Source organism: Notolabrus celidotus, chromosome 5 (genome assembly GCF_009762535.1).
Source record: "Notolabrus celidotus isolate fNotCel1 chromosome 5, fNotCel1.pri, whole genome shotgun sequence".
NCBI lineage: Eukaryota > Metazoa > Chordata > Actinopteri > Labriformes > Labridae > Notolabrus > Notolabrus celidotus.
Window position 1 is genome coordinate 6,301,122 of NC_048276.1, and position 144,179 is coordinate 6,445,300.

Here is a 144,179-nt window from a genome sequence, read left to right on the forward strand (position 1 = left end):
CTTGGCGCATTTGTGCTGTATACTACTGATGCGCGTGAGTGGGCCTGTGGTTGGATGACAGGCGGTGTGATTGGCACATGATCTGCCACTGCCGTTTTATCTGATCTGGGATCTGTAGAGTTCAGTCTGCTGTGTTTACAAGAGCTCCCATAGGAAAATAAATTTAGAGAGGAGATCTCAAAAGTGTTTCATTTATGTCTCCTAGACAACAATGAGATCTGACTGAAAGCAAAATGAGACTATAGCTTATGTCTCCTATTTCTCATTCTTGCCTCCAGAAAAAAGTTACAAAAAGTCTCAGCTTAGTCTCCCTTTCAGTTCAAAAGGAGATCTGGTCAGAATCTGAAAAGATTCTCAGGTGTTTCTCAAGTGATGTGACTCCTTTTGAGCTCAGGTGGAGAAATCAGAGAGCTCTTTTAATAGTCTCAATCTAACCTCATCCATTTGTTTTTGTCAGACTCAGTTTTTGTGTCTCAAGTTGAGCTCAGATGGAGCAAAGAAAGAGCCTGAGCTCATCTTTTCATGAACATTTATAGTGCCCTGCAAAATTAAGATTTCAATGTAATTGTCCACAAACTTACAATTCTCATTAAAACATTTGAACCACTTGCAAGATCGGCTATTTAGATGTGAAATGATCTCTTCTTTGACTTCACAGTATGGTCCTTCCTTTACAAGTCTGTTTGGAACAAAACAACTTCACAAAGATTTAGTGGATTTGAGAGAAATTGCAAAAGATAAAGATTTCATACAACAGGTATGACCGACCATTTATTTAAAATATGGGCCAAAAAGGACTGACCAGATTTAGCCAGATTATTACAATTAAAGGGATTGATTATTTTGGGCACTGGTGGCCTAGTGGTCTAAGCGCCCCACATACAGACGCAACAGTCTTCATCGCAGGGGTTGCCAGTTCGATTCCCGGCGGGTCAACCATTTCTTGCATCTCTTCCCCCGCTCACTACTCCCCACATTTCCTGTCTCTCTTCAGCTGTCCTGACAAATCAAGGGAAAAAGACCAAAAATATATTTTAAAAAAAGAGAAGAAAATTAGCCATTAATGAGATCTCTCATTTAAGTCTCAAATAAGACTCATGTCATGGTCTCAACTATTTCTCCTAGTGAATTTTAGGAGAAAATAATGAGAAACGAATGAGAACTATTTGAAACTTGAATGAGGCTGAAGTGAGAATCTCAATTTTGTCTCCGGAGACTTAGAAGAGAAAGACTTGAGCAGTAAAATTTTCCTCTGGGCTAATAGTCAATATACGGGACAATTGAGGCCCCGTATTGGAGTGTCTGATATTGAACCACATAAGATTAAGCATATGTTGTTAGTCTGTGTTGTTTAAAATAACTTCAGGAGATTTCAAGAATGTGTTATTGTAGAATGGCTCCAGAAGTCTCCAGGAAGGTCTAAAAGAAGATCACCTTCACCTAGACAATAAATGTGATTGACAGTGACAGTTGACATCTCTGACATGTTCAAAACAAGGTTTTCAGAAATGGAGTCAAATAACAGCTAATGTTGCACTGGTATTGAGATGTCCATAATGCATGGTAATCCAATTTCTAACAGCAACACGTGTAAATGTGTTTCATGTGTACCTGAGTGCATGTTAAAGGAGAGCTGTTGCGTTAATGGGCATCTGTGTATGTTTACATGCAAAGAGGATTTTTCATGTTTGTTTGTTTAAGACTCACAATCTATTGACAGATGATGCTGTGCAAACCTGACCATGTTCATTGTCAACCTTGACGTGAATGAAGATATGAAAACTGTTTTTTGTGTTTGCTTGATTTAATTATGACAACAAACATCTATCATAATCCGGCTTCCTGCTCGGACGTCATTATATCTGAGGTCAGACAGAGAGGCGATTTAACTGTGTCTCGTCTGGTATGATACAGACCAATAAAAGTGGTGTTATGAAGGTGTTATTGACAGACAGGGTGGGGAGTTTATTATGGGGCATTAAACTAGTAACAGATGGGGACCTTTGGCAACTGTTCTACTTCAAAGGAGGGCAAATATCACCATTCTACCTTGTTATCTGTCTATGACTCCGAACTATTATGCCCCTTTAAATGTGTTTTAGTGTGTGGAAGAACACCTGCTTTACCTATCACTGATAATGACTCTCACACTTACATCATCCCAGTCATGATCAGCCTCCTTCTGTTCTCTTCAGTTCAAAGAAACAAAACTCAAACATAAAGATGAACTTCTAATAGAGACAAAAAAAAAGAGTAAGACATTTCACATAAATACACACTACCAGTCAAAAGTTTGGAAACACCTTCTCATTCAATGGTTTTTATTTATTTTAATTATTTTCAACATTGTAGATTAAAACTGAAGACATCAAAACTATGAAATAATCTGGTTTTGCCATAATCTGGATTACAACAGTTGTCAAATAGAGCTATCCATTGTGTACTAACCCTACCTCTGAACAACACAACTGATGGTCTCAAACACATTAAGAAGGCAAGTCATTCTACAAATGAACTCTTGACAAGGCTCATGTTCATTAGAAACCATTCCAGGAGACCACTTCATGAAGCGGACTGAGAGAATACCAAGAGTGTGCAAAGCTGTCATGAAGGAAAAAGGGGGCTACTTTACAGAATCTAAAATATAAAACATATTCTGCTTTGTTTAACACTTTTTTGTTGATTAAATAATTCCATATATGTTCTTTCATAGTTTGGATGTCTTCAGTATTAATCTACAGTGTTTCCAATAATTAAAATAAATACAAACCCTTGAATCAGAAGGTGTTTCCAAACTTTTGACTGGTAGTGTAAATATGTCCATGACCATTTTAGTGTATTACTGCTCAAATTCCATTTGTTTAATGCTGCCATCATGCTAGTGTCGTGTCTTAACAGCCCGTGAAGTGCAGATGTAGAATGAACTTCGTGACACTGGCCAGCTTGAATAGTAATTCGATTTATTACAATCAAACAGCATCAGCATCAGCATCAGTAACAAGCATCGCGACTGCTTGGAGGACGACCGGGCCAGATGAAGTCGCCTCTCTTCTGTCTCCACGTTCTGGCTTAAATACTATGAAGGTGCACTCAAATTAGAATCAACACAAGTTTAACGCTAGCTGCTATTTGACTCCATTTACGAACGCCTTGTTCTAAGTATTGACAAAGACGTCAGCTGTCACTGTCAACCATAGATTTGCCTATGTCAAAGGTGATCTTTTTTAGGCCCTTCCTAGAGACTTCTGGAGCCTACTATTGTAACTCATTCTTATGGGCCCCTGGACTTATTTTAAACAACACAGACTAGCAATATATACTTAATCTTATGTGGTTGAATCAGATACTTCACTAGTGTTGTTGAATTTGTAAGTCAGCTGGTGCAGCAGGGATACAATGAGCGAGCAACAACCACCAGAGGTTGGTGTAATACCAATATACATGTCTCAATCTAACACAAGCTAAAAGATCTCCCATGATTCTTCATCTTAAAGCTTCACTGAAACACATTTCCAAATGTATTTTAGGTATTCTGCACCCTCAGCCTGGAATTCGTTGCAGAATGACTTGAAACTCAAGGAGCTGGTGTCACTGAATGTTTTTAAATCTAAACTGAAAGACCTTGAAGCTGAATGTTTAGAATGTGGTTGTTTTTTAGTGTGTCTTGTTACAACTGCCTTCTAGGTAACACCTCTTGTGACAAGCGTTGTGCTTGTAAAGTGTACTTCTGTTCTCTGTGTGTCTATGTCTGTAACTTTGTTCTTTTGGTTTTTTTTGTTTTTTTTATTAAAGTGTTGCTTAACGATACAAGACGGGTGAGAGACTTGACAATACCATACACAATATACAAAAAGTGAAAGACTAGACAACAAGTGAACATTACAGAAATGACTGTGTGCGTGTGCACCATAGACTGTAAAAAATATGGACGTAGTATCCGTGACGTCACCCATCTGTTTCTGAAGAGCTGTTTTGAGACCAATCGGCTGCGGCAGCCATATTGCTTCTGTCGAGCCAGTGTGACGTAAAGAGGCGGGCTTTGAGCCTCCTAGCCAACAGCTGCAGTGTTCCTGCAGGCAGCTGTGCCTCTCATTGGAAGACTAGTAATCTCAATATCTTCTAAATTACCGAATTAGAAAAAAATTCACCCCCCTCACAGTGAGAGGACATCGAGAAATTAGCTATTCAGACTACACTCATCTTTTGTACCAGGCTGTAAACATGTTTATTAATGCTGCAAAGATCGTCTTTTCCCCATTCATGTGTATGTGACTTCCGGTACTTCCGGAGCCAGCCTCAAGCGGATCCTCGATGAACTGCAGCTTTTAACACTTCCGCATTGGACTCATATTTTTAGACCGGAGGTTGCCGCTTGGTGTGCACATGTGTGTGTGTGTGTGTGTGTGTGCGTGTGTGTGGGTTTGTGTGAGTGTGTGTATGTGTATGTGTGGGCGTGTGAGCGTTTGTCTCTTTGTATGTAATTGTATCAAAATATGGGGGGGGTAAATTATTAAAGATACCCAAAATTAAATAATTAAACAAAATCAAAATCAAATCAAATCAATTAAAAATAAAAAGTAAAAGTAAAACTTTGTGTTTTTTTTGCTGCTGACAGTCCAGGCCAGGTTTCCCTTGGAAAACAAATCTTTGATCTCAATGGGACCAACCTAGTTAAACAAATATTAAATAAAATAAAACAATGACAAATTAATCAACGACTCCGGGTACAGAAGGAGGTGTTAGAGTCATTGTAGTGATGAACACGGTGGAAGTGTCGCCTGACTGTATTAGCATAAGTGTTTGATCTTTCATTCACCCTCATCACTTTCATGAGTCTCTTTTTTTAGGCATTGTATGTACCTTTAATGAACAAAAGAATAATAAAGCCCTTTGTCAGCGAGCTATCATGCACCAAAATGAAGACGCATGTGTTTTGTTTCAATGATGAGCATTTAAAAACGAGTTTCCTTTGAAGCTGGTTGTGACCAAAAATGGAGCTCGAAGACGGTGCATTGGGATTGCCATTATCTGGTGGTCAGAGATTGTCGTTAAGTGGAAGCTTCAATGAGAGATGTAAACAGATACCATTCAAGCTGAACCTTTACTGTTCATATTTTCTATTATTTACAGAACGAAGAAGAAGACAAATCACGGTCACCTAATGTCTAATCAGCGTCAAAATCAAGAATCAAGTTAGCCATTGGAAAACAGTGACGTGTTACTTTTGTCCTTCAAATGAAAGCACTTCCTGTCAAACTTAAATCATTTAACAAAGTAAAATATCAACACTGTATTTGTTACAAAAAATATGGACGTAGTATCCTTGACGTCACCCATCTGTTTCTGAAGAGCTGTTTTGAGACCAATCGGCTGCGGCAGCCATATTGCTTCTGTCGAGCCAGTGTGACGTAAAGAGGCGGGCTTTGAGCCTCCTAGCCAACAGCTGCAGTGTTCCTGCAGGCAGCTGTGCCTCTCATTGGAAGACTGGTAATCTCAATATCTTCTAAATTACCGAATTAGAAAAAAATTCACCCCCCTCACAGTGAGAGGACATCGAGAAATTAGCTATTCAGACTACACTCATCTTTTGTACCAGGCTGTAAACATGTTTATTAACGCTGCAAAGATCGTCTTTTGCCCATTCATGTGTATGTGACTTCCGGTACTTCCGGAGCCAGCCTCAAGCGGATCCTCGATGAACTGCAGCTTTTAACACTTTTGCATTGGACTCATATTTTTAGACCGGAGGTTGCCGCTTGATTTGTTATCACAATTAAACAATTCACAACAGAGATACACCTCCAAATAAATGCTACATTTGCTGTGGTGGCTGTGCTAATAACTGTTTGCTATCATGTTTGAACCTGGTGGTATGTCAGTATTGCACTTACAGCTTGTTTTGAAATATTAAAGCTGCTGTTGGTAGTCTCAGAGTAAACATCTGTTCAGAGAGAGGGACTTCGAATGTCAACACTATCCCTCCCAACCAGATTTCCTCTTAGCCCCCCAACACAGATCGGCGTGTGCAAGGCTAAGGGGATTTTTGAGCCTGGTGGGACAGCTCAGGGTGTTTTAACCCTTTTCTGTCCATGTTGATCTGTGGTGGAAGGAGGAGGAGGGAGGCAGAGGACTCGAGGTTACAGGATACCGTGGACCAAGGCACCAAAATAAATACAAAGAAATAAGGAAGTAGAGAGATAAAGAGGTAAAGAAATAAAGATTAAGTAAAGAAAAAGAAAGAATAAGGAAAATAAAATAAACTAAAGTAGTGGAATAAAAAGAGTTAAAGAGTGTGTGTGTGTTCGTTAATGTATGTGTGTTCATTTTTTTTAAGTGTACTGTGTGTATGTGTGTGTGCATGATGTGTGGTATGAGCTCAGGCAGCAGTGGACGGGCAGAGGTTTCTGGGTTATGGAGGGTTCAGTGGGTGGAGGTCTTTTTTGAGTTGAATGACGTATTGTGATTTATATGACTTCATACGGCGTGTGCAGTCATGATAGTGCCAGACTCATAACCAATCGGAGGACGTAGTAGGGGCCGCTCCTTAACCAATCAGGACAGAGGATTGGAGATTAGCTATGATTGGTCCGTGATAACGGGAAAAAGGGGAATAATAACATTGCTTGATACAAAGGCATTGGAAAACACAGAGATTTCACAATAGTCTCAAATTACTCCACTTACTGATGAGTACCGATTTTTTTTTGATTTTTTTTTTTTATTCAATTTATTTGTAAAGGGACCATGTACAATATTTAACATAAATGTCACCATCTGATGCATTGTACCAGAGTTAGCTTAAAGCTAATTTACATCTGCAGTCCCATGGCAGGTCACAATTAAAACATCACATTGTAAAAACATTTGCTTGCACACACACAAGCGCACGCGCACACACGCACACACACACACACACACACACACACACACACACACACACACACACACACACACACACACACACACACACACACACACACACAATCAAACAAACAAACAATCAAACAAACAAACAAACAAACAAACAAACAGTATGTATATCAAGTTAAAAGTATCAAATTAGTGGTTGCAGTGTTGAGTGTCCTTTAGCAGACTTTTCAGTTTGGTTTTGAAGCTGCTGAGAGATTCACTGTTCTTAATGTCCTACGGTAAGGTGTTCCACTGAGTTGTGGCTTTCACAGAAAAAGCTGACTGCCCAAAGGCAGTGCGGCGAAAGGGCACATTGCAATTTCTGAACGAAGAGATGAGCATTATGACCTTTTCTCCAAACCCAGCAGAAAAAAGTAACCTTTTTTACACCATTCCTACCAACAGCAGCTTTAGGATGCCCAAAATAAGCAATCAAGATAAAGTTAGATGAATTACTTGACTTCTTTTACAACTTCAACCCAGTCCTAACTGAGAAATCTGAACTGGCAGCAGTATTTCCAGGATTTGTTCACTTCATTATTGCCGTGAAAGGTAAATCTAGTTGTTCTGTAGACTTCTTTTTTCCCTGCATGTAGCATAATCTCACACATGACACATTTTTTTTTGCCCTGTTTTGTTTCTAACCTGCTCTCCGTCTTTCTTTTTATCCTTTTCTTGGTAAAAGATGTCGGCGCTGTGCCGTTCCCCTCTGGGCCAGCAGAAAACCCCAAAACCATCAATCCTGCATCCTGCCTGAATGCTGAAATGCGAACCTATGTTGTGACGAGGCTGACCTCCTTTTCTGCCTCTCTGGGGATCGTGCCAGCAGGAGGTGAGAAGAGAAGATAAGGGAGGAATCGGGGAGGGAGGCATGGGTGATGGGGAAAAAAAGCTACAGTTGACAAGGAACTGAGAAAATTGGGTTGGTGGTGGGAGAGGTGAGGTAAGGGAGTTAAATGAAATCAAAGGTAGAAGCACTGGAACGAGATGAGGATGAGGAAGGTGGGGAAAATTGAAGTAGGGGGTGTGAGAGTGAGAAAAGGCCAGGAGATAGGAAAGGGGAGTGAAGAGGGTGCATTCACGGGGAAGAAAGGTCAACTGATTGGGGTGAGTGAGGCAGGTTACAGCCAAAGGGGGAGGAACAGGGGGTGGGTTTGAGGTTCTCCAAGTGGGGCCTCATCACTCTCTCTGGTTTCAGCCTCCATGTGCCCCCTAGCAGGAGCTGATTTACTGCCCACCACCAAATGAAGATCCCCTCCACGCTCGTCTGCCTTCCTCTCAACTTTAGTGCTCCTTCCCAGGGGGGATATTAAACCCGAGGAAACACGGCTCCTCGATTCACCTGCTGCAACTTGGACTTTATGGGACACTTCTCAGCCATAGAGGGAGAGCAGTACTCGCAAAAAAAGAGTGAAGGGTGTTATAGCAGCTGCAAAATATTCTCCGCTTTGCATCAGTGCCTGTGTGGCCCTTCAGCAGAACCTGAATGGAATAAAAAAACAGCTCTTACTAGTAATTCTGCACACAGTACAACAGTCATGCAACTGGTACATTTACTGTCAAATGTCTGATTGTCCTCAAATAAGTCGTGCTCCGAGTTTAGCTCAACGAACATATGACTCATACAGCTAATATGTTGCCATGGCAATTCCCATGGCAGATGAGTTGAGTATTTCTGTTGCTTCAAGCTGGCCAGACATGAAACAACATGCATTTCCATCACATTATTTTCCTCTCAGATAAGGTTTACAAAATGAGATATGGGCTTACACAGATTTGGAAACACACACACACACACACACACACACACACACACACACACACACACACACACACACACACACACACACAGCCCTCCTGGCTCCTCATCAAGTCTTTGTTTACCGCTCTCTGCTCATCCCCTCTCTTCACTTCTCTATCACTCACTCTTTCTCCTTAACTTCACCTTCCCCTTTTCGCTCCTCTCCCTCGCCTCTTCCTCTCCACAACCTCTTTTTCACCTTAAATCTGCATACACTCCTTATTTCACCACCTCCTCTCCCAGCTCTCCCCTCCCTCACTTTCCTTGCACAAAGCTTCCATCCTCTCGTCCCCATGCTCCTCAGCGATGTTTCATTTACTTTAATCTAATTTGATGTTATTTAATTTAGAGAGCCGTGACTTGTGATGGCTCAGCAGGGATTCAGGATTGTAGCCACACCGTCTTCTGTTTGTGTGTGTGTGTGTTAGACTACCCACAATCACCGGTCTGCAGTGTGCACATATTCACAGATGTGCCCTTCGGCAGAGCTGAAGTGTTTGATTTTTGCAGTCTGGGTTTCTCTCAGAGAAAACAAACCAACTTACAATCATGCCAAGATGGTCATCACTTATTTACACGCCTGAGTAAGAGTTGGGGAGAACAGATCGAGGGGAAGATGAGGGGGTAATGTTCATATAGCCGTAGCGGGGAAGAAATGAGGGCTGGCTGCAGGAGGCGAAACAGATGAGAAGAGGAAGGAGAGGAAGAGGAGGAATAACCTTGGGGCGGCCAGATAAACAGACGTATTGTGATTTATATGACTTCATGCATTATTGACAAGGGAATTATTAACTGCAGGGAATGGTCTTCGCTTGCAATAATCTCCAGACTGTTTTGACATGCTGCTATAGACGCTGGCTATGAAGACTTAAGTGTATTGCCCATTTAAATTCAACCCAAAGAGTCACCCGGGGCTTCAGAGGACAGATCCGAAAGTCTGAGATAAAGTAAAATCTAGTTCGTGCAGTATTATCTCTGATATGTATCTGCTGGAATAAGATGCTTCAGGGCACAGAGCGGCTTTAGACTTTCGTCGAACCTGCAGCTCGAGTAATACGAGGATATACCTGCAGTGAAAACAATACAGGAGTTTAAACTGTTATAGCAACAAGTACCTCTCTTTTCTCTCTGTGGAATCTGCATGTCTAATGAACGGTTTATTAGACAGTGCATTAAGAAATGAAGATAATTAAACTTTCACATAGGCCCCAGCAGCACTGTGCATTATTAGTTCATCCGTTTATATTGTTGGAGGGTGTGTAGTGTGAAGCATATTAATGATCACTATTTAGAGTATTAATTAAAAAAAAACTCTGCTCCTCATTTTCACTTGCTGTTATTTTGTGCACTGCTTTATTCTAGGTGGCTGAATTGTGGTTAAAGTGAGAATCACACAGGCATGTCAGGGCAGCCCAGGGGTCTTTGGGGCGTACGCTCACACACCGAGATGTACGTCAATGTGTGGCAAGGCTGTAGAAGTGCTGTGCTTCTGTGTAACTAGGTGAGAAAAGTGATGAAACATTGCATGAGCGTACACCAGAGTTCTGATAGTCGGCTTAAACTCTTTGAAGTGCTGCACCTAGCATGTAGCCAATTAGGAAGTCTGTACAAGTGTAACCATAGCCTGCTGAACGTGAGCTGTGTGAGTGCATGCTATAGGAAGCCAGGATATATATATTTATATAACACCCATTATTCAGTAGACTGAGATGTCCAGTATGCACACTCAAAAAAAGCAACATAGGTGTATGTTTTATCAACATAAGTATAACATGTAGCTTCTATTATATTAATTCATGTTTAGTGGTTAAACATTTTTAAATCATGTAGTTTTAACATGACATGCAAAATCCTTAAGTCAACACAACCTAATGGGTTTAGGCAGGAATCCCTTCTGGAATACCTCTCCAAAGCAGGAGTGGCAATAACGTGCAACATCTATGGTGGAGAAATGTCTTAATCAGGAAGCACTTATTAAAGGCTACCAAGTAAAGATCCATATTTTTTGTCTGTCTTTGTTTGCCTTCTCTGGGGAGTAGAGTTCTATTCCAACAAACCCAGTCTGTTTTGTGGTCTTTTTTCCAAACTTGACACCAACTATGGGTGAACTAAGTCGGCATGTTTTAACTGCTAAATGTAAACATTCTTGATATGTCAAAAATGTCTTATTCTCTCAATAATTACAATATTAGAGTTTATTTTCACATGATAAAAAGGTTTGTCTCACAGTTCAAATCATTTCTGATGATTGAACATACAGGCTGCACGGTGGTACAGGGGGTAGTGCTGTTACCTCAAAGTAAGAAGTTTCTGTGTTTGAGTCAGGTGCCTTTCTGTGTGGAGTTTGCATGTTCTCCTTGTGCATGCGTGGATTCTCTCTGGGTACTCCGGCTTCCTCGCACAGTCCAAAAACATATTCACCAGGTTAATTTGTCTCTCTAAATTGCCCGTAGGTGTGTGTGTGCGTGAATAGTTGTCTGCCTTACGCCCGAAGTCAGCTCCCTGAAACCCTGAACAGGATAAGAGGTCAAGATAATGGATGGATTGGACTTACTTTAGATTTGTTCAGTCAGCATGACTAATTAGTGTACCATTCAAAATTAAGTTGGACCCAAACACTGCAAATAAGTAATGGTAACGTCAATACTTTATGTTCACTCAACATATTTACCATAAATTGGTTCAACAAAATTGTGTCTTGCTAAATGAAAGCATTTTAATCAGGTGGAAATTATTTCCATAATTTTATTACGTTCACCCAACACATGATTTCTTTGAGTGTAGGTGAGAAAAGTGATGAAACATTGCATTAACGCATACCAGAGTTTTGCTTGTTGGCTTAAACTCTTTGAAGTGCTGCACCTAGCATGTAGCCAATTAGGAAGTCTGTACGAGTGTAACCACCTATAGCCTGCTGAACGTGAGCTGTGTGAGTGCATGCTATAGGAAGCCAGGATATATATATATATATAAGACCCATTATTCAGTAGACTGAGATGTCCAGCAGTATGCAGGTACTCTAGCTGCGATGGAATTCATAAATACACTGGACACAGAAGACTCAGGAGACTCTGACGGCTTACGTTGAAATAGTTTATGCAGAACTTGGCCAAGGAGAAATATCATAACAGCACACAGGCAGGAGAGTGCAGTGCAATGCCAAGTCAGTTCTGTCAGACAAATCCTCAGGCATGTACCTTTATTCCCCCCAAAGACAACACTACAGTTAGATAACCATATTTGGACAATAGGAAACAAAACAATTGGGAGGAAGAGCGGTGCTCTAGTCTGGAGACAGTAGGTTGGTCACAACCATAGACTGTATAAATAATGGACGTAGTATTTGTGACGTCACCCATCTGTTCCTGAGAGCTGTTTTGAAGCCAATCGATGGAGGCAGCCATATTGGAAATGTGGAACTCAACCAGGCAGAGTGTGACGTAAAGGGGAGGAGTTTGAGCCTCTTAGCCAACAGCTATGTGTTCCCGACCGGGAGGCACGTCAGTCATGTCCTTATTTGGGCAAAAACTTGTAATCTTAATATCTTCTGAACCGTCACGTTAAAAAAAATTCACCCCCCGATAGAGAGATGAGCTACTGTAGCCAAGCCGTTTTTTGAACCAGGCTGTAAACATGTTTATTAATGCTGCAAAGATCGTCTTTTTCCCATTCATGTCTATGTGGTTTCCGGTGTTTCTGCAGCCAGCCTCAAGTGGATTCTGGATGAACTGCACTTTATAACACTTCCGCATGGGCATCATAGTTTGAGACCGGAGGTTGCAGCTTGGTCACAACACACAGATAAAGACAGAGACCTTGACTGACCCTGTCTCATCTATCCCCCCTATAGCCACAGCTGACATAGGAGAAGTTACTCTGCTCCTGACACTTAGACTGGAAGAATACAAGAGTTAAACATTCTTACATGTATATACATAAGACTATGAAAATTCCACGACACTAGCTTATGCTGTGTGTCTGTTTTTGCAGAAATGAGGAAGAAGATAAAAACCTCTGAGTTGCAGTCCCTTTATGATTCATGATATTTTCATGTATATTTATTTGCCGCTGTTATAGAATCAAATGGTTTCAGGCAGCATTGCTTAGTTCCTGTGCATTATGTTGAATGAATATGCATTTAAGTAAAATCTTATAATACTTTCTTATGTTTTCGGGTATCATTTGATGCAGTTTGGCTCTGACGGGCTTGTGCTTAGTAAGCGTGGGTCTGAAATATATCACTTGTTCTCAGAAGACTTTGTTTATTTAGTAATGCATAAAGTCTGGAGCTCATATGAACTTGTAATCCTGTTAATTTTATCCCCCAGACCTGGTGATGCCAGCAGCATTAGCATATCATGAATTAAACGCGATGCAATTGTGTTTTAATGAAATCTCATTTGGGTCTAGTACCAGCATGCGGTGGCGTGTGTGTGCATGGACGTGGATGTTGGGGCTTTTTGTGGTTAGTCTGTTTTGTTGTGTGCCTCCAGCGTAATACGGTAACGGTTCCCCTCTTGCACACAAGCTGTTTGCTGCATTCTTGATTTGTATCTCCTTTTATTGATTCAGTAGCTTGTTTCATTTCTCTTTTTGTTGCTCACATCTTATAGTAGTTTTATATTTACCTTTCTGAGGCCTGAATGAAATCTAGTTCAGGTATAGTCGCTATTCATATAGTTGGACACAAAGGTGCACAGTCCAATCCCTAAAATGTTGATATCAGTTTGTTGACTCTGTACATGTACCGGACATAAATTCAGGCTGATTCAAACCTGAACTATTTGCAGCCCAGACAGGAGTGAAGGAAAACTGGTGTCTGGAGGAATGATGGACTGGCAGCTGCCTGGCTCTGAAGAGAAAACAGACTGAAACAGCTTAAACCTACCAAGGTGTGAGATTTATTCATGCTGAGTGAGTTGGACTGGTGTTTGTGTGTGTGTGTAAAGAGCTCAGCTGATGTAGGATTGTTGAGCTCAGATTCTCGTGTGTTCGAAGCAGTATTCGTGCATTCAATTTGAACGTTTTAATTCAAACATTGACCCAATTTTCATCCATTGCTACATTATGTTTTAGTCTGTGGCCTTTGTGTTGCACTTAAATTTCCCTCGAAACCCATTAAAAAAGAAATTATCCCCACACTGAGTGTAGTGTAATTTCTGGGATAAACTGTGCCTTTAATTGACAAAAAAAACCCACTAAATATTCAACTAAGAATTAAGTGTGCGTACAGCAAAAGGTGGATCAATTACAGGATAGATCATTGGATGACTCTGACAGTAGCGGTGTGATGTGGTGTTTATGTGTGTTAGTGTGTTGTGTTTGTGAGTGTATCCATCTATTTAAGGGGCAGGATGAGTCATCGAGTAATCTCCAAAAGGAAGCAGTGTTACATTTTTTAAGGCTGCATCCATCATGTGTTGAACAGGTGCATGCAGGTCAGGGTACAGTCTCACTCGTTAGCACTTCTACCAGCTCCTCGCTTTCCCTGTCACTACTCCGGATTAGGCATTAATTCGTAATTTTACGGTCTGTGGACAGCGAGAGCAGCAAACTATGTTAAAGTTACCGTGGCTAATGTCATTACAGGCCGTCAAACACACTCTACTTTGGTTGTTCAGCTGACGGCTTACAAATAGTTAGCAGGTGACGCTTCATTGACTTTTTCAAAGGCACTCTCTGTGTCCGGGTTGCATACTGTATGCTAAAGCAGACACTGTTTTTTATTATGCAAACACAGCACATCCCCAGTGGACCAAATGCTTAGATCCAATATATTTACTAATGTGGCGGAGCTATTTTAAATTTCTGGTGCTGATGGAATACATTTCCATGATTTGATCTGGAGGAGAAATGAAGGAGCTCACTGAAATAAGTTAATGGGAAAATCTTGATGTCTGGTGCTGGTTCCTTTAAAGAGTACATGTTGTATATGATAGAAAATACAACTGTATTAAAAGGAAGTTCTAATGTCTAATTAGCACTTATCTATATGTCTATATGGGGATATATTGACACTGATACTACGTATATAGACACTGTGAAGAGTTTTCACATTGCGTTGATTCCATGGACTGTATAATAAATGGACATAGTGTCCGTGACGTCACCCATCTGTTTCTATGGCAGGTGCCATATTGGAAATGCTGAACTCAACCTAACTTCTGTCGAGCTAGTGTGAGGTGAAGAGGCGGGCCTTTAGCCTTTTCATTGACAGCTACAGCGTGCCCATCTGTCAATCAAGTAGCCATGCCCTTATTTGGGCAAAACTTGTAAGTTTAATTTCTTAACTTCTTTTTGAGAGAGAAATGAGCCATTCAGACACCAAACATTTTCTGAACCAGGCTGTAAAAATGTTTATTAATGCTGCAAAGATCATCTCCTTAGAATGGGTGTGTATGTGGTTTCCGATGTTTCTGCAGCCAGCCTCTAGTGGACGCTCAATGAACTGCAGTTTTTAGCACTTCCGCATTGGCTTCATATTTTAAGTAAGTGAGTAAGCTTTATTTATCTAGCACTTTGCAAAGACAACGGTTGCAAAGTGCTTTACAAAGACAAGACATGCAAAAAGAAAGATGAAAGCGATAGGCAACATAAAAATTACAGAGGTTACATGATCCTTAAAAGCATTAAAAGTTCTGAGAGAATCATTTAAAAGCCTCCCTAAATAAGTGGGTTTTTAATAAAGACTTAAAAACATCTGCAGATTCTGCAGAGCGCAGGGATATCGGCAGAGCGTTCCAGAGCCTAGGGGCTACAGCCTGGAAAGCTCTGTCACCGCGAGTGCTGAGGTGTGTACGTGGAACAGTTAAAAGGTGTAACATGTCAGACCTGGGCGAGGTAGCTGGTAGGGGTGAATGAGTTTTGACAAGTATTCTGGAGTCTGACCGTGTAGGGATCTTTAAGACCCGAGGTTGCCGCTTGGGTGACCCTTCTGGTTTGTTTTTCTGCATTTCCCATGAGCACCATCCCCAATGGTCATAAAGATATGGCTCTTGCTAAAGGGTACGTTTGTTGTGGAAGCAAATAAATACAGAATACAGATCTTCTTTTTAAACATTTCTTTGTTCAAGACAAGTTTCTACAGTATGTATAGGGATGAGGTAACGTGTTGAATTGTGGCTACATTAAATTATTAACTTATCTTGTTTCTGATAACCTCATTCTGTTGTAGGTCATAAAGAGGCCTCAGTATAAGAGTGACATTATTTCAAACACAGTTAAAAATTCTCTACAGAGTCCTTAAATATTTCCACAGTTTATAATGTTGTTTCATTAAAGGTGTCATTTTTTCACGCCCATCTCTGCCCATGTTCCTTGAAAGAAAATGTTCTCACGTTTTATGTATGGAAGTCTTTGTCCGTACTGATGCTCATTGTAGTCAATTGGAGCAATAAATTCCTTAGTGCGTGCTTTATTAACCGAGGAAGCTGGCTTCTCCTGCTTGTTGGAGCCAAGCTGGCATTGCATACATAAACCAGGATGCAATGCACACGAGCAGCCAACCGTGCTTTACTACACTCCATTTCTTTGGCCAAATTCTCAGCTCGAGAAAAAGAGATGAATATCTAAGTAAGCCAAATTTGTCTCCGTCCATCCTCCGTAACATCATGAGAGTTTCTAATAGATTATTTTTATAGTAATACCAAACAAAGATTGAAAGGAATAAACTTAAAAACTGTACAATCCTTTTCAATCAATCAATCTTTATTTATATAGCGCCAAATCACAACAAACGTTATCTGAAGACTCTTTCCAAACAGAGCAGGTCTAGACCGTACTCTATGTTCTATTATAAACAAAGACCCAACATCAAGACAGGATCAGATCCAGTCCCATCTTACAGACAGGACTCAGTCTGATATCATCTTAATCCACCATGAGCAGAGCACTTTGCAGCATTTAGCAAGTTACAGTGGCAAGGACAAACTTCCTTTAACAGGCAGAAACCTCCAGCAGGACCAGACTCATGTGCTGAGACCGAGTTGGAGAGAGGGATATAGAGGGAGATGAAGAGAGAGAGAGATGATAGTGGTGAGACTGATAGTAGCAGTAGTAGTAGCTGTCGCCGGTCAAGGCAGATGGCTGTCTAACATGAGTCTGGTCCTGCTGGAGGTTTCTGCCTGTTAAAGGAAGTTTGTCCTTGCCACTGTAACTAGCTAAATGCTGAAAAGTGCTCTGCTCATGGTGGATTAAGATGAGATAAGGCTGAGTTTTATCCTGTCTTGGTTTTGGGTCTCTCTGTTAATAATTTAACATAGAGTACGGTCTAGACCTGCTGTGTTTGTAAGAGCCTCTTGAGATAAAGTTTGTTGTGATTTGGCGCTATATAAATACTCTGGGAATCTGTGTTCAGCTCTTGAGGGACCCAGCACTTGGTACTTTGGTCATTATTGTGGTGATGTTAATTGTTGATGATGATAATGGAAGGTCTTAAATTGGTTGGTTGCTTCATTGTAGATGTTCCTTATTTCGGAAAAAAAAAAAAAAAAATCCTTACTTATTTTTGTGCATTGCCTTTACACTGCTTGGTAGTACCTGCACCCAAATTGACTTGAAGCACTTTGTTACTCTTACTGATCTTGTTTCCTCTTGTCTAGATCTTTGCTTGTGTTGTTCTTGTTCTTGTATGTACGTCGCTTTGGATAAAAGCGTCTGCTAAATGACATTGTAACATTGTAACATAAATAAAGATTGATTGATTGATTGATTGATTGATTGATTGATTGATTGATTGATTGATTGATTGATTGATTGATTGATTGATTGATTGATTGATTGATTGATTGATTGATTGATTGATTACTGCTGGAGTCTGGCACGTCACTTGGGGCAGGGAGTGTTAAAGGAAATGATGTGTCAGTTCCCTGGGCAGTCTAAGCCTATTGCAGCATAACCAAGACCTGGTCCAAGCCTGATCCAGCTTTAACTTTAAGCTTTATCACAAAGGAAAGTTTGAAGCCTACTCTTAAAAGTAGAGAGGGTGTCTGCTTCCCGGACCCTGAATGGTAGAAGATTCCAAAGGAGAAGGGCCTGATAACTGAAGGCTCAACCTCCCGTACTACTTTTAGAGACTTCAGGTACGACGAGCAGGCCTGCATGTTTGGAGTGTAGTGTTCTAGAGAGGTAATAGGGAACTATGAGCTCTTTAAGATACGAAGGTTTCTGACTATTCTAGATTATATGGGGAGCCAGTGTAGAGAAGCTAACACTGGCGTGATATTAATAATAGTAACCGCACATATTGTTTGGAATACTTAATCAAGTGATTACACGTCCCTGGACAGGCTGCCGCTGGCCTTGCTCTTTCCACCCCCAGCAAACAATGGAACAGATATTCAAATTTTCCACTGAGCCTGAAGTTTTCAAGGTCTCATATTTAGGGTTTGAAGCAAAATGTCTTGAAATGTTCATCATCTTGTTTAATGTCACATCTGCAGGCAGCTGACTATACTTCCCATCTCTCACACACATACACGTGTCTGCTCACACACGGGCTGAATGCTAAAGCATCCCTGTTGCATTATTCATGTGGTGTCGCCGTGTAACCTTCCTGAGGGGAACTTTAAGTTTTACCCCTGTGTCCTGAGGGTATCGTATAAGTTAGAGGGCATGTGTGTATTCAGCCCTGGTGTGAGGAACAGCTTGAGACAGAGTTTTCTATACTAGTTTATTGTTTTGTTGGGTGACCTTTCAGCGGTAATGTTGCGATTGTATATTTATGCCTGGTCCTGTTCCAGCGTTGACCTGTTTATCATAGATCCTCTTGATCTTGTCTCTTTCTCACTTGCACACTCCCACTTTGTCTTTTAATCCAAATATCACTTTCTTATTCATGTATGCAAGCACATATGCGTCCAAATGCACTTTGTCACGCTTGTCTACTGATTATTTAAGCATCTGAGCACATAGGTGATGTGAATTACGCTGCTTAGGGATTTTAAATGTGATTTTCTCTGATGCCCACGGTGCAAAACTCGGGCCGACAGGATCCAGTTTTTTCCCCAGCGGAAGGTCATCATTGCTGCAAGACTGGGAATAAGCACGGCAGGCATGTGGAGTGGAATGGATGATGACAATATCTAAATGCTAATGAAAATGAGGTTGGATTTGGAGAGATGTGGAATGTATTACACAGCAGGGTTGTGATCTGAAACCGTAATGTGCTTTCTCATGTTCCCGCGGCTGCCAGGTTTCCACTGCATGAGGGAGCGGTGGAGCAAGATCAATGGGTCGCTTTTTTCTGCCAGTTGCAACTTCACAAAGTAGACAGAATTTATATGAGAAGTATTTGAAGCAGCATAGGCGTATGCTAAAGTGGAGCACTGCGCCTAAACTATCATATTAAAGGGGTATTTCAGTTTTTTTTTAAGTGGGGTCGTATGAGTTACATTACACTAGTGCTCCTGCTAGCAACAATGCGTGCGGGTGAGCTCTTCCCCTTTAATGAGAAAATTCCCAGAGGACCAGCAGGTAAGCTAGGCTATTTTCTCTGCCTATTTCGTGCAATCTCGCCAAAGTTAAGAACATATGGTCCAGGAACTCATCACAGTGCAAATGCATGCATCAGTAGAAACCATCGGAGCTATTCAGTTTGCTGACAGAAATCCACTTTGTTTTGACACAACTCGCAGACCGGTGTTCTTCCGCTGCATGAGCACGGATACACGCCGATCAGTTGTTTGGATCTGCTTGCACTTTTAGGAACAAAAACTACAAACTGCAAACTACAAATTACGCGAAATAGGAGGTCCCGTCCGCAGAGAAAATAGCCTAGCTTACCTGCCGGTCCTCTGCGAATTTTCTCATTAAAGGGGACATATTATGCTCTCTTTCATCAAAATATATTGGTCTAAGAGGTCCCCAAAACATGTCTTTAAAGTTTATTGCTCAAAAAAACACTTTGAAATCAGATTTTGGTCTGCCTGTAAACCCCTCTTCTTCAGCCCTGCTCAGAACAGGCTGTTTTCTGTGTCTGTGCCTTTAATGAATGAGAATGAGCTCTCTGACCACGCCCCCACAGGAAGTAGGTGTGGCCTCGGCTCTCCAGCACGTTGATCTAATGTTTACATGTTGGCTGAATATACACGGCTGCTCACAGACCCACGTTACTTCAACCCTCTGAATCTGATCCAGAATCTGATCCTGACGGAGAGGCGCCTGCAGCAGGAACTTTCTGAACCATTGGTCACAGATTTGTTTCTGGTTGTTTTATTTTTCAGTATGTCGACGTGTGTCTTGGCACACAGCGACGAACATGTAGCTATGTGGCTATGCTAACTAGCGCTAGCACTTTTCCATGCAAAATAAAAAAATATCCACTAGATCTTCAAATCTGCAGACGTGGGGAGTAAAACTGACCTTTGTGTTTATTAAGACAGCCTACAACTAGCATGCCTCCCTCCTAAGCTCCTTGTTAGCACACGTGTGCAGGGAATGAAAAACAGAGGAGGGGTTGAGTTGTATTTTATTCAGTCAATGGGCTGAACAAGCTCCGAGCTCTGACTTCCTGTTACAGACCGGATGGCGTTGTGACGTATGAAAAACACAGAAAACTGAAACGGCTCATTTCAGCACACATTTACAGAAAGGTGGAGAAATCAGAACAGGGGCAGAATGGATTTTTATCATTCTCGGGGGGTTTGTAGACATGCCAGGGAAACATATTTCAGGTAGAGAACCATTAAAAAGTCGATTTTGCATGATATGTCACCTTTAAAGGGGAAGAGCTCACCCACACTCATTGTTGCTAGCAGGAGCACTAGTGTAATGTAACTCATACGATCCCACTTCAAAAAAACTGAAATATCCCTTTAACACACTTCACTCCCCATTATGTCCTGTTTGACTTTTTACCTCCACAAGTCACAAATGTTGGATCCCCTCGAGATAATCTTTTCATTTTGATAAATACAACAGTCTGAAAGAGGCCATTAAAGCAGCACATTAACGTCACCTTTCACTGGCGGGAGGAAATAAATTGCCGTATCTGAACATGAACTTTGAAATGCAAATGTTCTTGTTCAAAAGACAGCTGTACTGTGACCTCAACAGACACTCTTTAAGACTAAAAATTCACTCCGACCCATTTCCCTGTCCCATCAGATACAGCAGGCTTCTTTCTTTCTCAAATGTGTGCACTTTAATACAGCTATTCCTACTTATTTGTTGAATAAATTTGACTGGATTAAGGCCCCGCTGCCCTCGTGGCCACCCGACTATTATAACAGCTCAGAGATTCAAACTCAATTCAGCCCTTTTAAAAGCTTTTATCGCTTGTCATCCCCTGATTTCTTCTTGGCGTTCTGCACTGTCAACAATCTAATTTTAAAAAGCCAGAGTGGTTAAATCTGCCACTCCAGGCTAGGTTTTGGTCACGGTCTCATTTATGCAGTGATTAAAGCTCAGGAGGCAGAATAAAAACACATCTTTATTAGGGAACAGTGAACGGAAACAGTACAGGGAGAAATGGGGCAGCAGCTACTTGTGATGGCTGACATGACTCTGTGTATTGATTTGTTGTGTGGTCAGAGTCCATGTTAGTGTGTCCCTCTCTTTGTGTTTGTGAAGCCTGAGGTTTTGCCAATCATGAATTCTCTCAGGTGTCTCGGTTGGATCCAGCTGTGAGTCATACTCTGGGTGAAGTGTATCAGTCAGTAAGATGGATAGATAGCAGCACAGAGTTGCTGTTGGCATTTTATACTTCTGTAATTATTTTTCATGTCCCCCATTTTTGCTTTATATATAATAAACAGTAAACTCCTGACCAACTTTACCCCTTCCCCAAAAAAGAGGCAATATATTGGATTTCTAAACACCTGTGAAAAATTCTGCTAAACTCACCATGAGATTTTAGATTATCACCTCACCTGATACCGGCTGCACAGCTGAGTCTATTTAGGACAGCAGATGGACTCCCCTAATATGATAAGGAAGTGGATAGGACCCAGCAGTGGATTGAACTTAATGGCTTTCAATTTAACGTTCCAATATTCAACATTTTATATTCCGTAATAACTCCTGTAAGTGCTGGAAAAGTCAGAGTCTACCCTTTACAGCTGCCGCTTGATGACAGTGATGAGCATGAAATGATGTGAATCATGAGCTATAGCCTCTTAAGTCATCAAATTCTCAACAGACTGAAGGTCTGAGGGAGATTTTTGGACAATATGTTTTCCTATCACCATCATCAAAAAACTAACAGTGTATTTTTTAAGATAATTGCTGATCTTGTCTTCAGGAGAGTAAAGAGATTTGAATCTAACTAAAGGAACATTGGCGTTGCTTTAGAGGCTTGTGGTAGCTACTCAATTGTCTACATGAGGGGTTCCCAAACTTTTCAGCCCTCAACCCCCAAAATATAGGTGCCAAGGACTTGTGACCCCTACTGTCTCTTAAAGTGATTTAAAGTGGCTTCATTTAGCTGGTCTGCAGAAAAATAGCTTAACTATATATGGCTGTTTCCTGTGCTGTTATGAATGAACCTACTGCTACTGATGCTTTTGATAATTAACTGTTCACAAACTTAGGTGTCATCTGGCAAAAAAGAAAGGCAGAAAACTGCCTTTCTTTTTGCATTTTCTATTTCCAATGTTTTATTTCAGATTCAGTTACTCATTTTTTTAATATATTTTTTTACTATAATGGGTAAAATGTACTATTTTTAGATAACTTTAAAAAAAAAAAAATTCTGGAGGACATCTCACGACCCCCCATTTGTGTCTCGCTACCCCCCAGGGGTTCCCGACCAACACTTTAGGAACCCCTGGTCTACATTACATCCAATTCACACAGGATGCACGGTGTTCCATCAGAGCCGCGCAGCATAGACTGTATAATAAATGGACGTAGTATCTGACGTCACCTTTCTGTCCCTGAAGCGCTGTTTTGAAGCCAATCTTCGGCGGGTGCCATATTGGAAATGCTGAACTCAACCTAACGCCTGTCAAGCTAGTGTGAGGTAAAGAGGTGGGGTTTAGCCTTTTCGCTAACAGCTACAGAGTACTTGTCTGTCAATCAAGCCAGCCATGTCCTTATTTAGGCAAAACTTGTAAGATTAACATCTTGAAAAAGAACAAGTTATGAAACAATTCACCCCTGTACAGTGTGTGCTGAGAGAGAAATGAGCTCTTCAGACCTAAACTGTTTTTTGTACCAGGCTGTAAACATGTTTATTTCTGCTGCAAAGATCATCTTTTTTTAATGGGTGTGTATGTGGTTTCCTGTGTTTCTGCAGCCAGCCTCTAGTGGACGCTCAATGAACTGCTGGGCTTCATATTTGAAGACCAGAGGTTGCTTGCTAAAGATACGCACCAAGTCCATTTTCAACGGAGCAAACCTCCAGCACGTGTTAAGCTGAACAGAGAATATTGACCTGGACAGGAAGTCAGGCACGAGAACAGCATGTAACATCTGCTCAAATTCAAAATAGAACCCCATATACGGACTCCTGAACGTTTATCAGATTGTATAGATCAGAAATACTAATTGATGATGGTTGTAATTGTTAACAGCCACATATCCGTGATCCAGGTCGACCACAGCAGGACTCTAAGATTATAACTGTGTCAGAAGGTAACAGGACGACAAAGTGAAACTCAATTATTAAAATCAAACACATTTAAACCTGCAACAACGAAACCCAATAGTTATGCAGCATGCTCAAAGCACAAAAGTAACGTAATACTGTCCAAATGAAAGTAATTCAACCACAGAAAAGCTCTGTAACCTGTTCTTTATGTTGTTCTCTCTATACTGGACCCAGCTGATCCTGGCTGCTCCACCTACCTCATCTTTAATTCATGTTGTGAACCTGGTTAAAGTCTTTAGAACGATGTGACCAAGGGGCCTACACATTCTTACAAGAGTCATTGATTAAAGGTTAAACACCTAGATTAATTTCTCAGGGTGCTTTCACACCTGTATCGTTAAGAGAAGTTATTTAGACACGGGTTGTTTCCCTCCCTGGCCGGGGTCATCCGAACATATGTGAACACAGTAATTGCACCCTGCTGCAGAGCTAAGTAGGTGGGCTAAGATCGCAGAGAGGAAGTGGTCTCAGCTCACTTCTGATTGAAACTTGGATTGGAAGTGAACCCTGCAACCCTTGAAGTGAGAATGCAATCAACCCAGCAACCAGATCAAATAGCTGCTTGGCTCATCACTCTCCAGAAGTAGGTGAGGTAGTTATAGCAATAGGCTGATGTAACTCACCGCCTCCATTCAACTCAACATCAGCAGAAGAGTTGGTGCTAAGCGGAGCGGCTACAACATCTACTGGATCATTTCTGAGAATGTATTACCAGAGGAATATCTCCTTCTCATCTCTGGTACCTCCACTTGTGCCGGCTGGTCTCCTACCTTTACATACTGCTGTTGGAGTCCTCACACGGCTCTGCAGAGCGGTGAAAGCCCCTCTTAGTCATGTGCTGAGTCATAATGTTGTAAACTTCTGCATTTAAGTGAGCGGTGTCCAACATTTGACAAATGTGCTCGTCTGCTCAAATGTCAATGAGGCATTTCACCTCCTACCTGCTCCAAGTCAACTCATGACTCATGTCATTGTTAGGTTACTGACGTAGGTGTCTTGGAGCTGGCTTCCCACAGTGCATGGTGCGACCAGTAGGCATGGCATGGGTTCACCTGCGCTGTGGGAAAAGGATTGGAAAGGAAACATAGAGCTACAGGTGTGAAAGGAAACATAGAGCTACAGGTGTGAAAGCATCCAGAAAACAACGCCCAAAACAACTATCATGCTTTAGGTTGTCTTTTACTTGAATTTGTCATTAAGTAAATGTTTTCTGTATGGACTCGAGGAGTTTGAGAATATTAGAAAGTGTTTTTTGAGACAATCATAAGGTGCTTTGATAAGAAGGAAAACATGGCTCCTCATGTCCCTAAAGCCAGACATAGATTGGACAGCAGAGCCAGCACAACACTGGGGTTATCGAGTGGGCTCCTCCCTTCACTGATATTCCCTTTAGTTAAGCCCATGACACCTCAGAGAGGCTCAACAGTTAGCTTTCCCATCCCAGACCTAAACCCCTCATGCCCACTTCCACTGTCCATCATATCTACCAGCAGACCCAATCAATATAACAACATAACCCATATTACCACGTGCAAACTCAAGGGATTGACAACAATGATGCTACATACCCTACCACCTGGCCCCTAGTGGCCCCCATCGACCAAAACACAGCAAGAACAGTCTGTAGCAAAATCTTAGACAGACTCTGTATTATTGGTCGTCCAGAACAAGTGGCAACTTCTGGTCTTAAAATAATAAGCCAATGGGGAAGTGTTAAAAACTGCAGTTCATCAAGCGTCCCAGAAACCACATACACACCCATTAAAAAAAACACAATCTTTAGAGCAGTAATAAACATGTTTACAGCCTGGTTCAATAAACCGTTTAGGTCTGAGTAGTTTATTTCTCTATCTGCATACATTGTATGGGGACTGACTTATTTATAACTTGTTTTTTTGAAGATATTAAACTTAAAAGTTTTGCCCAAATAAGGGCATGGCTGACTTGATTGACAGGCAGGCAAAGCGGCTCAAAGCCTGCCTCTTTGACTCACATTTGCTCGGACAAAGTTAGATTGAATTCAGCATTTCCATTAAGGCACCCGCCGACGATCTGCTTCAAAACAGGACTTCAGAAACAGATGGGTGACTTCACGGATTCTACCTCCATTTATTATACAGTCTATGGACAAATATCATTTTTAATGGCCAATGCAGATAATTACATAATTCAATGCACATAACAATCTAAACTATCTTAGCCAGAAACATGTTTTAGATGGATCTTAAATCAATTAATGGGACAGGAAAATACATTTAGTATTAGATTTCTGAACATTCCTGAAGCAATATTGAACTGCATTCACTCTGCATCAGAACAGATTTCATATTAACACCCCCCAGTAACAGTAACATTGTAATTTAGAAAAGATGATGGTGAAGTGAGGAACTGTATAGCAGAATACAGAATGTGGAGCGCACTGACGATGCTGTGTGGATCGTCTGCAGACATTAATTGTTAATCTTTCTAATCAGCCTTGTGAGTGCAGGCATCAGCTGATTAATTGATTGGCTGATTAATGAGCCCGATTAATCGGTCAAACATTTAATTGGTCAATCTGTACTCTGTGTGGACTCAAAGATTTTGGCTATGGAGAAAGTGGTCATTAAGTTTTGTGTGTGTGTGTGAGAGAGAGAGAGAGAGAGAGAGAGAGAGAGAGAGAGCATGTGTAGAGAGCATGTGTGTGTGTGTGTGTGTGTGTGTGTGTGTGTGTGTGTGTGTGTGTGTGTGTGTGTGTGTGTGTGTGTGTGTGTGTGTGTGTGTGTGTGTGTGTGTGTTTGGATGATGTAAGGGCTTATCAATCCTCCCTGAATTGTATTCCACAAGATTGATTGTCCTGTATTTAATGAATGACATTCATGGAATTATTAAAGAATAAGAGGTGAGGTATGAAAAGGAAATCTCCTCTAACCGTCTCTGAGGAAAGTCCTTGTGCCTTTGAACAAACTTAAATCTAATTTGAACCTTGCAGATATTGCAGTGGTGCAGGTCAGGCTGTTTGTAAATGCTGACATGAGGCTCATCACTTCACCTTCATTCGTCCTGCCTCTGCTCCAGAAAGCCCTTCAGCACCATGGACAGTGCCAAAAAAAGAAAATCTGCACCACGGATGAGCATGACAGCCTTCCACCTCTTTAACCAGATTTCTCTGTGTGAGCATTAAGGGGAAATTCACAGACTTTGTGTCTCAGATTGGCCTCATTTTCCCAAAGCAGATCTGTTCCAGCCCTTTGTCAGGCTCATTAGATATGGCCAACATGCTGTTAGAGCACCAGGGTGAAACATCCATGACTCAGTTGTGCTGTATTTACTTTTCACTGATGCCTTCAGATGAAAGAACAGCAGTCTATAGAGCCCCAGCTCACTGTTGAACCCCTCCAGGTTGCACACATGATGTATTAACCCATTGCAATCACCAGGAGGGGGTAAATTCTGGCTGTGAAATAAGTTGCTGCACCCTCATTTAATTTGAAGAGCTCAGCAGCAGCAGCAGCAGCAGCGCAGGAGACTTGGTTTTCCACCTCGAGGCTGCTGCTGTGGGGGAAACAGAAACTTCACTCAGGCTATTATATAATTGGGGATGTAAATAGGATAGTGTGGGTGGGGGTGGGGGGTGGGGGGGTCTACAGAGGCAGAGAGCGAAAACACCCAAAATAGGATGTAAGAGGACGTCTAATCACAGGGACTCAAAGAGGTTTTAGGTGCAGGTAATGTCTTGAATTTTAACCCATGAAGAAGAAAAACAGATGGTTTAGATTTGGTGGTGTGGAGGGGAAAAAAGAGGGGGTCAGACACTGCATCATTTAAGCACTGCGGCTGATGTCACTTCCTAAACACCATAATTGGTCATCAATGACTCTTAGAGCTGTAAGGAATGGCTAAATGAAAACACACACACACACACACTCACGCCCAAACGCACACACACTTCCCCAGGGGGGAGCTTCACGGATCCATTGAAACCTTAATTGCTCGGACCTCACACCCACTCTCTCTCTCTCTCTCTCTCTCTCTCTCTCTCTCTCTCTCTCTCTGATACACACTCTCTCTCCCTTTCTCTCTCTCTCACACACCTTTGAAGTGGGCATCTCTCCACAGCGTCGCATATTTCCCTCTCACCTATACTCACTCGCACCTCTGCTGCCGTGGACCCCATGTGGCCCCTCCCTTACCGGACTGGACCGATAAATGGGTTAACTCTGTCACCAGGAGGAACCGAGATAAATGCATCGGGAGCGTCGGGAGATCCCCCTCCTCTGTTTTACTACCGATCTACACCCAAAGGCTCCGTCCTCTCCACTGCGACGTGTTGATTCTTCAGAGCAGATTGAATTTAAATCGTGATTTATGCTTTGAGGAGGAGGAGGAGACCGGCAATAATAGCAGCAGCAGCGGTTCTGAGACCCAGACCCGTGGGCGGCTGGGTGGCGTCCGTCTGGGTGAGCTGATAGGACGAAGACTTGGCACTCTACCTATAACCAACTGCTTCATCCCAAATTTCTCAAGATATGTCGAGGATGAACTGAGATGTAGAAATCGAATGGGAGGCCATACATGTGGGTTTTGTGCTTCAACTGAGACGGACACATTTTCTCCTTTTCCTCCTCCTCTCCTAACCAGTTGATTTTCTGTCTGGAAAAGTGTGCAGACACATGACACCCCGGTGAATCCCCGAGGCTGGTCCCCACACACAGACTGAATGAGTCCATCTCTGGCTGTCGGACGGACTCCTCAAGAGCGCAGGACGGATGCAAACAGACTGAACACATCTTGAGCAAATCGGAACACCCTCAGCGTCTCCGGCGACGGTTCTGTAACCGAGCAGGGGGTGAATCTGACACCCGTCGCTTCACAGGCAGGTAAGGCTGCCACTGTCACCTCTGGGTGGGTGTGTTAAAAGGTGATTTCTGATACCTGATCAGCCGCCCATGCGTCTGTGCCTCAGATGGCCGCAGAGCTGCGCGGGCGACTGCACCTGTTGTGATCTGTGTACATGTGCGGCGCGTGCTTGTGCGCGGGCGCATGCATAAGTAAATAGACTTGCATGTATGTGCTGAAGTCTACATGATCTGTGTGTGTTGGTGACTGACAACACAGTGATGTTTGTGTGTATTTGCATTCCGACTCTTTCATCTTCTCCTGAAAACCTCTCTCCAGCTGTTTGTGCGCGTCGCGCGCGTCACTGCGCTCTGTGTGGGTTTGATCGGTGTGATTAGAGGGTGATTACAGGTTCATCACACGTGCTCTATAAGTGCAATTACAATATAATTGCTTCAACAGGCAGCAGGATGTAAAGCACTTCATCACACACACTCTATAGCCTACATGACGCTTTGTATCAGCTGTCCTCGTGCTCACTCACTCTGCTGTAGTTCTCACTCGGGTTTCTGATAAATGAGATGAGCTGCTGTCTGAAGACACTTGTATTCATTCTCATCGACTGATGCTGCGAAACTCTCAAGTCATGAAGAATGATGGCCAGATCTGTCACTTGTCTCGCACACATTCATCATCTGAGTCTCTGTGAAGACATGCCGGTGGAAGGTGGGTGGAGGGTGTTACGTGCATGCTATCAGAAGGTTTTGGGCAAGCGTTTCAGCGAGTAGAGTTGAGCTCATGAATGTTTTCCTTCTGCATGTTTATCTTATTTCTAGACACACAGTTCTTAGTGCAACGAGGGCGAAATCTGGCAGCGTCTCTGAGCGTGTGCGTCCAGCTGCGCGCTCTCCTCTGCAGATGCGCGCCGCGTGGCACACCATCGTGAGTGTTCACCTCTTATCCCCGCTGTGCATCACTCTTGAAACACCCAAGAAGCATCATCTCAAACCACCTGTAAGGAAATTAATGACACACACATAAACATCTCATCTTCCTGGCAGTGGCGGAGCCAGACAGTTTTGACCTGGGTGGCCAAACTGGGGCACTGACTGTTAAGGGGTGGCCAGGCGTGGAAAACATTAGGGGCTTACCCCAAACCTAGTAGGGTTACCTCCAATAATCACATCTACTTTAACTTCTTTTCATAGAATAATTTAACAAATGTTACAAATTTGTAGATTTCTAATGTTAAGATTAATAATGTAACTCAACAGAGTGTCAACATTTAAATGTGCTGAACTCTTTAAGGACTCAAAATGAAGATGATTGTCCAAAATCAAAGCATCAACAAAAAAAATACTCAAATGCAAAGAAACTACTGTCTCTGCAGCTTGAAACACAACAACACAATAACTGATTTAAATATAAGTAACACCTCTGAAATGGCAAATGGCCAATCATGTTTAAGAATTTCAGGGTGGCCACTGGGGTGGCCAATCAGTCTTCAGAGGTGTCCATGGCCACCCCTGGTCACCACCCTGGCTCCGCCACTGCTTCCAGGGTTGGTGGTGAAGAACCAGAACTCTTCACCTGACGCAGCTGCTGGTGATGTGGTCAGATAGGGCGTGTTGGGTGACCCAGGATGACCCCTGGGGGAGGCCACTCAAGGCAGAATTGTTTATTTTGTAAGAGCAGATTTAACTGTCAGAGATCAGCTTCCTATCTCTGCTCAAGGTGACATCAGAAGACACTGATAATGTGACATTGATAAAGCAAAGAGGGCAAGGCGTTCATATTTAATCATTTTATTATTGGTTTAGCAGCAAATCTAATCAGAATCCATCTCAGTGTTGGCTGCCTGTTGAAGCAGCACATCCTTCTTTTGTTTAGTCCGTTTGACAAATCACAGAGTTTGGACTTCACCTTTATCCTGGGGCTGACGCTTCTCCTGATCAGCTGTGATCTCTCATTATTTTTGACAGGCGGCAGGAGCTTTATCTCCAAAACAAGAGTCAGTGGAGTGCTGATTGATGTTTTAGTGGATTGAAGTAAAAAGAGAAAATGTTGTTGATTTATTTAAAAGGCTGCCTGGCCTGCGTACAGATCTCTCAGTCACAGGAGGTTCCATAGATGAAGTAAAATCACACATTTTTCAATGTTCTAGAGGCTAATTGGCGGCTTCTGCTGCAGTTACAATCTGCTTTCCTTGATGTGATGAATAAACTTGATTTTGTTGTGTTTTTGGAGCTGTCTGTTTGTGATGGCAGTGTTGGACACGTGCTCCTTTCCACCTCTCTGCTAATGCTTATCTCTCAATCCGGGACAGAGGGAGGTGAAGGAAAAAAAACATGTTTCTCCTGTCTCCCCATTCCCAGGGTTTTGCTCAATCTCTCTTGCTCCTCTCCCTTGATCTCAGCCCCTTCCCTCTCCTCTGAGCTTAAATTCGGTCTGATCACCACGCTGCAGACTTGAAACTCTGTTCCCCGGGGTGCAGGTGACCCCTCAGTTCAAACACCATCAGTCAACCCCCCTTTCATTGGCTTCTTTCATCCCCCCTTCCCCCTCATCTCTACCTGTCTGTCTGGCACTCCTGTCTGTCTTCTCTCAGCCAGGCAATGAGGCTTATCAGATGGAGGTTTCTGCTAAAGCTTGTCCTTGTCAGCTCTCATGTCCGTCTCTGTGACAACAGCCTGTGTTTTCACGAGTAGAAAAATCACAATCCAAAAATATATGGGAGAAAAAAAAAGAGGAGTGAGAGAGAGGGAGGTATAAAAAGAGAGAGGGTGAGTGTGTGACTGAGTTTGATGTATGTGTTTGCGTGTCTGCTGGTTTTTCTGCCATGAGTGAGTGGGTGTTTCTGTCAGGGGGACAATCGTGTGAGTAGATGGATTGTTAAAATACATCCTAATTTAAATTTTATATCATATGTCTTATTAATTTATCCACAGATTTTATAATTGCTGAATTCCTGCTTCATTGATGGGTTTAAGGATTTAAGGAAGAGCCATTAAATGTTCATTAAATGTTCATGCAGCGACAGCTCCAGCCGATAAAATATTAAAGGAACATCTAATATACATGCATCGTATTCCCTAAATGTACAGGTACACACATGAACTTGTCTGACATGCAAATTCATCATTAATTCACTGTTTCTACATCAGTAAATTAAAAACAACCTTTTTGATCATGTGCACATGAATGACCAAGATGCAGACATGCAAACACACAACCTGAGCTGCAATCAGAGGAAGAAGACAGCATGTTGCCTTCAGGTGATGCAAAGGTGTAATTATCTCAGAGGAAGAAACCACAGCTGGGTCAATCTGTCTCTCTCACTTGGTAATATAAGTTGCTGCACACTCATAAATAAACCTGTTGATACCTCTCAGAAACATGTATGGATTTTACACAACAAATAATTATATGACATATGAAATCTATTTACAGATGTGTTTGCGTTCATGTGTTTGGCGTATTTTGCCTTTATTGATTGGACAGCTGATGCGAGACAGGAAGCGTGGGGAGCAGAGAGTGGGTGAAGACATGAAGCAAAGTGTCATGGCTGGGAGTCAAACCAGCAACTAGCTGCGATGAGGACTATAGCCTCTGTACATGGGGCACGCTCAAACTGCCAATTCTAACTCAAATCACAGAACAAAGAACAGTTCTGACTCTTAAACTGTCATTCCAATTTTTCACTCTGAATCTTAGCCCTCCTGAGTATGCAGTGACGTCTTTTTCACACCATGCCCCTGGGCCGTCAAACTAATAATACTCACTGTACTAACTTTGGAAGTCTGCACATACAGCACTCAATGTTTTATGGTGGAATCTGCTGCTTCATATTTTTTTTTACCACATCTTTGTTGATTCTGTCTTTGTGTTAAATCCATAGACTGTATAAAATATGGACGTAGTATCCGTCACGTCACCCATCTGTTTCTGAAGAGCTGTTTTGAGGCCAATCGGCGGCGGCAGGCATATTGCTGCTGTGGAGCCAGTGTGACGTAAAGAGGTGGAGTTTGAGCCTCCTAGCCAACAGCTACAGTCTTCCTGCAGTCAGCTGTGCCTCTCATTGGAAGACTCCTCTCAATATCTTCGAAATTGCTATGTTAGTGTGAGCGTCACAGTGTGAGCTGATGGAGAAATTAGCTATCCAGACAACATTCGTCTTTTTCCCATTCATGTGTTTGTGACTTCCAGTACTTCCGGAGCCGGCCTCAAGTGGATTCTCGATGAACTGCAGCTTTTAACACTCATATTTTTAGACAGAGGTTGCCGCTTGGTTGAATCCAAGCGGCAACCTCCTGTCTCATAATATGAAGCCAATGCTGAAGTGCTGAAAAACTGCAGTTCCTCTAGTGTCCACTTGAGGCTGGCTGCAGAAACACAGGAAACCACATACACACCCATTCAAAAAAGACTATCTTTACAGCAGAAATAAACATGTTTACAGCCTGGTTTAAAAAACGGCTTCGCTCTTAATGGCTCATTTCTCCTTCTGCGCACACTGTACAGGGGTGAATTATTTTATAACACGACGGTTCAGAAGATATTAAGATTAAGAGTTTTGCCCAAATAAGGTCATGACTGACTTGAGTGACAGGCGGGAACACCGTAGCTGTTGGTATGGAGGCTCAACGCCCATCACTTTACCTCACACTAACTCGACAGAAGTTAGGTTGAGTTTAGCATTTCCAATATGGCACCCGCCGACGATTGGCTTCAGAAACCGATGGGTGACGTCACGGATACTACGTCCATTATTTATACAGTCTATGATTAAATCTTGAGGATTTTATTTGCAAAAGTTTAAATTGTGCCACCCTCCTCTGAAACACTGGAAAACATGCCATTAGGATGCCATTAACCTAGCAGTTTAAGCGCTCGCCATATACAGAGGCTATCCTCATCGCAGCGGTCCCAAGGTTGACCCCCGACCTCTATTCCCCACATTTCCTGTCTCTCTCTCCAGCTTTCCTATCTAATAAAGACAAAAAATGCCCCAAAAACATAACTTAGCACCATTTTTATTCTCTCTCTGCGTTTGTTCCTCTTCCCTGTGTGTAATGGAGGATCACATACCTCCACCTGCTGTGTTGGAGTGTGTAGCTTTGGTAATAAGTGAATGAAAGCAACTTTTATTGTTTTTATTAGATGACATTATACCACCTGATCGCTAAGTACCAATAGAATAATCCCTTTATCGACCCCAATTTAAATCGCGCCTCTGTAACTCAATGATTTAATTAGTTCTGGGTTGTTGTTTTTTCCTTTCAGACAGCCTCACAGACTTTCATGTCAAAACAAATTATCATGAGAACGTGGACAAAACACCTCTTGTGTTCATTGTTCAAGGTAAAATGTAGCAGATGAGTTGTCAGGCCTTGTGCTGATGACCCTGCGTAACCACTTCAAATTTAATATTTTGTGAATCCTCAAACACAGAGGCTCAAGGTCAAGCTCTTTCAGTCCTCCAGCCTCTGAATCTGACCCGTCCTCGCCCAAGAAATGGAGCTGCATCATAAAAATAAGAATAACTTCCTTTAATGAGACCTGATGAATCCTGGGAAACAAAGCTCTGGATTCCAGCAAATTGCGTGTCATTAGGAGCTTCTAAAAGGGGTCGACATTATTTCCTCAGATCAGATATTATACAAGTTACATTCTGAGTAGTTGATTTAGCTTCCTCCGGGGATGCAGGAGTGTGTTTGCGTGTGGTTGAGTGTTTGCAGCTTGTTGGCTCAAACTTGGCTCAGCAGAAAAATACTCCTTAAGTAGCTTTAATGTGCGGTTGGGACCAGAGGAGAACCAAGAGCAGATGGACTGAAGACTAAATTTCTTCCCAGCTCACGAACTGTGCACACCATCTCACACAAACCTTTCTGCACACACTGTTTGCTGTCTTTCTGTGTCTCATGCACTGATACACACCGCTATTTTCACTCCTGCTGTCCTCTACAGATCACCAGAGCAGACTCCCATGGCTCTTAACCTTTTACACCGTCTTTGTTTTAATGCACAGTGAATGTCCTTTTTCCCTCCCTTGGCACTGATTCCAAGATCCACAAAGGATTAGAGTTTCAAATAATAGAAGAGAGGAGAGGGGAGGAGATGAGAAGAGAGGAAAGGAGAGGAGAGCAGAGGAGAGGAGAGAGGATGTTTATACTTTGACAATGTCTCCTGTGACAAAGACATCTCCACTTCTGTCTCTATCTCTCCTGTCTGGCAGCAGCCCGCTCACGAAATACTCCTGGGATATCTCTGTCTCTCTTTCTCTCTCTCTCTCTCTCTCTCCTTTCACCTCGACTAGCTTCAGTTCACCGTGTTCTATTGGCGGGAATATTACATGAAGCATATTGCCAAAAGTGTCAAAATATTACACTGGGAAAGCCCTCAGGGGGGGGTAGCTCTCATGAATCAAAGCAAAAGTCGCTCTGATCAGACGACAGCAGGGGCCGCGGCTGATTGATGCCCTGTCAAGCCCTGAAGTCCCTCGGTGAGGTGTTAGGTGACAGTGGGGATTAACCAGAGGAAGAGGAAGTCACAAGATCTGACGTGGGGGGGTTAGAGGAAACAACACGGAATGACAGGACTTTATGTTTTTCCTCTGCGGACCGGCGAGGCTACACAAAGAGCGAGAGCAGGAGAAAGACAGCCAGAGAATGATTGCAAGATTATACCGAGTTCCTGATTGTGCTCTGATGGTATTTATCAGAACAATAACAGTGGAATACTTTTCTTGTGACTCCATTGAATTATAATGAGATTACATAATTTGTCAGTGTGCTTGTGCCACTAGGAGACAGCGGTTTCTCCCCAGAAATGAGCATGAGAAGAATGGAAGGAACAATGTGCCCTCGTCAGGAGACTGTGTCTCTAAAAAGGACTCATGTCTGCATTGGGAGACAGGGTTTCAGTACACACGCACACAAATATCTCAAACCTGTGTGTTTTTCTCTCCTTCAAGCACACACACACACACACACACACACACACACACACACACACACACACACACACACACACACTCACACACATATACGCAAGGTTTATTTAGACTCTGTGCATGTGTGTGCTCTGCAGGGAGAAGATGCCATTCCACCATGTGCGGGCGGGCCTGCTCTATCCAGACAACTACTTGAGCAGCTCCCTGACGGAGGGCAGCGAAGCCTTCCAGCTCACCAGCATCTCCACCGAGGAGCTGGGAGGTGAGTGTGCCCACAGAGAGAGAGAGAGTGAGAGATTGAGTGAGAGAGTGAGAGAGAGAGAGGGGGAGAAAAAGAGGTAGTGGGGGTTGCAAAGTAAAGTGTGGGTTATTTGCAATTAATGTTTCAGTAGTGGAACAATGCAGTTACAACGCTCCGATTCTCCCGGGGAAAAGTTTTTCCATTTAGCCGTTTTGTCAGAGCCTGACTGGATGCATTGGTTTCCAATTACGCTGCTCAGGAAACAAATTCAGTCTCTGGAATCAGTATGTAGCAGCGCCTGACAGAAAGATATATGGTGTGGTCTGAATTAGGGCGCAAATGTGTTGATTTGGTGTATCAAACAAAATATTAAATCAATGTTGTGGAAGAGTAACTTCAACAGATCTAACATGTGCTTTGACACAATGAAAGACAGCTTTTACAGATGCACTGTGATAACTTTTGCTGAAGCTATCCTGTCAATCAATCAATCAATCAATCAATCAATCAATCAATCAATCAATCAATCAATCAATTCTCAAGACGCTTTTACAAATACAGCCAGGTGGATGAGGTGTCCATGATTTCCAAAATGAACAGTTTGGATTTGTCAGATCACTGCACAGTTTTCCCCTTCACCTCAGTCCATCTTAAATTAACTCCGGCCCAGATAAGTTACTGTCGTCTCTGAATCATGTTTAAATGGTCTCCTCTTTGCATGCTACAGTTTTAACCTGTATTTGAGGATGCAATGACAAACTTTGTTCACAGACCCGTTTTTTTGGAGGTGTTTTTGAGCCCGTGAAGTGATTTCTACTACAGAGTCATGTCTGTTTATTTCTTCTTTTAGTCTAGTTTGATTAAAGCATTAGTTTCCTAGTCCTTTAGGTAAGAACTTACCTGATGCATCATCTTTAGCTGTCAAAACATTCATACTAATCAATCAATCTTATTTATACAGCCCCAAATCCCAGCAAACGTTATCTCAAGACTCTTTCCAAACAGAGCCAGTCTAGACCGTACTCTATGTTAAATCATTAACAAAGACCCAACATCAAGACAGGATAAGATCCAGTTCCATCTTACAGACAGGACTCAGTCTGATCTCATCTTAATCCACCATGAGCAGAGCACTTTGCAGCATTTAGCAAGTTACAGTGGCGAGGACAAACTTCCTTTAACAGGGAGAAACCTCCAGCAGGACCAGACTCATGTTAGACACACATCTGCTGAGACTGTGTTGGAGAGAGGGATAGAGGGAGATGAAGAGAGAGAGAGAGATGATAGTGGTGAGACGGATGTTAGTAGCTGTAGCCTGTAGGAACCTGGAACCAAGCAAGTTACAGTGGCAAGGACAAACTTCCTTTAACAGGTAGAAACCTGGAGCAGGACCAGACTCATGTTAGACACATTAATTTGAGTTGTTTATTTTAAGATCTCACCTGAACCTCAGGTTATCATAACTTGCATCCCTAGAGTTGAAAAAGCACAACACATACCATAGAAATGGGCTCAACCTGGGGTGTCTGTTTAGCTCAGTTGGAGGAGCAGGTGCCCCTTAACCAGAGGCTACAGTCCTTATTGCACTGCTTGTAGGATCAATTCCTTGTCCAGACAGTATTTGGTGCATGTCCACTTTTCCTGTCACTCCCTTAAATTAAGACAAAAAGCCCCACAAAAAATCCTAATGGATAAAAGAGGAAGAAGAAGAAGAAATAGGCTGAACTTACGTTATTACTGTGGTCATGGTCTGGCCTTTCACAGTGACCAGCATATTTTCTGTTATCTAGATTGCCAGTAAATGATCCCGTTATCATGAGAAACAAGCTTTGTTATCTGGAGATAACGTGATAATTGGATCTGTTATAATGAGAAAATCAGCTTCGTTATCCTGAGATAATGAGGAAATAAGTCTAAATGCCGAGCAACTACTGAAATGAAGTCACAGGAAAGCCAGTGTTGTTATCTGATGATAGCAAGATCAATTATTCAAGATCTCAAAGAAAACAAGAGTTTGCGTTGCATCAAACATTTTAACAGATGTTTAGGTTTGCTTTAAGTGTTTTATTGCTTTTGGCATTCATGTACTTGTGTACCTTTTCTGATCTCATCTTAATCCACCATGAGCAGAGCACTTTGCAGCATTTAGCAAGTTACAGCAGCAAGGACAAACTTCCTTTAACAGGCAGAAACCTGGAGCAGGACCAGACTCATGTTAGACACACATCTGCTGAGACTGAGCTGGGGTTGGAGAGAGTGATGGAGGGGGATGAAGAGAGAGGGATGATAGTGGTGAAATGGATAGTAGTAGTTGTACCAGCTGGAGTCTGACATGTTGACAGCAGCAGAACGTCTATGGCTGCAACTCAGAGGAACCTACGAGACAAGGGAGCTCAGGGACTCCAGAAAGGTCTATGGATAGTCACTTTAATGGGACAGGAAGAGTTAAAGTAAGTGACAAGCAGACAGAGGATCCTTGGTGTCAGTTCCCCTGGCAGACTAAGCCTATAGCAGCATAACCAAGTCCTGGTCCAAGCCTGATCCAGCCCTAAATATAAGATTTATCAAAAAGGAAAGTTTGAAGCCTAATCTTAAAAGTAGAGAGGGTGTCTTCCTCCCGGACCTTGATTGGTAGTTGATTCCAAAGGAGAGGGGCCTGATAACTGAAGGCTCGACCTCCCATAATACTTTTAGAGACTTAAGGTATGATGAGCAGGCCTGCATGTTGGGAGCGTAGCGTTCTAGAGGGGTAATAGGGCACTATGAGCTCTTTAAGATACGAAGGTGTTGGACCATTAAGAGCTTTGTAGGTCAGAAGAAGGATTTTAAATTAAATTCTAAATTTTATGGGGAGTCAGTGTAGAGAAGCTAACACAGGAGAGATGTGCTCTCTCTTGCTAGTTCCAGTCAGTACTCCAGCTGCAGCGTTTTGGACCAGCTGAAGAGTCTTTAGAAATTTATTAGGACAGACTGATGAAAGGAATTACAGTAATCAAACCTGGAGGTATCAAATGCATGGGCTAGTTTTTCTGCATCACTCTGAGACAGGATCTGATGTTTGTGATAAATCAAATAAATGATAATGAAAGAAAGAAAAAGGATTTATGTAAGGATAATGTACAGTGAGCAGGTGGGTATTTGAATTATAAGCGCAGAGGTCGCTTTTAAGGATTAATTAGTATTGCCATGGGGTTTAGACCAATCAGAATCAAGCATTAAACACAGCTGGGTGATTAGTAAGAAAGCTGGGCATCAGTTTTAGATTAGCAGTTGTATCATAACGGTGAGCTCACAGGAAAAACTCCTGAAATCTGAGAATGTTGAAAACAAAAAACAAATCAATCAGAATCAGTCAGATTCTTTAAATTGGCTCACAGGTAATCAGCTCATTAAAAAACACTTTGAAACACTTTGAAAAAAGATGCTTTAATGTAGAGATAAAGGAAAAGGCAGATGCAAAAGTAACAGATCAAACTGTTAGTTGTAAAGAGTCGTCACAGACTTCCTGGTTCACAGGAAAAAATGCCCCTCCAAAAACAAGAAAAAAAAACTTATTTCAAGGTACTTTCACCTTGAAATACGCAAAAAAAATCTGCCAATAGAAGAAGTGAAAATGTGCTTGGTAAGATTTCTTAAAATAAGACATAATATTTAGAAAACTGTGATCTTAAAATTAGCAGGGAATTTTTTTTTAAGCAATATCTGACCAGTATTTTAAAGCTTAGTGTCTCAGAATGAGACAGGAATGATAACAATTAGTATTTCTTCACTCAAAAAAAGATTTCTGCACTAATACATTTAATGTCAACTTCTTCATTTGAGATATATTCACCTTAATTTGAGTTGTATTATAGCGGCACTTCTCTAGGTTTAAGACCATCTTGTCCTTGAAATAAGATGACAAAGTTTAATTTGAGCATTTTGAGATATAATGTCTTCTCATAGTGAGCTGGATATACTAATATTCAGTCATGTTGTTTTTTTAGGATAAGCCAGCTATGCTCTAAATGTAGTTTGAGGATGGATATTTGTATCTGATTTAGAAGAAACAGTGCCTGAAAACTGAAACCCACCCTTAAAAAAACCTTTTCTCCCTTTCTTTCTTTCTTTCTTTCTTTCTGTCTTTCTTTCTTTCTTTCTTTCTTTCTTTCTGTCTTTCTTTCTTTCTTTCTTTCTTTCTTTCTTTCCATTTTCATTTAATTCCTTCTTTCTTTCTTTTTTCTTTTATTTCTGTTTACCTTTCATTCCTTTCTGCTTTCTTTCTTTCTTTCTTTCTTTCTTTCTTTCTTTCTTTCTTTCTTTCCTTCCTTTTCCCTTTCATTCCTTTCTGCTTTCTTTCTTTCTTTCTTTCTTTCTTTTTCCTTTCATTCAGAGCTGCTTTCTTTCTTTCTTTCCATTTTCATTTAATTCCTTCTTTCTTTCTTTTATTACTTTTTCCTTTCATTCCTTTCTGCTTTCTTTCTTTCTTTCTTTTATTTCTTCTTTCTGTCTTTCTTTCCTTTTTCCTTTCTTTCTTTCTTTCCTTTTTCCTTTCATTCCTTTCTGCTTTCTTTCTTTCTTTCTTTTATTTCTTCTTTCTGTCTTTCTCTCTTTCTCTCTTTCTTTCTTTTATCAATGGAGCTGTTTTCTGATAGATTCTCCAATAAAAGTCATTTACTGAAATCAAGTAAAGGGTTTGTCTCAAATCAAGATTATCCGTCTTCTACAAATAAGATCTCAGCTTGAAAAATGTCTGAAATGTTAAAAAGACCTTGTTTCTTCTAAATTACAACTCAAAACAAGATCATTTCAAGACTGTTTGACTTAATAAGATATTTAAGATGTCTTAAAACAAGTCCCTCTATCTTGCTCAAATGTTACTTGTTAATTAAATTTATCTTAAATCAAGTGGGAGAAGACATTTAGACTAAAAATGAGACAATTTCACTTGGTAAGATTTTGAGTGTTTGCAGTCTTTAGCTCAGACCTCTGCAGTGCTTCTGATAGTTTTGTGCACTCACAGTTTTTCTTCCACATAAAGCACTAATCCGTCAGAATTACTGCCTGTTTTCAAATGGTTAGATCATCTGACTGCTAGTGCTTTCTGCCTCATCAGACACATTGAAGTGTTTTGTTAGACGGTACAAATCTGTCATAAACTCCGGCCAGAGCCGAGGAAATAAAACCCAAGTAGTTACAAACTGCAGTTTCTCTGTAAATTGGCTTAAAGTGACACAGATGAGTTCACTCTCATGCCGTCTGTTCACTGGATGCCAGTGTGACGGCAGGCTCAGGGATCCTGGAGCTGTCATTACATTTGGGTTATTCTGATTTGAGGCCCTTTCATGACATAACCTCGCATGTGCTATTTTACCAGCTGCACCGAAAGCACTTTGTCAACACAGTAAGTGCATATATTTCTGACCTGTATTCCTTGGGTGGGAATGAAGCAGCTAATCCTTTCACCGAGTGAGAATCGAGTGTGTTTTTTTCCGACTGAAGCTGTTTGTTTGTGTTTATACATGTGGCCTATTGTAGTTTTGCTCGAATGAGCTTTGGTATGAACTACTTTGTCGCATAAATCTTTTAATCCGATGTCTCTTGTGCACAACTCGACTCAACCCAGTTTGCTGAAGCAGTTGCTTTGGTGTCGTGAAGGCAGATCTGCACGCTGACTGAAACGTCTTGTCTTCATTAGCCGTGCTGGCCTTTGTCTGCGCTCTGTTTGTGAAGGGCAGCAGGAAGGGTAAAGTACTTTGGACCTATGTGGAGCTATTATATAAATTAAATTCAGACTCTTAGACTCCAGACATTGTGATAAAGCATTATCTAGGCCCCGTCAGCCTCAGATCCAACACAGCCAATGGGATTGTTTGATGTGGACAAAATATCCGTGGTGTTTGCTGCCAGCATTTGAGAACTCCTAATCCCACTTCAGAGAGATGCTGAAGGTTCTTCTTGGATCATCTGTTAGCACAGATAGAAGGCTAGTTAATCACCCCTGTGTTGGGCTCTGTATCCTTTTCTCTGGTTTTGAGGCATTTCATCAATCACACTGAGCACATGTTCTGTCCTGGAGGGGGTCGACTTGGTAATACACAGGCGCAGGCAGGCAGCGGCTGCATGCTCTCACACACACACACACACAGCACACAGAGGCATTGCACAGTAATACATCACGGAGCAGCTCTATTGAAAATGTACTTTTCACCGTTGAGCTGCATACAAATACATCTCACTTTGTTTTGGGGGGTCGCACACACAATCGCACGCATTCCCAATCCCCTCTGCTTCTGATTCTCACTTCATTCAGTGACAGAAAAGCGGGGCAGTGGCTCGGTGCTCGCGTTTACTCATCAGCTGTAGGGGGTATTCACAGGCTTGTACGGGGGGCTGCGACTGAACTTTGGGTCTCACGCAACTGACAGAGCAAAGATGGGCAACAGAGGCAGATCTGAGACTGACTCATTACGCTGAGGAAGGAAGGAGCGGCATGTCAGGCTGAGAATATTAATGACACACAGTCTAAGAGACACAGAGAGAGATGAACTCATGTAAAATTCATTGTTTAAGTTGGGGAAGGGATTAGTCTTGGGGAAGTTGTGATTTGAATTCCATCGTGCAGCAGACTATTACTTTTCTCGATTGTGTTGCTGCTCTGAAGATAAGCACAAACGCCAGCTGAAATGACACCCTCTCCCAACTCTGAAGTGTTAATATCCACCGAAAAATGGAGCATTCATCTGTGAGAAAAGGATGAATAAAGTCTTTTCTGTCTCTGCGGTCTTTATCAAGTCGATAACCAGCCCTCACTCAAAGCCCCGCCTCCCTTCTACCACCTCACGCCAACTGATTGACAGGCAATTAACCACGGATTGACCAGGGTATTTTCTACAAGGGTCCACAGAGGTTTGAGTAATTGTGCTGCATGAACAGATACCTCATGAGCCGTGTGCGTTTACTTACAATATCAAGTTAGACGGAAGCTTTTTATGTGGGAGGGGAGAGTCGGAAATGCTATTGGCAATGCTGCCGGTGATTGTGCAGCGTGGAGGGATTGGTACAGGCCCACCGGGGTTTTGAAAATACAATAAGTATAAAGATGTGAGAGAGACAAGGAAATAGAGCGAGAGAGAGAGAGAGCAGAGGGAGGAAGGAAACAAGGGAGCGGGGGGGGGGGTCACCTCGATTTGCCGGAGAGAAAGGCTGCGGCGCTTCCAGTTAATGTCAAATCCTGTTATCAGCACCAGGGAAGCACCTTTCAGCACCATCTACAGACCTGCTTAAAGCTGTTAATCATTAATTTCATCTGAGGCATTACTGCATCTCACTGACACCAGCTGATGCTTCACCCTTACCCCTTACAGTTGGAGATTAGGTTTTATGGAGACAAAGATCAGACAATTCAAAACTGAAATGTTGAAGCAGTTTTTACAGTAACGACTTTGTAAAAAGTCCTCAGGAAAATAATAGAGACGGGGTGTTTGTCATTCTCCTCTACTGAAGCGGAAAACGGACATGCATCCATGCATTTAATTTCCTCCCTTTTTTTCCCATGATAATGAGTGATCCCCGGTTGTTTTCTAGAGATCTATCTTTATTTATCTCATTATCTCAAGGCTTGTTTTCTCGTGAAATGTATTTGGAAGCAGAGTTTTATCGTGTTTTCATGGCTGATAAAATCCCATTTCTCTTTGTAAAGAAACCAGAAACCAAATCTCAATAAGTGGAGGCAATATGATGATACTTTCACATCTGTGGCAGCTAAACCGAGGCAAACCAGTCGCTAATCAAATCCTTAGAGAGTCTTTACAATCGGGCCTTAAAAATCCTGGATAAAAAAACAATTAGACACCACTACTGTCACGTTTTAAGTAAATACAAAGTATAGAATTCTATTGATTTCCATTATGTAAAGTTTGTGTTCAAATATTTAAATGGACTCGCTCCTCAACCTTTCTGCAGACACAAAAAGAGACTACAGAGCTTCAGCAGATCCACCAGAGCAGCTTCATTCTGCAGAACATCTTTCACTCAAACAGCTCTCTCTGTAAAACGAGTAAAAACCTGGAAATCTACCTGATCATTTGAAACTCTTTCCAAACTTCACTACGTTTAAGAGAGCCCCCAAATCCTGCTTCATTCAGCAACAAACCTGCATGCATATCTGATTTACTGTATGTTTTATCACTGCCACATGTGTGTTTTATTGGATCTAAATCAAATCACAACAAACGTTATCTTCAGATGCTTTTACAAACACGACGACACATACGCTCTGTTCTATTATTAACAAAGACCCAACATCAAGACAGGATAAGATCCAGTCCCATCTTACAGACAGGACTCAGTCTGATCTCATAGCAAGTTACAGCAGCAAGGACAAACTTCCTTTAACAGGCAGAAACCTCCAGCAGGACCAGACTCATGTTAGACACACATCATCTGGAAAGGGATAGAGGAGAATGAGATAGAGAGAGAGAGAGAGAGAGAGAGAGAGAGAGAGAGAGAGAGAGAGATGAGATGACGTATCCTGGCCAAATACAGGCTGAGTGACCACCAGCTGGCTACAGAGACAGGGAGACACAGGCAGACATGGCTGCCCAGAGAGGAGCGTCTATGTGCTCACTGCACTACAGGGGACATAGAGACAGAGATGCACTTCCTCCTCCACTGCAGCAAGTTCTCTTTACTAAGAGATTCCCACTACAGGGAAATTACTAAAATGGTACCAAACTTCCCAACATTAACCCCAGAAGAGAAACTGTCAGTTCTCCTGGTGGAAGGGTCGGCAGCTCCTCTGGCTGCTAAATATGTGTCTGCCTGTCACAGCCTGAGGGACGCACCATCCCATGGTGTTTGATTTTAGGTGAAGGTCTTATGAGCATACCGCATCAAGTGAGGACATTGAGATATGCTGTATAGGTGACACCATCGTTCATTAATGCATATAAAATATGTAATGAATATTTCTTTGTTCATGCCAATAAAGCAAATTGAATTGAACTGAATTGAAAATTGAGAGATGATAGTAGTGAGACAGATAGTTGTAGTTGTAGCAGCAGCTGTAGTCTAGACAGCAGCAGGCCGTCTATGGCAGCCACTCAGAGGAACCTACGAGACAAGGGAGCTCAAGGACTCCAGAAAGGTCCATGGTTAGTAACTTTTATGGAACAGGGAGAGTTAAAGTAGTAGAAGTAGCTGTTGCTGTTGGAGTCCGGCACGTTCGAAGCTGCACTTTTAATATTCTACCCTCTCAAAAGCCAGACGAGTGTTGCAAATTAGCATTCACTACGATACTTGGATGGGATGGCTGTCCTCAGTTTGCCTGTGCATCCTGTATCTGTCCCTAACTAACAAACCATAAATAAGTAAGATAGGTATTGTCAACCATATTCCCTGTGCACCATAATAGGCTTAGGTGTAGAGAGTGATATGATAATAAAAGACTGGAGTTCGTTACATGTATCTGATATTTGCACTTGGCAGGACACACAGTCTTTATCCCACCACTGGTGATAACAGCGCGGCTTGGACCTGAATACACTCTGCCTCCCTGAAATCTCTCCTGCAGGGTTTTCTGACGTGCAGCGGGTGGTTAAAGACACTTCTCTCAGTCTGTCCTCAGTCTCTCTGTGGCTCTCAGGGTGAGTCGTTTGAGGTGTTGAAATCTGGTGTTGGAGCTAGGAGCGACCGCCTTTAAACAGTTTGTGCATGAAGCAGTGTTTTTGCTGTAGTCACAAAGTTTGATGAGGACTGAGAAGGATGTGTTGCGTGCAGTGATTGGTTTCTACAGTCATGTGACACAATCGAGTAAGAAATAAAAAGCTGTCTCTGCACAGTAATGACAGATGATGACTGAAAACAGCCGGTAGAGAGGCAGTGATAGACATGTTGTGAAAGCACTCGATTGGTATTGAGCTATTTTGAAAGCAATCAATATAAAAAGAGTACTTTGAAGTATTGATATCGATAAGTCCATCTCTACTGCTTAAGGCTTCTGTAGTCCCACAAATCAAAACCTCTGAGTGTTTTCTGATTCAGTGCACTGAGAGATTATTGACATTCATGCCAAATACACAACAACATTCAGTTTGGATGTACTCCACTCCATACAGCATAGAAATCTCTGATCTGCATCCACACGCAAGCATTTGTATTCAGACTCAGAGTCACATCCAGTACCATTCAGCAATTAGAAGGCCGCCCTTAAACTCTGATTGTTCACTGCATGTGTCCAAAGTTCTTAACTGTGATTGGCGTCTTGGCTTATCAGGGGCGGGACTTGTGTTAAAGCTAGGGTTGGTAGTCACGGAAAACTAGCATGAACTTGAATGTAGCATTTCCTCAGGACTCCGTCTAAACCCACCACCCCTTCCCCTCGGAGCTCCTCAAAACGACGCCCCCGCTCACATTCACAAGCGCCGCTGATTCCATATGATACCATATGATTGTGACTGATTAAAAACCAGTCCTCAGCACATCGTTTGTGTTTTGCTCATGTCTCACTCAACGGTAAGAAAACACCCAAACGGCAGGATGGGATTTGACTGGTCTCAACATTTGGCTCCTGATGGCAGGGATTGGTTGGGGTTTTCCCAGGTTTACTCCGGCTGTAGATAGCAGCTTTTTTCACTCTTTTTTAAGAACACATTATGTATTGATTGCCATCGGGACATATAGATCATTTTAACCAGTATAACAAAAAGTGTATCTAAATCTGACTACCAACCCCAGCTTTCATATGAATTACCAACCATAGTTACAACCATAGTATCTGTGACGTCACCCATCTGTTCCTGAAGTGCTGTTTTGAAGCCAATCGGCGGCGGCAGCCATATTGGAAATGCTGAACAAAACCTAACTTCATCTGAGCTAGTGTGAAGTAAAGAGGTGGACTTTTGGCTTTTTTGCTAACAGCTACAGGGTGCCCACCTGTCAATCAAGTCAGCCATGCCCTTATTTGGGCATAACTTGTACGTTCAATATCTTAAAAAATCACAGGATATAAAATAATTCACCTGTCGTATAGTGTGTGCCGGTAGAGAAATTAGCTATTCAGACTTAAACCCTTTTTTGAACCAGCCTGTAAACATGTTAATTTTTGCTGCAAAGATCGTCTTTTTTGAATGGGTGTGTATGTGGTTTCCTGTGTTTCTGCAGCCAGCCTCTTGTGGACGCTCGATGAACTGCAGTTTTTCAGCACTTCCGCATTGGCTTCATATTCTAAGACTGAAGGTTGCCGCTTGGATGCAACACAATGCTAGTACCTCCCTTTGCATTTAAATGTAGCATTCCCTTCTGTTAATACTTACAATTTTGACATTTCACATCTTCTTTCTGCTTTCTGTTAGAAAATGTTAAAAGTTAAAGTTTATAGGATTAGTGGAGACAGAAAAGGTGTGTTTGTGTGCTTCCATACTTTATGCCATCTCTGTGCAAGTCAGTGCCCTTGTAGAGCAACCAAAGTCTGGACACCCCTCTGCTACTAAGTGCCTTGATATCAACAGTTATTGCACGTTTGCTCTAAAGGTTGAGGCTGTGTGAGTTCAACAGAGTATAAAGCACAGAAGAAAAGTGTTCCTCAGACTTTTGTTCCATTATTATTATTACAGTGATGTGATTTTGTGTGCACTAAATGATTTGTGCCCATTTAGCTGTGAAAGCTTTCTAACATCTATTAGAAATGGGGCGCTATAATCATTTATGTGGAGCGTTGTCAGGCCGGTTTCCACTCTCTTTAACCTCTGTTTTGGGTCTCCACCACCCTTGAGAAGTTTTTGCTTTTTTTTAGCTGCAAATCCCGTCTTTGTTCACCAGCTTGTTAGAAACTGTGTCTCTCTGTCTTGTTCCTTTTGCTGAATTTTAGAGTTTGATTGCTGCAAACAGAATCCTGCTGCGTCTAAAAACAATACTTTAAGAGCTGTAAGAGAAAACCAAAACAATAAAGTAGTGTGCTGGGAAATGAAAACAAAGAGCTGAAACTCTTCACAACTGAGCGGAAGTTCAGAATCAGAGTATGATTATCTGTAACTTCTTGTGGCGGCTTGTAGCAAACAGGAAGTCAAAAGTATTGATTGCTGTACAACCACTCGAGGGTTAGAGATTGTGGTAATGAATTAAAGAAACCAGTGTAAACTGTGATACTAACAGCTGTCTCAAGCGTCAGAGTCACACAATACGATGCCACGACCATCCTCACAGACTGCCTCGCTAAGAGGTTTCGTGGCGCTATGACAACATACCGCTATTTCAGGCTTTCCTCCTGAGAGACAACAGTCATTATTCACACGACCACAAGATCTGTAGTGTTACAAGCTTCAGAGACACGGATATGATAACAGACATCATGCAAACACAGAATGAGACACACTGAGGGAAAGCTCCCACAAATTGCAAGAAAGCAAAACTATTGTTGTGCATGTTCATGGAGAACGGAAAGAAACCTTTTACTTACAGTATTTCTCACCACGCTTTTCTCAACACTATAAGCACAAAACCCAATTTTCAAACTACATCCACCAAACCTCTGACTCTTCCTGCAATTTGTTGAGCTCATAGGACTTGATATTACAGTCCCTTACAGATTAATCAGCACTGGTGTCGAGTGGGGGTAGGCGCTTCATTAGGGTCTTCAGGTGGGCACCCTCCTTCATTGGTGTTTCGTTGATAGGCCCACGACACCTCCGCAGGGCTCAATGGCGACACCCAACGTCCCAGGTGTGCCCCCCTCTGCTTTTACCCCCTGTTAATTTTGCAGCCCAGATGGGGTCCTTTCTTTTGATCCATAGCCATCTGCTGCTTTGTTCGACAGCGTCCGACATTGATCTGATGGCTTGTTGGTAGGCCTGTCCTCGCAATCCCATTCCCTTGAGGAACTTGGAAGTGGATGTGGCAACAAACCCTCTACATCTGACCTCGACCGGAAGCACTTTGGCACGCCAGGCGTGTTGTTCTGCCTCGGCTGCTACCTCGGTGTACTTCAGCCGTTTCCGTTCATATGCTTCCCCAACTGCAGCCTCCCATGGTACACTTAGTTGAGGTTGACCACAAGACCAGGTCTGGCCTGAGGTTCGTAGTTATGATCTCAGGTGGGAACACAAGTTTCTGGTCTAAATCAACTTGCATTCCCCAGTCCCTGGCCGCGTCTAGAAGGGTTGCTTCCACTCTGGCAGTTGGTTTTACTGGAAGCTGTCCTGCTCTCACGAAAGGGGTGGTGTTTGATTGTCTGGGCTCTGGGGGAGGGGGACATTGTTGGTCGTTCTCCTTCCTTCCAGGGCAATCGCCGGTTGCCGTAGGACCTGGTTATGTCTCCAGGTGTAGCAGCCTTGAGACAGACTGGTTTGTGCGAGGATGTGCTTCAGTGTTGCAGGGGTTTGACAGAGTGCACAAGAAGGATCTTCTCCAAACCACTAGTTTAGATTCTTTGGAGTAGGAAGAACATCATAGACCAAACAATGTTGTCAGATCATACCCTGAGTCAATCAAAAGGAAAAACAATACTGAGCAGTCATTACACACTACATCAAACATTATAAAACACAATGCTCAGGACATGAAGCTGTAGAAATAATGTTTATAGTTCACAGTAGGCTAAATGAATGTATCTCCTGTATACAATACAAATAAAGTAGCTCGGGTTTCATCAGAAGTTACTGTTCTTTGTCTTCCTCAATTTCGCTCCCCTCCTCGACCACCTCTTACACACACACTTCCTCTGCCTCAGATTATTTCTGTCCATTGTACAACCTTCAACAACCAGTGCTCTGTGAACTGATTAATATGGTTTCCTAACATGATTGGCCACAAGTGTGATCAATTTTGATTGGTTGTGTTTAAACTATGACACCTGTGCTTCAAATGTGTTTAACTTTTGCTACCTGTGCTTACCTTTATGCAACACAAGTGCATCACAGTGCAACATGTGTTTTAGTGAGTGAGGATGTGTTTGTTAGTTGTGTCTAACAGGTGAACAGTGCTTATGGGTTTGCCAGAAGAGTGACTGATTCAATACATGGGTTCAGGCCGTTAAGGAATTCTGTTCAGACAATAGGGTTTAGTGTTTTAGCAATTGAGAAATACTGTAACATAAAGAGTGCTGCAGAAATCCCCTCACAGCTTCTCAGAAGTGACTGAATGGATGATATTACATTGGGAAACACCCTCTTTGGCACCAGCCCAGATAAGACAGCAGAAATCCCTCAATCATTTCAGCACCAGGCTCGGATTTTTCACAACCATAAAAAATAAAGATGGACGGATATTTCCATCGGCAGCAATGAGACTCTGACCTTTGGAACAAGGTGAGGAAAATAAACAAGAACAGCAAAGTGGACGTGAAACACAAATCCACATCTTACATCATGCATGCCAAAAATGTCCCAAATTACCAGAAACCAGCACATGAGCACAAAGATGCACTTATGTGTTATTTTGCACTGAAATAAATGAGTCCCCTGCAATACTGGGGAAATATTACATCACACAAGATGCTCTCTAAGGAGGGACAAACCCGGTCAGAGAGCAGACAGGCAGACAGTAATGTACAGTGATGTGTTTGTGTCTGTCCTGCAGAGATTCGTGAGGCGTTCCGTGTTTTGGATCGGGATGGGAATGGTTTCATCTCCAAACAGGAGCTGGGCATGGCCATGCGCTCCCTGGGTTACATGCCCAGTGAGGTTGAGCTGGCCATCATCATGCAGAGACTGGACATGGATGGTGAGTTCTACATAAGGCCACACACTTGGGTGCATGCACACATACACAGATGCAGACACACAGAAAGTGAAACATGAAAGGCTGTTCATCATATTCTGCATGAGTGTAATGTTTGTTTATGTTTGTTGTGTCTGAGAAGTTATTTTTCTTCCAAAGCAAGTAGGGATATTTTTGGTGTTAAATTATAATGTTATGTTAATGAAAAACACTTCTCTGATGCCGAAAACACACAATTTAAAGCCTCTCTCAAAAAGCTTTATGCAGATTGGCACTTTGAGTTACAGCTTCTTTCAAAATGTCCCAGTAAAAACTGTTTTTAAACTGTCTTAAGATCAGCAGCAGGTGGCCAATTGTCAAAAACAAATTCCCCCCGGAGACAATAAAAAGAAAGGAGCTTCTAAAACATCAGCTCTGCTTGTAAATTCAAAAAGGATAACAATTAGTCCTTAGCATCTCCTGCATCGCAAACAAGCTCGTCAGTCTTTCAGCTGCTTCTTATCTGCCTGCTCTTGATTCCACAACACAACAAATAGCAAAGGTCAGAGCTAAAAGCTTTCTGCTTCTGCCTCCATGAGTAGTTTGACCATCCGAGAGCAGAGCAGCCATTTGTTCTGAGGAGAGACGACATGAAAAATCCTTTACCTGTGACTTCTACAGTTTCCAAGGTGTCCCTCATAAAGCTCCTGAATGAGGATGTACGTCATTATCAGGTGTTAAACAACGGACAAGGCCTTGATTTAATTAATTCTACAGTGTTAAATCCCTCCTTTGGAGATCTTAATCTACTGATATCTGGTGTTATCTCCCCTCATGGTTCAGGAAAAGTAGTTTTAAATTGTGAGATTACATTATTCTAATTGAAATCGATGATTCTATGAAACTGGGGTCAGGTTTCAGACAGGAAACTAATGCTGCTTAATATGGTTAATATGGCTGGTAATATACTCTAATGCAAGATGAGGCTGTTTTCACAGGCCTGTAGTTTCTGAGGCTTTTGTATCAATAAATCAATCTTTATTTAAAAAACGCCAAATCACAACAAACGTCATCTCAAGACGCTTTATAAACAAAGCAGGTCTAGATCATACTCTATGTTCTATTATTAATAAAGACCCAACATCAAGACAGGATAAGATCCAGTCCCATCTTACAGACAGGACTCAGTCTGATCTCATCTTAATCCAGCAATAAAACTGAACTTCTTTTAATTGGCACAAAATCTACATTAAACAAACTCAATAATTTCTCTATTCCCATCAACAACTCGCCCCTCTTCCCCTCCCCTCAGGTTAAGAGTCCGGGTGTCATCCTCGACAGCACCCTCTCCTTCACCTCCCATATCAACCACGTCACCCACTCAGCCTACTTTAACCTCCGCAATATTAACCATCTCTGTCCTTCACTCACTCCCCACTCCACGGCCATTCTTGTTCACAGCCTCGTCACCTCCCGTTTGGACTATTGCAACTCCCTTCTGTTTGGTCTCCCCCACAAAACCCTCCATAAACTTCAACTAGTTCAAAATTCAGCCGCCCGTATCATCACACGCACCGCCTCCATCCACCACATCACACCCACCCTGCAACAGCTCCACTGGCTCCCCATCACACACCGGATCAACTACAAAATACTTCTCCTCACCTTCAAATCCAAACACAACCTCGCCCCTCCATATCTCTCTGACCTCCTCCATACTGCCACACCCGTCCACACCCTCAGATCCTCCTCCTCCATCCACCTCACTGCCCCCCCCCCCCTGCTCGCCTTGTTACCATGGGGAGCAGAGCCTTCAGCCACTCTGCTCCCCAGCTCTGGAACTCTCTCCCACCTGACCTCCGCAACACTGACTCACTCCCACATTTTAAATCCAAACTCAAAACCCATCTGTTTAAACTGGCTTACTCCATCTGATCACAACTCCTCTGTCCATTCACTTAAAACTTTTTAAATTTTGTTTTATTTCCTGTTTGTTATTTAAACTCTGTTTGTTTTTAATGTTGTAAGGTGACCTTGAGTGCCAAGAAAGGCGCCTATAAATAAAGTGCATTATTATTATTATTGTTATTAATCCACCATGAGCAGAGCACTTTGCAGCATTTAGCAAGTTACAGTGGCAAGGACAAACTTCCTTTAACAGGCAGAAACCTCCAGCAGGACCAGACTCATGTTAGACACACATCTGCATGTGTTTCTTAGACGTGGATGGAACAAAGTATAAAACTTTGATTACAATGAGGGAGAAATTCCCTTAAAAAAATTTAAATCACAGTAAACGTTATGGAAAGTAGAGATGATCTGATGATGAAGCAACCTATTTTCTTGTCATTTAAACTGACATTTAAAGTCTGAGCAACCGGCTAGTCTAAAGGAAAGTAAACACCCAGAAAAGAAGTCCGCTTTGAGCAATTTTTTTTTTATCACAGCTAAACACAGGATCATCCAGTCTATGATAAACAATGCTGAATTGGTTTGCTGAGTGCGACTAACATTAGCAGAGCTAGCACCACCAGCTTTTGGTCCTCCTTGCAGGTTAACTTCAACATGCCTGTGCTGGTAGTAAAGCAGATGATCAAAATACAGCTAAATAACTTTTTTACATTATTTATATACGTTAACATATAAAGCAATCCATAATCCATCCTTACATCCCCAGTAGACCGCTCAGATCTTCTAATCAAGGTCTGTGCCTCGTGTTAGTCTAAAATCAAAAGGCGACGGTGCCTTTGAGCTTGTGGTTCCAACTCTTTGGAACAATCTTCCATCTCAAATGTGCTGTGCTGTCTCCACTGAAGCTTTCAAAAAGCAGCTAAAAAGACACATTTGTTTGTAATGGCTTTTGTCCATCTGTTGTAGTCTTGTATTGTGGTTTTTATTTTGTCTCCTGTCTTTATTATTTTATCTATTCCACATTTAATTGTCTTGTCCATGTATTGATACTCTGTGAAGCACTTTGTGACTATGCTCTGTGAAAGGTGTAATAATAAATATATTTTACTTACTTACTTACTTACTTACTTACCTACTTACTTACCTACTTACTTACTTACTTACTTACTTACTTACTTACTTACTTACTTACCTACTTACTTACTTACTTACTTACTTATTTACCTACTTACTTACTTAGTTACTTACCTACTTACTTACTTACTTACTTACTTACTTACTTACTTACTTACTTACTTACTTACTTAGTTACTTACTTACCTACTTACTTACTTACTTACTTACTTACTTACTTACTTACTTACTTACTTACCTACTTACTTACTTACTTACTTACTTACTTATTTACCTACTTACTTACTTAGTTACTTACCTACTTACTTACTTACTTACTTACTTACTTACTTACTTACTTACTTACTTACTTACTTACTTACTTACTTACTTACCTACTTACTTACTTACTTACTTAGTTACTTACCTACTTACTTACTTACTTACTTACTTACTTACTTACTTACTTACTTACTTACTTACTTACTTACTTACTTACCTACTTACTTACCTACTTACTTACTTACTTACTTAATTACTTACTTACTTACTTACTTATTTACTTACCTACTTACTTACTTACTTACTTACTTACTTACTTACTTACCTACTTACTTACTTACTTACTTACTTACTTACTTAATTACTTACTTACTTACTTACTTACTTACTTACTTACTTACTTACTTACTTACTTACTTACTTACCTACTTACTTACTTACTTACTTACTTACTTACTTACTTACTTACTTATTTACCTACTTACTTACTTAGTTACTTACCTACTTACTTACTTACTTACTTACTAGATCTGTGTCCGATCCGTCACAGCACCAGATCTGGTAGGTTTCTATTCTAGTCAATGTGTTAACTTCCGCTGGATCCGTTCAGATCAGATACGCAAGACTTCTATTGAAACTGTCATGATGAACGGAGCCAGGCCTGGGGTCAACAGGTCAGAGGTTTTCAGAGGACCAGAAAGACAACATGGATGAGGAGAGGAGGAGGAGAATCCTTGATTTAGTGATTACCGCCGGAGGACCTCAGTCACATGACACCAGCTGTCCGGCGGTCCTGCTCCATGCTGCTGTCCGAAAACGCAACAGGTTGATGGACGAGAGAGCATGGAGCCGGACTGCAGCAGATCGGAGACAGACCGGGATCGGGTGGAAGTCCCGTGTTACTTGCGTTATAGCTGCATGGTATTCACCGTTCACTGGCCACAGCCCCAACTAGTGTCAGGTGGCCGCACTACAGCTAAGACACAACATATGACCGACTCTTCAAGCGTACCATAATAAAAGTATTAAAATGCAATTTAGCCAGCGATTCATTCTGGTGCAGACTAGTGAGGACAACTACGTGCAACTTTTTAATCATCTAAACACACACATCCCTAATTGAAGGCTTCTCCCTACATAAATGATTGAATTCCTCCCTGCATGTTGACAAAGGTAACACTTTTGCATATTCAGCTGGTGTGCTCTCCACCGACTCAAAGACACTCTATTCACTGCAATTAATTGGGATTCATATTGCAAAAGTACCAAATTAAAACAGTCTCTTTCTTCCTTGTAATTAGTACCCAGCTATATCTCCCTTTCAAGGGAACTTCTTGGAAAATATTCAGAAATTACAGACCCATAAAATGAAGTGTTATCCTGCCACCACATTCAAAGCAGCTGCAGTGAGACAGGTGCAGACGGCTGCTAATGCACCTAAATGCTGCTCATTAGAATAAACAATGAAACCACATTGGATAATGTGTTAAAATGTGGTCATATTAGTATAATAAGTCAATACAATGAGCCGGTTTATGACACCTTGTTGCATATATATTCACTGCAAAGTAATTCCACAGCATGCCGCCTGTTGATTTCTATCTGTAACGACTTGCCGCTGTAGAATACATAATGCAAACACTTACAGGTTGTGTCCTTTGAATTTAAATGTGCAAATGATCCTGACTTCAGAGCAAAAAAACTCCCCACAATCAGTCACACAGAGGCGTGCACTCACACAGGTGCACACACTTTGCTTTTGAAGGTGAATTAGTGCTGGAAATGCACAGAAGTTTGTCTCGGATGAAGGCACATCCATCTGTTGATCTGTCTCAGGGCGCTTCTTTTTATTTCTGTAAGCAAATAAACTTCACAAGAAAATGCATTATTCAACTCTGGTCTGCCACTCTTCCTGTGTCTGTGTCTGATTTTCTCCTCTTTGTGTGTGTGTGTGTGTGTGTGTGTGCCTACAGGCGACGGCCAGGTGGACTTTGAGGAGTTCATGACGATACTGGGTCCCAAGCTGCTGTCGTCCGACAACAGAGAAGGATTCCTGGGCAACACCATCGACAACATCTTCTGGCAGGTGAAAGACAAAGCCGCAGCGTGTTTCCTCATCACTCACATCCCTTTCCTCATTTATCAGTTGCATCTTCCATGCCTCGTATTACTCACTCGCTCTCATTTCTGACTGTGTGTTTCAGCAGCCAGAGCCAGTCTTACATCCTTAAGCACAGCCCTAGTTTCTGCAGGGACTCCACACAAGCACACACCTACTTAAGTGCAAAAAAACCCACACGCTTAGGCCCCCCCACCTGCCTCTTCTGTTCTCTGACAATAACAGTTATTTTTTTCCGTTGGCTCGCGGCCTTGAAGGAATACAGATCTGCTGAGAATTAAGTGTTTCTTTATGCAAGTGTGTGTTTTTTAGGTTGGGTGTGGGTATGTTTTTATCTCTCCCATTGTTGCAGAAGGTATTACCATAATAAAGATCAGAGGGTTGCTCCCCTGGATTTAGAAAGTCTGAGCCTGTGTGCTAGCAAGCGTCCAAACTTGGCCCAGTGGTGATTAAGGCTGGAGCTCATCTCCATGCTTTTGAACCTGCTTCCTTTAAGTTTTAGAAAAAAAAATGTTGTGGACAGCAAATGTACCGCTCTCAGAGTGTTTGATTCTTTATGCCACTTAGGTAAGACATGCGACAATAATGAAAAGTGCAACGTTTTAAAGTGTGCGTGTGTTTGGGGGAGGGGGGGGGGGGGTAGTTTGAGGACGGCTGGTTGAGCAGGACCACGGCTCGCAGGAAGCTGTTCTCTGCTTTCTTTGACTCAAATGAGAGGAGAATCATTTAGAGGGTGACTCACTGGAATGAGGAGGTGTGTGCGTTCCAGGTTACACACATTTGCATAGACCTTTTTTATCCTAGATTACAATGTGCAAGCACTTCAGAAAATATCTTGAAAACAGCAATCTATGCTGTAAGAAAGTACTCATGCAAAAGCTGCTGATTTTTATATCAAGGTCAGAGCTTTCTTCGATATTTCAGAATCTTTTTAAATGAGATGTGTTGCATCCGTGAAGAAGGGATGGAGCAAGACAGACTACAGCTTGCCAGCCAGCAAGGCTAAAAGAGATGAGAGAATACAAAGGGGGGCTGGACAATAAGTGGGGATGGAGAGGGTGCAGGGGTGTGTGTGTGGGGGGGGTGCCCCACATAAAGATACAGGAATATAAAGGAAAACCACAAAGGAAGAGAGATGAAGAAAATGAAAGAAGGGGTATAAGGGAGGCTGTGATTCATGAAGGTCGCAGACAGTGTGCGTCTCAGGGGTGATTTTTAAATGTTCGCCTCCCACAAAGAAATCAACAGAAAACAGGAAGACGGGACGGGAAAAATGTGAGGCGGGAGAGGAAAGAAGCAGGAGAGGAGCAATGAGAGCAGAGAATATGGGAAGAGAGAAGGAGGAGGGGGTGAAATGGTGGGAGGAAGTGTGTCTCTGAGGACTTTGAGAGCAGCATTTTGTGTGTTTTTGTATGTGTGTGTTTATATTTCACAGACCTCAGACAGAGATGGGCAGAGAGGGAGAGTCATTGTATCGAGAAGAGGAAGATAGAGGAGAGGGAGGCACATCATGGTGGGCCATAACGACTCTGTTCAGTATGTTCAGATAATATCCTTGCATAGTGAGATGTAGAATGATTTACTTCATCGCGGAAGGCTCCAGTTGGCAACTTTTGTGCGTAATTACATTCTCCTCTGTGTGTGTTTGTGTTGAATCGCTTCGGCGTGTCCTCGGGTTTATACCCTGTTTGTTTGATTCAGTGCACCATTGAAATATCTGAAAAATACTCTCTGTTTTTCTGTTTATTCTACATCCTAGCAAGGCCTGAGCAAAACCTCTGGGAGATTTAAAACTCCTGACTCCAGTTACCACTTTTCTGCTGACAGTCAGTAAATTAGTTTTGAAAAAAGGAAGCACCCAGTGTTCCAGCGCAAATTAAGCTCCATCGCCTAAAGATACAAAACAACACAATCTTTTAGCCAATATCATAACAATGTTTACAGTCTATAAAAAAATATGTTTGCACTGAGCAAGTGCAGCCGAGACATCTACAGACATCTTCTAGCCTTGAACAAAAGTGCTGGAACGTTTCGGTGTCATCTGTCTTCATTAGGCAGATGCTTCTGCAGATGTTTTCTTTGTCTCAAGGGGCTGCACACATCAGGAGCAGTTTTAGAGACATTTCTTTAGAGACACTTACCTCCACAACAAGTATACGCACATTCACCACAATCATATCAACCTGTTTTGAGAGGAACTGAACTTACTCTCAAATCAGAACTGGGGGTTTCAGGTGACAGGTGTCACAATTTCTCTCATTACACCTACACGTGTGACAAATCACACTTCACACCACCTCTGATCACACCCAGTAATGCCAGACAGTACAGACTGCTTTATAGGGTTATTTAAAGGCACTGTGAGACGTGTTCCTGTTGTTCTGGTTCTAGTGACCCCTTTGGATTCTCGGGGATGAAGACTGCATTTCCCATTAGTGCCATTACAAACGGTCATAAAGACGTGGCTTTTTCCAAAGCGTGCATTTGTTGTGGGAGTGCATGAATAGAATACAGATTTTCTTTTTAGTTATATTTTTCTTTGTTCAAGACAACTTTATACAGAATGCAGAGTGTTGAAGCGCTGCTTTGAAGTATATTGTCTGAAGCTGCCATATTGGAAATGCTGAACTCAACCTAACTTCTATCGAGATAGTGTGAGGTGAAGAGGCGGGCTTTGAGCCTCCTCGCCAACAGCTACAGTGTTCCCGCCTGTCAATCAAGTCAGCTGTCATTATGCAAAACTTGTAATCTTAATATATTCTAAACTGCTGAGTTATAAGAAAATTCACCCCCCGTACAGTGCGTGCCAATAGAGAAATTAGCCATTTAATCTAAACAAATTTTTTGTACCAGGCTGTAAACATGTTTATTTCTGCTGTAAAGATCCGCTTTCTTGAATGGGTGTGTAGTGGTGTGAGTTTTCCACCTCTGCATCTGTCTGCTCTCCACCAATCAAAACATAATTCTGACACTCAGAGACACAACACTTCAACAGCTGCCTCTTCATGTTCAGGATCAGATTCCACTCTGGTCGCTGTAGTCAATGGCATAGAATTGTGTATGGACCGTATTGACATGTCCCTACCAATCTCAAACGATGGCTGAAATGTCCCCACCAATATTAAGGTTGAAGGGGAAAAAAAATTGCTTTGTGCAGCACACAAAGGGTTAAATCCTTTCCCAATTCGGCATCGCCCCCCAAATATGTCTTCGAGACCGGTCTGTTTTTTGATTGGCTTAGCTCCCTGTAGGCTGTTTCGCTTGCAGTTTTCGCCAGTGTTGACGGTGCACTCAGGTCTGAGGACGTCGGCAGGCAAGAAAAGATGGATGGACATTAGAAGCTATTTCAACAAAGGAAAATAGTCCCCCCTCATAGGCAACCGCCATTGGTCCCCACCAATGTCAAAAGCAAACCTACGCCCTTGTTTCCAGTACTTCCGGAGCCAGCCTCAAGTGGACACTCTGGGAACTGCAGTTTTTAGCACTTCCGTATTGGCTTCATTTCTGGCGGCTGGAGGCTTGGTTTAACCTAGTGATAGTGGGCAGCCTGGGTTTGATTCCAGCCGTTCCTACATGTCATTCTCCCACTCTCTCTCTCTCTCTGCTCTATCCACTGTCCTGTCCTCCCCAAATAAAGGTGTAAAAGCCCAAAAATATAACTTAAAACAAATATAATGATACAAAAAGAAAACGTTTTAATCTCTGTTCTATTAACGAAAAGTTACAGTGCATACTGATAATCATCAAAACCCTAGAGTCCAGATTTGTGCTCCGTCCCAGTTCATGTTCAGATAATGTAAACGTGCTGCACACAGTTTAGCTCTTTGTCCTCAAAGAGCGGTGCAGCCCTCTCACACCAGCATGAACATTATACTCTTGTCATGTTGCTCCTTTACTGAGCAAAGCCCTGATTGTGTAGTTTATCTGTCTCTAACAACACTACAACAGAAACTGCTCATCTTTGGTAATCCTGCTCCAGTATCAGACATGAGGAGAGAACTATTATGTAAAAAGAAAATTGTCTAGAGAAGAGAAAAAAGAAAAAAAAACCTCCTACTTGTTAACTTCTCACTGCCTAACTTTACCAGCAGAGTTCTAAACATAGACACCTCTGAGAGAATATCTACTCAGCTGTTTTCACAGAGAACCCAAACACAAGTGCTCCAAAGGAATAACCAAACGTGTCGCTGATCATCACTTTACTATTCCTCATGAAGAGGCATCTGTGTGAGAGTGACGCCTTATCAAAGTCAGTTATAAACTTTATGATTACGACTTAAAGCAACAAACTCTACCTTATGTTTATAGATAACTTAGTTTACCCCTGGAGATATCTTCCCCTGAGACTAAGAACCAGACGCACAACAGAAGTTGTCTGTGTTCTTGCTCTCCCTGCATCGAGACTGTGTATTAAGTTAAGTATATTAAGTTTGAAGTCTGCGCTGAGAAAACCCAGTGTTAGACCATCAATGACTATCACTCACATAACAGTGCTACAATAATAGATTTATTACACTGACATATCTGTACAGTAAGCATGAAGCATCTCTGAAGCTCACTAATAAACACACATTAAAGGTGACATATCATGCAAAATTGACTTTTTAATGGTTCTCTACCTGAAATATGTGTCCCTGGCATGTCTACAAACCCCCCGAGAATGAAAAAAATCCATTCTGCCCCTGTTCTGATTTCTCCACCTTTCTGTAAGTGTGTGCTGAAACGAGCCGTTTCAGACTTCCGTGTTTTTGTTACGTAACAACAATATCCGGTCTGTCACGGAGTCAGAGCTCGGAGCTTGTTCAGTCCATAGACTGTATAAAATAATACTGAATCCCTCCTCCGTTTTTCATTACCTGCACAAATGTGTGCTAACAAGGAGCTTAGGAGGGAGGCATGCTAGTTGTAGGCTGTCTTAATAAACACAAAGGTCGGTTTTACTCCCCACGTCTGCAGATTTGAAGATCTAGTGGATGATTTTTATTTATCATGGATATGTGCTAGCGCTAGTTAGCATAGCCACATAGCTACATGTTCGTAGCTGTGTACCAAGACACACGTCGACATACTGATAAATAAAACAACAAGAAACACTAAATCTGTGACCAATCCTTCAGAAAGGTCCTGCTACAGGCGCCTCTCTGTCAGGATCAGATTCTGGATCAGATTCAGAGGGTTGAAGTAACGCGGGTCTCTGAGCAGCCGTGTATATTCAGCCAACATGTAAACATTAGATCAACGTGCCGGAGAGCCGAGACCAGATCCACTTCCTGAGGGGGGCGTGGTCAGAGGGAAAACAGAGTGTTCTGAGGAGGACTGAAGAAGAGGATTTTTCAGGCATGTCAAAATCTGATTTCAAAGTGTTTTTTTGAGCATAAACTTTAAAGACATGTTTTGGGGACCTCTTAGACCAATATATATTGATGAAAAAAGCATGATATGTCACCTTTAAAATGTGGATCTTACAGGAGGTTAGAATCTATACTAGGGATGTTAATAATTAATCAAGTATTGAGTCACTGATTTTTAAGAACTTACTCGAACATGTTTTTTGATTAGATTTTCTATAACATGGAACAAACATCATGTGGTCTCATATTTCATTCAGCCATCAGGGAAGTGTTTTAAATTTAAAGCATCTTTCAATGTGAATCATTTGACTGAAGGTGTTGCGCTCAGCTGGGGGCTGCGGCTGAGTGACAGGTCTCCACGTGCGCCTTTTTCCTCTGCGGCCAGACTGATTATCATCCAGTTGCACGCCCGACTAACACCTGACCACGTTCACATGCTTATTTTTCTCAATTAGAATGAGTAGACAGAAAACTGGACACTGTGAGTCTGAAATATGTTTCTGTTCAGTTCTCTTGTTGCAGTAAGATTCAAGATTCAAAGGTTTTTATTGTCAATTTTCACTGTATATACGAGACATACAGGAAAAACGAGATGCTGTTTCTCTCTTCCAGCTTTTAAATATCTAAAATTTAAATATAAAATACAATGAAAAATAATAAAATACAGTTCTATAAAACATCCTATGTACACAGTGCAGGTAGTGCAGTGACAGTTTAAAAATGGACAATGAAAATTAAAATAGATGTGTGTGTGAAATCCACATGTTGAAGTCTGAGCCTTCACTTTTATGACTGTATGTCCACAGAGATTATTATTTAATAGCCTGCTCCACATGTTGATATCAACATTTTGTACACCTCTATATGATCTGTACTATTTAATATTATCAGTTATAAACATTTGTCTATAAGGACAATTCTATGTAGGGGAAAAAACTCACTTGGCATTGTTTTAGACATGGAAAACATCTGGGGTTTTTTAATGGCTAATCGATAATTGATCGTTAACATTTCTAAAGATCGATCACAGAGATTACTTAAAATTGACATCCCTATTCTGTACTATTTATTTATACACTACCAGTCAAAAGTTTGGAAACACCTTCTCATGCAAGGGTTTGTATTTATTTGAATTATTGTAAACACTGTAGATTAATACTGAAGACATCAAAACTATGAAAGAACATATATTGAATTATTTAATGAACATAAAAGTGTTAAACAAAGCAGAATATGTTTTATATTTTAGATTCTGTAAAGTAGCCCCCTTTTTCCTTCATGACAGCTTTGCACACTCTTGGTATTCTCTCAGTCTGCTTCATGAAGTGGTCTCCTGGACTGGTTTCTAATGAACATGAGCCTTGTCAAGAGTTCATTTGTAGAATGACTTGCCTTCTTAATGTGTTTGAGACCATCAGTTGTGTTGTTCAGAGGTAGGGTTAGTACACAATGGATAGCCCTATTTGACGACTGTTGTAATCCAGATTATGGCAAAACCAGATTATTTCATAGTTTTGATGTGTTCAGTATTAATTTACAATGTGGAAAATAGTTAAAGATATTACTTTATTGATCCCCTGGGGGGGAAATTCAGTTGTTACAGCAACCCAGACATAAGTACAATCAAGAAAGAAGTTTCAAAAAGTACAAAAAAGTACAAAATAAGTAAAAAATAAAATAAAATAAAATAACATAAAATAAAAATAAGTAAAATAAAATAGATAAATAAAGCTAGAGTACAATTTAGATATATACAATGTTACAAATGGAATTCAAATGAAATAGAAGTAATTACTGGCAGTATTAAAAATGTTTCAGTAGTGACAGGTTGACATGGTGTGATTATGGTTGGTAATGACAAATTAAGCAATAAATAGAAATAATATTTGTATGTAATATGACCATGGGTTGTAGTTAGAATAGTAATGTAATATAAAATAATATAATATAGCAAGATAATTATATAATACAGTATATTATACATTATAATGCCAGCAGCAGTCAAGAGAGAGTTCGGGATGGGATGATGGAGTGCGACAGACAGAGCAGGGATGTTATGGATCTGTTCATGGGGGAGGGGGGGGGGGGGGGGTCAGTGGTCAGCATGGTGCAGTCTGTGGCCTCCGTTTCTGATGGCGGTGGGCACAAAGGAGCGCCTGAAGCGTTCAGTCTTGCACCGTGGTGGAGAAGATGTGTCCAAACTTTTGACTGGTAGTGTATATATATTTTTTAATTTGCAAGAGTGCAAAGATCATCATAGTGCTAAACATAAAACAGAGCATAAAAGAAAAGAAAAGGAGTGTTAGAAAACAATACTCAATCAACGTTATCAGGTATAGACTACATAAGTTTTAGACAAACAGATAAGACTATAAGAGACGATTAATCATAACAAAACAAAACAAAACAGAAAGAAGAATAGAATATCAAGGAGGGGAGAGAAACAATCACTAAATTAGATCGACAAGAAAGAAGAAAGAGAAACAAACAAATAAAGAGAAGATAAAGAAAAGAAGAGACATAAGATTTATTCTTTTGGAGGGAGGAGAGAGATTTGTGGAGGGGGGTTCATGAATGTGTGTATGCACTTATGAGAGTGTTATAAGTAGTATAAGATTATAATATATGGACTGTAGTCGGCCTTTCACATTGTTGTTTACCTGATGTCCCACTGCTGATGGTATGAGGGTAAGGTGGAGGGATCTGTACTATTTCTGAGCTTCGTAGTTGACTTGCAAACCCACATTAAAGTACTAAGATTAATTCCATTCCATTAGCTGTGGAATGGATTTTAAATGGCACATCGTTTAATTAGTAATCACACTCATTTACTTCAGGAGTAACACCTTTTCATCAAAGTTCCTGACCATGACATATCCGTTTTTAAGCTTCACCTGTTCCTATTTTTGTCAATGAAAGAAGAGTCTGAGAAACAGAAAGAGTCCATCAGTGATGAGCTCATCACTGCTGTCTGCATCTGTTGAGACGGTCTGCAGTGCTCACAGGATGATCAGTGATGCCAAATATAGAGTCATTTAAAAAAACAAAAAAACAAAAAAAACATGGCGTCTGTGTTACATAAGAACTACCATTTGGTGGATGTTTTCTTTACAGAGTGCAGTATGTGTAAGAACAGTTATTCTAACACGGGCGTCTTCTTAGAAGGGACTGGGACACAGCCTGTGGCACATTTCCCTTCAGATTGACAAAATCTGTTGGTATTTTTTAGGAATCATTTTTCATTTCACCCCCTACAACTGTGACTGATTCTGTCTCTGTGGGTCGAGTTTATCTATTATTCATTTGTGGTTGGTTTCAGCCTCTGCTGGCATTGTAAAAAAGTACTCTTACCTTTCTTCACCTGCGATTTCATACTAGTGTGCGTGTTTAAATAGAGCGTTTATGTGCATTCCTTTATATATTATCTCTTGAACTTGAAGATGTCACACGGGCAGACAGAAAGAAGGGAATGCTACAGAATAAAAGAAACAATTGCTTTTTGTTCGTCACTCTGGGTGACTTTTTGGAGAAGGGTCAGAAGACAAAGCAGGTGGATGACGGACGGAACAAGCTTTTGTGCTGCGAGGGCAGGTTGGACGAGACGTGAGGGATGGTGTGTGAGCACCTGTTCTTCTGATTGATGTGTCCTGGCTCTGTCAGAATCTCACCGGTCACTGCTCACGGCCCCCTGCTGTTTCCCTGCCACGTGCACGCTCACGGGCACACACGCACACACGCACACACACCGCATATCTGAGTTCATTCAGTGAGAGACAAAATGCTCTGACAGGCAAACACTCCTGAGTCTTTGCATCACTGTGTGTGTGTGTGTGTGTGTGTGTGTGGATGTCTGTGTCATTCAGAGACCAGGCAGGAGGAGAAATCTCATCACTCTGTTGGTTTCTAACAGGTTACGGCTCCACTGTGGCTTTTCCCCCCTCAGACAGGCAGACAGGAACACCGTACGTTCTTCGTGCCGCTGCTCTAAGCTGTCATGTTGTCTGTTCTGCGGCCGGAGTCCAACAAGTTTTTTTTTATTCCAATTCCCAGAATCCGTTCAAAGTAGAGACAGCTTTGGCAAAAAAGGCAGAAATCCGGCCGTCCAACTGCTGCTGCCACTCCCTGTCTCTTGGCCCTGAAGTGCCCAAGGTTGAATGAGTCAGAACATTTAAAGGAGCAATCTGTAGTTTTGTTCAAACAGATATTGAACAGAAGTTTTGAAGATACAGATATAGAGTTTACGTGGTTGAAATTTAGAGCTTTAGAGCAGGGGTTCCCAAACTTTTCAGCCTGTGACCCCCAAAATATTGGTGCCAAAAACTTGCAACCTCCACTGTCCCTCAAAGTGATTTCACGTAGCTTCATTTAGCCGGTCTGGAGAAAATGACCCTACCTATATGAGCATGTGTTTCCTGTGCTGTTATGAATGAACCTGCTGCTACTGATGCTTTTGATAATTAACTGTTCACTAACCCTAAACTTAGTAGTCATCAAGCTAAAAGAAAGGCAGAAATCTCATTACATTTTCTATTTTCAAGGTTTTATTTCAAGTGTAGCTACTATTTTGGGCGATATTTTTTACTATAATGGGTAAAATGTGCTATTTTTAGATAACTTTTGTCATTCATTTTTTTTATTGCATTTTTTTAGTATTTCTTTGTTCACCACAAGTTAACAAATGATATATATAAGTAATTGAAAACCAACTAAGAGAAGAAAAAGATTCAATAAATTTAGAAAAATACAAAAATAATGATAACAATCAATAAATAAATAATGATAATTAACAGTTCAAACAAAAAGGAAGATAAACATAAGAAAACAAGGTAAATAAACAAAAATAATTAATAATAATAAATATGTTTAGATAAATTAAAAATAAAAAATATCTCGTGACCCCCCATTTGTGTCCCGCGACCCCCCAGGGGGTCCCGACCCACACTTTGTGAACCCCTGCTTTAGAGCATTAGAGCGTAAGTCCAAACTTTAAACATCAGATAAAACTGACAGGTAGAACAGCTCCCAACTTTTGTTTATGTTCCACCTTTGTTCACTTAACCTACAACTTATCCCTCCTGCCCTTTTCAGTGTAGTGCTTCATGTGTCAGCCGCCTCTCAGTCTTTATCCTCTACAGTTTTTGAGTGTTCAAAAAAAAGCCTGAGTGTAAAAATGAGCCCCTTGAAAAAGAAGAAAGAAAGGTCACTTTGGTTTGATCTTAGTTTGCCAAATTGTGAATAATATTGATTCATGGCTCTTTGTGGCTCCACATCAAATAGATTATATCGCGCGTGTGTGTGTGAGTGTGTGTGTGTGTGTGTGTGAGTGTGTGTAATGGGAAAGAGGTTCAGACTGAGAGAACCAGACTGAATGATTTGTTGTAGAGTCTGACTTTATTCTCTTTGTCAGTAATCGTTTGATTGTTTTTTTCGTTCGCTGCAGTGTCCCAGGTTCACATTTAAAGTTGTGTATTTGTGTTTACATTTATTACAAACTACCTGAAAGGTGACACAAATGGTTAGATTGAAATCAATACTCATCTGCAGTGCCTTGAGGATACACAACAGTGCTCTGAAGCAGACGTACAAACTACATAAAGAAATATGACTCAATAGTTCAGATTGTCAGATTCATAAAATGTCTGTTTGGAGGCGTTTCTTAACATGTACATCTCTGAATTTTTGCATTCCTATCTATATTACAATGATGATACATGTAGCAGCTGTGTCTCAGTGGTAGAGTGGGTCCTCTGTCAATATGCAGGTTGGCAGTGTGATCCCACCTCCTGCTGTCCACATGTTCAAGTGTCCTTGGACAAGATGCTGAACCCCAGTGGCATAACTAACGGTGTGTGAATAAGTGATTGTGACATGAAGTGTAGAAGCCCTTCGAGTGGTCAGAAGACTAGAGAAAGTGCCATATAAGAACAGTCTATTTACCATTCACTGTTTACACTACATCCAATGATTGATACAGCTATAGTACGGCCTCAGTTAAAGACCCCTCAGGTTTAGTTTACAGTAGACACGCATGGTGATGGTTAAAAATAGTTGATATCTGTCAGTTTAAGTAATGCTACAGCTAGCAAAAGTTATCCTAGCTTAGCATAAAGGCTGCTTTTTTTGTCTGATACCTACAAAATAATGGTTGTTTTCTATTATTAGAAATCATTTTTTGTTTGGGAGCACTGATTCTCAGGAGTTCTGGCTAGCTGTTCGGCAACCTCACATTCACAACTAGACCAGTGGTTCCCAAATTAGGGGTCTGGACCATAGACTGTACAATTAATGGACGTAGTATCCGTGACGTCACCAATCTGTTTCTGAACATATTAGAAATGTTGAACTCAACCTAACTTCTGTTGACCTAGTGTGAGGTACAGAGGGGGTCTTTTAGACCCTTTGCTAACAGCTACAGTGTCCCCGCCTGTCAATCAAGTCAGCTATGAGTCTAATTATAGAAAACTCAAAATCTTCATATCTTCAAAATTGCCATGTTATGAAAAATTTTACCCCCAGTAAAGTGCGTGCGGATAGAGAAATGAGCTATTCAGACTAAAATCCTTTTTTGTACCAGGCTGTAAACATGTTCATTTCTGCTGTAGAGATCGTCTTTTTTGAATTGGTGTGTATGTGGTTTCCGGTACTCCCAGAGCCAGCCTCTAGTGGACACTCGAGGAACTGCAGTTTTTAAAGGTGACATATCACGCTTTTTTCATCAATATATATTGGTCTAAGAGGTCCCCAAAACATGTCTTTAAAGTTTATGCTCAAAAAAACACTTTGAAATCAGATTTTGGTCTGCCTGAAAAGCCCTCTTCTTCAGTCCTCCTCAGAACACTCTGTTTTCTCTCTGACCACGCCCCCTCAGGAAGTGGATGTGCCTCGGCTCTCCAGCACGTTGATCTAATGTTTACATGTTGGCTGAATATACACAACTGCTCAGAGATCGCGTTACTTCAACCCTCTGAATCTGATCCAGAATCTGATCCTGACGGAGAGGCGCCTGCAGCAGGACCTTTCTGAAGGATTGGTCACAGATTTAGTGTTTCTTGTTGTTTTATTTATCAGCATGTAGACGTGTGTCTTGGTGCACAGCTACGAACATGTAGCTATGTGGCTATGCTAACTAGCGCTAGCACGTATCCATGATAAATAAAAATCATCCACTAGATCTTCAAATCTGCAGACATGGGGAATAAACCCGACCTCTACCAGAAAGGCAGCAGGACCTTTCTGAAGGATTGGTCACAGATTCTGTGTTTCTTGTTGTTTTATTTGTCAGTATGTCGACGTGTGTCTTGGTACACAGCTACAGCTACAGCTATGAACATGTAGCTATGTGGCTATGCTAACTAGCGCTAGCACTTATCCATGATAAATAAAAATCATCCACTAGATCTTCAAATCTGCAGACGTGGGGAGTAAAATCAACCTTTGTGTTTATTAAGACAGCCTACAACTAGCATGCCTCCCTCCTAAGCTCTTTGTTAGCACACATTTGTGCAGGTAATGAAAAACGGAGGAGGGATTCAGTATTATTTTATACAGTCTATGGGCTGAACAAGCTCCGAGCTCTGACTCCGTTACAGACCGGATATTGTTGTTACGTAACAAAAACACGGAAGTCTGAAACGGCTCGTTTTACACACATTTACAGAAAGGTGGAGAAATCAAAACAGGGGCAGAATGGATTTTTTTCATTCTCGGGGGGTTTGTAGACATGCCAGGGACACATATTTCAGGTAAAGAACCATTAAAAAGTCAATTTTGCATGATATGTCACCTTTAAGACTTAAGCATTGGCTACAATTCTTGCGGCTGTAGGTTGCAGCTTAGTCGGGACCCCCAGGGCGGTCATGAGACACTGACGGGGGGGGATTTCAAAATGCCTTCCAAAGAACTACTTAAATTAAAAATGATCTAAAATTACATATTTCATACATTTTCATAAAAATATATACAAAAAAAACCCTACCAAATTTTAGATAAAACCATGCAAATACAAAAATGTATCACATTTCTTCTCTACTTTGTTGCCACATGACCCCTAAGAAATTCTTCCACTTCTACCCCTTTTTGAATTAAAATGAATATGTAGGTATTTGGATTGGCCTAGTTCATGTGTGCGGCTCTGAGAAACATTGAACCACCTCAGGATAGTGGGGGTCTCCAGTCTCTGGCACTGTTACTTTGGGGGTCGCAGACAAAAAAGTTTGGAACCCCTGAACTAGACTCCAAGATGTCACTGCTCTCCTACAAGAATCAGTCAAACAAATAAATCCAACTTCTTTTATAGTTTGGTTTGTAAAGATGAAACAAGCATTGTGTAACAGGTGTTTTAATTGGCTCTTGTGATGCTGGACTTTTTGGTGACTGATGGCACAAAGCATGCTAACTGTTTCCTCTTGTTCTATATCTTAATGCCAAGTTATGTTAATGGAGTACTTGCTGCAGATTTAGTGTTTTAATTCATTTTCTTAAGCTTAGAAAAAAAGTAAACAAAGATGTCTCTCACTATGTCCAAAAATCCAATAGATGCTCAATATAGTTTCAGTAACTGATGGTCACATTTTGTTGGTTCGATACCCAGAACTTTTGAGATAAACATATCTGTCACTTTACTTTAGTGATTTAACATAAAAGATGATGTTATTAGCGTTTTGTGCACATTATAATGAGACATGAGCACAATTGCTGTCTCCTTTATAGAAATGAGCATCAACTTTTCACCATCTCAACTCCTTTATGTCTCTACCACCATTGTCTGCCAGTTCTTTTCCTCCATCTGTGTCTCCCACTACTTCCTTCCTCTCAGTATGCTCTGGCTTCACCATCATTTCTTTCCTATTTTCTAATCATACAGCATCTCTTTCCCTTCCTCTCTCCATCAAACCCCCTTATTCTCTTCCCCTTTGCCTCGTCTGCCTCAGCATGTCCATCTGTTGTGCTAAACCAAGCGACTGATTGTATTTGCATCTGTCGGTGAAGTAAATAATCTGTAGGTTTTTTGAGGAGGGTGTTTGCATGTTTGTTTTAGGATTGCAGGGGAATCTGCTGCAAACATGAAGGATGTGATCTTTTTGGAAAGACAGGCAGGGAATAGGACTGAGGCTGAGGTTGTGGATTCGAACCAGTGATTCTTCTGAGCCTCATAAATCATTTTAAACACAAATCTACACAACTTAGAATGTAGCCACCTACAAGGAAGTAATAGTGGAAGTATCAAAGCACACACAGGTTTGCATACTGATTCAGGGAACCAAAAATAGCACCACTGAAGCACAGGCAAACATGCTGCCATTACATTACAAACAACACTTCTGACTCGCACGCTGTACCTGCACATTACACATCCAGGCAATAAAACATACATTCATATGTGCTGTCATTTCTCCCAGCGCGTACATTTCACACCTCATTTTTATCTTCTATATTTATCCCGCCTCATGAAACCGGTGTGTAGATGACTGTGTCTCGCATTGATTGCTGTGTGCCCCTGCAGTTTGACATGCAGCAGCTGTCTCTGGATGAGCTGAAGCAGGTGCTGTTCCACGCCTTCAGGGACCACCTGACAATGAAGGACATAGAGAACATCATCATCACCGAAGAGGAGAGCCTCAATGAAACCTCAGGGAACTGCCCTGAGTATGAGGGAGGTGAGGAGGCTGTTCTTATGTGATAGAAACACCTGTAATTATATAAAAAAGTAATTTCAAAGTCTTGGTTTGTAGAACGTTAAGTTCACTAAAAAGTCACATTGAGATTAAAAACTTCTCTCACATGAGACTTAGCCATGATAGGGTCTCATAACAAGACATCAACATTAGTTACAACATAAGATAAGATGAGATGAGATGAGATGAGATAAGATATTACTTTATTGATCCCTGGGGGGGAATTCAGTTGTTGCAGCAACCCAGACATAAGTACAATCAATAAAAAGTTTCAATTAGTAAAATAAAATAAGTACAAATAAAAATAGACAAAAAAAGATAGAATACAAATGTAGATATATACAAATGCTACACATGCATTAAATGGAAGTAATTACAGGTGGTATTGAAAATGATTCAGTAGTGACAGGTTCACATGATGTCAATATGGTTTGGTTATGACCGATTAAGCAATATAATAAATAAATATGGGTATAATAATAAGATGGATAACATAAGTAAATGACATAATACATGACAAAATTAAGCAGCAGTACTTTACCACTTTAGTAGCTACTCGTTAGCTTAAACAACTAAATGTGTTCAAAGTTTATCCTTTAAAGATGCTAGCTAGCTAGCTAAGTTCTGTAAAAACTACAATTAAGATACACTGGTATAAAAGACTCAGTCAGCACTTTTTAGATGACAACAAAGGTATTAAAGTTTCATCTTTGACACAGAATTTTACAGTGAATGTATCTGTAACACTTTTTATCTACACGTCCAGCCGTAGTTTCCTCTCTACACTCTCCTGGGGCTCTGCATTGTGTTATTTTTGGGGATGATGGGATGCGGTGCGGAGAGAAACACTGGACGGCGGGTTTGAGATGTGGTTTAGACCAGCAAATTTAATCTCAAAAACACAAAAGCAACGTCTCCAAAACGAAACATCGTGTCTGCTCCAAAATTCAACAATCTCTGAACTACGGTGTCACAGGAGGAGGGACAAAACAGAAAACAAAACAGCAGGAATTGCTCAATCTAGCTGCGATAAACAGCTGAACAGGGACACCTGGTGGCCTTTTTTAGGCTACTACCTTACATAACTATAATCAAAAAATGTCCCAATCTGAACCCAAATTGCTAACTTTGACTCAAATATACTTCAAAGAAGTGTGCATGTATTGTGTGTTTAATAACACAGGCTAAATATGGTGTAATTCCAAACATCTGTCTCTCACAGTCTGGTATGTCGCAAGAGGCTATTAGCTTAATTTGATGAGTTAGCTGGTCTTAACAGGCCAGCTTCTGAATCTCAAAATTGCAACCCACATCCTTATCAAGCATATTCTGGTTTGGTGATGTGTTCATCTGTATTTTTGGTTGGTTTTTCTAAGAGAAAACAAACAATAAGAGCAGCTTGAAGAATAAAAAATTAGAATGCCTAAGAGCAAGCGAGCTAGCAAGCTACAAGTAACACCAATTAAGCTCCTGTGAGATATTTGACTGGTCATGAAACAGATTGAAATCAATTGATGTGCCTCTATATGATTGACAAAACTGAATAAGACAATCAAGGACAAGATCGACAACTTCTGTAAAGCAGTTTTAAATGTGAGTGATACCTTTTCTTAACTTTTACTCAGCGAGTATCCACAACGTGTGATAGCCATCACTGATAAAAGGAAGCAGGATGAGATTATTTTATTAGAAAACACAATTTATTCATGTGCTGAACAAATCAGCAAAGATGTGAGAGGTATGAGTTTGTCCACAGGGGGCGCCAAATTTATCCTTAATGGAAAGTTTCTCACAGGAGCTTTAAATACGTATACACATATAACTGCACATCTTATTAAAAGACATTTCTGTGAAACCATCCAGTGAGGTTATGATGAACAAAACTCAACACAGTTAGGTAGGTAGGTAGGTAGGTAGGTAGGTAGGTAGGTAGGTAGGTAGGTAGGTAGGTAGGTGTGTATTTGAACCTTCAATAAGGCCAGGATAGCCATTTCCTGTTGCCTCCTGTGTGTGACTCAGTCAGTTGTCTCCTGGCTGTATATCTGTGCTTGGAGCACAAATATGAGATTGGTTTTGATCTTCTAAGCCATCAACAAGAAAACCATTTGGCTTGTTTTTAAACTTTAAACTTCTGCCTTTAAGGTACATTCTGGATGGACAGACGGACAAATTGACAAATGCTGCCTTCAGCTGTTCATACTTCTCATTTCAACGTGATGAGTGGTCTGCAGGCGACTATACAACTCACTTAGCCCCCAGTCAACACAGGTGTCAACAAATATACTAAGGGAAACTGAGACTTTATGGTAGGAGACGAGACGGAGGCAGAATAAAGCAGAGCAGAAATAAATATTTTGAGGAGCGTAGGAGAAAGAGCAAAGCGGAAACCGAAAAGGGAAAGAGAGCACAGAGACTGGAGGAAAATCTGTTGTGAAGTCTTTGTTCAGTGTGAACAAGGCGTAGCATTGAGGTTGCTGAAAAAATGCTAACACTTTTAACAAATACAAAGTGAAAAGCTTTACCTGCTGCCATGCCAAAACGAATATCCACCAAGATTCATGCTTAAGGTGTCGAGCGAGAGAAAAGGTCAAAGATGTCGAGGCATGTTCCAGAAAACAGATGTAATATTTACTGATTATTCAAATGATGTTTAAAGGTCAAGGTAATGCATAAATTATTTGAGTTATGAAGAGTAAAGGCTTGTTAGGTTGTTAGAGTTTAAGTGCCCAGTTGAAACACGGAGGACATTTTTCTTGAAGCCTGAGACCATCGTGTTGCTTTAGAGAAACACAAAGAGAGAAACCTGACTCTTTTCACTGAAAGTACAAAGCAAGAAACAGCCGCTATGCAGAGAGACACCGTAAAGGCAGAGCGGGACAAAGGTGAAGACGGATCAAATGTGCTAGAAAACTAGGAGAGCCTTAATGAAGCCGCTGAGTGCTGGTCTGCTGTCTCGGCGAGACCTCGGGAGACAGCTGTGAAGAAACGGAGAAACTAAGCGAAAAGGGACGGTGAACGAGGAGATAACAGGGTAAGGAAGGGATCAAGAAACTGCAGGCCTCGCACTCTCTTTTACAAAGTTCTCGTGTTGAGGGAAGGGCGAGACACGCAGTTAGAGAGCCGAATAACACCAGTGAAGAGAAAAGGAGGCTGGGAGAGAATAAAAAGGGATGAAGAGAGCTTCTTCTGTAAAAGGAACAGCTGTATGTCTCTCCACATTTAACCCTCTTCCCACATCCTCAACTTCCTTCTTTCGTGCCTGCCTCCTCCCAATCTTGTTCCTGTCCGATGGGACTCCAGCGCCTTTTAAGCATCTCTCTCTCTTAGATCCATGACTCACAGCTCTGACTTGATTTATTGATGCGGTGTGTGTGATTCTTACAAACTGAGACAGGGGGGCTGACAGAGAGGAAACTTTTAGGTGTAGCTCTTGCTGGAAGGCCCGTTGGAGGACACATCTGCCTCTGCTCGTCTTCCTCTTTTAATCTCCAGGGATTATGTCTGTGGGGGGAGAAGGCCTCTAAGCCTAATTGTTAGTGAGACAAAAATTCCAGCGCACTTCTATTGTCTTCAAAAAATAGAATAAAGCGCTTTGTGCCTCTCACATATTCATAATGTTTTACATTGGAGCGTTCCTGCTGATGATCTGGGTCGCTTTGAAGCTGTAAAATACAGCAATGTAGGAAATGAATCCTCGAGAAACAAACAGACATTTACCCAAATGAAGTCTTCCATATACGATATACAGATGTTTCTATCTGTACGCAAAACAACCATTGATGCTGGGATTTTTTTCCAGAACTTAGTGAATCGATTGCATAGCAGAAATTTGCTCAATATGAAATGTGTTCAAGGTGATTAGGGGATTAGTCTTGTCTCACCTTGTTGGGATTCTATTTCCCATAACGACCTGCTAACCGTACATTACCTGTAGTGGAAACAAAACCTATAAGCCACTGAGGGGCTGCTTTACCAGGACTTAACGCGTGTCCTCGTGCAGGATGAATGAATGGCGTCCAAACTCTGTGCATTGACATCAGAAGGTTTATTTTATATCTACACACAATAAAGGCTCAGCGGATCAATCCACACTTACATCCACTATGAACTTGCAGAATTGAAAGGCATAAAGCTATTGTGCACGAAACAATGACAAAGATAATGACGACGGCGGTCAAACACTGGCTGTTTCCGAAACGGCTTGCTACATACTACTTACTAATGTAGTAGGCAGTAGGTATTGCCTACTACATGCTGCGTTTGAATTTAGTATGTAGTTTGATTGTTCTGTTCGATCTGTCATGCAGCATGCTGAGCCCGACGTCGCTGGATTTTTGGTTTTGGAAAGCAGAAGTACGGCGATAAATAAAATGCTTATTTAGCATCCATTTATGATTTAAAAAGTTAGGAAGTGGTTTATATGTAATTTGATAACTTTCACAGCACCCAAAAACGGATTCCCCCCGGTCAAAAAATAAGGAAAAAGAAAAAGCAGAACGAGCGCTGTGCATTATGGGAAACAGTACGCGAGGCAGACTGGTCCGATGCATACTGAGATATTTTCCCGAATCAGTAGACATCCGGGGAGTTTTGGCTTACTGCAGATTTTGCTCTTGTTCACATACTACTTACTACATACTGAATTTTGGACAAATCAGTACGTACTGCTAGTATAGTAGGCGGTTTCAGAAACAGCCACTGTTTGCTACCTGGTAGGCAGCTCACCTGCCACTAATTGGGTCTTCTTCTCTATGTGCTCTCTACACCTGGCTTGACACACCCGCCACCTAGTGTGTAAACAAGTGCATCAAACAAAGTAAACACTCCGCACAACATTGATACATATATGGCTCTAACATTACCCGGCTACCACCTTAAAATACAAACATGTTGGCAAAAAACATTGGTTAAAAGATTATTTTATTGATTTGAAATGATTAATGTAAACACTTTTTAAAAACTGTGATTCCACGTCAGCTAGCCGATAAATCCATGCCGATGGATTCTTATCTTCCTGTTGCGGTGGATTTAACATCAAACTGTCCTCATTCAGCTCTCCTTCTCTGAGCTCTGCGGTTCACACACCTTTAAATATAAACAAATGTCACAACATTGAACCCTGCTGCTATCATCACCACCGCTCATGGTTTAACCCTCCTGATATGTTGCGGGTCAAATTGACCCTTTTAGAAGTCTATTTTAGGCAGTATATTCCTTCCAAACCAGCTAAATGCAGCATAAAAATCGGGGCAGCATGTGACAGAAGAGGTGTTGTGTTAATTTATCAACATCACTTCATAAAAATAAAAGATTCAAAATGTAAAATATAATAAACAAAAATCTAAGTCATGTACAATTATTGTATTTAGATTCAGGGCTTTCCAATGTAAATTAAAAAAAGTTTTTAAATGAATTTTAATGTAAAACGAGTGAGTTATCCTCATTGAACCATGATCTGTGAGAATTAAAGAACACCAATGGACTAAATCTTGATTTAAATGGTTAGTAATAGAGTTAAAAATTTGATTTAAAAAAATGTGTATTGGGATTTTTTGGGGTTCTGACACTTTTGGATAATTGAATATACCCTGGGTCAAATTGACCCAGGAACATTATTGCTGTTCCAGAGAAATGAACATAACAGGAGGGTTTAGTTTCTTTGTAGAGATATGTAACTTAAAGTTTCTCCCACCTACTCCACTCGTTACTAATATTGCTGGACAGGATCCAAAATGAAAATGTCCGTGACCTGCCAATTTAGCATGCTAACCGAAGCTAATGTATTAGCCACATTGTTTTGATGTTAACGCAAGCTAACGGTTTTACTTCACCTTACGGTCTATGGTGTCAAAATGTGTCTGAACCCTTCTCCTTGGATTGATTTGACATGACGTGTGATCAGTTTGCATCTGGTGTTGCTCATGTTAGGGAAAGGTAATAACCATTGTCATGGGGTTTTGACCAATCAGAATCTAGCATCTTACACATCCAGAAGATATGTATTTTATTTTGTATTTAACCTTTATTTAATCAGACAAGAACCCATTGAGATCAAGACCTCTTTTACAAGGGCGACCTGGCCAAGAGGTCAGCAGCACAGGTCAAAATAAACAGTACAGTTCAATAGAATGGAGCATGTATACAGACAGTGTGTAGTAACAATCTATAATTTAAAAGTGTAACTAATTTGCAAATAAAGTGCAAGTAAAAGAGTAAGAGAGCCGGGTAATAAGAGATGATAAATGAACTGGTTGAATCATTTGCTCATGAGAGGTTTTAAAAGAACTAATTGCTCATCTCTTATTTATGTTCTCCTCTTTTTTTCGCTCCTCTCAGTCCATCCCAAGAAGAAGAACCGTCAGACGTGTGTGAGGAAAAGCCTGATCTGCGCCTTCGCCATGGCTTTCATCATCAGTGTCATGCTAATCGCAGCCAATCAGATGCTGAGAAACGGCATGGAGTAACCACTTGCACTGTGAGCATGGGGAGTGGACAGAACAGCCATGACCTCACATCTTTCTTGTCTTTGCAGCCAAAGCTGGACCAGCCACAAACCGAGCACTTCTCGAAAACAATCAGTTAAGTTTTTCTTTGGTTTCTTTTGAAATTTAATTTGTGCTTATTTTCCAAAAGTGGAAACAGAATGTGTGTAATGAGATATATATTTGTTCTGCTCTGAAGATATCACCATCACTGGACTTGCTGGAACAGAAAACTGGAACAGGATTATGTTTTTATATAAGTCGTAACATAGTGAGTTTGATTTTGTTGCTTTCAAAACCAAGACCACCCTTTAAACTTTATTTTCCTTTCACCCAAAATGTTTTCAGGTGCTTTGAGCCATTCTAATATAAAAGTAAATAAAAAGTTAGCCTGTAATCGACAACTACTTATTAACCCCAGAGAAGTTGCGTTGAATGTGAACTGAGTGAATGTGAGCACTGAATGTCAGCACAGTATATTTAAATGTATATCTCATATTGTAATGTACACACATCACACTTTTTGTCACTTATGGACACCCTTAAATTGCCACACATGTGTATCTACTGGGAGCACAAGTCAATACTCAGTGAGGGACCACTAAAAAAGCATCACTGTCAAGTCTTGTGACTGAAAGGTTGATTGTTTCATTGACTTATTGATCAATTGATTGAAGACAGAGCTGTGTAAAATGTATGGAGGTCAGAAAAAAGAGGCTGATTGATGTTATGATATTTTTAATAACACACTGTAAGAAAATGTCTCATTTGTTAATGTGTCAGCATATCATAATAATACTGCCCAGCTGTGGTGAATAGAAACCCACAGAAAAGCATGCCAGTATATACACTGCCATAGCAAGCATTACACTCCATTTCCCAGGACGTCACTGTATATAAAGTACTACTAAGCTTGTGTAATGTATTACTATGTCAACAGCAGAATGTATGGGGTAGAAACTCGCGAGATAAATCAGGGATACACAGTCGAGCTGTGATACAGCCGTTCTCCTAGAAAAGGCTGCCTTCTAGTGGCTAGATTAAGAACTGCAGCTACACGCCTGAGCAGCAACGTTTTTCAAGGTGTTTGTGAAAAGGTGAACAACACCACTGATTGTGAGCTTTTAATGTGTCGTGTCAGTGTCACAACAGCAGTATTGTCTGTATAAGACTCTTTTTTTCTAGTTTGTGTTACTGCTGCAGCTTCTGTTGCGGTTTCTGGGGTCGTACTTGTTTCGTGGTTCAGACCTGACAGCACTGAAGTGGGATAAAATGATCTGGGGGAAAAAACACAGGGGGTTAAGAAATGCTTCTCTTCTGTTATGGACCACATATTTCATTTTAGGATGTGTTTCAGGGCTGGGTGTAGAAATATGTCACAGTTTATCTGTTATCGTTCAATTAATGGGTATATTCAGTGTTTGTCCCTTTCTGTAATTGCGTCCAAAACTCATCATTTTTGTGACATTTGTTCCACCGTTTTCCTCAGCCCTGTGAAGTTGCATCTTTAAAATTCACTTGTTGGTGTTAGTAGCTACTGATTACAATGTCAAGACTCCATAAATGTGGATTCCAAAATTGCATGGTGCTCCCCTTTGCACATTATTTGATGATTTGTTTTTATGTGTTTTGCAGGATGGACAAAAAGCAAAACCAGATATTTCAATCAAACTAACGTGCAAACATGTGAGTTTATACGCTGTGAGAAGACACATAAAAAGAGAGAGGGCTTTGTTAACAGAAAAATAGCTTTGTGAGAAGTTTCACAGCAAAAATGTAATATACTGTAAATCAGTATGCATGTCGTTGTTCAGATTTTCACGTCTTTGACAGACAGGGAAATCCATTTAATCTTTCTTTGTGGTGGCACAGCCTTGGTTCAAATGTACGTACTACTGTAACATATTTGACTTTCCAGTTTCTACTGTAATAGCCATTTTTTCTAGTTTCTACCAGCTATTAATCAAATCAGAGAGCAGGAGAGGGCATTTCCATAAATATGCAAATTCAAGGTCACACCATCACCGTCATCATCGTCTCTGTTTCACGTCATCTTGGGTAGAGTCTCACTGTGGATGGTTAAAATGATGTTTTATTCACTTTCTGTGTTATTTCTCTGGAATATTCTCACCACCTCATCGTCCTGTATAAACTGCTGTATAATGTATGCTACACTTATCGCTGTGAGTCTGTCCCATGTCTTTGATATTCTCAGCACACTGACATTTGACCAACGGACCATGTTTTTCACCTCCTTCAAGAAGCATCATGGTCCTTTTGAAAACCAGCATAGACCACTTTATTTTAACAATTCTCCAACATTCGTGCCATTCAGACGTCCTCGCGTGGTTACTGCGAGGGGGAACCTCATTTCAGATACCTTTTATCAACACTTCTGAAGTTTACATCATTACTGTGCATCGTTACAGGACAAAATCAGATCATGATTTTCATGTTTTTGAAAAGTTCCTTTGGGATTTGTTTTTACCAAAACATGTTTTTACCTTGTAGATTGTAAAGAGATCAAACTAAACAAAGATATGTAATACAACCTTGGCATGCTGCTTAGAAAAAGGAGAAAGAAAACAGCAATAGTCACCCATTGAATGGATCATTAAAAATGCAAATAATGAGTTTAATCTGTTTAATCTAAAAAAAATATACCCATATATGTTTATGCAATAAAATCTTGTTTTGATAGAAACTTGAAGGCATCTGTGTTTTCTGGAAAATGCACCTTAGTGTCCCTGCATTGGAAAGAGGTGAAACATCCTTATATAAGCCAACTAAATTACACATAACTCTCAGTTCACAGGAAGCACTCGAGCAGGTTTTTTTCACCGTATAAAGTTGGCTTGTTGCTGTACTTGTCACTTGCTATCATTGTTACAGTGTCATCTGAAATACCAACCCCTAAAAATAGAGTGACAAGCACAGCGTGGTTTCCACTGAGCAGCCCTGCTGCTTCTTCTTCATGTGGGTGGAAAAGCACAAATAAAGATCATTGCCCTGACATCCCCCTCACACAGTGCATGCAGGGCTTGTTGCACTGCTAACATGTCTACCTTCGGCGGACTGAGTCTGCACATAAAGGTTAAACTTCCACTCTTGAGTTCTGCAGCTTGAAACCACATTCAGACTCATAATGTCCGGAGGTGAGTTAACATGTTTGTGTCAGAGGGAAGTTTCCTGTGGAGCTCTGCTGGCATCACTTTAAATCATGATAATGAGAGAGCAAAGGTCAAATAGAAGAGAGAGCAACCTCAGAACAGATGCACCTGAACCCCATTAACCGTCAGATAATGAAGTAAAACATTAAGAAGCCATTAAGTGGACAAACAAGGCGTTTAGCTGAGTGTAATGGCCCAGGCAGACATTAACAAATCCTTAAAATTCATCTTTGTTGGTTAAATTAAGGGGTTTGACTTTTCAGGGTCACTCCAAATCTCCCAACTTCTGTATGAATTAATCAGGAAGAGGGTCATAATGGTGATAGTGCATCGCCTAGACCAGGGGTGTCCAAACTTTTATCAAAGAGGGCCACATTTGATGTTGTCAGAATACCTCAGGGCCAGTGGCTCCTACTGAGACTTAGGAATCCCAAAAGTTATATATGAAATATTTATTTAATAACAATCATTTTAAATTTTGTCTCAATAAATCAGTAACTAGGAAGTCCTCAGTTCTCCACAAGCCATGTACACATGAGCAAACGTTATCTTCTTCTGGAGGAAAATGTTTTTCATTAGGGTCCGGCAATGTGGGAAAAATATTGTATCATTATTTTCCTATGGCAGGATCATGATCTAGATTTCATCACACTTCTTTTTCATGTTGTTTTTAAGACCTTTCTGACCAGCAGACAACATTTTAAGAACAAAATAATTATTTTCCTGAGTTCTGAACATTTTTGATGCACCAAATTTTGCCTTTTCTGCACAATTTCATAATTTGATCTTGTCTTGTGTCCTCTTTTTTGTCTTCTGAAGTTTTAGTGTTCATCAAGAACATTTTCACATCATGATAAAAACATTAATTTAAAAACCTGTCAACTTTAAGAGTTCTTGTGTTTCTTCTTTATTGCCATCTTGCAGAATTCCCAGAGCTTTGGCTTTAGACAGGTAGTCCATATGAAGCTTTTTGAGACGTTTCTGGATTGACTTTAGTTTTGTTTGTAGAAAGAAACTGTGATTAATTTCTTTGCTATAAATAACACAATTTAAGATGGAAGCTTGGGGCCATAAATAAATGGACCTTGGGCCGCAATTGGCCCCCGGGCCGTACTTTGGACACCCCTGGCCTACACTGTGGTTTAGTTAGTCTCATTGTTGATGTTGATGTTTACTGCGGTTCTTAATGGCATCATGGGTTTATTCCAAGTGATCATCTTTAAGCTGGGGTTGGTAGTCAGATTTAGATACACTTTTTTTTATACTAGTTAAAATGATCTTCATGTCCGAATGGCAATCAATACATGTTGGCCCAATCTCAATGTCCTCCCTAAGCCCTGAGCCCTATTGACTTAATTGACGTTACCTGGAAAGTGATTGAGGGCAGGAGGCTGTAAGGGCTCAAAACCGATGAACTGGAATGGGACAGCACTTTGAGACGTCTCACGTGATCTGCATGACGTCACCAGCTCATCCTAGCGATATTAGGATTTTTTATTGCACAATTTTTCTTTCCTTAAATTCAAGGCGCTTAAGTGACGACTGACTGCCATGTGATCCAGGCTCTTAGCGTACAGACTGCTTAACCACAACATTTAAAATATATAAATCACACATACGTGTGAAGATAAATAGATTATGGCTGTTTTCTATATTTATACTTAAAGGCAAAAAATTGTACCTGTAAATTTCATTGAAACTTTCATTCTTCCTTTTTACTGTCACACTTTTTTAAATTTCATGTTGCGTCGTTCGTTTACCTTAGCATGCTTGCGGGCTTCCCCTAGGAATCCAGTGTTTCACGTCACAATGCTATGAACTCTGGGTAATTCCCTTACGCTAAATCTGCAAAAATGCCCACTTATGGAAAGGGGGCATGAAGGGCTCAAAAAGTCTGAGAGAGATCCCTCACACGCTTCATGATTTGACAGTGGGACAGACCTAAACCCTCACAGACTTAGCAGGGTTGCGCCTTAAAGTCAGTGAGTGCTTGAGGGTGGACATTGAGATTGGGCCAATGTGTTCTTAAAAAAGAGAGAACAAATGCTGCAATCTACAGCCGGAGTAAACCTGGGAAAACACCAACCGATCCCTGCCATCAGGATCCAAATACTGTCCTGCCGTTCTGCCCGCCTCCTGCACGTACATTCGATGTTTGTTTGTGTTTTCAACTTTCACTATGATAATGTTTTGGTGTTTTCTTTAGGGATAGACTGATAATCAGCGCCAATATTCGGCATTTTGACGCATATCGGCAACATCCTTTTTAAAAAAATCCGACGGCCGATAAGAGATCAATTTAAAACTGGGTTATTTTGGCTCAAAATTCATTAAATCACGTGGCAGAAATGACACCTTCTGCATAAACTGTAGCCTAGCTTGTGTTCAAAATTCCCTGCAGTTTCTCATCACAGGGGACGAGCTGAGCAGCATTCGTTGTGGCCCCTACAATTACTAGTGATTTAAAACTCATACAACCCCACTTCAAAAACACTGAAATATTCCCATAAAACAAAGATAAGTGAAAGATTAACATTTCAGTTATATTGGCATTTTGGAAAACTTTATTTGCTGTAGAAAACTTTAGAGAGCTATTTATTTGTTTAAGTTTTCATTCAACTTTATAAGACATGCTGCTGAGCCTGGGAGCTCCCTGCAGTCTTTGTTAGAATTTTAAAACAAAGATATTTATTCTCTAAGATAAAAAAAAACCTTTAACATGTTTCAAATCTGAAAAGCTGTTTAATAAACATATGCTTAAAGGCATTTAAACAAAGTTCAGTGTTGGAAATTTTTTCCCTTTTACTGCAAATGAATATCGTCTCCAAATATCGGTTATTGGCCTCCTTGACTACTAATAATGGGTATCAGTATCGGCCCTGAGAAAACCATATTGGTCTATCTCTAGTTTTCTTACCGCTGAGTGAGACATAAGTTGATGTAGTGCAACACACAAACGGTGTGCTGAGGACTGATTTTGAATCAGTCACAATTGTCGCAAATCAGCGGCGCTCATGCATGTGAGCGGGGGCGTCCTTTTGGAGGAGCTCCGAGGGGAGGGGTGGAGGGGTTAGACAGAGTCCTGAGGAAATGCTACATTCAAATTCATGCTAGTTTTCCGTGACTACCAGCCCAAGCTTTAACTGCAGGAGCAGAAAGTTGCATAAAAAAAGCAGCAAACACTGATATGCATAAAAAAAATCTTTAATATGAGGTATTCATTGCATGTTTGTTTGCTGATATGAACCTCTGGAACACAGAGTCGATCCCACACAAATGCATGCACAGGCAGCATGAAAGCAAAACACTGCACTTTCTCCCAGCACCGCTTAGAAACTGATCCAATAATAACAACGTCCAGTTCATGATGAGCATTAATGAAACATACCTGCTGCTTGTGTCTGTATGTTTGGGATGTTTGTATGCAACACTGAACAAGTCTCAAATTAAAAACGTTATCGTTGTAACACTGCTTATCCACTGTTAGGTAGAGCTCACAAAGACATTCAAAACACATTAAAAATGTTTGCAAAAGTTTAGAAAGCTCCACTATTTGATCAACTACTCATTTTTAAAAAGGATAAAGGCACAAGTGTAACACTTTTTTAAAAATCCAACTAAACACGACTCACTTGCTGCCGTTCTGATTTGCAAAATGTGCCCCATGTAGTGTGACAGCTGATGGCAGTTCAAAATAAATTAAAGAAGAAGAGGAGGATCGTCTCCTTTGGGTTGGTATGTGTCACAAAAACTGACAGACTATTCTTCATTCTGCAGAATGACTTTGAACACCTTTCATGTCTTCGTATACCGTTATGCAAACTGCTCTTCTAGTAGTGTCAGCTCTCTGAGTGGCATGGCTAAAACGCACTGAATGCTAGAGGTTGGTGATTTAAAGTCACTGCACTTCGATTCATGACAGACTTTTGGCAAAGTCTCCTCAAAAGATGACAGTCAAGAGCAAATAAGGGAGGGAAAATGAGAAAAGAGGGTAGAAAGAAGAGGCTGCTGGTACGGGTGTAAATTAGGGACAGAGGTAGGATCAGAGTGGCAGACGGAGGGAAACACAGGAAGCGACAGGAGCCTGCTCAGAACTCTGTGTGCTGGTGAGTGTAAGCTCGGCTGCCTGCGGGGCTCTCGCTGGGCTTCATGAAGATCCCCTCCATGACTTTCCACAGGCTGTGCTGGGTGGGGCTGGGCATGGCGTGAACCTCCCTCTGACCGCGGATCGGCTGTCCGTACTGCTCGCCCGTCACTGACAGAAGAGCGTCCGTGGCTTTGTGACGGAAACGGACCGATTCCTCACGCTTCCAGATGGATCCCCCGCACTGGACTTGCCACTCGTCCAGGTGGTCTCCTTCCCCTTCATCACCGAACGCGCTCACCTCCTGGGAGAAGAAATAAAGGAGAGAGATCAGGTTTGTTCGTTTTTCCAGTCCATTAGAGATCTGGAAAGTGAATCAAAACACAATGTGTTCAGGTGGCGGGAACTACCTCTTCTTTTCTGGATATTACCAAAGGGGTGCCCCAAGGTTCAGTGCTGGGACCCATTTTATTTTCAATTTACATAAACAATCTCTGTAACAACTTGTCAAATGCAATGCATCATTTTTATGCAGACGACACCATTATTTATTGCTGTTCAACCTCATTTACTCAGGCGTTTGAGTCTTTACAGGCTGCTTTTAATGTTATCCAGTCTTGTCTGAATGATCTAAAACTGGTTTTAAATACAGATAAAACCAAGTTCATGGTTTTCTCTCACTCAAAGGCGCTACCACAGACCACTACAAACATTGTTACATCCAAAGGAAATCCTATAGAGCAGGTTTTAAATTACAAGTACTTGGGTTTTATCCTAGATCAGGAGATTTCATTTAAAGCCCATATTAATAATTTGCGTACTAAACTTCGTGTGAAGCTTGGGTTCTTTTTTAGAAACAGAACCTGCTTCTCTCTCAGGGTCAGAAAGAAACTAGTGACAGCGACCTTCTTACCCATTCTTGACTACGGGGACGTGCTTTATCTGAGTGCGTCATCCAAATGTCTCAAGTCTTTGGACACCGTTTTCCATTCGGCACTGAGATTTGTCACTGGCTGTAGTCGTCTCACCCACCATTGTGATTTGTATGTGAAATCAAATTTGCCTTCTCTGAGTGCACGTAGGTATAAACACTGGCTGACCCTAATCTATAAGGCTCTTTTAGGCTTGATTTCTCAATATTTGTGCGCTTTAGTGCAGAGAAAAATCAGTTCCTATACCCTGCGTTCCAACACTACTCTTGTTTTATCTGTTCCTCGGGTAAGGACTGAATTCGGAAAAAGAGCTTTCAGCTTTGCTGCCCCTATGGCATGGAACGCTCTACAAACTACATTGAAACTCTCTGAACTTATGACTCTTGGAGCCTTCCGTTCTATCCTGAGGGACAGACAGCGTGAGAGCCCTGAACAGTGCCTGTGTTTTAAACCTTAAATCATTGTTTGTTGTTTTGTTACAGCCTCCACTCCTCTTATTCATACTGTAAAACACTATGTATTTATAAATTGTACGTTTTAATTTGTGCTGTCATTTTCGTGTGACTGTTTTGTGTCATGTGCTGCTGACCTCTTGGCCAGGTCACCCTCGTGAAAGAGATCCTGATCTCAATGGGTTTTACCTGGTTAAATAAAGGTTAAAAAAAAACAAAACACTTTTCTCCAAATGCAGTGAAGATGTCCTCATGATGCACGCACTGTCAAATCAATGTGCACTTACAGCTCTGCAGTTTCCAGCCCTGAACTAAAGCTAACCTTCTCTGGCAGCAGACAATCCAGATTTGACGACATTGCTATATTGCTGCTTTTACTTTTTAGTGAGTCTATTCGCTGAGTAAGCATGAATATAGGGGCAGAGCTTCAGAGAGAGCTCTCAAAGTTGTATTTAATCTAGCATAGTTCAAATATTAATAGAACTTTTTTTAGAGTCACATACCCAACCTTTAAATTCTCAGATGGATATAGAACAATATTTGTTTTCTAATCTCCTACCCTGCTTCTGTCCTTTTCAACTTCTTAGATAATAATAATAATTGATAAGACCTATATAGAGCTTTTCTAAGTACTCAAAGATGCTCTACATGAATTAAATAAAGTACAAAAACAGACATGGGGCGGCTGTGGCTCAGTGGGTAGAGTCGGTCGTCTATCCATCGGAAGGTTGGCGGTTCGATCCCAGCTCCTGCGGTCACTTGCCGAAGTGTCCTTGATTGAATGTGTATGAATGAGATTAGCTTATACTGATGGTCCCTCACTAAATAGCAGCCTCTACCATCAGTGAGTGAATGGGTATGAATGGGTGAATGCGCTTGAGCAGACGGAAATACCGTCTGCAGTGATGCGGACGCTGTACCGGTCTGTCGTGGTGAAGAGAGAGCAGAGCCAGAAGGCAAAGCTCTCAATTTACCGGCCAATCTACATTCCAACCCTCACCTATTGTCACGAGCTGTGGGTAGTGACCGAAAGAACAAGATCGCAAGTACAAGCGGACAAAATGAGCTTTCTCTGCAGGGTGTCTGGGCTAAGCCTTAGAGAGAGGGTCAGGAGCTCAGACATCTCAAAGTAGAGCCGCTGTTCCTCCGCATCAAGAGGAGCCAGATGAGATGGTTCGGGCATCTGGTCAGGATGCCTCCCGGAACGTCTCCCTGGGGAGGGGTTTCGGGCACGTCCGTCTGGGAGGAGGCCACAGGGGAGACCCAGGACACGCTGCTGTGATTATGTCTCTCAGCTGGCCTGGGAACACCTCAGTATCCTCCCAGAGGAGCTGGTGGAAGTGGCCGGGGAGAGGAGTGTCTGAGCTTCCCTGCTGAGACTGCTGCCCCCACAACCCGGACCAGGATAAGCGGAGGAAGATGGATGGATGTGAATAGTGCAGTTTAATGTTCAATAACTTTCAGATTCTTCCGTTCGAGGATCAACAACAAAGTGTTCTATCATCTATTACACTCACAGCTGTTCTAAAACAGCTTCCTTGGTACTAATGATAGAGCAAAATGACAGACGATTAATAACCATCATCTCACAGCTCACATCTTTCAACCTGACAACACTTTGGAGGGACAGTGTCATTACACCTCCCTGAGACTGGAGAGGGTTTTCTCAGAGACTTTGTGAGTTTCCTGAAGTGTAAAAACAACCGTCAACTCAGGTCAACCTCAAACTGTTGCTCCCATTCAAGATTCAAGATTCAATTCAAGTTTCTTTATTGTCATTATGCAGGCATAACAAAATTTTGCAGACTACCGGCAAGGCCCATTTCATTAAATGTGCATCCATGAGTACATGCATTAAAGGGAATCTATGAGTACACACTTTTACAGTTACTCTATCTGAGTAAAGCTCACTCACACAGGACGGGTGTTTTCCTCTGGACCTGATTCGCTTTAGAAACTGAGCTCTCACACCTGTTTCTTTGTTCAGCACAGTCCCCGTGATTTAATGTCAAGCCTTTGTTTAACAGTCGCTCCCTGATGTTACAATGATAACAATCCTCCCGCCAGTCGAAAGACAAAAGAAGTGCAAGCTGCCCGGCCTGTCAGCTATCTGATTTATTGTAGATTTGACTCTGCTGATGGAATACTTGTTGCTCTATCTGCCAATTTTTACCACACTGTGTAACAAGATGAGCCTCTTGAATTTGCCCCTAAAATGCTGTCATAAATGTCACAGCTGAAAGTGCAAGCACCTGAATCATCTATGGGAAGAGACAGGAAAATGCACAGAGGACACAAAATAAAACACTGTAAGAAGGGATAAATACGACCTCTAGAATAAAACCACGTCCTGTCTTACTATGTCTTTGAATTTAAAGGCCAAAACCACCTTCTCCCTGTCTCTGCAAGAAACTATGGGAATACTCTCTCACAGGACAGGAACAACCTTTCCTCCCTCCAACACGTGACCCTCACAGCACCCACCTGGTTAGAGGACAGTGGTGAAGCAAAGTAGTGGCTGTGCAGGTTACGGCCGGTGTTGACATGAGTCAGACGGATCGTCTGCCCACACTGGACCGGAGTGCCCCGATGGCACCAGGTGTCACTTGTTCCTCGAATACTCCAGTAGCTGTTACTGTCCTCCACAGCGGTCACCCCGGTTACAGACTGCTGCCCACTACCTGTAAGACACACACATATATATATATTAAACAGATGAGCTTTCATGCCTTAAAGGCTCTGTGAGGAGTTTTGAACTGGCTGAGAAACAGACTGAAAATGATACTGATGCCTCTTTATGACCTTCAATAGCAAACAAGGCCATCAGCAGCAACACTGACACCTTCTCTATTGTCATTTTTAATGCCTGAAACCCGCCTGAGGGGGGTAGGTTTCAGACCAGATGATGGACATCTCGCTTCAGAAACAGCCTTTATTTGACTGTTTTCATGGAAAATAATCACATTCCCTGATGAAGTTGACTGTTGAAGACAACAGGATGAGGCTTTTGTTAAAAACACTACTTTTTGCATGTATAGGACAAGAGATAAGAGGTATCGCTTTGTCCACCGGGGGCGCCAGAATCGATACAAAACAAAAGCTCCTCACAGCAGCTTTAACAAGTCCAGGTCACCCTTCTGACACAGGCCTTGATGTTATTGGGTTTTATCTGGTTAAATAAAGTTTGAATAAAAATTCTAACTCAAACAGCTGATCTCATTGTTAAAGAAGATAATGAATGCCTGTCTCGGTGCTGTTTTGCCAATTCACTTTGTTCATAGTGTTTAAATTTGTGGAAACACTTACAGACTTAAATCAGTGAATTATGTGTTGGGTTTGACTTTGATCCCCCTGACTTATGTTGGCAAACCAACAGCTAAAGAAGTTAGATAGATGCACTTTATTGTTAGATAGATGTATTTCATTGATCCTTATTGGGAGAAATTCATTTGTTCCAGCAGCTTACACCACGGGACAGGAGAATACAACAATGTACTTAAATAGTTAAAAAAAAAATGTAATTAGATCAAACAAATAATGATAAAAGTGAATATAAAAAGTAATATAAAATAAAATAATAATAATGATGATAAATGTAAATATAAATATGATTTAGTAAGATAGAGTGATAAAAGTGAATATAAAATAAGATCAAATAAAATAATAATAATGATACATGTGAATATCAATATGATTTAATAAGATAAAATAAAATGATAAAGTGAATATAAAACAATATAAAATAAAAAAATAATAATAATGATAAATGCAAATATAAATATGATTTAGTAAGATAAACAAGTGATAAAAGTGAATATAAAATCAGATAATAATAATGCTGATAAATTTGAATATAAACATGATTTAACAAGATAAAATAAAATAGTAAAAATGATAAAAGTGAATATAAAATAATATTCAATGAGATGAAATAAAACAATAATAGTGATAAAAGTGAATAGAAAATAAGATCACATAAAATAATAATAATGATACATGTGAATATCAATATGATTTAATAAGATACAATAAAATGATAAAAGTGAATATAAAACAATATAAATAATAATAATAATCATAATAATAATAATAATAATAATGATAATAATGATAAATGCAAATATAAATATGATTTAGTAAGATACAAAAGTGATAAAAGTGAATATAAAATCAGATAATAATAATGCTGATAAATGTGAATAGAAACATGATTTAATAAGATTAAATAAAATAGTAAAAATTTGAAAAGTGAATATGAAATAATATTTAAGGGGTTAAAGTAAAATAATAATAGTGGTACAAGTGAATATAAAATAAGATAGAATAAAATACAATATAGCAAATTTAACACATATAAACACTATGTACACTACATCTTATGAATGATATTAATGTAAGTTATTGCACAATTAAAATTGCACCAGGTTTTTATGAGCACACACTGTATGAAAAACTATAGACTGTATGAAAAACACAATCAGAGCATTAATATTAATTTAGTTATAATATTAAGCTACAAATACAAAAGAAAAAACAACTTAAATTTAACTTGGTAATATCACACCCACCAATCTGAGAAATTCTGCCAGATTATTAATTTAATAGATTTAAGAGAATTTGCTTCTAAAAATCATTTTTTACTTGAGGAATAGGATAAAGAGAGAGTTTTTTTCCAGGTAAAATCTGAATCCACTCCAGTAATGCAGTTATTCATTAACACTTGAGTAAATATTCCATCTGTAGATGTCTCCTAATCTCAGATACATCAGACAGAATCCTTAATGCACACAGAATCAGTCAAAGCCTTTCTTTGTGTCATACAGAAACAAAGGAGGGTGCAGTCAGAGGAGTGAGTGTTTGTGGATAACATGATGTTAATGTGTATTAATGTTATTATTAATGTTTAATAATCACTTCAATGAAAGGAAACTCACCCGAGCCGTAGCGTACGTCGTGTGAGTGAAGTCTCACATTGTGTTTGATATTTAACAGTTTAATGACTGACCCGCACGTGACAAAGCTCAGCTCCGTACCGAGAGACAGTCCGAGGATACAGGACAACAAACACAGAAGAGAAGGGGAGAAGAAAGGGAGAATGGGACAGTTTAAGTGACCCATTCCTGAAAGAAGCCGAAAACACAGCCGCTGATTCTGAGAGCTGTGATATTAGTGCTACGTCATGAAACTGGTGACGTATGCCGGTGTGCAGCTCCAGGGGACAGCGCCCCTAGCGGCTCGGAGTGGAAAATCAATCAATCAATCAATCAATCAGACTTTATTGATCAAGCGCTTTTCATACAATGTTACAATGTCATTTAGCAGACGCTTTTATCCAAAGCGACGTCCATACGAGAACAAGAACAACACAAGCAAAGATCTAGACAAGAGGAAACAAGATCAGTAAGAGTAACAAAGTGCTTCGAGTCCATTTGGGTGCAGGTACTGCCAAGCAGTGTAAAGGCAATGCGCAAAAGTAAGTAAGGAATTATAATTTATTTTTTTTAATAAAATAAGGAACATCTACAATGAAGCAACCAAACCATTTAAGACCTTCCATTATCATCATCAACAATTAACATCACCACAATAATGACCAAAGTACCAAGTGCTGGGTCACTCCAAACCTGAACACAGATTCCCAGAGTAGAGCAGGACAGTGAGTCAACTGTAGCTGGAAGACATGATCTGCCACTGGGGACAACAGTGGAGAACAGTCTAGCCAAGTGCATAGTGCTTCCTAAAGAGCTGAGTCTTTAGCTGTCTTTTGAAAGTAGAGAAGGACTCCGCAGATCGAATGGAGTTGGACAATTCATTCCATCATTTAGGGACAACAGAAGAGAAGAGTCCAGCTAGTGATTTTGAGGCCTTGTGTGCTGGAAGCACTAGGCGCTTTTCAGAGGCTGAGCGTAGCGGGCGAGAAGGGCAGTAGACCTGGATGAGGGGTTCCAGGTACACAACCAACATCTTGAACCAGATAATAAATAAATAAATAAATAAATAAAACTGTTAAGCATAAGAGATAAGATATACTTTATTTGTCTCCCATTGGGGGAAATTCTTTTGTTACAGCAGCTTACAACACAGGACAGGGGAATACAACAATGTACTAACATAGTTAAAAAAATATAATAACAATAATAGTAGTAATGACAAGGGTAAAATAGAACAAAATAAAATAAAATAAAATAAAATATGGCAACTATTAGAGATGTATACACTCTATGTACGATTCTATCTGATAAATAGATAGGTATGTTAATGCATGGATAAAATTGCACCAGGTTATTTAAAAACAAACATACACAGTATGAAGAACAGTGCGATTCAGATGAATACAATAGTTATTTGTGAATATGCCAAGTCACATAGTAACTTCCATGTAGTGGAATGAAAGATGAGAACAGATGATTAACGGGACACAGCAGTGCTGGTGATAAACAGTCTGATTGCAGATGGGATGAAGGACCTGAGGTAGAGTTCCATCCTGCAGGGTAAATCAATCAGTCTATCAATCATAGACATTGTAACACAAAGTGCTGTACATAAAAACAACTTCAAATATAATAAACTAAAAAAAAAGAAAATAAGATGCTATACATACTTAAAATAAATAAATAAATAAGTGCATAAATCAATAAAGTGGAACAAAAGTGACAAAAATTTGAACTAGATAATAAATAAATAAATAAATAAAACTGTTAAGCATAAAACTCAGTTAAAAGGGAGACTAAAAAGGTAGGTCTTGAGTATACTTTTTAAAATATTTATGCTCTGTGCAGCCCTCAGATCTTCAGGTAGGGTGTTCCACAGGCTTGGGCCTTGATAATAAAAATCTGCCTCACTGTGAGTCTTTGTTCTTACTTTTGTACAATTAAAAGTCCACTACCTTTAGACCTGAGGGCTCTCACTGGCTCATATGCATGTATCTTAAATGTTTTTGGTTTGTGTACGAATAATTTGCATTCAATGTTGAATGCAAATTATCATATGACGATTAGACGTTAAATGTTTTAAAAAAATAATAAAAATATATATATATATATATATATATATATATATATATATATATATATATATATATATATATATATATATGTATATATATATATATATGTATATATATATATATATATGTATATATATATATATATATATATATATATATATATATATATATACATATTTATAATGATATTGATTATTATATTCTGACTTCGAATCAGTGTTGGGGGAATAATGCAATCTCATTTGGTGATTTCAATTTTCCACCAACCAGCAGGGGGCGACACTCAGTAACGTGAAAGGATCTCGGTCCCTTCACAGCATCCCGGAAGTGTCTCCACGCCGCTCGTTCTCGGCCATTTTTTCAAGTACAAGCTCCCCGAGACAAAAAACACAACACATCCTTTTATTACTGTACATAAATCTGGAATTTACCACTGAAGTGAGACGTGTAAGTTTTATTTCACCGTGGTTGTTTGAGATATTAACTCTGTGTTGTTCTCCTCGCAGCCGTTAGCTAGCTTCACTGATGATGCAGCTTCTGTTGTTGTCGTTGAGCTCATGCTAGGCTAACAAACTGATGTGCTAAAGCATGAAGGAGGCTCCGAGGCCTTGGTCTGTTACTACTGCGGATTCGGTTCAACTGCTCTTTTATTAAAATTTTAGCTACATCTGCACACAATAAAACTCTAATGAGTGATATTTATATCAACGTCTTAGTATTTGTGAGACGTTGAGTAGCATCACTTAGCTAGCTCAGGTGGTAGTTGCTAGCTCACCGGGATTGCAGCTAACAGCACTGACAATAAATCTTAATTTAACATTAATTGTTTTTATGTAACTAGTCATCAGCATACCTACATATATTGTCCGGATACAGTGAGCTGTAGTCATGTAGAAGCAAGCATTGTGCGAGCTTAGTCGTGTCCGTCCATGTTGTGTTAGCGCAATGCGACAACCTTGCATAGAGCTGCATGAAGCCCACCCTGCATGCTTTATTGGAACTTTGTGACATTAAAACACTGTTATTTTTTAAATTAAAACCATGATCAGATCACATAGAGACATGCAGTGCAATCAATATTTAATTTAAATTGTTAAATGTTGTTTCTCAGCAAAACCATCCACACTAAAATTGTGAATTTGGCAAAGAACAAAGATTTGTAGAGATGGACTTTTTGTATGTTTATCTCAAATATCAGGACACTGCTTTACATTACATTACATTGCTTTATGTAAACATTATAGAGCTTGTGCAACAGTACAACACACATCACACACTTAATTTATAACCCTGAATTAGAACCTAAGTTGACATTGGTTTTGGTTCACACATGTATGTAAGATCTTAAGAGATCAAACATATGTTCATGTCCTGACACGACTGTTTCTTAAAGAGGAAAATAATGTGCTGAATGCAATCATAGCAGAACCTCCTAGAGCAAATCTTACAAGTGATTGTGCACGACTGCATCTTATGTCGTAGACTCTAAGAATCTCACTGGCTGATCTTTATTTATAAATCTATTCTAGGACTTCTCCCTACAAACGTGTGTGTGTACACATGTGTAGAAACCTCAGCTGGTATGGCCTGCGCTCTCAGGAGATCATACAGTTGCAGGTCCCAAGAGTCAGAACTGAACTGGGCAAAAAGGCGTTAAAATTTTCAGCCTCGTTTACCTGGAATGATGTGCAGAAGGACTTGAAACTGACACATCTTGTAACTCTGGGGGAATTCAAGTCAATCATAAAAGACAGAGAAACAAGCTCAATTGGATCTTGTGATTGCACTGTGTAATCATGTAACTGTGTGAAACTGTGACCGTGTTTTATTTGTGTTGTTTTGTGTGCTTGTTGTGTGTTGTAACCTGTTGGTCACTCTTGAAAAAGAGGTTTTAAATCTCAACAAGTCTTTTACCTGGTTAAATAAATAAAGAAGATATCTATAACATGTCTTATAGAATCAATGAATGCCTGCATGATGACAAGTCCGTTTACTAAACACATCTCGCACTTCTTCTCAGGATCTGCAGTCATGTCTGACTTCATCGAGAGCGAGGCCGAGGAGTCAGAGGAGGAGTTTGAGGAGAAAGACTTGAAGCCCAGAAAGACCCAGAGGTTTATGGAGGAGGACGGTGAGGTTTAAATTGTTTGCTTCAGTCTTTCGTCTCTGAAATGGAGCCGTGTGAAGTGTGTTGAACTCACCCGTCATTTCTGAACAGATGAGGAGGAGGAAGAGAACACAGAAGACCAGGACGAGCGAGGAAACTTACGAGGTCTCATTGATGATGGAGATGAGGAGGAGGCGGAGGAGGAAGAAGCTCAAAAGAGTGGTAGTGCAGCGGCGAGTGACTCAGAAGAGGAAGTGAAGCATCGACGTAAAAAGCGAAGTGAGTTCATCAGGTGTTTTTATGAATGGTTGCTATCATAGCGTGCAGGTTAGGATCAAGATGTCTAGTTACTGGTACCTGCACGAGGATTCTTGTACAGCTCTTGCTCACTAGCAAAAGTCTTCATGCTCTATTATTGATCAATGTAATGTGAGTTGAAAAATGTGCTGGTTTTCAGTGTTAGTATTGCACTTAATTATCTTAGTAATTGGCATATCTACCCTCCGATAGAGGAGAATAACTGCCCTTAAAGTTGCAAAGCACCCACATCATGTGTGATTAGGTAGGGTGATGTAGTGACCAGATAATATATCTTTATATAATGTTAGTTTATGCCATATATCTGTGGCAGTTTCTGCATGTACTTGGATCATGTTAGCAATTCTCATTGGCACGAAAAGTTGTTAGAGCTCTCCAAACAAAAACACTTATTCACTGTATCTGCTGCTCTCAGTTAATCGTGGCTACATCTTATTGATGATTAACATTACTAAAGCAATACTTAACACGGTATGAGATGTTAAGGAAGGTTTAATCATGATGTAGTGAACCCAGATAGATTTTTGTTTAGCCTGAGAGTGGCCCTCATGTGGGAGGTCACCCGCCACTTCCCCTCATATAGCATTGAATTGATTATTTAAGAGATTGCAAGGAGAAGCATACATAAATATAAACTGAATATATTGAAGATTGAAGATGTATGGCTATTCTGCAATGTGCAATAAAATTATATCCTTTTTTCAATGAACTGTGCTGGACACAGTGGATTATAAAGTGAGGAAAAAAACACATATGATGTCCTTTATTGTCCCCGTAGGGAGATTTGTCTTTGACATCAGTGCTGCACATGTTACCTGCTCTTTCAACCCTCAAAGATCGAGACGGCCGCCGGCGGCCACAAATAGCTCTTATTCTTAAATGTTTAATAACTTTTGAACCGCTGATCCTATCAACAAGCTTTAAAAACTCAGTTCCAGCGGACATTCTCAGCTTTCCATCGATACCAAATGTCTCATTTGCATATCCAGCGGCTGCATGGTGACCGCAATGACGCCATCAAATTTAAAAGCATTGATTCGTCAGGGAAACCTACGTAGTTTCTTCCTCTGAGCCAATTGGCAATGGGTGTAGATGCTTAGTCCCACCCCTGTGTATCGATTGGTTCAAAATGTAAATTTCCAGGATGTGTTTCACCATGATAACCATCTACTTTTTTGGGGGAAATTTGAATGTAAAGAGCAGAAAACAAGACGGAGAATCCGTACACAAAACCGGCCAGCAAAATCAAACAGATTTGCATGTTATTTGAACTCAACACAAAATAAAAATGACAACACGAAGGTACACAACAGAAGAGGCACTGTTTCTAATTTTATCAAATGACCAGCTTGGCGATTTTGCCGAGGAGTCATCTGACTCTGACACAGACACAGCTGGGGCAGAGAGGAGGAGTGCAGCAGCTGCATCGATCCTTTCCAGGACATATATAGTATATGTTTCTGTAATTTATGTGTATAGTTGGTGAAGATCGTCTGAACCTTTTGCTAATTTTTACCAAATAATTTTCAGCTCTCTCATTATGTTCACAGTTAGTGAAAATAATTTACAATTTGTTTATTTGCACTAAGTGTATTTCAAATCATTTATGAACACAGTTTCCTGTATTTGTGACCATGTTTGCACGTGTTCATGATCAACATGTAAATCTGAAAAGTCACTTTTTCCTCTGTGTCCTAATTTATGATATAACAACATCTCTACTTACTCTCAGACCTTTTTTACACACATCCACAGGGTCAGTAAATCAAACATAAGAATACACCTGCTTTTTCCACTAAAAAAACGCCTTAGAAAATACTATAATAAATGGCTGTAGCTTGCTCAGTAAAGGTTTGATAGTGACAAAAATTCATTTGGAAGTCTAAAACACCTAAGTACAACTTTCTAACAAAACAAAACAAAACTTCCTGATGTTCTGTTTGAGTTCACAGTAAAAAATGACCTAAATTTCCAGACGATTTTTAAAAAACTTCAGTATTTTCATCCATTAGCAGACAAAACTAAAGTAAAACGGGTACTTTAAATGCAGCACAGTGAAAGATAAGGTTCTCCTGAATAAAATGATGTATGGCACTTGATGCTGAGTGCTTCAATAGGTTAGAAAAACAAGATAAATACAGCAGAGTCCGGCGCCCCCCAAAATGGTCTAGGTCTTTAAGGGTTAAAAAATCACCACAATGACACAAGAACACACATTTAAAAAAACAAACAAAATACAATAAATAATCCACATTCATACAACACACAGCATACTCTTAAAGAGAGAGCACAATAACACTGTCCCAACACTAACAGGCTATTTAATATTTAAAATTCTAATAGAGATCAGCACAAAGGAGTTTTTAAAACGATTCAATTCACACTTGGGGACTCTGTACCTTCTTCCAGACGGTAAAAGTTCATACTCAGAGTAAAGGATGTTCATTGATCTACAAGTATTCTCTGAGCCTGCCCAAGAGCAGACTGCTCATACATTTCCTGTAGGGAAGGGTTTGCCAGTCTTTCCAATGACCTTCATGGCAGTCTGCACCAGGCGAGAGAGTTAGGTTTTACTGTGGACTGTGAACATATTTCTGGTATCTGTTCAGCAGGTATATAACAGTTTGTTGATTTTCTTTTTTTTTTTTCATCTGATGTGCTCAATGTATTCGAGATCCAGATGCACAGCCATATTGGTTGCATTAACTGTACTTCTCTGTTGGTGCAGTTGGTACAGTCTCCTTACATATTCTTACTTTTCACTATAAATAAAAGTTAATTATCTTTTCACTTTCAGCCAGCGGCATTGAGCACAGTAAATATTTATAAGCTGGCAGTAGTTATTAAGACTTAAAATGATACATCTGAGTCTTCATATTTAAGAAATACTCCTTAAAGCTGATTTTTTTTCCCCCTCAGCATCTGATTTCCCTGAATAAATAAGCAGGTGTTTAAACTAGGAACGAAAGAACTGCTTTCTCTGAATGCTTTCCAAACTTGACTGAGATTTCCTTCTTTGCAGATTATGATGACTACCTGGATGATGATGATCTTGACCTGATTGAAGAAAACTTGGGTGTCAAAGTTAAAAGAAGGGTAAGAATCATGTTTTCTCTGAAGCAACAGAGTACAAGGTCGCTTTTAACCTCTCACATCCCGCCTAACTTCCAGCATCTCAAGTTTAATCTCTGCTGATGTCGTTCATGTCTCGTGTCACAGAAGAAGAAATACGACCGTGTGAAAACACTCGACGACGATGAAGAGGATGATGACGAGAAGGACTTGATCGCTGATGAGATCTTTCATGGAGATGCGGATGGCGAGCTTGAGGAAGGCGAGGCCGTGGATGAGCCTCTCCACCACGCTGATGACGAGGAGGAAGGGGAGGATGAGGAGTCAGGTAAACCAGGAGGAAGAGATTTCAGATCTCTGTTGATATCACCAAAAAGGAGAGATGTTGTAGAGAATTGTGAACTCTGAATAAAACCTGAACTACTTTTTAAATCTTTGCATGTCTCTCACAGATATAGATGACTTCATTGTGGACGATGATGGTCAACCAATCACCAAAAAGAGGGGCAAGAAGTTCTCAGGATACACAGATGCGTGAGTGTCTAAATGATACAACAAATCTAATAATGTCTGTCTGTTGAAAAGATCATTTAGAGGACAAAAGCTTGTTTTACCTCCAGTTTCTTGCTGTAATTGATCAAGCAAGGCCCAAAGATCTAGCCCCAGATCATCAAATGAGAATACGTTGGTTTAAAGCAGCTAGACCATAAATCATAATCACTGTGTCCTTCTTCCATCCAACAGAGCCCTCCAGGAGGCCCAGGAAATTTTCGGCGGCGACTTTGACTTTGCCGACTTTGACGCCGACGCTTACGAAGGGGGCGAGGAGGAAGAAGAGGACCAGGATGAAGAGGGCTGGGACCGACCTAAGAAGCAGACCAAGAGAAGACAAGGGAGGAAGAGCATCTTTGAGATCTACGAGCCCAGTGAGCTGGAGAGCAGTCACATGACTGACCAAGACAACGAGATCAGGACTACTGACATGCCCGAGAGGTTCCAGGTGTGTGTGGATTTACTGTTAACCATGTGGATGAGTGTGTTACAATCATGTTTGGTGGTTGCTTTTTTATTGTGTGCAATGAAATCTTATGTTGAGTGTGCCTGATGATGCCTTTTTGAGTTCTTGTTTCTGACTCTGTGTTTAAACTTATAGCTGCGATCGATCCCTGTTAAACCTGCTGAGGATGATGAGCTAGAAGAGGAAGCAGAATGGATCTTTAGACATGGCTTCTCCACTCTTACCATCTCCATGCAGGTATGGCTTTTCTTACACACCTAGGAAAATAAAGAACTTTAAAATCAGACATATCTTGTTTGATGTCTTCCTTTTTGGGAAAGATTGATTGACCTTCTTAAAATCTTACCTGAATATATCTTGACAAAGATCTTGTTTTTCTCTGCACCTTCAACAGGAGAGCACAGATTATCTGGACAGAGGAACAACCACAAACTTCAGCAGGAAAGGCCCCAGCACCATCGCCAAGATCAAAGAGGCCCTCAACTTCATGAGGAATCAACAGTTTGAAGTACGAAAATTTCACATTTCTGTCATCTCCATCAATCAATCTTTATTTATACATCACCAAATCACAGCAAATGTTATCTGACGACTCTTTCCAAACAGAGCAGGTTTAGACCGTACTCTATGTTCTATTATTAACACAGACCCAACATCAAGACAGGATAAGATCCAGTCCCATCTTACAGACAGGACTCAGTCCGATCTCATCTTAATCCACCATGAGCAGAGCACTTTGCAGCATTTAGCAAGTTACAGTGGCAAGGACAAACTTCCTTTAACAGGCAGAAACCTCCAGCAGGACCAGACTTAATTCATCAGTAGGATCTCTTATAGAGAGGATGCTTAATGTGACGTTATTGTTAAGAAAACATTTCTTTTTCAGGTTCCTTTCATAGCTTTCTACAGGAAAGAATATGTGGAGCCTGAGCTGAACATCAACGACCTGTGGAAGGTGTGGCAGTGGGATGAAAAGGTAAGGTTGAGCTGTGTAGTTACCTCCTTGTAGAGCAGGAATAAACTGAAATCGATGGAAAATACATTGTATGCTTATAAAGGGTGCAGAGCCAATCCTGTTATAGTCACTTCTTAAACTTCTCAAACACTGTTTCTATTATTGTCAATGATCTGCTTTAATCAGTTCGCCATATTTATGCCACTTCTTATCTCATGACTTACACATTTTCACTCTGCACTCTCCAGTGGACACAGCTGAAGACCAGGAAGCAGAACCTTACGCGTCTGTTCCAGAAGATGCAGTCCTACCAGTTCGAGCAGATCTCTGCAGACCCTGACAAACCTCTGGCTGACGGCATCCGTCCTCTGGACACGGCTGACATGGAGCGGTACGTCCTGATCACGAAGGAGGACAAGTCAACATGATGACAGATTATGAACAGTGCTCATTATCCACACTTACTTTCTGTTCAACTCAAGCCTGTTCTGTCTTTTCCCCTGTAGGCTGAAAGATGTGCAGACGCTTGAAGAGTTGGGTGACGTTTACAATCACTTCCTGCTCTACTATGGCCGAGACATCCCTAAGATGCAGAACGCCGCCAAGACGACGAAGAAGAGGATGAAGAAGATCAAAGAGGTGTCAGAAGATGGTATGATGGATCTGAAATTTTCATTTTAAGATTCAAATGATTCAAAACTGAACTTTGAGTTGGTGTTTTGAAGAACCTGACTTGATGGTTTGCTTCTTTAGGTGAAGAAGAGGAGCTAGAGGTCGAGGAAGAAGAAGAACAAAAAGGACCTGACCTCAAGCTGGCATCTCGCAGAGATATGTACAGCATCTGTCAGAGTGTCGGACTTGGTGAGTCCTTTTATCCGCCTTTTACACCACCATCTCAGTGATAAAGAATCCTTACACATGCTAACGTTTCTTTTCTTCACCGTAGATGGTTTGGCGAAGAAGTTTGGATTGACTCCCGAGCAGTTTGGAGAAAATTTGAGAGACAGCTACCAGCGTCACGAGACCGAGCAGTTCCCAGCTGAGCCCATAGAGCTGGCCAAAGACTACGTGTGCAGTCAGTTCTCCACCCCCGAGGCAGTTCTTGAGGGAACCAGGTACATGGTAGCCATGCAGATCGCCCGTGAGCCTCTGGTCAGACATGTTCTCCGACAGACGTTTCAGGAGAGGGCCAAGATCAACATCAAGCCCACGAAGAAGGGCAAAAAGGTGACAACTAAGGACTGAATGTTTCCTGAACATGTCAAGTGATTTCTGAGATCTCTTCCAACATCTCTTCTTGTTTGTTTGCTGTCTTCCTGTAGGAGATAGACGAGGCTCACTTTGCCTACTCCTTCAAGTATCTGAAGAACAAAGCTGTGAAAGAGCTAAACGGGGATCAGTTCTTGAAGATGTGTCTGGCAGAGGAGGAGGGGCTGCTCACCATTGACATCTGTATCGACCTCATCGGGGTCAAAGGGTAAGAAAAGAAAACACTCACAACCGGAATGTAAAATGAAGTTCAGTGTTGTTTGTGCAGCAGCTCTGCAGAGGACAAACCTCCCTGTACGCTGTGTTTGAATGCATAATTATTTGCAAAGTCACATAAAGTCAGCTTTAATCAAACAGATGAAGCAAAGTAAACAGACACATCAGGGCTCATAGTTCTAGTCAGTTTTTGTGTTCATGCACGTCCCACTGAGATCAGACATTTCCCCAAAACAGGATCTGATGTGACGAGCTCGTGCCATTTTTAGAATCTGCTTAGAATTCAGCTCGGAGGAAACGAGGGGTTGATAAGTAGGATAGCTCCCCTGAGGATTTCAGCAGCAAATACATTTTCTCCTCCACATCCTTGTCATTAAAGCGAGGGGGCTGCTGAATTATGACTCCGGTACAATTAAGGCCGTCCTTTTCATGTCTCTGCTGCTCTCCCCTTTGCTTCTCCTCAGATACGCCGGAGACCAGACGTACTTTGATGAGATCAAACAGTTCTACTACAGAGACGAGTTCAGCCACCAGGTGCAGGAGTGGAACAGGCAGCGAACTTTAGCCATCGAGAGGGCGCTCAGTCAGTTCCTCTATCCTCAGATGGCCAAAGAGCTTAAGAGCAAACTGATCGCCGAGGCCAAAGAGAGCATCGTCAGGGTAACTAGCGCTGCCGCCCTTCACCAGTGGTTGTTCGATCAGAGCGTTTGACCTCAAACTCATCGTGAACTTTCTATTCCTTGCAGTCCTGCTGTCGTCGGTTGTATAACTGGCTGAAAGTGGCTCCTTACAGGCCAGATCAGCAGGTAGAGGAGGATGATGACCTGATGGATGAGAGTCAGGGCAAAGGCATTCGTGTGCTGGGTGTGGCCTACGCACCAAGCAGGTATGTGTCCCAGAATATGTCATTCATTCTCCTCAAACAGCAGAAGCTAGTATTTGAAATTAAATGAGTTAAATATTCTGCTTACGTGATCCATTTAAGTGACTTTAAACTTTGCTGTTACAGAGACACACCCGTTTTCTGTGCTCTGATCAACGGCGAAGGAGAGGTGGTTGACTTCTTACGTCTGCCCTACTTCATGAAGAGGAGGAATGCCTTCAGGGAGGATGAAAGGGAGAAGAAGGTACAAGCTTCAAACGCTGCTTTGCTTTATGTGCTGTCAACAGATGGTTTGTTTGTGTTTCAAAGCACCGCCCATCTCTCACTCTGTACGTGTCATCCCCACTGTAGGCCCACGATATTGAAAATCTAAAGAAGTTCCTGTCCAGTAAGAAACCTCATGTGGTGGCTGTTGCAGGAGAAACACGGTAAATAATGAAGTCCTTTTCGTGTGTTGCTGAAAAGCCACTGAAGTATCAAACAGCATTCATGACTTCACACAGAGTCAGAGTGTAAATATCAAAAACATGATGTGTGTGCAGAGACGCTCAAATGATCATGGAGGACATCAAGAGGGCCATCAGCGAGCTGGAGCAGGAGTCGTCTCTGCCGGCTGTGGGAGTCGAGCTTGTTGACAATGAACTGGCGACATTGTACATGAACAGCAAGAGGTCTGAGGTAAACAGTAAACACAGTTACTGCAGGCTCAGAAACACAACACTCCTCCACTGTTAAAGGTAGATTCCCCTGTGTGTGTGTTCCCCCCTGACCCCCTGTTTTCTCTCCATGCAGGTGGATTACAGAGATTACCCCCCGCTGCTACGACAGGCTGTGTCCATAGCCAGGAAAATCCAGGATCCTCTGATAGAGTACGCTCAGGTCTGCAGCACAGATGATGATATCCTGTGTCTGAAACTGCACCCGCTACAGGTGAGAGACTGAGATCAAGACAAATTCACAGCTTCTGAAACCTGTTAATTTATTGCGGTGTGTTGTTGATACAGGATTTATTGAAAAATGGTAAACACAGATTTACAACATCTGCTGTGACATCACTGGGAGACTAAAAGACTAACACCTTGAATGTTTTCAATCAAATGTTATTTTTATTTAATGTTATTTGTAATCACATTAATTCACCTTTATACAGATACACTTGTTCTATGTCATCTATAGCAGGGGTTCCCAAAGTGCGGGGCGGGACCCCCTGGTGGGGTCGCAAGACACAAATGGGGGGTCGTGAGATGTCTTCCAAAATATATATATTTTTTAAATGATCTAAAAATAGAACATTTACCCATTATAGTACAAAATTTCGACAAAAATAGTAGCTCAGCTTGAAATACAAGCTTGAAAATATAAAATGTAATGATTTTTCTGCCTTTCTTTTTGCCCGATGACTAAGTTTAAGGTTAGTGAACAGTTAATTATCAAAAGCATCAGTAGCAGCAGGTTAATTCGTAGCAGCGCAGGAAACACAACGGCATGCTCATATAGATAGGCTGATTTTCTGCAGACCAGCTAAATGAAGTCACATTAAATCACTTGGAGGGACAGTGGGGGTCCCGAGTCTTTGGCAGCAATATTTTGGGGGTTGCGGTCTGAAAAGTTTGGGAACCCCTGATATATAGCGATCCATCTTCTCAGTTTTTATAATTATTATAAAACAGAAATCAAAGGAAACATAAAAAAAACAAGGATTAAAAAAGAACATGAGGTGTCTGTTTCTCAAGAAAACTAAAGCCAGAAGTTTTAAGCTTATTATTCGTCTGCTGTATTTTTAGCTTTGGTTACATCATATCAGCTCCTTGTGTTGTTTGATCTCCTTCTTTTCTTCTGCAACATCAAACAGAACCTTTACATTTTGATTCTGCTTTGAGATCAAAGCCAGAAATACACCAACCTGTAATGTAGTCAGCCTAGCCGGATGCAAAACAATTACCATCAATAATAATAATAATAATGATAATAATCTTAATTCATGTAGCACTTTTCAAAACAGGGTTACAAAGTGATTTACAAATAAGAAAGAAACAAAAAGACAATAAAAGAAAAAAAAGGAGGAAGACAAGTAAAAGTAAATCAAATAATGTTGGAAGAATAAAAAACAACAATAACAAGAAAAAAATAAGAAATATAAAATGGAAGAATATAAAATAAAATAACGATGATGTTCTCCAGACTCCTGAACAGCTCTAACTGATGTGAAAAATGAGAAAGGAATCATGGCTGTATAGAAATGCTGATTTTTGAAGCTGTTGTCGTCTCTTTGAATCTCAGGAACATGTGGTGAAGGAGGATTTGCTCAGCGCTCTGTACTGTGAATTCATCAATCGCGTCAATGAGGTCGGAGTGGACGTGAACAAGGCCATCGCGCATCCTCACACCCAGAGCCTGGTCCAGTTTGTTTGTGGTCTAGGACCCAGGAAGGGCTCACACTTACTCAAGGTAAACGTTTGAACCATTAATAAACATTCAGCGTCTCTATTGAGCAGCGTGTCTGATGATCCGCTAACCATCGGGGTCTTTGTGTTCGTCCAGATTCTGAAGCAGAACAACACCCGCCTGGAGAACAGGACTCAGCTGGTCACGATGTGTCACATGGGACCCAAAGTTTTTATCAACTGTGCCGGTTTCATTAAGATCGACACTGCGTCACTAGGAGACAGGTTGGTACCTTGAAGAGGTCTTTCACACGCTCCATGTGGTCCAGACACTCCCTGAAATGTTTAACCCACCATTGAAGTCCTTTAAACCAGAACTACTTCCTCCCTTCTCAAACTTTCTACACAGTACTGACTCCTACATCGAGGTTCTGGATGGATCTCGAGTCCACCCTGAGACGTACGAGTGGGCTCGTAAGATGGCTGTGGACGCTCTTGAGTACGATGAGTCAGCAGAGGATGCTAACCCGGCAGGAGCTCTGGAGGAGATCTTGGAAAATCCTGAACGTCTGAAAGATCTGGATCTGGATGCCTTTGCTGAAGAGCTTGAGAGACAGGTCAGTGAGTGCATGTGTCTGACATGTCTGACGTGTCCTTAAACAGCTTGTACAGTGTGGAGAAATTTCTGTAATGAGTCTGAAATGCAACAGTTTAATTCTTTGTTTCAGGAACCTGTAAATCCAGAACAAACTTAATCCATGTTTCACATTCCTCCAACTTATTATTATTGTTTTCTTCTTTGTTCATTTCTTTAGGGTTATGGAAACAAAGGGATTACCCTCTACGATATCCGTGCTGAGCTGAGCTGCAGGTACAAAGATCTGAGAGTCGCCTACAGAGTCCCTAACACAGAGGAGGTGTTCAACATGCTCACCAAGGAGACTCCAGAGACCTTTTATATCGGTAAGACACAGTGAACAGAAGTGCACCTACAGTATATATGATCTAAAATCAATAATCCTAACCATCAGCACATAGCCAATTGGTTAGAGCTTCATAAGTTTTCCCCAAGCGGCAACCTCTGGTCTTAAATATGAAGTACTAAGATCATTGTGCGTTCACTTGAGGCTGGCTGCAGAAACACTGGAAACCACATACACACACATTTGAAGAGCCTGGTTCAAAAAACAGTTAAAGTGTGAGTAGCTCATTTTTCTCTCCTCGTACTGGGGGTGATTTTTTTTATAACTCTATATTTTTGAAGATATTAAACTTATTAGTTTTGCCCAAATAAGGGCATGGCTGACTTGACTGACAGGCGGGCACACTGTAGCTGTTAGCGAAAAGGCTAAAGACCCGCCTCACCTCACACCAGCTCAACAGATGTTAGGTTGTGTTCAGCATTTCCAACATGGCTCCCACCAACAATCAGCTTCAGAAACAGATGGATGACGTCACGGATACTACGTCCATTTTTTAAACAATCTATGGTTCTCCCTCCTTCTCTTCCAGGTAAGCTGATCACCAGTGTAGTAACAGGTATCGCTCACCGGCGGCCTCAGGGAGAGAGCTACGACCAGGCCATCCGCAATGACTCCACCGGGCTGTGGCAGTGTCCCTTCTGCCAGCAAGACAACTTCCCTGAACTCAGCGAGGTACTGCAGAGACACCAGAGATCTCTTCTCTTTGTAAACTTCATGTCAGAAAACAGCTGAGCTCAGTGTCTGACATCTCAGTTTAACTTCTGGGTTTGTGTCCTCTCTTTAGGTGTGGAATCACTTTGACAGCGGGTCGTGTCCGGGTCAGGCTATCGGGGTGCGGTCCAGGTTAGATAACGGCGTACAGGGATTCATTCCCACCAAGTTCCTCAGTGACAAAGTGGTGAAACATCCAGAGGAGAGAGTCAAGGTGAGGAGTGTTTGTTGAACTTTGTGTTTCTATCTCTGTCTGTTTCTACTTCTTTTCATCTAATGAGTGAGTTTTCTTCTTCTCTTCTTCAGGTGGGCATGACCGTTCACTGCCGCATCATGAAAATCGATATTGAGAAATTCAGCGTTGACCTCACGTGCCGCACGTCGGATTTGATGGACAAAGCCAACGAGTGGAAGCTCCCCAAGGACAGCTACTATGACTTCGACAATGAGACTGAAGACCAAAAACAGGAGGAGGAGCTCAAGAAGAAACAACAGAGGACACGTTAGTATACCACGGGCCTGTGACCGTTTTTAAAATCAAAGCATCGATCAAAACTTTACACTTTGTCACTTCCACATCCTGGTGTTTACTCCATGTGTCTGTCCTCTTCTCACAGCGTATATCAAGCGTGTCATCGCCCATCCGAACTTCCACAACATCAGCTTCAACCAGGCAGAGAAGATGATGGAAACCCTGGATCAGGGAGACTTGATCATCAGACCCAGCAGCAAAGGAGAGAACCACCTCACTGTTACCTGGAAGGTGAGAAACCTAGAAGGGGGCAGGAGGCTGATGAGGGAAAACTAAACATCTTAGTGTCAGCAATACAGTACAATGTAGGGTTTTCTAATGCTGCACATTCAGGACTGACTCTGTGATGTTTCATAGGTGGCTGATGGAATCTACCAGCATGTGGACGTGAAAGAAGAAGGGAAAGAAAACGCCTTCAGCTTAGGGCACACTCTCTGGATCAATACTGAAGTAAGCAGTTTCCCTCCTCTTTCATGATCTCGAGCCTCTCTGTCAAACCTGAATCAGAAAACATTGCTGCTGCATGTTCTCATTGAGTTTGTTGCTTTCTCTGCAGGAGTTTGAAGATCTGGATGAAATCACCGCTCGGTTCATCCAGCCTATGGCTTCATTCGCCCGGGATCTTCTAGGGCATAAGTACTTCCATGAGTGCTACGGGGGAAGCAAAGAGGTATGTCTTGAAATGTTTGAATATCTTCCTAAAACCTGGTCTTGTTTTGAGCTTCACCTCTCACGTCTCCTCATGTTTTCTTCTTCTCTGATAGAAAATGGAAGAGTTACTGGTCAAGACGAAGAGAGAGAAACCCACTTTTATTCCGTACTTTATCTCAGCATGTAAAGAGCTACCAGGGAAGTTCATCCTGGGCTACCAGCCTCGAGGAAAACCAAGGTGAGCAGAAGCACTAAAACAAAGTAAAGGTGCCTTTTGACCAAGAGTTCCGGGGTCTTTTAGCCCCCAGAACTACTTTACATGGAACTAAAAGGTTCCTGTGCCCCCATTGTTGTCTGCGTTTCGACCGCAGGCTGAAGTCCCGGGTAGATTGTGTAAATCATGCCAGTGACATATGGAGGAAATAAAAGTAAATGCACTACACCACCAGACCAGTAGAGGGCAGTAAAACAAAGATGAATCCCTTTCATCACAGATGACACCATAGAAGCAGACGGACAGGCAGGTATCATTATGAGCAACACAACAGTTAGCCTGTTAGCATGAAGAGACTCAGCTGGCGCTGTTTTAGATGGTGCTATATTTCATCACAGATGGATTCACTGAATCAACACGTGAGAGGAGATAAGCGCGAGTAGCAAAGACGTTTCAACACGGCTTTAAAATCCTTTTGAACTCAAAAAGCGGTGTCAGGGATCGATCGGTGTTTTGGTTTAAACAGCGACCCTGTTAACTGGAGACTCTCAGCCGGATGCATCCCTCATAAACGTCTTTGGACGATCATTAAATATCTGAAATCTTAATGAAAACTAATCTAGATTGCATTCCCAGGAACTCCCTCTGTGTTTCAACAGCTGTGTAAACTCCACAAACACTGACACGTTCAGCTGAAGGGCTCCAGTTTACAGGGTCACTTTTAAAACCGGAACACCGGGAGGAGAGACGCATTCACGGTGGGCTGAGAGAAGACTACTGTTACAAGCTGCTAAATCAAGAGAATCACAGCTTCTTCTTTTGAAAAGTACACACACATACAAAAAAGATAGAACAAATAAAAGCTAATGAAAGAAAGAGAAATCAAGTGAATCACAGATGTGTGTGATGTTATTGCGGACGGTGGGCGGAATAAAAACACTGCAGGTTAATCTACCAATCAGACACATTCTGCATTGCAGGCCCTGTCCCCTGAAAGTCCCGGGACCTTTGAAAAGTACTGCAACCCTATCAGGGGCTTTTTAGGGGGGAGATTATCTACCCCTGAACTACATTTAGACCCTGGGTCCACCGGTCAAAACACCTTAAAGCAAAAACAGAAGATGATTCATTTCAGTGCTAATTATAAAATTGGTAACATAACGTGGTGACATCCAAAGTTCCATAGCTATAAAGGAAATCACAAAACCCTTATCCACTTTCATACACTACTTTTCCACTGCAGATACATGTTGGGTTAAGTCTGCTGGTTTTAAAACAAGGTTTACAAACTGCACACTCACAACTGAACGTCTTTTTTACAGAGTTGAATTTGTGACCATCACCCCGGACGGCTTCCGCTACCGCTCCCAGATATTCCCCACAGTGAACGGACTATTCCGTTGGTTTAAGGACCATTACCAGGAGCCTGTGCCAGGTACGAAAGAACCCTGTCTGATGTTGTTCATGTGAGTCACAAAAATATCTTTAAAAATCTAACATTCTCCATCCATCCATCCACAGGCATCACTCCGAGCAACAGCAGCCGAACAAGGACTCCTGCATCCCTGAATGCCACCCCGGCTAACATCAACATCGCAGGTGAGTCCAGCTCTCTACCACACATGCACACTCTCTCTCTCTCTCTCTCTCTCTCTCTCTCTCTCTCTCTCTCTCTCTCTCTCTCTCTCTCTCTCTCCCTCTCTCTTACAATTCTTCAACTCCTTCCTCCCCAGACTTGACGCGAGCTGTCAACGCCCTCCCACGCAACATGACCTCTCAGATGTTCAGTGCCATCGCTGCAGTCACAGGTCAGGGCCAGAACCCCAACACCACCCCTGCTCAGTGGAGCTCCAGCCAGTACGGCTACGGAGGCAGCACAGGAGGAGGAGGAGGGAGCTCATCGGCTTATCATGTGAGTGCGGGCGCTGGCTACAGATAATACATGATACCTCAGGTAGTGGGGTAGTGATGGATAGGAGGGGGTTCAGTGAGCTTTTCAGCCACTGAATATTTAGCTTAGGAGGATTGGCGTTCAAATATCCGCAGACTTAAACTCTTAACCACCTCTTAGCGCCTGATTCATGACATCTTATTCCCCTTCTGCAGGTATTTGCAACCCCTCAGCAGCCAATAGCGACCCCCTTGATGACGCCCAGCTACTCCTACACCACGCCGAGCCAGCAGGCCCTTGGCACGCCGCAGTATCCGGGCTCCACACCGCAGTCTTCGCACTCTCACCCCTCGCACGCCCACCCGCACGGAAGCCACGTGTCACACCACAGCCACCACGGCCATCACAGCAGCAGCAGCCACGGCCACTCGTCCGGCACGCCATCGTCCTCCACATCATCCAGAGGAAGGACGCCACAGCAGCAGCCGCCACAGCAGCCGCCACAGCCTCAGCAGCCTCAGCAACAGCAACAACAGCCGCCACAGCAGCCACAGCCAAAGTAAGCACAGGGGGGATTTAAGCAACATGGGAATCAGATGTGTTGATGTGTTTTCTGTCAGTAGGTGGTGCTAAACCAACAACATTTATAGTACTCTTCTCATCACTGACTAAAGCTCCTCCTCTTTTCCCTCCCTCCCTCCTCACAGGCCCAGCGGCAGCAACGCTTCAGCCGTGGACTGGGGCAAGATGGCGGAGCAGTGGCTGAAGGAGAAGGAGGCGGAGGGCCGGAAGAAAGCTCAGAGGATGACACCCAGACCGTCACCCAGCCCCATGATCGAGAGCACACCCATGTCCATCGCCGGAGACGCCACGCCCCTGCTGGATGAAATGGACCGATAGGACACGCAGGGGGGCGTCACTACCCCCCCTCCCCCTCCTCCTACCCCTCCCTCCTCAGCCTACGTCATCCGGATAACCTTCCCCTCTCATGTATTTCTCACCATCCGTCAGACCATTTCATCAAGCTGGAGCTCACAGCGTTCAGCTGACTGTCCATTCACACGCTCTCTCCTCGTCCTGATGTCATAGCTGCAGTTTATCGATCATGGCTCATCCCAACTCCTTCCTTCCTTCCTTCCTTCCTCCTGTCCTCCTGTCCTCCTCATTACACCTCAAACGTTCCTCTCCTCCTCCCCTCTGGCCATCTCTGGCTGATTGGTATTTTGTATAGTATGAATAACACTGTATATGTCATGCAGAAAGTCAGAACAATGACAAAAAAAAACACTTGAATTATCTGACAGCAGTTACACATAGGATATGGACCTACACAGAACATGTCAGCGAGCTGTCGTACTATCTTTATTTTTATGATCGGTCTTAGTTTGATCCGTGAGCGGTGGTGACAGAGAGGCACAGTTACAGTTTTTCTTCTGTAAGGTTGATGCCAAAAAGAACGCCTTGCCAAGCCCAATCAGGAAGTTGAAATTTTTTTGTATGCGTCAGAATGAATAAAGACTGTTTTTTTTCTGTTTAAACATAATGCCTCTGCTCTTCACATCTGTTTAAAGCAAACACATCTGTACAGACACGTGCACACCGAACGTGGGGGGGAAGGTTGGTAATGAACGCTCGCTTCTCCCACATGATGTATTATAACCAGCTGACTGTGGTCTGGCTCCTGTAGATAGCCTCTAATGTATTATGGACTCTCTCTAAGCGTACTGTAGATGACTTCCACAGTACAGATGACTTCGTCTGCATGAATGTGAGTGCAGAGAAGTTGGTTCACGTTTTAAAGGGGTTGACTTTAGTGAAAGTATCAAACAGGCAAAGTGACAGATTAAAATCCCTGACATGACAGAGGTCAGAGGTCGTTTTTAAAAAGAGATCTATCTCTCTCATATCTTAAATGTGTGCGGTTAAGAAAGTATTTAACTTTGACTTGGTGTTATGGTGTTTGCCACCTTGCAGGGTGCAGCCTCTTCCAGTCCAAAGTGGTATAACTGACAGAATCACAATATTTCAGTGGATACGTTGAATTTTGTAAACTTCAAAATAACATCAAACTGACTTCCCACTGTCTTCATATTTCTCGCTCTGTATAATATTTGAAATGCACGCAGCTGTTTGAGTAGAATGAGTTTATTGTCCAGCACATCAGATCTCTTGTGCGGCTCTTGAAGCCTCTCTGCATCCCTCTTCACGTATGCAGTTTTTCTTTCCCGCTGTGCCACAGTTACAAACAAGCTGCGCTCGTATTCAGTGGTGTGCTTCATTTTGCAGTGTGCAAAAGTATCATGGTCTCATGAGTATGCATATTGTTTTTGAATGATTATGTTTCGGGGTTAAACTTGCTTGGTTTTTACGTCTCCTGCTAGTTTAAGATGCTGGGTCTCTCTCAGCGAGGGATGTGATTGGTTGTTGGCAGTTGTTGGTGATGGAGGAGAAATGATGTCTCTGGCACTGCTGATGACCTTTTCTACCTGTGATCCCTTTAATAAAAGTGTTCATATTAAAACCTGGAGTCTCGTTCATGCTGATTTGGGAAACAGACAGGCATGTGATGTACACCAGGGGTTCACAAAGTGTGGGTCGGGACCCTTTGGGGGGTCGCGAGACACAAATGGGGGGTCGTGAGATGTCTTCCAGGATGTTTTTTTTTCTCAATTATCTAAAAATAGAACATTTTACCCATTATTGTAAAAATTATAGACAGAAATAGAAGCTTAAAGCTGCTGTTGGTAGTCACAGAGTAAACATCTGTTCAGAGAGAGGGACTTCGAATGTCAACACTATCCCTCCCAACCAGATTTCCACTTAGCCCCCCAACACAGATCGGCGTGTGCAAGGCTAAGGGGATTCTTGAGCCTGGTGGGACAGCTCAGGGTGTTTTAACCCTTTCTGTCCATGTTGATCTGTGGTGGAAGGAGGAGGAGGGAGGCAGAGGACTCAAGGGGTTACAGGATACTGTGGACCAAGGCACCAAAATCACTACAAAGAAATAAGGAAGTAGAGAAATAAAGAGGTAAAGAAATAAAGATTAAGTAAAGAAAAAGAAAGAATAAGGAAAATAAGTAGTAGAATAAAAAGAGCTAAAGAGAGTGTGTGTTCGTTAATGTATGTGTGTGTTCATTTTTTAAGTGTACTGTGTATATGTGTGTGTGCATGATGTGTGGTATGAGCTCAGGCAGCAGTGGACAGGCAGAGGTTTCTGGGTTATGGAGGGTTCAGTGGGTGGAGGTCTTTTTTGAGTTGAATGATGAATGACAGGGGCTTGTTGATTGTGGCAAGTGCTTCCTTGATGGTTTTGCAGTCATGATAGTGCTGGACTCATAACCAATCAGAGGACATAGTAGAGGCCTTCCCTCAACCAATCAGGACAGAGGATTGGAGATTAGCTGTGACTGGTCTGTCATAACGGGAACAAGGGGAATAACATTGCTTGATACAAAGGCATTGGAAAACGCAGAGATTTCACAATAGTCTCAAATTATTCCACTTACTGATGAGTACCGATGAATATTATGACCTTTTCTCCAAACCCAGCAGAAAAAAAGCAACATTTTTTTACACCATTCCTACCAACAGTAGCTTTAATTTGAAATAAATCCTTGAAAATAGAAAATGTAATGAGTTTTCTGCCTTTCTTTTCACAAGGTGACTCCTAAGTTTAGGGTTAGTGAACAGTTAATGATCAAAAGCATCAGTAGCAGCAGGTTAATTCATAACGTCCCAGGAAACACAGACACATGCTCATATAGGTAGGGTCATTTTCTGTAGACCAGCTAAATGAAGCCACATTAGATCACTTTGAGGGGCAGGGGGGTCGGGAGTCTTTGGTATCTCTATTTTGGGGGTCGCGGGCTGAAAAGTTGGGGAACCCCTGCTGTACACTACCAGTCAAAAGTTTGGACACACCTTCTCATTCAATGGTTTTTATTTATTTTAATTATTTTCAACATTAGAGATTAATACTTAATACCTTCTCCTCACCTGTAAATCTCTCCACAACCTGGCCCCCACTTACCTCCAGGACCTCCTTCATGAATACACTCCCTCCCGCTCCCTCCGCTCAACGTCAGCTAGACTACAAACCATTCCACCGTCACGCCTCAGTACTATTGGTGCCAGAGCCTTCAGCTGCTCAGCACCCAGACTCTGGAACTCACTCCCCCCACACATAAGACAGTCAGACTCAATAACATCATCAGCATTCAAATTAGCATATTCACTCTAACTGGACTCTGTGCACTTCACTAGTTTTTATTCTATATTATTATTTAGTCTGTTTGTTTTAATGATGAATGATTTTTATTTTTATTCCCTGTAAGGTGACCTTGAGTGACTTGAAAGGTGCCTCCAAATAAAATGTATTATTATTATTATTATAATTAATACTGAAGACATCAAAACTATGAAATAATCTGGATTACAACAGTAGTCAAATAGGGCTATCCATTGTGTACTAACCCTACCTCTGAACAACACAACTGATGGTCTCAAACACATTAAGAAGGCAAGGCATTCTACAAATGAACTCTTGACAAGGCTCATGTTAATTAGAAACCATTCCAGGAGACCACTTCATGAAGCAGACTCAGAGAATACCAAGAGTGTGCAAAGCTGTCCTGAAGGAACTACTGCCTGAAGGCTACTTTACAGAATCTAAAATATAAAACATATTCTGCTTTGTTTAACACTTTTTTGTTAATTAAATAATTCCATATATGTTCTTTCATAGTTTTGATCTCTTCAGTATTAATCTACAGTGTTTACAATAATTCAAGTAAATAAAAACTCTTGAATGAGAAGGTGTTTCCAAACTTTTGACTTGTAGTGTATATGTGTTTGCATCCTCATTATCTACACTGTGGGAATCAGCTTGGAGCAGAATGAAGAATTGAACACTCTGTAGTACATTTAATCATCAAAAACACTTTATTTACACTTTACTTCCTCTACGCCATAACACAAGTGTATATTTTACTAGAAACTGAAGGACATGTGCAGACTCTGCAGACAAACTTCCTTCTGTCCGACTTCATGAGACAGAAAATCAATTAGCTTCAGATGTCTGCTTGTTCATGTCCCTGCGAACAATCCCTCCATTTTCAGGATCATGAGAACTTGTCGGAAGAGAAGGACGACTTGTGGGTGTGACGGCGGTCATGGGAGTCGGCGTACGCATCACATTAGCAGCAGCAGCCACATGACAGGAGACCAGCGAGGAAACCGACCAAAAGAAATGCATCAGGCATGGTACAAACATTTACTCATAGGAAAAAATATGTTCCTTAAAGACACAGACACGTGATTATGGCGGCGTACACGGAGTACAATTTAATAAAAGATCTAGAGGAGAATAATAGTCCTCTTTTCATAAATGTTTACTGAGCACATCACAAAGCTTTATTTGTTGCACAAACATTCCTGAGAGGATTTCTGCTTGTTTACAGCCTTGGCTTCATTCTGTGAATCCTACAACTAACTCCATCTCAGAACGTTTACAGGAACTACAAATACTTTATGTCGTTGTTGAAGGGTCAGATCAGGGCAGAGGGAGTCCATATTGTTGTCTGGGCTGTAGTTGGTCTCTCAGCAGCAGTTGGACTTCCTCCTGCTGGGTTTGAGGTTGTCGTCCGTGTTGTCTGTGAGCCCTGCGTGAAACAGAAACAAACTTTAAAGCTTTTTATTCAGAATTTAAAATGTTGGACTCACTGGAAACACACAATGTAGTTATGATTCAAACAAACCTTACAAAAAGAAACAAACAAGAACTGAAGCTGCTTTTAAAAACACCTGAATGAGCCTCATTGTGACACTGACAGGCATGTGACTCTGCTGCAATTAACATGGACGACCTGGAGGTCAAGATTAGTGTGTCTGTGGGAGAGACCGAGTGTAAACTGAAGTGTTTACGTAAAACATTAACGTAAGAAACCCCGTGGGGTATCTTTGACTTTATGGGCTGACTAGCAAACACAGTTTACGACTGTTTGAGTGACGAAAACATTAAACATTAAGTCACGCTCAATTTTCAGCTCTTCTTAAAACATGTGTAACATTTCATTCTGCCTTCATGAAGGGAGTTTCCTTTTTTAAAAGCAACAAATGGACTACACAGAGTGTGACGTCAGAAAAGGACTGATGTAATGCATTCTTCTCATCATATGTTTGTAGATATTTGATAAATGTTCTGATCCCTTCAGAAGATAATGAGCCTAGTGACGAACTCTTAGATTTATATGTTATGAGACAAAACAATGCTTCAAAAGAAACTGATGGAGTTATTTCTTTTGACCTTTTGAAACTATGTAAAGAAAAAACCCCGCACTGGATGGATCAACAAATTAACTTTCATATGCAGACGACATGCAATTATATGTCCTACAAAACGGTAGCCACAGTGATGGACTTGCCAATATTAGTGCCTGTCTCTCTGACATCAAAAACTATCTCCAGCTCAATCATACAAAATCTGAAGTCCTCTCATTCGGCACCCCAATCTGACCTCCACCCTAGAAAAGAAGCTTGGCCACCTGTCCACAAATGCTAAACGCTGTAGCCGTAATCTAGGAGTCTTTTTTGACTCAGAGTTCTATTCAAGTCACATAATCAGAGTCACCCAGTACTGCTTTATCCAGATTAGGAGTATTGCAAAACTCAAAAACCTCCTCTCTCACTCAGACCTCTAAAAAGTAATTCACACCTTCATTTCATCACGTCTGGACTATTGCAATCCCCTGTTTCTCGCCTATAGCTCATCAAACTCAGCAGCCAGACTAACCAACACCAAGAGACAAGACCATATCACCACCATTCTCACACCCCTGCCCTGGCTAGTGGTTAGTTTTAGGATTTATTTTAAGCTTTTACTCATCACTTTCAAAGCAAAGGATGAGGATAAGGATCAGCATCTCCAAGTCTAAGGTCATGGTTCTCATCCAGAAAAGGGTAAATTGCCCACTCCAGGTCAGAGGGGAGTCTTTGCCCAAAGTGGAGGAGTTTAAGTATCTCAGAGTCTTGTTCATGAGTGAGGGGAAAAGGGAGCGAGAGATTGACAGTCGGATCAGGGCGGTGTCGGCAGTGATGCGGACGCTGTACCAGTCTGTCGGGGTGAAGAGAGAGCAGAGCCAGAAGGAAAAGCTCTCAATTTACCGGTCAATCTACGTTCCAACCCTCACCTGTGGTCACGAGCTGTGGGTAGTGACCAAAATAACTACATTGCGAATACAAGTGGCCGAAATGAGCTTTCTCCGCAGGGTGTCTGGGCTCAGCCTTAGAGATAGGGTCAGGAGCTCAGACATCCAGGAGAGGCTCAAAGTAGAGTCGCTGCTTCTCCACATCAAGAGGAGCCAGATGAGGTGGTTCAGGAATCTGGTCAGGATGCCACCTGGATGTCTCCCTGTGGAGGTGTTTCGGGCATGTCCGTCTGGGAGGAGACCCAGGACCCAGGACACGCTGGTGAGATTATATCTCTCCGCTGGCCTGGGAGCGCCTTGGTATCCTCCCAGAGGAGCTGGTGGAAGAGGCCGGGGAGAGGAGTGTCTGGGTTTCTCTGCTGAGACTGCTGCCCCCTGGATTGATGGACTTTCAAAGCTCTACATAGACTTCCCCAATCATACATAACTGATTTTCTAACAGTACTATTATTATTATTATTATTATAAATGAATCATCAAAAGATTTAGTCTGGCTTCAGAAAATAAAGCCAGCCGACATAGTTCCCGTAAACTCTGAGGTTTGTTTATGACTCAATAAATAGTAGAGAGTAACACACTGTCCTCTTCAGAGCACACTGACTCACTGATAATGTCTCCAAACTGCCTCGAGCCATTTTTCTCCAGCTCAGACAAAATGTTGGCCTCAAAAGTCAGAGAAGCCACGCGGAAGAAGAAATCCCTGACGCCATCTCCTGCAAAGATAAAGAGACACAGAGGGAAGAGTTCAGTTAGACTAAGAGAAGGATGAAAGAAGGAATAAAAGACAGATCTGTGGAGGGGGGGAAGATGAGGATAAACTCGTGTTATGTCAGTGTTTGACTCCCACCTGACTTCGCAGACACAGCCCAGTACTCTGCTTTGATTTCCTCTGAGAGTCTGATGGCTTCATGCTCGGTGCGAGCCAGCTGATCAGGAGACTGAGGAGAGGAATACGGAGAGAGGATGGGGAGGAAGGGAGGAAGTGGTGAAACAATCAACAACTCTCAAAAGCTTCAGTCACTTAAGGATGAGACTGATGATAATTAACTCGAGGCATTTCCAATTATACAATTTTGGACAGTAAAAACATTCAGATGCCGTTCACATTCTCATAAAAATATATATTATATATAAAAAAATTCAGCCCAAAGAAATTGTGTAGGATTTTATGTTCATGATTTTATATAAACAAAAGAATCATTGAAAAGTTGATTATTTTATTTATTTGTCTAATCAGTTTTGTTGATATTTTTAGTGCCTTTTTTATTTTTAACTATTATCCTTACCCTTTTTTATGTATTTACTTTAAATATTTATATTCTTATTTTTATCTTTATGCTTTAACTTCTTAAAGTTTCATATATTTTATTTCTGCTTCTTTCTTATTTTCAATCACTGTAAAGCACTTTGGATTGCTGCATTGTATGAAAGGTGCTCTATAAATAAAGCTTGATTGATTGCCCTACAGTTATACACTACAGTCAAAAGTTTGGAAACACCTTCTCATTCAAAACTATGAAAGAACATATATGGAATTATTTAATGAACAAAAAAGTGTTAAACAAAGCAGAATATGTTTTATATTTTAGATTCTGTAAAGTAGCCCCCTTTTTCCTTCATGACAGCTTTGCACACTCTTGGTATTCTCTCAGTCTGCTTCATGAAGTGGTCTCCTGGAATGGTTTCTAATTAACATGGGCCTTGTCAAGAGTTCATTAGTAGAATGACTTGCCTTCTTAATGTGTTTGAGACCATCAGTTGTGTTGTTCAGAGGTAGGGTTAGTACACAATGGATAGCCCTATTTGACTACTGTTGTAATCCAGATTATGGTGAAACCAGATTATTTCATAGTTTTGATGTCTTCAGTATTAATCTACAATGTTGAAAATAATTAAAATAAATAAAAACCATTGGATGAGAAGGTGTGTCCAAACGTTTGACTGGTACTTTAGGTCAGAAATGTCTAAAAATTTGAGCAAAAAAAACCCTGCTACAAACCAACTCTTTCAAAAAGTCTGTAATAAAACAGAACCGACATGAAAACACACATTTTCAAAGTGACATAAACTCTCAAAAAATAAGTATTTTCATCAGTCGACCCAATGGCATTCAATCAACCACAGAAAATAAGCATCACATGACCCTCAGGTAATCAGATTTCTGTGGATGACCTAATAAAAAGGAAGCATTTCATAGACTTCACTCACACTGAGGTCCTTCTTGGTGCCAACAAGGAACAGTAAAACACTGGATGGGTCATTTTCCTTCATGGCGTCCTCCAGCCACTGTCTACACACACACACACACACACACACACACACACACACACACACACACACACACACACACACACACACACACACACACACAGCAAAGTTATTGGACCTGAAATGGCTTTTTAATGGTATAATAATGAGATAGATCTTTACCTGGCATGTACTAAGGAGCTCACACTGCTAAGGTCGAACACCACTATGATGGCTGCAGAAAGTATGAAAACAATCAACACAGTATGATTGATGTCTGTGACTCAAACAGCACTGTCACCTAAAGGTGAGATGTTAAAACAGAGCACAAGGAGTGAGATTAGCTCACCTTGAGCTCCTCTGTAATATGTCGAGGCGATGCATTTGAATCGCTCCTGACCGGCCGTGTCCCACCTGGAATTTACAGATTGTGCTCTCATTAACCGTCCCAGTAACCTTAAAAACTTCAGGGAGTTAAAGTAAATAAATCAGTGTGTTAAGTGAGCGCTCTTCTGTGTGGTGTGTGTGTGTGTGTGTGTGTGTGTGTGTGTGTGTGTGTGTGTGTGTGTGTGTGTGTGTGTGTGTGTGTGTGTGTGTGTGTGTGTGGAGACAAACTTACAGCTGTAAACTGAAGGGGACACCGAGCACTTCAAAACGCTCCATCTCAAAATCCACACCAATGGTTGCTTTGTAGTTCTTTTCAAACGCACCTTTACGAAACCTTGAAGGAAGAAAATACAGACAGTTTATGAACATTTTAAATATTCCCTTTTTGATGACTTGTTTCATATATAAAGTGTCAGATATGTTAAATGTTGAAGTTGTTTCTTAAAGTTGATCATTTTCACAAAGTCTTCCCCTCAGCTGATGAAACTGAACTGATAAAGGTGTATACACAGAGCTTGTGTTTCTTTATCTCAGCTCTGTATCAAACAGTAATTCAGTTAGAGCCTTAATGATTTATCTGCATGCCAACCAAAGAAAACTCCATCACATTAGTTCTTTATTTAGACATCAGGAGCTCTGATGAGGTTACTTAATATCACACTCGTGTCATTGTAAATCAGTGTAACTACTGGAGCAGGCAGAGTTCCAAATGTCAAATTAAAAGTATGAAGCTAATAACTTACCTTCATTTGTAGCTTTTACAGAATAAACATTTCAACAAGGCGTAGAGTCGTAAAAATCAGACAAACTGTACAACCTAACCTGTCACTGATCTCTTTATTTAAGACAGCTTCTTACCTGCTGATCAGACACGTTTTTCCAACCGACACATCTCCCACTACGATCACCTTGGCGATGTTAAAGCTGAAAACAGATAAATTAATGACATCATCAGTCATTCATGATTTAACAGAGACGCAGTTTAAAGCTCCTGTGAGGAGTTTGCACTTGGTTTTAAATCAGACCAGACATAACCATCACATTGAAGTCTGAACCACTGCTGCATGATGAGTGTGCTGCTGAAACAGCTCTTATTTTAAATATTCCAAAGCACAGATTAATACATTTGACAGTAAAAAGGAAACAGGAATTTATATTTTATTTTATTTTATTTTATTTTATTTTTTTCTTATATTGTTTAATGTATTATATCTTATTTTATCTTAACTTAACTCATCTTATTTTATTTCATTTTATTCTATTCTATTTTATCTTATTTTATTTTATTTTTTTTCTTATATTATTTAATGTATTATGTCTTATTTTATTGTATCTTAACTTACCTTATTTTATCTCATTTTATTCTATTCTATTTTATCTTATTTTAATTTATCTGGTTTTATCTCATCTTATTTTATTTTATTACATTTTATTTTTCCATATCATATCTTATTTTATCTTATCTTAACTTAACTCATCTTATTTTATTTTATTTTATTTTGTCTTATTTCATTATATTGAATATTATCTTATCTTATGTTGTTTTATTTTATTTTATTTTATTTTAGTTTGGAAAACACTGCTTACTTCTGTTCAGGATTCAAGATTAGCAAAGAGTAAAGATGGACAGCTCTGTTGCAAAATCTGACACAAACTTTAAGTTACTCACTAAAGCTTTAAGATGAAACACAAAAGCATGATCAATAACCTGCAGACACCTTTTAACTCCAACTTTTATACACTCAAATAAATAACATGAGTATTATATAGGCTAGTTGGATGAAATACAGGAAGCTATCAGAGCTCCCTGGACTGCTCTTAAATCCAATATAAGTTTAATAACTGACCTTAGAAATTAAGACATTTCTGTCTGATTGAAGCACTCAAACGTTTTATAAAATCTTAAATCTTGGTTTACAGATATATTCACACAATGAAATAATATAGTAAGAATTTGAAAATTTAAATTTAATGAAAAATACAAAAGTTATATTTCCTACTTTTAAGCATCTAACCTTTATATCCTGTAAATAGAGCGCTTAATCAATCTGATCAGTTGTGGTGGGTGTGGTGCCGTCAGCTGACACATCAGACATAGCATGTCTTCAAGGGCTTTTCCCTAACTAACTTAATTCAAACCCATGTCAGAGTGTGTGAAGCTGCACAATTACAGGCAGTGTGTGTGTGTGTGTGTGTGTGTGTGTGTGTGTGTGTGTGTGTGTGTGTGTGTGTGTGTGTGTGTGTGTGTGTGTGTGTGTGTGTTGTCTTGTTAACCCTTCTGGGACCTTACCTCACAGTGCCAGGCTTCTGTACCTGGCAAACAGCTTTCACCTGAGGGTGGAAGCCATCTTTGGTGTGCAGGGCTGCATTTGGACTAAAACACTGTGAATGAAGAAAGTGGGAAGAGGAAAGAGACAGACACAGAAAGAAACAAATGAAAAGAGGCACAAATGATAAAGACTTTAACATCTGAATCCACACCTGTCCATCTCTGTGTGTGTTACTCACCTTTGGGAGCTGAGTTATAACCCTGTCCTTCTTCACAGGTGGCAACATACTGCCTGCTACAGTAGATCAACACACACACACTTTCTCACACAAAAACACACACACCCATGAAGCTGCCCCTCCAACTGACAGCAGACACAGTTTATGCTTCACTTCAAGAGGACTCACGCATCTTTATTTCCCCTTCACCACTCCCTCCACACAACCATGGGAGGACACCGTTAAGTCCCCTGAAACAGAGCAGAGTCAGATTTAATGTTTGCTCAAAGTATGAAACTCACTTTGGATTAACTCTTAAAAAACTGTTTGCCTGAAGTTATAGCCAACATTAAGTTTGATGAACATGACAGGAACATATTAAGAGAATCTGTCAGTAAGGATAAAACCAATGTCAGACAAATCCTTGATCTGTTCCCTAAAGTGGGATTTTAAAGTTTTTGTTATAAAACCAACTGATTTGAAAATAAAGAATACAGTAGACAGTATGGGGAAAATAAAATAAAGTACTATCAAAGCATTAAGAGTTTGGATAAGTTCTGAAATAACAGAAAAGAAGGAACTGTACCTGCTGGAGCCAAACTGGAGAGGGATGTGATGCGATATCCAAAGCGAAAAACAAATCCCAAACAAACTGACGCTCAAAGAAAGGAAGAGTCTCTTTACCATGGACTGTATGCTCTTTACTGGAAAAGAAAAACCCAATTAATGAGACTCTTTGGGGAATTAGTGAACAGCGTTAGTCTGTGAAACAGCGCCACCCTGTGGCCACAGCGTTCTCAGGTCGAAGTTTACAACTTTATTTCATGAAACCCAAAATAAAATATACCCATCCTTTTTTGGAAAACTATTTTTGTTACTTTTTGTGCTTTTAGCAGTGAAAATATTTGATTAAAAAAGTAGAAGGGATTTATATTTATATATTTAGCCCACTAAAAACCTGGTCGCAGTCTGAGATCCCCTGGCAGTGCTCTGTAAACTGTTCCAAGGACCCGACTGAGAACTAAAGGGGACAGGGCTTTTTCAATCAGGACTCCTTCACTCTGGAGCAACCTGCCAGAGGACATCAGACTTGCATAGTCAGTCCCTTGCTATACGTTATTATTATTATTTTATTATAATAAGAATAATAATTTTATTTGTAGCGCACCTTTCAAAACCAGGTTACAAAGTGCTTTACATGGGCAGAAAAATGAAACAGGCAGATCATAAAAACACACAAGATAAAGAAATAAAACATATTTTAAAATACATAAAACTCCCCTAAAGGAACTCTAAAGGAATTATTTAAAAATATATTACTTAAGGAAGGCTCTGCGATAAAAGTATGTGTTAAGAAGGGGGGATACAGTATATGGTCATTACTCAAGACACATTTTTAAAGGAAAGCTTATATTGTGTGATTTTATTTAATTTTATCTCTGAAGTTAAGGGTCTGTTTTATAAGTTTGTATGTTTTTAAGTTTTTATTTCATTTTAATTAGAATTTTTTTATCGCTTCATTTTGCTTTGCACTTCTTCTTGCTTTAATTGCCCACTGTGAAGCACTGTACCTGTATTGAAAAGTGCTATATAAATCAATTATTATTATTATTATTATTATTATTATTATTATTATTATTATTATTATTATTATTATTATTATTATTATTATTATTATTATTATCATCATTATTATGTTATTATTATTATGAACTCACGATGTTTACACTCCGGTACAGCAGATGGCGCTCGAGCGCGCAAGCTTACTGAAGAATCATTGACGTCATATTGCTGCGACGCTACCCGAATATAAAAATGCGACAACGCCCGCCTACATCCTCTCTTGAATTTTCCAGGCGTTATTACAGACGTGCAGGTGTCCTGTAGAGCATTTTATAGAGATTAAATATAGTCAGTGTCAGAAGTTTTAAGTGTATCTTATTGCTCATAGCTCATTAGCTAACTTCTGACAGTCAGACAGGAGGTACAGTGTGCTACATGCTAGCATAAGTTTGACGTTGCTGTAAAAAGCCTCGTGCAGGCAGCCACATGGGAAGTTGGCGAAAGATGGAGGAGTTGAAAGACAAAAGTGAGATTTGGTTTTATTTCTATAAGGCTAGGTGATCAGGATGCTGCTTTTATATCACAATATTGAACTATTTATCCATATATTTTAATCTTCCACGTGCTAGCAGAAGCCCCTAATGTAATTTTAACGCTGTAGGAGTTTTCAACACGTGTTTTCATACATTAAAATGGCCTTATGCTAACAGCATTGCTATCAGAGTTAGGCCACGTTTGTTTTGCCATGCTTTCAAAGTGGCAAGGATTTGTTGATTATCCATATATTGATATTTTCTTCACTAAGATAATAGAGCCTATTTCAACTTAATTGATCTAATGTGTCATACTGCAATCTGATCCCCCCCTTGTGGTCCCAGGTAGTAATGGTGATTTCTCTTTGATGGTTTCAGATGGACCAAGCATGGCAGCCCTTTCAGAGGGCCAAACAAAGTGTCTCATGGGATGTCCACATGTCCCTGAGAGGTGAGAAAAAGTGAAGTTTACCTTTTTGTGTTTCACATGTTGTCTGTGATGAAAACTGTGAATAGGAAGTGCCGTCTGATGCGATAACTGACGATGTTTCTCTCTCACTGTTCTGAGCCTAAACTGCAGAAGTGTCCTGTACTGCTCTTGACCAACTTTGCATGGAAGTAACATTATTTTCTTGTCTTTTTATTTTAGACTTCTTCAGATGTCTCCCACTGCAAATCAAGGATGATCAGGACCAACTGTCTGTGCCCTGCAGCACATTGTAGGCTCCCAACTGAACCATCCAGCTGAAGATGCACTTCCTGCAGGTACATTTGTTCCCTCTGACTCTGAAATGATAAATATCTGCTCCTGTTGTGATGAAATCTAAACTGAAAATAGCTGGAATTACCGTCAGATTGTTCAGTGGTGATATTTGGTTTTCTGAACTCGAACCTTCGAAGTTTCTTGTCCTGAAGAGACTTGATCAGAGCTGGTTATTCACAATTTTCCTCTTTTCTAGGTCAGACTGGTTCCTTTTTCCTCAAACTGAGTCATCTCTCTGGATCCAGCTGCAGTTTGACATGATCCATGTAAGTTCACACCTTGAAATTAAATTTGATATAAAGTTTACAACAGCCTTGTTGTATTTGACCCTGGTTAGCAGGTCTGATCAAGTCTTCTGTGTTTATCTGAACTGTTGTCCCCTACAGCTTGTCTAATGTTGTCTCTTTGCCTCTTCTTTAAGGTGCCCTGCAGCACACTGTAGGCTCTGAACTGAACGTCCAGCTGAAGATGCACGTCCTGCAGGTACATTTGTTCCCTCTGTCTCTAAAATGATAAATATCTGCTCCTGTCGTGATGAAATCTAAACTGAAAATAGCTGGAATTACCGTCAGATTGTTCAGTGGTGATATTTGGTTTTCTGAACTCAAACTATAGAATTTATTGTCCTAAGGAGACTTGGATCAGTGCTGGTTATTCACATTTTCCCTCTTCCTCTAGGTCAGACTGATTCCTTCATTTTCCTCAAACTGAATAGTCTCTAAGGATCCAGCTGCAGCTTCAGCCTGTGACATGAGCCATGTAAGTTTGCACCTTGAAATGAAGTTTGGTACATAATGTATCCAAACTAAAAGTCCTTTTGTAAAATGGTCTATTAATTAAGAAGCCTCTTTGAAAGGAGAGGGAATCCCTCTGTAGCTTGTCAGTGATGAAAACTGTGAATAGGAAGTGCCGTCTGATGCGACAACTGACGATGTTTCTCACTCACTGTTCTGAGCCTAAACTGCAAAAGTGTCCTGTTCTGATTTTGACCAACTTTAAATGGAAGTAACATCATTTTAATGTCTTTTTATTTTAGACATCTTCAGAAGTCTCTCACTGAAGATCAAGGATGAATCAGGACCAACTTGCTAAGTGAAGGAGTGATGGGTAAGTTGTTCCCTCTGTCTCTAAAATGATAAATATCTGCTCCTGTTGTGATGAAATCTAAACTGAAAATAGCTGGAATTACCGTCAGATTGTTCAGTGGTGATATTTGGTTTTCTGAACTCGAAACTTAAGATGTTTCTTGTCTTGAAGAGACTTGATGAGAGCTAGTTTTTCACATGTTTTGTTCTTTTCCAGGTCAGACTGGTTCCTTTTTCCTCAAACAAAGTCATCCCTCTGGACCCAGCTGCAGCTTCAACTTCTGACATGATCCATGTAAGATCTCATCTTGGAATGATCTCAAATAGGCTTTTGTATTTAAGGCTCACCTTTTTGTACAACACATTCTCAGGACCTATTTGATATAAACACAAAGTATGTTTGGAGAAGACTTGTAAAGAGAAGACTTGATAGCTGTGAGCAGATTAACACTTTAAATTAAACAAAATCTAGTACTGAATAGTTATTGAATTAAATCATCTTAACATGCACTAGTGTCATTCTGATGTGACCTTCCTTTTATTCTCCACTAGTGCATTGTTCTATCCTCAAACCGGTCCTTCAGTCCTATAGTTTTGTTGGCACAATATTTAGCAGACTTCCTGCAGATAGTCATGTAAATTTGGTAATACCGTATCAAATCTAAAGTATCCTGTTGTACAATGGTGACTAAATAGAGAAGCTGATTTGAACAGAGTGAATCCCTCTAGCTTTTTCTCAGTGATGAAAACCTGGAATAGGAAGTGCCGTCCGATGCGACAACTGACGATTTTTGCGTAATCCAGTGTTCTGAGTTCTTAAAAGCTACACTCTGAAAAAGAGAAGGTTTTAAAATGACTTCTCTTGATCTAATGTTCTGCCTCTGTTTCTGTCACAGGTGTGATTTTGCCAGTTGGATCCTGTCCCATGAAGTGTGCTGTCTGAAAGGTAACTTTTGTGCTGTGAAGCTCTTAAGTCTTTAACTGTTGTTGTGATGAAATCTAAACTGAAATAGCTGGAATTACCGGCAGACTGTTTGGTGGTGATATTTGGTTTTCTGAACAATAAACGGCAGATTTAAACTTCACTTAATGCTGCTGAGAATTTGGAATAATCTCCCTCTTGCTCCTTCAGGTTTGAATCAGCTGGTTGCAGTGACTCTGCATCCTGCAGTGTGGCTCGTCACTGGAGAAGGATCCTTCTGCACCCTGCAGGTAAAACTTTTGTCACTGTAGCAGAAGATAGTTTCTTGAAAATGTGACCATAAGCTCATTAGCATGTTTCAGACACATTTCTCAGTAAAGCAGACTGCTCTGGGTTTTACCACAATGAGTCTAGAGTCTCACCTGGTGGTAAATGTGAACCACGTGTTTAAAAATTGGACAGACTACAAGTTTACAGATTTAATAGTTCTGCAGTGTAAATTTGAACGTCCATTGAGATACTTGAATTAAGTGGTGTATGAGTGTGCTTCAGTTGTCTTTTGGAAGGAGAAGCAAGGAAATCATGCCGATGTATTGATAAATACATTTGAATTGTTTGGTTTAGAGGTTTCAGAGCAGTTTTACAAGACAGTACATTTTTTCTTTTTATTTATTCCATATCTTGTTCCTCTCTTTCAGATCGCAAGAATGGACATGCACACAAGTCTGAGGACGGATAGAAGCAGACTGATTCATGTGTTGTACGGTTTCAATAAAGTGTTGATCCAACCTGACTGTTTAGTTACTTTGTCACACAAACATCTCAATGTTGCTACCTCAATATTTTCATCAATAGTATGTAGGAATAATAAAAGCAAGCGGGAGCGCTGCGCCGTGATGCCCACACGGGATGAGAGCTGAGCTGTGCCCGAACAGAGAGAGACCACATGCTGACTGGGAGAGCTTTTATGATGACTGCCACACCGGGCACAGGTGCAGCTCATCACCTTGACCAGGAGTTCCCTAACTTTTCAGCCTGACCCCCCAAAATATGTGCCCAAGACTCGTGACCCCCACTGTCCCTCAAAATGATATAATGCAGCTTCATTTAGCTGGTCCACAGAAAATGACCCTACCTATGAGCATGTGTCTGTGTTTCCTGTGCCTTTTTTATGACTTAACCTGCAGCTACTGATGCTTTTGATAATTAACTTCACTAACCCTAAACTCAGGATACATGAGGCAAAAAGAAAGGCAGAAATCTTCTTACATTTTCTATTTTAAGGTTTTATTTCAAGTTTAGCTACTGATTTTGTGGATATTATTTACTTTAGTGGGTAAAATGTTCTAATTTTAGATAAATTTAAAAAGAAAAACATTTTGGAAGACATCCCCCCCCCATTTGTGTCTCGCGACCCCCACTTTGGGAACCCCTGACCTAGACGACCCAGACCTGAAAGACAAATCAAGCAGAAACACAGGCGCACTAGTGGTGCGGAGGGGTCTTCACCCCCCCCTTTAAAAAAAAAGAGGGAGAGTTCCGGGAGGAACAGCGCAACTGCAGCGCTGTATCATCCTGCCAGCCAACCAGCCTCCACCCAGAACTCAGCGACTCAGCACCTCCGGCTCCTGAAGAAGAAGCATGTAAGAGTAGCGCAGTAGAGACACGCGGTCATCACAGAGCTTTAATAACTTAGTCAGACAATATACACACTTTGCAACTTTCCTATCGCGGCAAAAAACACGGCACGCTGAGCTCCACACAGCCTCCCGTACGACCCAGACCTCACCGCGGCCCTGTCCCTCTGACTAACCGGACACTAGATAAACTGCAGGTGTTACTCGTGGTGCGTATTTACGCACGGCACTGACGGCAATAATCCAAATGATCTGCCCTTAATGACGACAGTCCGTCAGCTCGGGGAAGCAACCATTATCTGGCGACTGTCCAGCGGCAGCTGATCTAATAAAAATCGCACATTCCAGAGGAGGTCCGCTCTGAGGCCTGAGAGAGGAAAATGTGTCTACTCAGAAAAACTTTTTTAAAAAGTGCAAAAGGATATTTTCAGAGAAAACAGATAACAGGTGTTTGTAAGTTTCAAGAAAAAGACCCAGATAATTTACATTTGCAAAAGAACAACTTTGAATTCACTTTTAAAACCAACTGTTGCAAAAAAGTTTTAAAGTTCTTCAACATACAGGTATATTTCAGGAAAAGAAATACAAGACGAGGTCTCTGATGACACAATACGACTATAGGTGGTGTATTCAGAGTTCTTATTTTAACTTTCATTCAATATATTTCATTCAATATATTCAGACATCATTCAATGTATTCAGACTTTCAATATATTCAGACTTTTATTCCATATATTCAGACTTTCAATATATTCAGACTTTATTCCATATATTCAGACTTTCATTCCACATATTCAGACTTTCAATATATTCAGACTTTTATTCCATATATTCAGACTTTCAATATATTCAGACTTTTATTCCATATATTCAGACTTTCAATATATTCAGACTTTTATTCCATATATTCAGACTTTCAATATATTCAGACTTTCAATATATTCAGACTTTTATTCCATATATTCAGACTTTCAATATATTCAGACTTTCATTCCACATATTCAGACTTTCAATATATTCAGACTTTTATTCCATATATTCAGACTTTCAATATATTCAGACTTTTATTCCATATATTCAGACTTTCAATATATTCAGACTTTATTCCATATATTCAGACTTCATTCAATATATTCAGACTTTTATTCAATATATTCAGACTTCAATATATTCAGACTTTATTCCATATATTCAGACTTTTATTCCATATATTCAGACTTTCATTCCACATATTCAGACTTTCAGGCTTTTATATATATCATAATTTCCTGAACGGCTTGCCATACAGTATTTACACACATATATATGTGTTTATATACTATATATATATACAGTACATACCCATCAAGTCTCTCTTAAAGACAGTGAAAATCTTAGACAGGAAACATCTCAATTTCCATCATTGCAACGTAATAAGGGAGTATAATATTCTAAACATTGAATATTTTCAAACGTTTGCTGATATCTGTCTTGTTTTAAAGTTTTAAATGGGCTTGCCCCTCCATCACTGAACAAATGTACCAAAAAAACACCATAATATGATAAATACCAGAGCTCAAACTAGAGGAGACTGTGATGTACCGAGACATAAAACCAAATTCAGTTGAATGGTAGTGTCTGTTAGAGACACACACTCCTTAAACAAAAGAGCAGCTCATATCAGGGAGTTTTAGAACTACTGTACCTTTAAAAAAAACACATAAAAATTGGTCAAAAAGTAACCAGTCATGAACTCATGAACAAGATCTGTTCCTCATTTGATGCCAGTTCCCCGGGCTTTGGCCTCTCCTTCCATCCTGTTTTCCTAACGTCACAAAAGGGTATGTTTTAAAAAAAAGTGTGCAGTGTCCTGCTAACTGTCTTGTGACATCCTGTAGTTTTAAATCTTGTTTTTGTGTCATGTAAATACCGGTCTTAATTCCTGCATATTTCCATTGAGGCATATTGTTGAAATGTTGATTAATGCACATTGTCTCAATCAAATAAACTCAAATTAAATTACTGGTTTCATGAGCACAAGTTTGCTCAAAGCAATGTGTTTACCAACCCTCTGTGAGATATGTACACTACAGAGGCCTGCTGTTGAATCAACACACATAACTCTCTATGCACTCTTTAATGCATTAAGCAGGGTTGCCGATTTTGAGTGTCTGGCTGAAGTGAGATTTTTATGAAATGGACTTAATCACATGTTTAATTTTAGAGTTAAATGTCTTAAAGTTTAAAGTTCTCATATATCGTGGATCAGGGTGAGGATCGATACCAGACACATGACCCACGATAACATAATGACCTGGCCACGATGACATATGACCTGGCCCTAATCACACATACTGTACGTGCAATTATTTGGATCACAGTGGCGAAGAAAATAGAAAGAGCTCTTCCTTTCAGACCCCTGATTAAAACTATTTAACTGTGAATAGTTCTCCACACATGTATAACTCTTGCATCAGTTTTCAGATACTGCCTTTCAACATGGCATCCATCGGCCTGAAGATGGTTAACTCCCTCTATGAGGACGGAGGAGAAGGAAGCCCTTCCAATCCAGAGAAATTCAAAGGCCAAGACTTTGAGGAGCTCCGGGAATCCCTCCTCGCTGAGAAGAAAACGTTTCAGGATGAAACTTTCCCACCAAACCTGGATTCTCTGGGAGAGCAGGATGATATCCCAGCAGAGGAGCTTGAAAAGGTGGAGTGGCTCCGCCCCCTTGTAAGTGAACTCATCCTTTATTATCATCATTTATAAGATAGTGTTACAGAAAGAAAAGATTTGCATGTGTGACTTTTCTAGGACCTTAACCCTGATGCATCGTTTGTCGTGGATGGGACTTCAAGATTTGACTTCAAGCAAGGAGACGTGGGTATGACACTTGAAGGATTCTGAGAGCCTTCATACTTTTAGTGGAGGTTAACTATAAAGCCCAGAATAAGTCTTATCTTATAGTTAGTTTAACTGTGTGTCTGTGCTTCCCTGCAGGTAATTGCTGGTTTCTTTCAGCCATTGGAGCTCTGACTTTTCGTAAGACGCTGATGGCACAAGTGGTACCTATGGATCAAAGCTTCAGGGAAAACTATGCTGGGATATTTCACTTCAGGGTAAAGTTAGCTGCTTTTGGGGCATGGGGAATGCAAAAGAGAAGGAAGGAAAGAGAGAAGGAATGATGATAAAGACAGGAGGAGTGTGTTTGATAATGTCAATACACCTTACTAAAATGTTTCAGGGTGATGACTAATGTGTGTTTGGTGTAAACTTTGCTGCAGCACATATCTGTCTTTTGTTTTCATTGGTTTGTCATTTGTGTACATTTAAAAACAAAGTGCTTCATATCACGTCTAAGATTGGATGTGTTAGTTATTATAGAGGCTCCAGGGTGTGCTTGGTTTGGGGTAGTTCTTGTTTGAAGTTTATATTAAAGATAGAGGTATATGTAAAACTTTACACTTCTAACAGTGATGCATTTTTCTTTTAAAGTTTTGGAGGTTTGGAAAATGGGTGGATGTTGTCATCGATGACTTGTTGCCAACAATCGGCAAGGTTCCCCTGTCAGTCTCCTCCACGTCTGAAAAAGAGTACTGGGCCCCCCTGCTGGAGAAAGCATATGCAAAGTATGTGTGTGATGTTGAATTCACCCTAAATGTACTTTACATTATGATAAAAAGTCAGTCATGTTAGTAAGTTTCTTCAAAACTAATAATAATAATAATAATAATAATAATAATAATAATAATGATAATGATGATGATGATGATGATGATAATAATAATAATAATAATAATAATAATAATGATAATAATAATAATAATAATAATAATAATAATAATAATAATGATGATAATAATAATGCTATAATAATGCTATAATAATAATAATAATAATGATAATAATAATAATAATAATAATAATAATAATGCTATAATAATGCTATAATAATAAAAATAATAATAAAAATAATAAGAAGAAGAATAATGCTATAATGATAATAATAATAATAATAATAATAATAATAATAATGATAATAATAATAATAATAATAAGCATTATTATTATCATTCTTCTTCTTATTATTATTATTATAGCATTCTTATTATTATAATTATTATTATTTTATTAATATCAATAGTATTGTTGTTATTATTAATAATAATAGCAACAATAACATTCTACTTGATATTTATTATTTATTGTTTTTTATTATTATTTATTATATTATTAATATATTATTATTATTGTATTAAAAACAACAATACTATTTTTATTCTTGTTATTATTATTATCATTTATTTGTTATTGTTATTATTACTCTATATTATTATTTTCTTTCTTCTTTTTAAAATTCTTCTTCTAATAATAATAATTATACAATAATAATAATGATGATTTAATCTTGGCACTTTTCAATTCAAACAACAAAGTCCTTCACCAAAGAAAACAATAAAATAAGAATAAATTCATAAAATAAACTCTGCAAGTCTGACCTCCTCTGTCATGGCCCTTGAAGTCCTGCAAATGTGATACTGTATAAATTCATCCTTCTTGACTAACTACAAAATCACCTCTGTTACATTTACCCATTTTTTTTGTTCAGGGTTTGTGGATCTTATGGAGACATGATCGCCGGCAATCCACCCGAGGCATTCAAGGATTTCAGTGGAGGCGTGAGCGTGAGCTGCGATCTGTCCGAACCCCAGCCTGACCTGTGGGACTTGATGAACAGGGCCGTGCAGAGCAGAACTATGATGGGATGTGGGACTTTTGCAGGGGTAAACCCCAAACATATGTTTCCTAATGTCTACAACTAAGAAGTTTAAGATACACTTTACCCTCTCTGAACTTCTGAAATGTTTGTGATTCAGGAGAAAGGAGAGGAAATCTCTGCCGAGTTTGGTCTGGTGGAAGGTCACGCCTACGGTGTGACGGGAGTCCTAGTGGTTTGTACTTCAAGAAGAAGCATGTTATGTTGTTCCACGTTATTATGCATGAAGAGTGATCAGATTAGGGGAGAGATTAAAATGATGACAGGTGTAACTTCCTCAACAAAAAGCAGCGTGGTGATTCTTTTATTACTTTACTTTTTGTACCTAAAGTTATGTTTTGATACTTTGATTCCAAGTCAGTGTGAGACCGTTCAGAATAAGGTGAAATCTGGAGCTTAATTCTGGGTTTACAGATATTAGAAGGATTTCTTGTGAGTTGCAATGTCTCTAGACGTCTTGTTCTTCTGTTCCAATCAGCTGGATTTGTGTCTGTGTTTAAGTACTGAGACATGTTTTATCTCCTTTGTCTCCATGATGATGAAACATCGTTTTTTGATCAAGTAATGAGTCAGATGTTTGTCTCTGATTTCTTCAACAGGTAGAAAGCTGTGAGGAACAAGTGAAACTGGTGAGAGTGTGGAACCCGTGGGGTATGAAAGAGTGGAATGGAGACTGGAGTGACAAGTGAGGAGAGAGATGACAGCTTTAGTCTCACTGTGACTTAATTTGCATATTCCACAAAGTCTTTGAAGTTTAAATAAGCGAAGCTGACTTGTGTTTCAGGTCAAACTTGTGGGAGACAGTGAGCGATGAGGTCAGGAGCCTGTGTATGAAAAAGCGCGATGATGGAGAGTTCTGGTAAACAATCGAAAACACAACACTATTCATGCATTCTCTTTTCTACATGTGTCATTTGTTGGAGTGATGTTTTGCTGTTGAGGTTGTGGGGGCGTTTTCAAACCAGCTGAGGGTGCTGTCTTTGAGTGTTTCACTCTCTCATGAGCCACAAAAGGGAACTTGTATGTTTCATTACTATCTGCAATCTGATAGAGAAATTGATCCACGCCTATACCCCAAGCTTTACAGAATGAGGATCAAATGTAAACTTAGTGAATGAAAGATTATACTTTGTGTTGTAAATTGGCATCAAAATCCAGGTTTTGTTACTGATTATTTTCAATTAAACAGAAATAGATGTTGTGGAAAATGTCTGGTGCTATAGAAAAGGTCAGGGTCTGTGGGTCTTAAAGTACAGGATGCGACCCCTTGGCGGACTTTGAAGGTGCCTTAGGTAGAATAAATAAAAGAAGTGTTTCAGGATTAAAGTTTGCACTTATTTTGTTGCTTTTTGTGCAGCACTGTCTTAAGAGACTGAACTGATTTGGAGGTTTAAAGGATTGAGTGGGCTTTAAAATAATTTACATTTTTTTATTTGGGCCTCAGAGTCTTCAAATGTGGAACTTTAGCTTAATTTGACAACTATTACAAGAGTATGCCTAAAATTATCTTCATTAAAGGTGACATATCATGCAAAATTGACTTTTTAATGGTTCTTTACCTGAAATATGTGTCCCTGGCATGTCTACAACCCCCCCAAGAATGAAAAAAATCCATTCTGCCCCTGTTCTGATTTCTCCACCTTTCTGTAAATGTGTGTGAAACGAGCCATTTCAGACTTCCGTGTTTTTGTTACGTAACAACAATATCCGGTCTGTCACGGAGTCAGAGCTTGGAGCTTGTTCAGCCCATAGACTGTATAAAATAATACTGAATCCCTCCTCCGTTTTTCATTACCTGCACAAATGTGTGCTAACAAGGAGCTTAGGAGGGAGGCATGCTAGTTGTAGGCTGTCTTAATAAACACAAAGGTCGGTTTTACTCCCCACGTCTGCAGATTTGAAGATCTAGTGGATGATTTTTATTTATCATGGATAAGTGCTAGCGCTAATTGGCATAGCCACATAGCGACATGTTCATAGCTGTAGCTGTAGCTGTGTACCAAGACACACGTCGACATACTGACAAATAAAACAACAAGAAACACTAAATCTGTGACCAATCCTTCAGAAAGGTCCTGCTGCCTTTCTGGCAGAGGTCGGTTTTACTCCCCACGTCTGCAGATTTGAAGATCTAGTGGATGATTTTTATTTATCATGGATAAGTGCTAGCGCTAGTTAGCATAGCCACATAGCTACATGTTCGTAGCTGTGTACCAAGACACACGTCTACATACTGATAAATAAAACAACAAGAAACACTAAATCTGTGACCAATCGTTCAGAAAGGTCCTGCTGCAGGCGCCTCTCCGTCAGGATCAGATTCAGAGGGTTGAAGTAACGTGATCTCTGAGCAGCCGTGTATATTCAGCCAACATGTAAACATTAGATCAACGTGCTGGACAGCCGAGGCACATCCACTTCCTGGGGGGGCGTGGTCAGAGGGAAAACAGAGTGTTCTGATGAGGAATGAAGAAGAGGGCTTTTCAGGCAGACCAAAATCTGATTTCAAAGTGTTTTTTTGAGCATAAACTTTAAAGACATGTTTTGGGAACCTCTTAGACCAATATATATTGATGAAAAAAGCGTGATATGTCCCCTTTAAAGCTCTTTGTTATGAAGGATATTTCAGAGAAGAAGGTTACACCACTTCTAGATTCCCTAGTGTGCAAGAGTTGGCACAGTCCACTCAGTCTTCCTGGATGTTACAGACGTTTTTAGTTGCAATTTTGCTGTTGTTGGAAATTACGTTGGGGGCACTTATGTTCTTCTACCTCCTCTAGATGTTGTGCTGTGGGGTCAAAGTGAGTTAGGGATCAGATATTATAAAATGCTGGTTGCCTCATCCTGTCAATGGATAAGTTGTTCATCTTTTGCAGCATTTATTTCACACAAAACAAAAACTTCCAGTATGAGTTGAAATAACAAAATAAAATGTTACAGGATGAAGATGGACGACTTCTGTACCTATTTTGAAGAGATGCACATCTGCTGTGACAGCCCCAACTTTGTGGATGGTGATGAAGTCTGTTTGTGGAATTGTTCATTAAAAGAAGGTCGCTGGGAGGCTGGGAAGTCTGCTGGAGGACCTGACTACAGCACAGGTGAGGTTTGACTTTTCATAAACATGTCTTTAACTGCACAAAGTAAGGGAGAGACATAGTATCAACTGAAATACATTTTTGGATGATAGCTAACCATTAACCGTTGTTGTGGTTTAAGTTTTGAAAGCAAATTATGCAAAACTGATCAATACTTTTTAGGCTTTTCAATAAGGGTGAGATAATTCCTACCAAACTCCCTGCTAATTATTCAAATAGAATTTCTCAATTTTAGCCAGAGGCGGGCGAATACAGGCGTCTCATGTAGGGTTGCCAACTTTCTCACTACTAAATAAGGGACAGGTGCACGGTGCCATGGTGGTGTGAGCATGATGTGTGAATTCAGCGTATATTCATATTCTGATTCAACTGGAAATGCAGAAAGTGTGCATATTCCCTTTAATCCTTACTGTGTCATTATGTAACCTCATATGAATAAACCTCAAAGAAACCACCATTTGGCTCTTTACATCAAAAAACAGGCAAAAGAAGAATTAAATCCAAATGTACTTTTTCCATGGATACTTTTTGCTGCTCTTGACTGACTCAAGCAGTCTTTTGTCCTTTTGCACAGCCAGAGAGAAGTCCTTACATGACAAGTCACAGTTTACAGATATTTGAAGTTCATTTTTGATCAGCTCTGTGCTGCATCTGTTTCTTGAGTCTGACCATTTAATGGCTATCAGAGAGAAAATCCTCTCTACTCTTTTTTGCAGGACTTGGCACATTTGCACTGTATAGAACTGATGCGTGTGAGGGGGCCTGTGATTGGATGACTGGCGGTTTGATTGGCACATGATCTGCCACTGCCGTTTTATCTGGTCTAGAATCTGTAGAGTGCAGTCTGCTGTATTTACAAGAGCTAATATACGGGACAATTGAGGTCCTGTATGAAACAAACCAATTTAGCTTAATATACGGGATGTCCCGGCTAATACGGGACAGTTGGCAACCCTATATGTAGCAGTTTCTCAACAGCTAGCTAGCTATCGTTAAATAGTTAACTAATACTTCATGATTAGGCAAACAGGAAGCTTTTATTTTATTTTGTTGAATCCCTTTCATGTAAAAAAAATTGCCTCAGTTTTATGTGATATAGCTTTGTAATGCTACAAACTAATTTTATTTTCAAAGAGAGGACTGCTAATAAGGCTATATAAGTACAGCTAGTGAGTTGTATTGCCAGGAGGCTAACTGTATAAAGAAGCAGTGATTTTGTATTATGTTTCCTAACATAAAGGGAACGTTATGTTTTCTTCAGAGGAGTTCTGGACAAACCCACAGTACCGTGTCACCGTGAAGGCCGTGGAGGGAGACAACGAAGGAGACAAGAACGTCTTACTGTCGCTGATGCAGAAGCCTGATGAAGAATATCGCAGAAAAATCACATATCACTCCATCGGGTTCAGTGTCTTCCTGGTCAGTGTTTGTTAATGAATGGTCTGTATAGAGATACACTGCCCGTCCAAAATAAAGGTCACCACTTGGATTTAATGGAGCAAGTAGGTAAGAGTTTGCCATTGGATAATTACTGCAATGAAACAACTTATTTAACCTTAGCTGATTCGATGAGTAGCTTCTCATTTCTAAAACAACCATGTCAGAAGACATAATCTGTTTCAGAAGGATCAAATTATTGTCCTGCATCAAGCAAAGAAAACAACTCAGGAGATTTCCTAGGGAGCATAAAGATTGGACGTCGGTCATGTGGTTTTGATGAGTCCAGGTTTATCCTGTTCCAGAGGGATGGGCAGATCAGGGTTAGAAGAGAGCCGGATAAAGTGATGCACCCATTATGTCTAGTTCCTACCATACAAGCCTGTGGGGGCGGTGTTATGATCTGAGGAAGCTGCACTTGGTAAGGTCTGGGTTCAGCAACGTTACCAGGGGCCTCATGTACGAAGACTTGCGTGGATTTCTTACTGAAACATGGCGTACGCTCAAATCCAGAAAACGTCGTACGCACAATAATATCCAGATGTATGAATCTGTGCATACAGCTGTAGAAACATGCATATGCCAGCCATGGAGTTGGCGTGAAGCACATTTCCACGGTCATTTCACTCTTGATACATCTGAACTTTGCCACGAGAAAGAGCATATGCCATGTTTTTGTGCGTACGCTCCCTTTGTATATGAGGCCCCATCAATGGAGTTTTTCTTCCCTGATGGCACGGGCATATTCCAAGATGACAATGCCGGGATTCATCGGGCTCACGTCTTGAATGAGAGGTTCAGGGACCATGGTCTGGCCACCACAGAGTCCAGACCTCAGCCCCATTGAGAATCTTTGGGATGTGCTTGAGAAGACTTTGCACAACTCTCCCATCATAGACACACGATCTTGTCGGAAAATGAATGCAACTCTGGACAGAAATAAATGTGACTAGGGATGCAGGATATTATCGGCACATTATCAGTATCAGCCGATATTGGCTTTCAAATGAACTATCGGCGGATATCGGCCAACACGCCGATATAATTAACCAATCAAATAAAGGGCTGCTGCACACACGTTGGGCTCATGTTTTAAGTTAAATTTGAATTTAAGCAGCAGTCTGTAAGGTACATGTAGCTGACTAATTTAGGCACATTTACTGACAAAGAGAACATCTTATTTAATTTGGGTTTAATTGCTGTACAGTTGCACTTTTCACATGTTCCCTGTGAACAGAGGTTAGGTTTATTTACCATGTCAAATGTGTAATTGGCCAAATTTGCCCTGGTTGTGGGTTTTGTTATGATTGTCTCAGGGAGAGCATCATCCAAGTTTTAAGTAGGATGTATCTGTTTGTATGAATTTTGTTTGAAAGCAAATGTCATAAATAAATATGACGTTTTAAGTATTAAGTATTTTTCTTATTTTGCACAAGAAATGAATATTACATAACAAATGTGATAAGAGTATCACTGTAATACTTTACGCCAATTCCAATACAGAAGAGATTATCTCTGCAATTAGGTGTGTGGAAAAAATATCGGTAATCAGTTAAATGAGTTGTAAAATATCGTCATATCGGATATCGGCAAAAAATTCAATATCGTGCATCCCTAGTTGTGACGTTGCAGAAGCTTAACAAATCGATGCCACAGCGAATGCATGTCATTCTCAAAGCTAAAGGCGGTCCAATGAAATATTAGTGTGCAGACTTATTTTTGGACAGGCAGTGTATGAACACAGTCTTTTTGTTGCCTTTTATTGAACTGATTTGAATGGTAAGATATCTAATGTTACATCTCTATCTCTTATTCTTAACAGGTGCCACCAGAGGTACAAAACTCATTTACATACTTGTTTTTATAATCAAGGAACAGTCAAGTTCATTCCTGCCATAGGTCAAATTAACTGTCCTGTTTATAATCTCTGCAGGCGCCCAAAGGACGTCTTCCGTACTCTCTCTTCAAGGACCAGGAGCCTCTAATACTCAGTATGTTTCATGAGACAAGAGAGCTGATTGAGTTCTACTGCTTGGAGCTGGGGGAGTACTTGATCATTCCCTGTACATTTGAACCCAACAAGACCTCCAGCTTCATCATCACGATCTACTCCAAGACTGAAGCAGAGATGGAGTGAAGTCACCCGAGGCACAACCGATTACAAACAGCTAATTCTTGTCAGAGTGATTGAGCTTTTTGACATATTGAGCATTAAATGGCACTTCTAGCCCTTTGGCTGATACTGAACTTACTTAAAACCATATGTATGCAATCCTAAAGGACAAATAAACCATTCATGAATTCTTTTTTGACAGTATGATCCATAACATATTAACAGAAAGAATTGAATTATATGATAATCTACGTATTTGGTTGATATATCATGACACTCTAGTCCAAACAGTTGGTGCAACGAGGAGACAGTCGTCTTTCTCTGGTTAATTTACAGGATCTGTTGCAGGATTATAATCATGAAAGATGCAGCAAATTGCAGAACACCATGCAGTTCTTATTTGCATTTAGAGTCAAACACAAATATTAGCTATAACACCCAGAATAAATCAGATAATGTTCCTAAATTCTAACAGATTGGATGGTGAAAAAATGGAGAGTTAATGTGGACTCTACCATGATCTTTACCTCTGTGAGGCTAAATTTGTGTACCTTTTTGTTTGTATCATGCACATGCAGGACAAAGCACCTGCATGCCTTTACATGCAGGTGAAATGAGATGTATTCTTACTGCCAATGCTTGACATTAACCTGCAGTTTGCTGAAGTGCAGCAATTTTCCAGTTGAGTGCAGGGAAGAGTATACTGCTCGAGGGTGAACATAGACAGGAATGTTTTACACCATCTAGAAACACTCACGCTCTCCAGAGGAAGGATATACATTTTTTTTTTTACCTCAGTGATACACCCATTTGTCATGAGTTGATCTTTAGTTTTCATTTTCCCATGCCTTGTTTCCTCCCGGTCTGTTTTCTGTATGAGTTATCCTTTGTCCTCCTTTTATTATTAGTGATCCACATCTTGTGTTGTATTCCTGTGTGTATTTTCTCATGTTTCTTAGTCTTGTTTTAAGAAGGAGCACATTACTCTGATCCTGGCCTCCCTCCACTGGCTACCTGTGCATTTCAGAGTCAATTCTAAGATTCTGTTATTTGTTTTTAAATCTTTAAATGGTCTGGCCCCGCCTTACCTCTCTGAGCTCCTTCACCCCTACGCTCCTGCTCGGTGCCTCAGGTCAGCTGATCTGCTGCTTCTGGAGGTATCGAGGGCAAAACGGAAGCTGAGAGAGGATAGAGCTTTTTCTGTTGCTGCTCCAAAATTATGGAATGAGCTTCCCCTCCACATTAGACGCGCCTCCTCACTGTCCATTTTTAAAACTCATCTAAAAACCAATTTTTTATTCCTTGGCTTTCAACCCTGCATGAGACTCTGCTCCTGTTTTAGTGTTTTATGGTTTGTTTTTATTTATTGTTTTATTGTTTTTATTGTTTATTATCTTGTGTTTTAATTGTTTTTATGCTTATAAAAATAAAGCTGAGTTGAGTTGTTTTGTGTTTGTTTTATTTTGTAGTTCTTGATCCCTGTGTTTCCAGTATAGTTTTACTTCCTGCTCTTGTGTGTTTCCCTCCTTTTTGATTAACTTCATTAGTTTCACCTGTGTCCTGGGTTCACATCTGTGGTGATTACTCTGTGTATCTAGTTTCTCTGGCTGTTTCCGAAATCGCCTACTATACTAGCAGTACGTACTGATATGTCCAAAATTCAGTATGTAGTAAGTAGTATGTGAACAACAGCAAAATCTGCAGTAAGCCAAAACTCCCCGGATGTCTACTGATACGGGAAAATATCTCAGTGTGCATCGGACCAGTCTGCCTCGCGTACTGTTTCCCATAATGCACAGCGCTCGTTCAGCTTTTTCTTTTTCCTCATTTTTTGACGGGAGGAAATCCGTTTTTGGGTGCTGTGAAAGTTATCAAATTACATATAAACCACTTCCTAACTTTTTAAATCATAAATGGATGCTAAATAAGCATTTTATTTATCGGCTTCGCCGTTGTTTACTTCCGCTTTCCGAAACCGGAAATCCAGCGAAGTCTGGCTCAGCATGCTGCATGACAGATCGGACAGAACAGTCATACTACATACTAAATTCAAACGCAGTATGTAGTAGGCAATACCTACTGCCTACTACATTAGTAAGTAGTATGTAGCAGGCCGTTTCGGAAACAGCCTCTGTCAGTTTTGAAACCGCCTTTTATACTAGCAGTATGTACTGATTTGGCCAAAATTCAGTATGCAGTAAGCAGTATGTGAAAAAGAGCAAAATCTGCAGTGTGCCAAAACTCCCCAGATGTCTACTGATTCGGGAAAATTTCTCAGCATGCATTGGACCAGTCTGCCTCGCGTACTGTTTCCCACAATGCACAGCGCTTGTTACGCTTTTTCTTTTTCCTTCCTTCTTGACGGGAGGAAATCTGTTTTTGGGTGCTATGAAAGTTATCAAATTACATACAAACCACTTGTCAACTTTTTAAATCATAAGTGATGCTAAATAAGCAGTTTCTCTATCAGCTTCGCCGTTGTTTACTTCCGCCTTCTGAAACCGGAAATCCAGTGACGTCTGACCCAGTGTACTGCAACACAGATCGAACAGAACAGTCATACTACATACTAAATTCAAACACAGTATGTAGTAGGCAGTACCTACTGACTACTACATTAGTAAGTAGTATGTATCAAAAACAGCCTCTGTTTCCCTTGTCCTGGGTTGGATCATTCTGTCACAATGGGGAAAAACAGAGGAGGACCCATGTTCAGAAGAATAAAGATTTAATTACTGAAGAACAAAAGTTACCAACAAACTTACTGAAATGTCCAAGAAACTAAATCCATAAGAAGACTCACAGAAAAGACAAGTAAGACGAACAATGATCCAACACAGGGCAGGGGAAACAGAGAAACTAATCAACACAGGTGTGGACACATGACACATGTGAAACTAATCAGGTTAATCCAAAAGGAGGGAAACACACAATAGGAGGAAGTAAAACTAAACTGAGAGACAGGGAGGACACAAAGTAAAAACACCAGGAAAAACAGAACTAAAGATCAACTCATGACACCATTGGGTTTAGGAAGAACAGCTGTAAGTTGATCCTTTCAGGTTTCAAGTGAGCGACAGGATGCATTGTTTAAAGTCGGCAATAGGAACTTATTTACATTGAGCTATGTGTCTGATGCAAAGTGTAAGTTCTGTGATGGACTGTTCCTGTTGGGTCTCAAACCTTGGCCCCAAAACCAATGTATGAAAATCACTGAATGGACCAACAAGCTTGGTAACTTGAGGACACCCATTGATAGCTGTTGATTATTGATGACAATTACATAATAAAATCACTTCAGTCAGGAACACTCATCATAGATTTAACCATTTATTGCCTTATGGAAATACAGTTATGCTTGGTGCTATAGGCTCTGCTTTAGCACTCCATGGGTTAGCCAAGCAGACTGCTTTGGCTTTCCAGGGATTGCATTGCAAAAACCCCAAAAAGGTAAAACAGACATTTCAACTAAACAGGAGGAGGCAAGTTTTACCAGTGTATGACTTCCGTGTCCTGCATGAGCTAACGCAAAGCTTCATTCTCTTAATGAAAAAGCTACAGCAAAGACTTCCTGAATCATATCTTTATTCAATGAAAGGTACAGCGAGTCGTACTGGAAGAAGAAACATACAAAAGCACCAACAACACAAACACTGCTGAGAGGTCAACCTCGTGGAGTGCAATAAACCGACGTAACGCACAGCCACATGGCCAGCGGCATGGACCTGTCACTCAATGCAGCAAGACTTCTAGTAATGTTTAACTTTGAGTCTTCAAGTACTTTGAATGATTGAGTTACAAACAAATCCAACCACTAGAGTTGTGCATCAAAGAGACAAGTGACAAGCTTGGTGCATAAAACCTTTACTATTAAAAGAAAACATAAAAAGAGGATAAAGTGAAAGACAGCTCTGAATCAGGAAAGGTTCTCAGATAAAAGTATGACTAATGAGAGCACAGAATCAGCTGACAGTATTTCCTCAGGCAGATCATTCCACAGCTGCTGGGTCTGGCCTGAGAATGCCTTGTCCCCCATTGTTTCTGAGAACAGATAGCAGATCTGTGTCTGAGGATTGCAGAGTTTTTTCTTTGTGTCTTTAAAAGTTAAAAAGCTGGAATTTTTAAAATACTTTTAAGATGATAAAAACATGACTGAACAAGTTTTGTGATGTGATGTTCAAA

General features: G+C 40.7%; 5 protein-coding genes, 1 long non-coding RNA gene and 7 other non-coding genes across 15 annotated transcripts; 11 read left to right on the top strand and 2 right to left on the bottom strand.

Annotated features, from left to right (window-relative positions):
* Positions 1-27,194: 27,194 nt before the first annotated feature.
* caln2 (calneuron 2) lies at positions 27,195-79,620 on the top strand. Its single transcript, XM_034683974.1, has 6 exons — positions 27,195-28,159; positions 35,208-35,332; positions 49,865-50,008; positions 55,264-55,376; positions 70,263-70,416; positions 76,771-79,620. Exons 2-6 carry the CDS (start codon positions 35,215-35,217, stop codon positions 76,896-76,898), a joined length of 657 nt encoding a protein of 218 aa, XP_034539865.1. The 5' UTR covers positions 27,195-28,159; positions 35,208-35,214; the 3' UTR covers positions 76,899-79,620.
* Positions 79,621-83,274: 3,654 nt separating this feature from the next.
* On the bottom strand, positions 83,275-90,748 carry sdf2 (stromal cell-derived factor 2). The gene is made up of 3 exons (XM_034684332.1): positions 90,489-90,748; positions 88,039-88,235; positions 83,275-84,474 (listed from the first exon to the last, which is right to left on the bottom strand). Exons 1-3 carry the CDS (start codon positions 90,670-90,672, stop codon positions 84,175-84,177), a joined length of 681 nt encoding a protein of 226 aa, XP_034540223.1. The 5' UTR covers positions 90,673-90,748; the 3' UTR covers positions 83,275-84,174.
* A 2,120-nt stretch (positions 90,749-92,868) lies between these two features.
* Positions 92,869-111,307, top strand: supt6h (SPT6 homolog, histone chaperone and transcription elongation factor). The gene is made up of 37 exons (XM_034683239.1): positions 92,869-93,007; positions 94,581-94,691; positions 94,779-94,946; positions 98,008-98,081; positions 98,205-98,385; positions 98,510-98,591; positions 98,802-99,057; positions 99,211-99,312; positions 99,470-99,583; positions 99,962-100,051; positions 100,279-100,421; positions 100,537-100,682; positions 100,784-100,891; positions 100,977-101,257; positions 101,353-101,507; positions 101,980-102,175; positions 102,262-102,401; positions 102,525-102,642; positions 102,750-102,826; positions 102,941-103,076; positions 103,191-103,328; positions 104,679-104,846; positions 104,940-105,067; positions 105,192-105,399; positions 105,598-105,745; positions 106,295-106,437; positions 106,550-106,690; positions 106,783-106,978; positions 107,094-107,239; positions 107,366-107,458; positions 107,565-107,678; positions 107,773-107,897; positions 109,196-109,308; positions 109,395-109,472; positions 109,607-109,785; positions 109,980-110,323; positions 110,472-111,307. The coding sequence occupies exons 2-37, from the start codon at positions 94,592-94,594 to the stop codon at positions 110,662-110,664; spliced, it is 5,322 nt and encodes a 1,773-aa protein (XP_034539130.1). The 5' UTR covers positions 92,869-93,007; positions 94,581-94,591; the 3' UTR covers positions 110,665-111,307.
* A 3,375-nt stretch (positions 111,308-114,682) lies between these two features.
* On the bottom strand, positions 114,683-123,070 carry LOC117813331 (ras-related protein Rab-34-like). Of its 2 annotated transcripts, XM_034684489.1 has the most exons (13): positions 123,049-123,070; positions 122,677-122,794; positions 122,280-122,341; positions 122,112-122,167; positions 121,894-121,985; positions 120,462-120,527; positions 119,836-119,937; positions 119,566-119,630; positions 119,400-119,451; positions 119,178-119,259; positions 117,817-117,907; positions 117,575-117,682; positions 114,683-115,424 (listed from the first exon to the last, which is right to left on the bottom strand). In XM_034684489.1, the coding sequence occupies exons 2-13, from the start codon at positions 122,775-122,777 to the stop codon at positions 115,363-115,365; spliced, it is 939 nt and encodes a 312-aa protein (XP_034540380.1). In that variant the 5' UTR covers positions 122,778-122,794; positions 123,049-123,070; the 3' UTR covers positions 114,683-115,362. The 2 variants fall into 2 exon arrangements, with proteins under 2 accessions (XP_034540380.1, XP_034540381.1); XM_034684490.1 differs by lacking the exon at positions 123,049-123,070 and having other exon boundaries at positions 122,112-122,189; positions 122,677-122,956.
* An 851-nt stretch (positions 123,071-123,921) lies between these two features.
* Positions 123,922-127,749, top strand: LOC117813332. 2 transcript variants are annotated; one of them, XR_004631395.1, is made up of 11 exons: positions 123,922-124,179; positions 124,565-124,637; positions 124,836-124,951; positions 125,146-125,215; positions 125,371-125,432; positions 125,628-125,708; positions 125,986-126,056; positions 126,252-126,329; positions 126,931-126,980; positions 127,167-127,246; positions 127,655-127,749. It is a non-coding gene; the product is annotated as an uncharacterized LOC117813332 (long non-coding RNA). The 2 variants fall into 2 exon arrangements; XR_004631396.1 differs by having other exon boundaries at positions 125,996-126,056.
* Positions 124,679-124,750, top strand: LOC117813449. The gene has a single exon (XR_004631422.1). It is a non-coding gene; the product is annotated as a small nucleolar RNA SNORD49 (small nucleolar RNA).
* Positions 124,998-125,072, top strand: LOC117813443. The gene has a single exon (XR_004631416.1). It is a non-coding gene; the product is annotated as a small nucleolar RNA SNORD65 (small nucleolar RNA).
* On the top strand, positions 125,479-125,553 carry LOC117813445. The gene has a single exon (XR_004631418.1). It is a non-coding gene; the product is annotated as a small nucleolar RNA SNORD65 (small nucleolar RNA).
* LOC117813450 lies at positions 125,829-125,900 on the top strand. The gene has a single exon (XR_004631423.1). It is a non-coding gene; the product is annotated as a small nucleolar RNA SNORD49 (small nucleolar RNA).
* LOC117813444 lies at positions 126,102-126,176 on the top strand. Its single transcript, XR_004631417.1, has one exon. It is a non-coding gene; the product is annotated as a small nucleolar RNA SNORD65 (small nucleolar RNA).
* LOC117813440 lies at positions 126,770-126,848 on the top strand. Its single transcript, XR_004631413.1, has one exon. It is a non-coding gene; the product is annotated as a small nucleolar RNA SNORD49 (small nucleolar RNA).
* LOC117813446 lies at positions 127,022-127,095 on the top strand. The gene has a single exon (XR_004631419.1). It is a non-coding gene; the product is annotated as a small nucleolar RNA SNORD65 (small nucleolar RNA).
* A 736-nt stretch (positions 127,750-128,485) lies between the features above and the next one.
* LOC117812938 (calpain-2 catalytic subunit-like) lies at positions 128,486-141,201 on the top strand. Its single transcript, XM_034683931.1, has 13 exons — positions 128,486-128,599; positions 131,050-131,305; positions 131,387-131,456; positions 131,573-131,691; positions 132,068-132,201; positions 133,182-133,356; positions 133,450-133,524; positions 133,949-134,034; positions 134,134-134,208; positions 136,290-136,450; positions 137,709-137,866; positions 139,707-139,718; positions 139,818-141,201. The coding sequence occupies exons 2-13, from the start codon at positions 131,072-131,074 to the stop codon at positions 140,019-140,021; spliced, it is 1,503 nt and encodes a 500-aa protein (XP_034539822.1). The 5' UTR covers positions 128,486-128,599; positions 131,050-131,071; the 3' UTR covers positions 140,022-141,201.
* Positions 141,202-144,179: the final 2,978 nt, after the last annotated feature.

Bases quoted from the DNA above. Each gene is read 5' to 3' on its own strand.
- caln2 (XM_034683974.1), top strand. From the start codon at position 35,215: ATGCCATTCCACCATGTGCGGGCGGGCCTGCTCTATCCAGACAACTAC. The intron at 35,333-49,864 runs GTGAGTGTGCCC...TCTGTCCTGCAG, and splicing joins CTCCACCGAGGAGCTGGGAG to AGATTCGTGAGGCGTTCCGT. The intron at 50,009-55,263 runs GTGAGTTCTACA...GTGTGCCTACAG, and splicing joins GCAGAGACTGGACATGGATG to GCGACGGCCAGGTGGACTTT.
- sdf2 (XM_034684332.1), bottom strand. From the start codon at position 90,672: ATGGGTCACTTAAACTGTCCCATTCTCCCTTTCTTCTCCCCTTCTCTT. The intron at 88,236-90,488 runs GTGAGTTTCCTT...TGTGTCTTACAG, and splicing joins CGACGTACGCTACGGCTCGG to GTAGTGGGCAGCAGTCTGTA. The intron at 84,475-88,038 runs GTGGGTGCTGTG...TTCTTCTCCCAG, and splicing joins CACCACTGTCCTCTAACCAG to GAGGTGAGCGCGTTCGGTGA.
- supt6h (XM_034683239.1), top strand. From the start codon at position 94,592: ATGTCTGACTTCATCGAGAGCGAGGCCGAGGAGTCAGAGGAGGAGTTT. The intron at 100,892-100,976 runs GTGAGTCCTTTT...TCTTCACCGTAG, and splicing joins CTGTCAGAGTGTCGGACTTG to ATGGTTTGGCGAAGAAGTTT. The intron at 107,898-109,195 runs GTGAGCAGAAGC...TCTTTTTTACAG, and splicing joins CAGCCTCGAGGAAAACCAAG to AGTTGAATTTGTGACCATCA.
- LOC117813331 (XM_034684489.1), bottom strand. From the start codon at position 122,777: ATGGTAAAGAGACTCTTCCTTTCTTTGAGCGTCAGTTTGTTTGGGATT. The intron at 119,938-120,461 runs GTAAGAAGCTGT...TCTTCCTTCAAG, and splicing joins AAAACGTGTCTGATCAGCAG to GTTTCGTAAAGGTGCGTTTG. The intron at 117,683-117,816 runs GTGGGAGTCAAA...TTATCTTTGCAG, and splicing joins GGCTGTGTCTGCGAAGTCAG to GAGATGGCGTCAGGGATTTC.
- LOC117812938 (XM_034683931.1), top strand. From the start codon at position 131,072: ATGGCATCCATCGGCCTGAAGATGGTTAACTCCCTCTATGAGGACGGA. The intron at 131,306-131,386 runs GTAAGTGAACTC...TGACTTTTCTAG, and splicing joins TGGAGTGGCTCCGCCCCCTT to GACCTTAACCCTGATGCATC. The intron at 131,457-131,572 runs GTATGACACTTG...GCTTCCCTGCAG, and splicing joins CTTCAAGCAAGGAGACGTGG to GTAATTGCTGGTTTCTTTCA.